The sequence below is a fragment of the Rutilus rutilus genome, assembly GCF_951802725.1.
Source record: "Rutilus rutilus genome assembly, chromosome: 18".
NCBI lineage: Eukaryota > Metazoa > Chordata > Actinopteri > Cypriniformes > Leuciscidae > Rutilus > Rutilus rutilus.
In genome coordinates, this window is record NC_140231.1 from 23,589,235 (window position 1) to 23,733,413 (window position 144,179).

Genomic DNA, 144,179 nt, shown 5'->3' on the forward strand with positions numbered 1-144,179 from the left:
TGAGCTCTCGCGCCACATTAAAGAGCGTCAAAACGTTATTTATTGTTGGAATTTTTTGATAAAATTTGAAAGCTGAGACTTTGTGTCATATCAAAATTAACAAAGCACAAAGCATATTGCGTTTTTTTGTTTGTTTGTTTTTTTGGACTAACATTCATGATGCAACCTGAAAAGTGACGCACTGTCTCTGTTCAACTTTCTCTGCATAAATAAATAATTAAATGCGTAATTTAGCCTATATTGTCCTGTAAGTTTGTGAATAAAAATGAAAATTTGAACAAAAACAATTAAAACACATTAAATGGCTTATTATCATTAAAAATTTTTAAATGACAGTAATAATAGATTATGACGGAATTTTACGACCCTTCAAAATGACGGACCATGCATTGTAGCCTATGTAGGCCCAGGCTATATGATTTGGGCTATATATACATAATTCTCATTTCTGGGTGAACTATCCCTTTAAGTGTCTGTCTTTTTTTGTGATAGAGAAAGAGTGGTAAATCTTTAATCGCTGCATGTGTCATCAGTGTCAGGTGACTGATCAGACCACATTCTAGCTACTGTATGTTTGTGAGTTGATCGTGTGTCTCCACCCATAGCCTACATGTATTCATGCCCAAATCAACAGCCAAACCGGTGATGTCACACACACACAAACATCCTCTCTCCTGCTGTTTACTCCTTTTGTTTGAGGCCCTCCACCCCAATTCTTGACATCATTCTGTTTTCTCTTTTCCTGTTACTCACCGTAAACCCACCCACCTGTTCTTCTGTCTAACTAACCAACACTATACAGCAGCATGTTATTCTATGGTATTCTTCTAAAGTACTTTGGAGTGCCATATGAATTCTATAACCAACACTATACAGCAGCATGTTATTCTATGGTATTCTTCTAAAGTACTTTGGAGTGCCATATGAATTCTATGGTTCAAGAAAATGGACTATTCTCCATCATTGTATTTATCAAAGCTTTGAGTTACCATCTAAATACCATTATAAAGGAATATGATCATCAATTAGTACAATCATGGCATACATCAACATACCATGTTTTTTGTCCTTTTACCATGGCAACTTTGTCGTTTTTCTGAACTTGCACTACCATTCAAAATTTTGCAGTAAGATTTGTCTTTCTATTTAGTCTATTTGGTCAAAATACAGTAAGAAAAATAATTGTAATATTGTGAAATATTATTAATTGTATCCTCCCTTTATTTTTTAATAGGCTATATTTTAAAATGGTAAAGTATTCCTGTGATGGCAAAGCTGAATTTTTAGCATCTTTACTTCAGTCTTCAGTGTCACATTATCCTTCAGAAATCATTTTATTATTATTATGCTGATTTGGTGCTCAAGAAACATTTCTTATTATTATCAATGTTTTGCTGCATAATATTTTTGTGGAAACTGTGCTACATCCATGATTATTTGATGAATAGAAAGTAAAAAACAACAACAGCATTTTAATTTAAAATCCTTTTTAACGTATACTGTTAACTGTTGATCAATTGTGTCCTTGCAAAATAAATATATTAACTTAATAATAAAAATTAAAAAACTGCCCCCAAACTTTTGAACATTAATGTTGTTAATTAATATTATGGATGCTTCTGAAGTAACTCTGATACCATTATGCAAAGGCCTATGATACCATACCATATCTGATATATACCTGTACCACACTGCTTCAGTTTTTTGTAAGTGTATCTCTCATTCACCTCTCATCTTCCACGCTTCTCCTTTCCTTTCCTATCACTTTCACCCACCCACATAAGCAACCCAAGTGTGTGTGTGTGTGTGTGTGTGTGTGTGACTGGGCATAGTGACCCATGTCTCATTAAAGACCTGGTCTCAGTCTTGAGCCCTCGGGGAGGGCAGACATTCAATAGCACACAAACACAAAGGGGAGTGAGAACAGAGGGAGGGAGAGTGCACAGGGGTCAAGGCCAATGAGGAGGGCTTCAGCAGTGTTTATCAGTCTGTTCACTGATTCAGACACACCACTATTGCTTAAACACAATGTAAACACACCACCTGCTTCAGTCTTGCACAGTGCATAATGGGCCAATACTCTTTATGGCAATTCATTTAGAAAGGACAACTTCAAAATAGTTTACTGACTTTTAGAAATCATTGTGTGTGTGTGTGTGTGTGTGTGTGTGTGTGCTCCGCAATGTGATTACTGAAAGATTATTGGAGCTGAAATACTATTTCAGTTTTTCTACTTCAAAATTTCATGTTTAATTCAATGTGTTACTTGCAATTGTTTGTTCTGACTGAAATTATTTCTACATCATTTTATGTATAAATCACATCTTATAATATGAATAGGGAGCATACTTTCTGAGGTAACATCAGTCCATTATGTAGCTTTTCTGAGGCTTTAGAAAACATTTAATCATGTCTACTAAATTAAAACTCTGACAAGCCATCCTTTAGGCCGGGGTCTTGCTGAAAGCTAAATCACAGGCTGATTTTCGACATCTGGAACTGCTAAAGATTCCTCGCATATCTGAAGAAATATTACTCAGTCTTTTGCTGAAAGAATAGCTATTCTCAACACTAGCGACTGTATTAAATTGGATGCTTAAGCCACACCCGGTAATGTATGGATATCACTGCATTAACAAAATAATAAGCTTTTCAGCACAAGCACTTTTCTTCAAATGCAGGCATTTTTGGCCCTGTAACCTTTAATAACAAAACCCATTTTCAAACTTTATTAATTAAATTGCCCATTAACAAGGATCCAGCACAAAAGAGTTTTCTCGTAATTTTCATCACATCTTAAATCACCATTGATTCTCAGGTTGAAATGACAAAAAATGTCTCCTTGGTCTATCTTCAACTAATCTAATAACTAGCATCTTACAGTATGTATCCCAAATACACACTATTAAAACATTGCATGATTTCATACACAAAATACCCTGTTCACATATTTAACTCGGTTTTCTTTAGACGTCACTTGTACATATTTATTGAAAAGGTTGTATAGATTTTTGAGTATTATTTGTTTGTAGATCTTTGTTAGCTAGTAATGGCAATCAAATGAATGCAGTTTTAAGTCTGGCTTAATCCTTTCCGGGTCCATGGTATTTAGATAATGACTGCAAGAATTAAATACTTTGAAAAAGAAAACCTTAAACGGTTTGAACTATAGGAAAAACTAAATTGAGGACGACATCCAGAATACTTGAAGGCAAGCAGAATGTTCAAACTAAAGTTAACACTTTATTTCGATGGTCCGCTTTAGACATTCTAGCTATACTGTATAAGTAAGTTTGCAACTCCTTGTTAGAGTATTAGTAGATTGTCTGCTTAACATCTGCTAACTCTTTATTTTTATGGTCCCCCAACAGACATTCTGTCTACTAATACTCTAATGAGAGTTAAATGTAGTATAGTTGCATGAAATGTAGTTGCAAAGTGACTAGAGTGTCTAAAGTGGACCATCGAACCAAACTGAATAATGGATTCTTTTCATATTCCTTGGCTCTGTATACAGACAAAGTAGGAATTGTAGACAGCGAGCGATTGATATACTCTGCTCTTTTGCTGGAGACTGTAGAGAGAGAGAGAGTGGAAGTGCATTTGTATTTGTAAAGACAAAACACAAAGACACGGATCATAAAAGAAAGAGACAGGGAGAAAGTGATACGGGGAGCAGACTAGCGCTGGGGTCAGGAGAGCATTATCCTCCAGTGATCTGAATAGACAACGTGACACAGGAAAAATACACGCCCTTATCACCGGCAGCCATACTGAATTACCGGATTTGCTCTTAGATAATACTTACCTTGTGAATATACATGGACCTGGCTTCTCAGGTCTTCTTTGCTTAGAATTGTGGTACTAGACCAAAAAGGAGTGTCGAGGAATCGCATTCAGATGGTTTAACTATCCCTGGGAAAGCCCTTGAATTCTTTGTTTGTGTTTTGCGATTGTTTTCCAGTGCTGTGGAAGTTAGCATGACCTATTTTGAACCGTTTCAGGGGTTGCAAATTCCACTTCTGCAACCACAGAGCTCCGGAAAAATGAAAGGAACATTCTGTCTGCCGAGATCATTTTCACGGAGAAAGTTTCAAGTGAACTATTCTGCGAATAACAGAATCAAATTCAGACTTTTGACTTGTTTCTGGAAAGTTGGAAAGTTCATTTACTTTTAAGAGCACATAAACGGACACTGAGAGCTTGTATAATGCAGATGACTCAATGCAATCCTTAGGGAGCCGTTGAGGTTTATTTTTAGGCCTGTGGCTGTGTCCGGCTTGTTTCTCAGTGAATTGTCGGTGTTGATGATTGTAAGAAGGGGGCAAATGAGGGGATGTGTGGACGTGAAGACTTGCTGGAACATTCTGTAGCAAAATGGAGAGGTGTTTCAGAGATACTCGACATGATGAATACATTGAGCACATGACCGCGTTTCTATACGGTTCTGAACTGAACCGTGGAGTGTCACGCTTGTAGACAAACATGGTCACATGGTTCAATTTTGCAACAGGAACTCATTTTATCCGACAGCGAGTTCACAGACGCGACACTATAAACATATCAGCAGCTTTCACAGCAGCAAGTTCAAGTCTGTGTCTCTTTCTGTTTTAAACACTTGAGAAACAATGAGAAGGCGTCACTAGAGCAGCCTGTGACGCTCAGGAAGTTTTCCTTCCCTTTATTTTCACTCCTTTTTCCTCTTCGGCTTCAACTTCGGGTTCAGAGCCCCCGTTTCCCCCTCCTCGTGTCATTTCCCATCTGTTCTGAGAGAAAACGCAGCCGTGTAGTTTATCAACAGGTCATATGACCTCATCTGGTTAAAATGAAACAGGATCATACAAATTATAGACCTAATAATAGTAGGCGATATGTGTTGTGGTTGGTTGCTGGCAAAATGTAGGAAATGATAAGTGAGTTTTGTGCTTTCATGCTGTTTCATTTCCACTCACGGTGGTGTATTATGGATCTGTTGTTCCTCATACAATACGCTTTTGGTTGTGGATGTCTGGACACACACATGATTATGCAATAAACTTTGACTATGTGGTTTGACTGTGTGGGTGTATCTGGTCTAGTAAAAGTAAAGGTGTGCCCAGGTGTTCGTGGGTTGTTCGTTAGTCAGGTTTGTTATTGTCAGGCAAGTTTAATATGAAGTCATTTCCGGCTTTTAAAAAATATCCCATGAACCCACACACATATATGTGAAAGCAAACACAGGAAGGAATGTGAATAGACAAACACTCATAATTTTCTTTGAGCGATGAAGAGGCAAACAATGACCGCGGCCTTCATACTGTCAGGTTTTACATTAACATGATGACTATTTATTTGTCAATTTAAAATTATATTTGACTACATGTGAAAACATGAATTAAATAAAAAGGTTTACATTTCTATTTATTTGTACATTTTTGTCAAACTAAATTGTTACCAATTTTTTTTTTATTTAAAGTTTTTTTATTTTATTTCAAACAGTTATATTAATATATCTATTCATTTGTCAATTTTTTTTTTTTGAATTATTACACTGATAATTTATTTCTTCAATTTTTTTTTCAATTTTTTTTTTAGTAAATACTCATGAACGTATATTTGTCCAAATTAAATGTTATCATTTAAATATTACATTAAAATTGCTATAATAATGTAGTTGCAATTTTATTATTCTGCTGTATTTATTTATTTTTATTTTTAATATTTTAGTTTTGTTGTTGTTATGGAACAGTGACACATAGACAGAAACATGGAGATAGCGATTCCCATGGAATCAGATTCAATATCTCTCAAGTGTTGCAAACATTTGGGACCACCAATAGAGCTATTTTCTTTTTTGTTCTGCAGACACACTTTTGAGGAAATGTGTGTGTATTCTCATTCTAAAACATAGTGAACAGTTTTTTTTAATAAGTAGTTTCTGTTACTATTCTTATCCCAAGTCTGTCTCTAGGAATCTTTATTACGTCCTACCGATGTTGCAAGACTTTCAGGTTGTTTTGCCAAAATCCCTGTTTAAACATGTTGAGGATCCACTCTGTGAAGTGGCATGAAACTGATTATGCCAAATAGATTAAATGAACACTCCCAGGCAAAAAAAAAAAAGAAAGAAAAAGAGCCCAAAATGGCTAAACATTAAGCTTTTAATTGTCTTAACCACAAATTATTGGTCAAGAAATTAGCCACATTTAAGCAAATGCAATACTTAAGAAGCCATTGCTGACTCAGAAAAACATCAAAGACATAAGGTTTTTGGCAGAATATGGGAAGTTAGTGTGTGGAGTGATGAATAACAATGAAACACGAGTTGCATGGTGAACTGCAGAGTGGTGTCTTCAAAAATCTGGTGAGAATAATAAATGCATCTCTACCACAGCGTGTCATTGTGTCATTGTGAGAGGAGCCTTTTTAGCTGCTGGTATTGGTGAGCTACTGCACTGTGAAAAGTCATTTAATGCTTTGGAGTAAAGGAGAATATTGGGATAAAGGGATAGTTCACCCAAAAATGAAAATTCTGTCATCATTTATTCTTATTGTTTCAAACCTGTATGAGTTTATTTATTCTGTTGAACATAAAAGAAGATATTTGAAAGAATGCTGGTAACCAGACAGTTGACGGGCCCCATTGACTTCCATAGTATTTTTTTTATTCCTACTATGGAAGGCAATGGCTACCGTCAACTGTCTGGTTACCAGCATTCTTTCAAATATTTTCTTTTGTGTTCAACAGAAGAAAGAATCTCATAGGTTTGGAATAACATGAGGGTGAGTAAATGATGACAATTTTCATTTTTTGGGGTGAACGATCCCTTTAAATTCCAACAAACTGGGAGACATTTTTCAACTACTCATGAACTGTTAGAGGCCATTAACATTGAGTGGAACGACACTCACTCTTCTTCCTGTAAAAAGCTGTCTGCAAGTTGAGGAAGGCTATTCTACGCTATACTTTATCTACAGTATTTGTGCAATTCTTGCTCATTTCCTGACCAGTGATTTGTCATTAAAATGGTGAAGACCATTAAAAGACTATTAAATATTTGGCCATTTTTGGCTTGGCCCATTTTTTGCCAAGGTAGGTAGTAGGTGTATGCAAATATAACAATGAATCCACATCAAATAAATATTCAATTATTTCATTATCATCATATTGCTGTTAATGTTATTTTTTCAGAAGTGGTCACTATAAACATATTGTATGGAAAAAATCTAAAGAATGTGAAAATATATTTTTTTAATTACCTTTTTGTGTGTTCCACAAAAAAATAAACAGCATGTGTCCATATGTGTTGTGACATAAATAGATAAAAATCTTCTCAAAGAGTCACGCTTACAATCCTGATAGTCGCTGCACTAAATCAAAACTGTTTCCATGCATTTGTCAGTGCCATGTGCTGAACATGCTGTTCACTTGTTCTCAAAAATGTATACACCGATATGATTTATAGAACACAAAAACATGATTCTGCTTCACATTTACCCAAGCATGAGGCCACACAGATCATTGCTCTGAATTATGGGATACATCCTGCATCCCAGACGAGAGTATCCTGGTGTCAACCGCCACCATCCTGTATTTTGTCAAACATAATCTGCTCGTTCCTCTGACTGCATACTTCTGCTCCCTCTTTACCAAAAAACTAAAACCCTTTAGCATGTTTGTGCAACATCTTCCAGCATTCCAAACAGTGTCCTTGGACTCACCCAAAACCCTTCCCCTTAAAAATAATTAAATAGAGAGGAGGAGGCATGGAAAGAATCTCTTCTTAATTTAGTGATGGCAAAAATATGTGATAATTAGGCCTGTCCAGCGGTAAATCCACCATCAGGCATGAGTTCACTGTCTGACCCTTCCATAAACACTTTGAGCTCCAAAAACAGTAGGAAAAAGGACTTTTTGCTTTGTTTGTTTATGCATGTGGGAGTGAAAGAGAGATTTCGAGAGGAATAGCACAGACTTGGTTAATTAAGCTAGTGTGAAAAGTAACAGTCAGATGCCTGTAAGCAACACTGCCATGCAAAGTTGACCTTAATTCATTGGAGTGTGTGAGAGTGGCATTCTCTGCGGCCGGCCACAGGCATTACTCATAGCGCTGTGCTGAGGGAGCCCTTCCCACAATGTGAACAATAATGCATCTGCGGTGTTTTCCAATAGATTTCAACTCAAAACAGCAGAAGGCATTCCCAACTTGTCATCACAGGCTCGCCACAGCGCTCGTATATGCCTTTTTTTTTCCCAGCGCAAGAATTTATTTTGTCGGATATAAAGAATTTGCTATGGTGCCTGCCACTATAAATTGATTTATTATTATATTTAATATGGATTTTAAATTCATAAAAAACAATGGTTTCCGGGTCATTCCTACAAGTTTGGTGGATTGTGTGGATTGAGCAGGTTTGTTGAAAACAGTTTTGAAGTTCAATTATTTTTTTGTCTTGTCAGAGGGAGAAAATGTCTGTCTATCATAAAAACACTCTGGTCAAGCTCAGGCTAGTGTAACCTAATAATCCTGACCAAATATTTCAAATTTCAAATTCACATTCTATGGCAGTTATCCACCCTGTTACATTTACAATGCATTAAGTAACAGGGTGGACCATGACAGGGTGGATGTTTTAATCTAATAAAGCCCATTACTCGCTAGATGTAAATTTGAGTTTAGTTTTTCATGGACTCTTAGGGGCCGTTTACACGACACCATTTTCAACTAAAAACGGCCTTTCATTTACATGAAAATGGTAATTTGGGGGCCTGAAAACAAGCTTTTGAAACCGGGTTTCAAAGTGCAAGTTTTTTAAAACGATACCGTTATCGCCTCCATGTAAACTGTGATGTCATACACATGCGTATTACATGTTCAGCCTATGGGCGTGTAGTGTTTCTTTACAAAGGGACATCGCCAACTACTGGCCTGGCATGAATAATACAGCATTTTTAGCCGTTCAGCGGATCCGTGTGAACGGGGATCGTTTTGACAACGTTGTTGTCTGTACATGAAAAACGCAAAGGAAAACCTTTTCCATTTTATTGCGTCGTTGTCATGTAAACGTACCCTAAGTTGGTTATCCAACGAGGTGATTCCTGTTTTTTCCTTTCTGTTTCCTTGGTTTTCACGGTTTGCAAAGTACTTATATATTAATTTTATTTTATTCTTAGGTACTAGTCATTATTGGAGAAGATCTATGCATGAAAAACCATGTGGCATGAAAGTTGATTCATATTTGATGTAAAATATGCATTGTTTCAGGGAAACATAAAATCTACCAAACTGAATGACCCTTCCACCAAAGCAGCTGCACAGATGTGTGGATTATTGTATGACACTGAGAAGATTATTGCAGCTTTTAGATATCTATTCACATATTTTAAAAGCTCTCAGCATTGCATGCATACCAGGTTGTCAATGTGTCTTCTGCCACCTTTTCTACTGATGTTTAGAAAGACTACTGAGTTAAGGCAGCATGCATGAATATATCCATATGTCTTAAAAAGATGGCGTGTTTCCTTGTGATTTTGCTTTTGTATTTAAATAAATAAACAAGTAATGTGTATGAATCCGTTTTTAAAAGTCATGAACTATGAACATATAAAAATCGAACCTATATACGGCATTAAAAAGTGCCCTTTAAAGCTGATCATATAAACAGCGTGAAACATAATTATGTATAATGTGCTATGAATGGCTATGACAACCTTGAGCATGCACTATAAATTATGTGTGAATCCAAATCAGAAGAACACAATCAGTTTCCCTGTTCTGCCAAGTAGTACTCAAATCCCAAACCTGATTTGCCTTGCAAATCTACAGTATGCGATTATGCATATGGTGAGTTTGGGTTGGTTTCTAACAACAGGATTAAAATGAACTGGGGGAAAAATGTCAAATGGTTACCTTTCAACCATCTGTTTAGCCCTCGGGAGAAAGATTGCAACATCAAATTTATTGAAGTTTACGCCATCGCTGTAATCATAAAAGCACTGCTGTCAACATCTTAAAACACACCAGACAGGTTATTTGCATAGCAATCTTGAAAAGTTGGAAAGTTATTGTTTATGAGTGTAAAGGGATCAGTTTAGCCTATGAGATAGCAACTAATAATTTATTAATACTTTTCTGAGCCTAAAAGCATTGTACAGTATGTCTTTGGTAGTGAGCTCACAAACCGCACACATTGAGTCTGACATAAATAAGAAAGAGACCACATCACTTTTTTTCTACTATGACAACATTGAGCATTCCGATAATAATCCATTTAAGACCATGTGTTTTGTGACCATTGTAATGAAGGCTATTTATCATTTTTTGTATGCACACCTTCAGAGGCACCAATGAAGCGGAGCAGATCATTTGTTCACGAGGGGCCTGATTTCACAATACTTATATGCATTGCATCAGAGGCTTGGCATGAAGGATTACCTTGTGCCTTCTGTGCTGAAAGCAGAATTCCCCTTGTATCACCCTCTTAAATTCTTTTTGAAGGGAAATTGTTCATTTATGACTGTTTAGGTGTTCAGGTACAGGGGGCGGCAATCCACCCTTAATGACATATTGTTTGCCTGTACAGCATCAAACTTGGGTCTTTTTACCTTATGTTTGTGAGAGGAGGGAAAGCTAAATAAGATTACGTTGATTAGATTGACCTAATTTGTATAATTGTCAGAGTAAGGTTTTATAAAGTCGTTAGAAATTTGTCTAAAAAAAGGACAACTTTTTACACTGCCTTAAAAAGTTGTAATCCTAGTTGTTATCCACTAAAAGTATCATCAATCGAAATGTAACATTAAATTAAGATTGTAGGCTATTAGCGACTCAAAAGAACGTCCCAGTAGCCTAGTAAGTACAGTAAATCACGGCTCTTTCATTAGTCGAGACTCCATCTCTCTGATTGGTCGATGAGACGGATGTAACATGACGTCACGCTGATCTCTCTCTAACTTTTTCATAGATCAGAGAGAAAGCGTCACATTACACCAACCTCGTTTCCATGAGAAAGCAAGCAGCCGAGAGCCGAAAATGATTCGGTTTTGACAGGCCGTCACACTTTGGATGTACTTTGATTTGCGTTGTCACTTGTTTTTTAATAGTTGGTCTGAAAGTATTGTATTCGGAGCGTGAAAGGGATCAACAAGTAACGTTAGTTGGAAAACTCGGAGAAACACGCCATCCTCATCGGATGGACAAATCCACGATGATAGCCATGGTAAGAAATCTGACGGGTTTTGTTGGTTGTAGATTTGTTAAGCAATGTGTAATTCGCAGTGTATTGGATTATTTTATTGTTGGCTCACTATTATTCTATTCCTGTGGTAAACATGGATGTGAATGTAAATTCCTGGTGTGTTATCGGGTTATAACGTGGTGTCGGTGGTTATGCGTTATCAGACTTTTCGGTACATCAAGTGCATTTATTCTAAACTGGCTCTTAGTTTTCTTTAACATTTCAGTCGGGTCTTTTTTTTTATTATTTTTTACTGTTTTAATTTAATGTGAAATGCTTGTTTGATCACAAATATGAAAGTTGGGTAGTGATAATGAACATTGTCATACTGAACTGGCCATGTTGGGCACTGATATTTTATTGTGGTTTTAAGTTCAGAAAACTTGTGTCTCAGAGTTGTAAATATTACCGGAGTGGTATGTTTTATATTGGATTTTAATTTTGGAAAATCTGAACACATTTGATACACACTTGTTGAGTAGGCTACAAGTCATGTGCAGTTTTGAAAATCATTGTCTCAACCTAGTGAGCTGCCTACCTAGTAGGCAACCTAGCCTAACTAAGATGTCAAAAAGTGCTGTCTAGGAATGTTTTGAGGCACGGCCATAATGTGTGTGTTTTAGTTATTTATTTTTTTCATTTCTGCTTTTTGACACAATTACTAAATTATAATTAGGCTAAAACAATACACATATACATTTTATGATTGTTATAATTAGTAATAATAATATAATTAAAATAATTACTAGTAATAATACTTCTACAGTAGTAGCATTTTTTTTTAAACTATTTTATATAGATATATTTGTAATAGGCTATGGCTAATTTATGTTCAACTACATTTTTGGGTTACGTTTAGCTTATTAAGATGCACTTTCATCACTTTAGAATCAATGGCTATTGTTATTAAATAATTAACTTTTTTTGTGAATACTGTTTCTGAATACTGTTGGTGAAGACCCACCAAATAGAGGCATTTATTGGTTAAGAAGTGTAAAAAAAAAAAAAAAAAAATATTCAGCTATAGACTGTTTGTCGGTCTATAGCTTTAAAAGCAGTCCAGTCTTCTCTTCTCTTATGAACCTTGCCTTGTGAGAGTTTTCTAAGAGTAGTGCCAGTGTTAAGTTTATTCCACATTGAAAGAGCCATTCACTGCCCTTCTGTTGGTTTTTCCAGCTCTGCTCTGCCAAAAGTGGCACTATAAAAACGCTTCACTTACTGAATGCCTTGACTCACCTTTAAAACCTTCTCTCGAGTCCAGAGCCACATACTGCGTATCTTTAACTTAAAACTGCACCGCTCCTTAGAGCGGCGACCCTCAACATAATTGACAGCATATTGAAATAACACATGATGGTTGTTGCATTGAACTTGCGTGTATTGTTGCGTAGATTCATGTATTATGTAATAAGTGGGCATTCGGCTAGTAGTTAATTAGATAATGAATTCATCAAAGCCAAGGGAGTGATGATCATCTCAACTAGTAATCTTACAGTGATTGCTGCCTTAACAGCCTCCCTTTCCCATGAGCCCCAGGTGAACTCGCCCTACTTTGAAGCCCGCATTTGTTTATTGAAATGACAGGGCAGAGGTTGTTTGCAACAGGGTTGTTTATGCATGCTGTAAACTATGCTAAGTTATGAGTCTGCTCTGGTTGGCTGGTTACTAGATGAAGATAGCTCATCCTTGCCAGTCTGCATAGCTCACACATTCCTGGGCCAGTGAGAGCGGATGGGGAGGGGGGTGGACGGGGGGTGGACGGGGGGTGGACGGAGGCGGACGGAGGCGTACAGCTCCTACTGTAAACTTCCTGTCAACACAGATGCCAGTGACAGGATTCAGATCTTTGTATACTCTTTCCACCCACAATCACAAACATTTAGCATACAATCGGGAGCAGGGGTCCCTTCTCCATTAGTCTTTTCATACTCTTCCTTTTTTATTCTGGAGATTTCTTGGGATCACAGATTCTTTTTCACATTGTGCACGGATTTCTCTCTCCCTCTTCGCTCTTTGTTTACCCTCTCAAACTCCTTCGATGTTATCGGAGTGTGCTCTCTAGGGTGTGGGCATGGACAGGAAGTGTGCACGGTATCTCTCCGAGCGGCTCTGAAATCCAAACAGGACATGTGCTACATACCCCGGGATCCACAAGAAAGACTCCAGAGCACAGTCCACATCCCGCTGCTCATTAGCAGCCTTTTTAAAGCCACTCGGGGCCGTCAGATGTTTACGGAATCCACATTAACGTGGAGACAGGAAGAGAGAAGATTGCGTGATGCAATTAAATGCAACGCTCATTATCAGAGTAATCAGAATGATGTGGATGTGTGGGAGATTGTGTGTTAGAAATCGTGCCATATCTGTTTCTTAGTCTATACTGTAGACTTCCCACAATAAACAAGGTCCTGAAGTGTTTATACTGAGATGAGAAGCACATTTATCCTGTTCTCAAGCTTTTCAGCTAAGTTTTTAAGGATGTCGGTATGTTGATTGAGATGAATAGTTGACATGAAATGTATTTAAATGAAATTTACTTATTTGGCTTTATGTATTGAGAGACTATGTAGCATTTGCACTTAAAAACACTTATTTAAAACTATTTTACTATTTAAAAGTAAAGATTTTAACCAAATAAAGTGAAATATTTGTCACAGTGTATGACCTTTAAAAAAAAAAGGTGGTTACATGGCCTAAGATATGTTTATTAATTTACATGTTCATGCACATTCATGTTAAAGGGATAGTTCACCCAATGAGAATTTTTCATTTTTGGGTGAAGTATGTCTTTAATAAAATCCATTCAATTAGGGAATTCATATGTTTTTCGTGAATCATAAGTTCATGAGAGCAACATTTTCAGCTTAGTCTTCTGTGTGACATTATATTGATATGTCGTGTGGCTTTAAAAAGTTCAAGAAGTGGGAGACAAGTTGAAAGATCATCTGCTGTCGAAATGAAAGCATCTTAATAGCATGTGGGTTTGTGGTCGGGCTTTTTTTTCTTTTCTTTTGCCATTTAGCTCTTCCCAGGAAAGGCGAAGCATCTGTCAGAGATTCATTTATGTCTAAGGTAGCCACACCTTACAGGTCACTGCACCCAGATTCAGTGACTGAACGAGAGATGTGTTACATATATTACAATGCGCCTGCTATTCAGCTACCCTTCTATTCAACCCCCATTGACTCCAGTTAAAACGCTAATAGTGTGCATTTCTCTGTGTGTTTGTTCCTGTGTGTGTGTGTGTGTGTGAGTTCGCACGTACCCCCTATCCAGTGTCTTCAAACAATAATTACCCATTGGTTTGACTTAAAATTGAACAGTCATTGGCGATTCTCCTCCTTGAAAACAACACCCTCTCGCTCTCGCTTTTATTCTTATGTCTTCTCCTCGCATGAATCCACAGGTGTATCGCAGATTGGGTAACCTGCCACTGTGTCAAACACGCTTAAATTAGGGTGTGTGCTTGAATGTAGGAAATTAGATGAGGGTGTTATGTCTCATTTAAGCCAATGGATAATAGTGTCAGTTTGTAGCTTGGTCACGCCTTGCAGATGTTTTCCATCTGTATTTTGCTTACTTGCAGTATTCCTGTAAAACCTTATCTTGGTGTTGATGTCATGGGGCAAAGAGCGTTTTTTTCTTCTTTTTTTTTTTTTTTTCTATAAATAGAAAAAGCATAATGACTATTTACATAATGATTACATTGAAATTTCTCAAATATTCTGGTTAGAGGCTTGTTAAAACTCTAGCCCTATATAATAAACTTCTGCAGTGATTCTTGCACAGACTTCACTAACTCTTTTTTGACAGTTTTAGGCTGAGCTTTTTTTTTTTTTGTATTTAACTTTAACTTTTTTATTTAATTTTTTAATTTTAAATATATTTTATATTATATTTTGTCTTTAATAAATCAAAAACTTTATTATAATCATGTGTAATTGAACACCTTTACAGCTCTAGAATTAGGCTAGGCTACTTTAGTTTGACATTTGCAGATGCCTGAATTAATGTTCACCTCGAATAGGTCAAAGAATGCATTCAGCATAAAAAACAGCGACCCTCCTGCTTGTGTGAGTGATGGGAAAGGCATTCGGCACAAAGCCTCCGTCTGATGTGAGCTCACTGAACTGAGGCTGGCTAATGAGTGGGGCAACTCAGCGTGGCACTGGCCTAATGTCATGGGAATATGTTTTTCAGGCTTAAAATGCCATCTTACACAATTCATGTACCACTTGGCTCTGATAATCTTGTCTCCCATGATCTCAAACAGGTTGTTTTTGCAGGGTTGTTTGTGTTAATGCCGACAATAATGACGCATATTTTCTTTTGATAACAATGCAGTAGTTTAAAGATTAACCAGTTGAGAAGAGCAAAGGTGATTGTAACCATAATAAGGCTTTTTAAAAACTTGTTCGACCTGTTTTTGATAATCAATGGGGCTGTCGTACAAAGAGAAGAGACACTGAGTCATCCAGGCTTTAAAGCTTTTCATTGGACGGGACTTTGATCTGTGACGCATAGTCAAGCTATTTACCTCCTGATGTTTCCATGGAAAAGGCTGCAAACAAATGGAAATATTTAATGGTAATTAAATTTGGCAAGGGGGGGCTAAAGGTTATTTTACTCTGGCTGTTGTTAAGTTTCAACGTTTCTGACTCAGTCTGTTGCATTTTATCTTGTTTGTCCCACCTAATTAAGTTCTGCTACTTGTCAAAAAAGAAAACGCGTCCCAGTTTAGGTAAATTGAATACACCTTTATTAAATAAGTTCAGATGTTCTGCATGTGGGCCAAAACCAGTAATGCAAGACATGAAGCATGCTATCTAGGGTGTTCAAAGACATGAAAGTTTGTTTGGGAAGAAAATAAGTCATTTAAACTGTTAATCAGCCATTTTAAGTTGAATGAACTTATTTTTAGTTTTTTTCTTGTAGACTTTAAATTCCCCAAAACATATCTCTTTATCACATACACCTCGTGTAGGCCTACATAGTGCAGAACCGCAGATGTGGTTTTACACAGGAAATGCACTGTAAATCACACCCTTTTTTTTTTCATATTGACATCGGTCTGTCTCTCTCACCCTCTCTTCTTCTTTCTAAAGGAAAGAAATTAGGACAGTCTTGTCTGGTCACTATTCACTGCGCTCTTTTTTTTTTTTTTAAACAGAAGACAGAAAAGCCACAGGAAATCTGAAATGTGGAAGGCTGTGCTGTCGTGGCTTTCTCGGGCTATTAATATCCTCCCACGCACACTGAGGGACAGCAGGCCGCCCGCCTGAAATCTCGGGCTGAGGGCTCGGTTGATCCCCCCCATCATCTCCACGGGACTGAGAATAGCACTCGCTGGGCTGGATGTGTCGATATGTGGTTTGGGATTGTGATATAACTGACGAAATTTGACGTTAACAGGTTTTAGGTGAAAATACTGCGTTATTTAAAGGATCAGATGGTTGGTAAATCATTGTGCAGCTTGTTGTCACCAAAACTTCGTAGAGTGTGCGTGTTTTTCTGTCGCTCAGCATGGAGCTGAACTCCAAATGAAGCCTCCACATTGTCTGACTGTTTCCTGTGTTCCCCGAGAGGAGCCATTTACAGATTTTCACACGCTCATACCCAAGATACTTGTGTGTGTGTGTGTGTGTGTGTGTGTGTGCGTGTGTATATGCCTGCACATGATCTGTGGTTTAGGTTGAGTTCACGAGTTTTAGTATTTGTGTAACTGTCGTATTGCATCAAAAGGGCAGCAGTGATCTCACTGGAGTGTGCATTGTTTTGAAATCACTTTTGCATATGTTGCAGAGCTAGCTGTGTTTGTGATCTCATTCCCGTAAATCTATTACAAAGGTGAAAACCTGAGGCAGTGAATCATCTGAGTTACTTTCATTTTTCCACCTTTAAAGGAGCAGTGTTCTGGTTGTTAGTTGTACATGTATATTAAATGAAAATGTCAGTATTTGAAATCAGCACAAGTCAGTACATAACTTTTTATTACTCACTAGCCTATAGCAAAATGAATATGTGTAAATAGTATTGTAGTATATGGAAAAAAATAAAGAAACATTTAGCTTTTATTTAGCAAGGATGCATTCAATTAATTTAAAGTGATCGTATAAAGACCTTTTTAATGTTACAAAAGATTTGACATAAATTGTGTTTTTTGAGCTTTCTATTTATCAAAAAATCATGGTTTGAACAAAAATATTATACAGCAGATCTGTTTTCAACATTTATAGTAATAAGAAATCTTTCTTGATTTCCGAAGGATCGTGACATTGAAGACTGGAGTAATGGCTGCTGAAAATTCAGCTTTGCCATCACAGAACACACACACACACACACACGTGTCTGGTTTACTATATTTGTGGGGACTCTCCATAGACTTAATGGTTTTTATACTGTACAAACTGTATATTCTATCTCCTTACACTAACCCTACCACTAAACCTACCCATCACAGAAAACTTTCTGCATTTTTACATTTAAAAAAAAAACTCATTCTGTATGATTTATAAGCTTGTTTACCCATGGGGACCTCAATTTAGGTCCCCACTGTTACACGAGTCCCCATGAGTCTGTGTGCATTCAGGTTGAAGTCCCCACTGGGATAGAAAAACATGAAAACACACACACACACACACACACACACACACACACACGTCTGGTTCACTATCTTTGTGGGGACTCTCCATAGACTTAATGGTTTTTATACAGTACAAACTGTATGTTCTGTCCCCATCTAATTTGATTTTATCAATAAATTCCACTAGAAACAAACCTTGTTGTATTATTTTAATTTAATACTGTGAAGCTGCTTTGATACAATCTGTATTGTGAAAAGCGCTATACAAATATACTTGACTTGACTTGACTTGACCCTTACACTAACCCTACCCCTAAACCTACCCATCACAGAAAACTTTCCGCATTTTTACATTTTCAAAAAAATACAATTTAGTATGTTTATTTACCCATTCCCCTCGTGGGGACCGCTGGCTGGTCCCCACAATGGAGGTGATCTCAGGTTTTACTATCCTTGTGGGGACATTTGGTTCCCACAATGTAATATAAATCAAACGCACACACACACACACACACACACACACACACACACACACACACACACACACACACGTTCAGAAGGCTGGTATCATTTTTTGGTTGTTGTTTATTATTATTTTTGAGCCATGGTGCTTATGCAGGTTGTGAGTTTAAATCAAGTTTGCAACATTTCCCAATTTCATTTCCTCTCAATCTGTGCTATGAATTAAAAAAATAAATAATAATATTGTTTTCCCTATCAATCATTTTTCTTCTCTTTCGTTAAGTCTGTATCCTTGTGCAGCATGTTTATCATGTGCATCCTGTCAGTATAATGCGTAAAACACTGGAATCAGTGCGGGTAATGTAAGGCACATGATTCTCCATAAGGTTCCTGTTCCAGTCCGCTGGAAATAATGAAGAACGGTGTGTCTTCCCTTAAACGATAGCTCTGATAGAAATCATCTGTATACGGGGAAAAACTCGTGTCAATCCGCCAGTCCCAATCATCATACATAATGAAACGCACTGTACAGCATGTTGTGCGGATGTAGCTGTAATTGAACACGTACACACACGCGGCAAACGTGAATGACTGACTGCCTTATCGTACTGTAATTCTAAACAATAAAACCTGTGAGACCCCATTGTCAACTAGCCAAGATTGTGCCAGAAGTGTGTGTGTGTGTGTGTGTAAGAGATAGACGTACAGCTGCCCGTCCACATATGGAAACGGGCACTTTTAAACAATGTAGATTTCATGTTCTCGCCTAATAGTTTAGAGCTGGCAGCGGGTATTGTAAACTCGATTGTTTAAGTGTAGCAAAGGAAGCCAGCACACTTAGCACTTTCATTCAGGCCAAAGGTTTCTTTGAACTGTTGTGTGCTGTGGTTGTTTGTTGTATGCTCCACTGGCATTAACCAGTTCATTCATGAGCTCTTGTGTGACCACCAGTCTCGGTTACGTTTACTTTGGTGGTCAGCCAGTTAAACAAAACTCATTCATTCTTTCTCTGCCGTTCATTCAATAATCATAAATAGCTTTTAGAATAGCTTTTGGGTAGCCACCATGTTTTAGGGTCAACCCTCTCTTGTTTTTCTTTTAATTATGGGTCGGACTTCTGGTTTGTCTCTTATTCCAGCTCAATCACTTGAAAAAAGTAGTGTAAGCATGCATAGTGTAACAATATATCGAAACACAGAAGTTCAACAATTTATTGTGGATAGAGAAATGTTTTTAGTTCACCCAAACTATTTTACATTTTAGCTTCCATGATTAATAATTATTATTAATAAATTAAAAATAAAATAATAAGATCTTATTTAATAAGGTACAAATTAGTCAGGACAGAGTGCAAGCATATTTCTGTATTTAGCAGAATCATGAATATTTCATATTCAGTGGCTAGTTGCGTAAACTGCTTAGACTAGTCTTACGAGTTAGTCATCACATTTTTTTCTTCAAGACTGGTCAGAACTTTTTAGTGGTCAGTTACATAAAAAGGTAAATGGGTCTTAACTTGGTGGCTATGTTATGCTACTGGCTGGTGTCACCAAGTTCAAGCCCATTCAAGTTCATTACTGATGTAATACCAAATTTAGCATTTTAGTGAACATTTACAGTACTTTTTGCTCAATCATTTAAAAAAAACTCACAATTTTAAAGAGATTGTTTCCCCAAAAATGAAAATTGTCATCATTTACTCACCCTTAAGTTGTTCCAAACCTGTATGAATTTTTTTCTTCTGCTGAACAACACAGAAGAAGATATTTTGAAGAATATGGGTAACCAAACAGTTGATTGGCCCCATTGACTTCCATACTATGAAAAGAACATACAATGGAAGTCAATGGGGCCCATCAAATGTTTGGTTACCGACATTCTTCAAAATATCTTTTTTTGTGTGTGTGTTCAGCAGAAGTAAGAAATTCTTACAGGTTAAGAACAATTTCAGGGTGAGTAAATGATGACAATTTTCATATTTGGGTGAACTATCCCTTTAACTCTATTTTGGCTTTGTTTAATGTAATGTGAAAGTATCGTATCGTGTATCAAACTTAATCGTCTATTGTTACGCCCCTACTTGAAAATGCTGGCATCTTCCTTGGGATATTGCTTTTTTGTCAAACTGCAAGTTGTTTTTTCATCATCTTCACAAGTCATTCCATCCATTTTCAACAATTATTCACTCAGACAGAAGGAAAAGGGCGTCCCCTCTGGTCCAAACGCACCACGCTGGTGAGCTGCCAGTGCAAAGTGATTGTGGGTTTGGAGGACTCTCATCCAGGAGGTTAAGGTTACCACGCTGGTCTACGTCCTGACCACCTATTACAGGCCAAACCCTACCACAGGCTGTCTGGATGCTGTGAATGTGTGTGCGTGTGAGTGTTTCCTTGTCATTTTTGTTGAGGATGTTCTGTGAGATAACTGCAATGCACAAGTCTGATTTTAGCCGAGCGCAGACCTTGAAGTCTGAACCAGATTTCACTGCTGTTTCCTCCAGTATAAATGAATTGCCTGGGAAAGCAGGAAGCCGGTTTGCGTCGAGTTTGTTCTGGTCTTATCTTAGTTCTAACCGGTCATGCCTACCGGCTGACCCGCATCCCTCCACTACTGAGACGCTTTTGTCACAGTTCACCACCAGCGGTTTATCGGGATAGTCTTGAAGCACTGATAATGGAGACAATAGTTCACTTTTAGCAGCGCTAGATAATAAAAGCCAGACCACCGTTCCACAAAAGCATTTTTCAGATGAGATTCGTTTTCTAAACAATGTTAGAGTTATTATTATAATTAGCACTAGATCTGTCTTTTCATGTAATTATTCTACTAAATTGTTATTGTCTTTTGTCTTGATGTGGCCGCTAATCTGCTCTGGATGTTTGCATCACAAAAGCCAGTGAAATAAACATGACTATATGTATATGTCTATATCTTTATTTTTTTATCATGTACATGCATTAGTAATGTTTTGCCATCCATACCATCATTTTCCAATTTCTGTCTTGGAGTTTCCTGAAAACCCGAAGTTAAAATTTTTAAGAATAAGATTGTTTTGAGGTATAAGTAACCAGGAAGTCACTGTGTTGTTTGCTAAAAGCTTTAAAAGGTGTGGCTGTATTTGCAGACGTATCCAAAAAGAAAAAAAGAATTCATCTTGCAAGTCATATCATGACGTCTAAAAACTGATATTCTTTGTTTGTTAATAGTTTCTCTATGAGCTGTCAGCAATATAGCTGACAAGTTAGTTCTAGTGCCACTCTGGAATCCAGTGATTCACCAGATTTGGAATGTGCAGACACAGGAAGTGATGTCACTTCCCCCTCAATCTGCCTCTCCGTGCCTCTCCAAAGAAGAAAAAAAAAGACCACCTGTCCCAGGATCAGACTTGTCGCCATGGAGACATTCGAGTTTCCATAGCATTCGCACACACAAACGCAGTCAGGAAAAAGTTTGACTGCTTTTTAACGAGCGCTGGCATAGATGTCTGTCAGACAGTCTCCGCTGTCATTGGTGGGTTCATGTCACTGGCAAATCAGTGAACTTTGACCCAGATGGGTCTGCATGTGCCCAGGGGGCCAGAACAGGTGTTGGACATTAATGCAGCTACTAATTTTTCAGACTGCAGCAACTGATACGTGTGCTTCACTCCTAGCTTTCATCCCGTCTGGGAAAATTCAGTCTTTGCGGTGTGTGTGTGTGTGTTTGGGTGTGAGAGAGCGAGTACTGTAACTCATTAGTGTGACTTTTAATGTTCCACTCGTCTGAATGGTTTCAGTGTATCCATTCGGAGTCAGGAATCTCTCTCCTTTCACTCGCCGTTCCTCTCCGCCGTGCCTTCCCAAACTCCCATGCGCCTGCCCTACGTTTTTGCGCCATTTCTGGACCTCTCACACTCCGTCTATTGTATCTGTCCTCCTTCTCCCTTTCTTTTCAAATTCCTCCAGCACTCCATAGCCATCGCTCTCTGACCCCACCTCCCGACGGCTGCGTCTAAATGGTGCGATTGTGCGTGTGTGTGCATGTGAACGTCTGTGGAAAGTCTGACGTGAGCGCGGAGAGAGTGTGGCTCAACAGCGCTGCTCAATCCAGGAAACTCCCTTAGAACAACAAGGCATGGCTGACATCCAGAGAGCTCCACTAGAGCCAAAGTTTGTCTCAGACTTCCCCCCTTTACACACACACTCTCGCTCAAGAAACTCTCACAGATGCCTTCGGTTCGCCCGCACTCATTTCATTGTCTCGAGAGGTTTTACTATCTGTGTGGACACTCGATGGCATTTCGGTTCCCCTCAAGGCTGATAGACTCAGTCCGTCTTCCAACAAGAGGACCATTGTACGCTCCTCTGAGTTCCAAACATTGCATCTGCGAATATGCAAGTTTTTGAGTTGATTTACTGTGGTGTGATATTTCGGCTATTAAAAATGGGTTAGCGTTCAAATCTGCGGTTTGACTGTGCAATAGTTGTCGAGAACCTAATTTTTGTGGTTGCGTCGGGCACTATAGCCCGTTTTGCCATATTGTCTAATACCCCCGGTCCTCTGCGGCGTCTTAACGCAGCTGTTCGACTCTATTTGATACTAGTTTACAAGTAGCATTAGTGAGTGTGCTGTAAACCTCTGTGGTATGTCTTCTCTGATTGCTCTTCTGTTTTGGCAACTCTGTTGCTATTCTACAACTATTAGTACATAATATTACACTGTCAACATCTGAAGTTTTGCTGTTGCAGATTGTTGCCAGCAGTGCAGCTTAACTTGTTGACTAAAATTAAAGAGCACATGGAATCAAAGGCTACAGAATAGCATATTACTTTGACTATTTTTGTAATTGCAGTTTTTTGCAGGCATGGAGCACTCTAACAAAAATATGGAGTATGTGATCAAAGCACACTGCATGGGATTCTGTGCCCCACAATGCAATGCCACTCTACTTGATGCACTACCAGAGTGTTTGGAAATAAATTAATACTATTCAGCAAGATATATTCAAAACAAGTGACAAGAAAGACATAACGTTATACAATATTTATATTTCAAATAAGCTCTTGAACTGTCCATTCAACAAATAATAAAAAAAAATATATATATATATATATATATATATATATATATATATATTGGTTTCCACAAACTAGTCTAAACTGATAATAATAAGAAATGTTTCTTGAGCACCAAATCAGCATATTAGAATGATTTCTGAAGGATCATGTTACACTGAAGACTTCTTGGAAATTTTTTCAGGAATAAATGACATCTTATTGGCCTGGTTTCACAGAAAGGGCTTAGATTAAGCCAGGATTACACCTTAGTTAAATTAGAACATTTAAGTAGCTTTTATAAATGTGCCTTAGAAAAAAACTTGCACCTGGAGTGCATCTTGAGACAAAACAATGGCACGGACCTATTTTAAGATATGTCAGTGCAAGTTGATTTCAGTTAAGACAGCTCAAACATGAATTTTAGTCTGGGAATAGGCTTAAACCTTGTCTGCGAAACCAGACAGTAATATATTAGAAAACAGTTACTAACTTGCAATAATATTTCAATCGCAATATAATGATTTTTACTGTATTTTTGATCAAATAATTGCATCCTTGGTGAGCGTTAGAGACTTCTCTCCAATTTTTGCACAGTAATGAATTCCATTTTCATTATGATGTCATAATGCTGCATTTTTAAAACCTATTTTTTCTCATTCAGTTTGACTTAAAGTAATGTTTTTTTATTTATTTTTATTTCTCAATGTAACTTAAATGTGCAGCATCAACATTTGAGACAACGATTCAGCATGCTACTATTATAGTTGCATAATCTACTATTGTGTTTCATATTTCATTTAGAATTTTTCACATATAGTAGGCTATACAGTATTCAGTCTGTTTATTATTCTTTTGCGCACAGAACGTAAGCCCCCCCCCCCCCCCCCCCCCCCCCCCTACAAAAAAAAGTTCAGTCAGAAATGTAATTCAGTCAGTCATGATTATGGAGGGACAACAGTGTTCATTATATTGGTAGACAACAGTTAGTCAATCATAACAGAGATCATTTATATATTCAAATATAAAAAAAAAAATTTGATTTCATGGGCATTTGTTTACTTTTCGTGTTAATGTCCAATCAGCATCCTGTAGCAAAACCACTTTCTTACTAGATTACACCCCTCTTGATTTTGTTCATCAAGCTTTTATTTCACTGATAATAAATTTTACTGATTTTTATTTTATTGATTTACTCTGATATAAATGAGCACTTTTACATGACATGTAATGTTATATATTGCACTACTGAGAAAAGCACCACAACCCTACGCTCTAGATGGAGCTGTGAGGTTTAAGTGTTCGAGATAAGAGATGTGTGTGTGTGTGTGTGTGTGTGTGTGTGTGTGTGTGTGTGTGTGTGTGTGTGTAAGAGCACATCCATATGGTGAATGAGTGTCTAACAGACATGTTCAAAGAAAACCAATGTGTGTGGGAGTTCGAGAAGAGTAAAGGCAAGGTTTGTACTCTGTGTGTGTGTGTGTGTTTAAGTGGAAAAAGGAGTTTGATAGGGTGGTTGCTTTGCATTCTCTCTCTCTCTCAGTTAAATGAGAGAAAAGAAGAGATATTTGGGGTCGTTGTGAGCAGACAGATATATGTGTGTGTGTGTGAGAGGGAGTCAACAGCAGCTCTGTATGGACTGTGCATGTGGAGCAGGGGTCTTCTACTTCAGACGAGCACTTTACTCGGTCCCTGAGGCACCCCTTCTTTCTTCTCCCTCTTTTCAGCATGTCACAATGAGAGAGCCTCATTTACGGCTAAACAACACACTTTAGAGCCACCACTTCAAATGACCCACATTCCCCCAGACACACAACACCACTGCCATACACCTCACCGGCAACTCGACACCATCGGCTCCATCTAACGGCCTACATTTCCCATTATCCTCTGAGACAAAAAGACAGAGATACCGAACTGACTGGCCAAATACTAGCACTGGGAACATGTTTATAGTGCCGCATCAATGTTAAAAAGAAACACATTTAAGCATTTCCCCCTCTTAAGTCCATTTATCACGTTAGTCAATGTTCCAATTCAACAGGCTGTTTTTGCTACTGTACTTTTTAAGAGTTTAATATTACCATTCAGTTTTGCTACAGGGGAGCATATTCTAAAAAGTGTTTATTAAAATGTCGGTTGAAAATGTGTATCTTTAACTTTACATTGTCATATTATGAACAGTAAGCTTGTGGGATAGGGTTAGGTCAAAAAAAAAAAGATTTTTTTTTTTAGTAGCATGTTGAACCAAAAGTGATTCAAATTGATTCAATAACAACTACTGATGAATTCAAAGAGTGATTCAATTGAGATCAGATTGAATCAAAGCAGTAGGTTTTTTTTTTTTTTTTTTTAAGGTTTATTAAATGAATGAATCAGAGTCATTTCCAAATAATAGATGAATTACTGTTACATTTACTTGAGTGTCTTTGATGTCGACCTTTAATCCAAATTTTATTGGATAAGTTAACATTCCTGTTTATTTTGCTCTCCTAAATATTAGTTGCATTTTATGATATGCATTTAGCATTGTTTTTCATTACTGTCCGTGATCTTATCAGAACTTGCTAGCGACTCGCCGGTTGAGAGTTTTTTTAGACGTTTTCTGGCATTTATTTGGATCCCACAGCACATTTAGTGTTCTGTGTATGTGTGTTTTGTCAGGGTCGGTTGTTTTGTTCTGGTCCAGGAAAAGACTCTCTCCTGCTCTGTTAATTTGCTTTGCTCTGCAGATGTTCACATCAGATGGTTTGAATTAAATGCTAGATTGCTCACACAAGGTCAGCTATGAGAACTCAGTCAGAATACCTCTCTGTTTGCCTCTGGAGCTGAGAAAGAGTTCTAAATGTGTGAGAGATAGCATGACACTCCAGTCGTGTGAAAATACAAAACTGGTATTTCTCCAGAAGAAACCTCTTATCTGCAGCCCTTCCCAGGCTTTTTTTGTCTCTTGTGCCCCAACAGCCTCATCAGGAAGGCTTAGATGCCAATTCATCAACACCAACGGCAACAACAATAGATTTATAAATTAAATTCAGATGAGATATTTCACAAGTTATTTATTTGTTCTATAATGTTAATGAGAGGATGAGTAAAGACATCTGTTGCTGTCTGAAATTTATTTACTTGTAATTAATTTATTAGTTTATTTATTTTTAATTCTGAATTTTTGTATTTTTTAGGAATTGAAAGCATCAGTGTGTTTCCAAAAATCATTCAATATGAAAAAAACATGAATCGCAATTAATTTAATCCATTCACTACACTAATACTTGCAGTTATTAATATTTTCATATATTTCATAATTTCACAATTTCTGTTTTTATAGATTTAAGGAAGTAAAACCAAAATCTTTCCAAGTACCCACCGGGGTACATGAATTGCAAGTCATCATGAATGCATATTGAAAAATCTCATGTCTTTTTTTTTTCTTTTTTTTTCACCTCCTCTAGGTCCCTATTATCTTTGCTTTGACTTTTTTGGGTCACGGGGCAGCAGAGCTCGGGTTTGCAGGAGACCTCCAGAACCGCACAGCCAGACAGATGAGCTGCATGGAGAACCAGGAGTACCCGCACAACAGCTTCTGCTGCAAGAACTGTGAAGCTGGTAAGTAGCAGACAAGATCCTGTCGAACCGTGAGAACTTCCCTTGTAAAGGCAAGTATTGTAAACGCATACGAGTCAATTCGCTCAAAGCAACGTTTTTAAAGTACTTTACAGCATTGGCTTTTTTTCAAGATGTTTAAAATGGCTTTCCAGGCTTTGTCAATGAGGTGCTGACAAACATCCGTCAGTGATGCTATTAAGAGTGTTATTCTCTGATGAAGATTTGAACAGAAACAGCATTGTTATTTTAGAGCTTAAAACTCAGATTTCACATTTGTGAGACTGGTTTCTCATAGAGCTGTCTCACGAGAGATATTGTAAGGTTAGTGCTAAAATGAGGTGTTTGTAGGCCTGGAGTTAGTGTTGAAGCACACTTAAACAAGAGAAGCTTAACCACCAAACCTGCTGATAAGGGAATTAAACACAAAGTATAGTATTGGGAATAACAGTTAGAACATGTGGTTAATTTTTGTAATGATTTATTAATGTTCACACAGAATGGGTTCTCATTTACCATGGTTAAAATCATGTAAAACAATACATACAAAAATTATTTAATGCATCAAATAAAACAAACTGTGTTCATGAACAAATACAATTATCATTAAAAAAATATATACTCAAAAATTTCAAAAGTAATAAGTTACTTATTGTCAGGTACATTTTTCATATGAAAAATGTGGATCTATATTGTAATACTAGATGATTGGTTTCAGCATATGTACTAAGAAAAACATTTTTGAACGAATGAGACGTCATTTTAAGTTTTGCATTATATTAAATTACATTTTAATGTGACAAAAAGGTGGCATGTATTTTACACAGGGCTCAAAATTGCACAAAACGTCTTTTGCTTAAATGTTGCATTCTCTGGCTTTAATAATAAAACTATTTTAAATGGATTTGGTTCTGAATACGCACTGAATACGCGATTGAAAAAATATATGTTGATATTTAATGTCTGTCATTAAATGTTTTCTGTAACACAGGCACTTATGTGAAAGAGAAGTGTAGCAGGGACCAGGAGAAGGGCATTTGCTCCCCGTGTGAGAAGGGCACGTATGCCGAGCACCCCACAGGCATGGAGCAGTGTCTGCAGTGTAGCCAGTGCCACAGAGGTAACGTTCTCCAATCTACACTTTCCTCTCCAAACCAGCCATTTTGTAAAAGACCAGGTCAGATCTTCCTCTTAGGGTTGTTTAAAGAAAGTGTTTGAGTCCGCTCTGTGACTGGCACTTTGAGATACAGAAATCTCAGCCTTCTGCTATTGTAATTGATTGTTCAGTTTTCCAGTAGACAGCCATATGTAGTCTGCACTGACTCTCCAGAGAAGCAGAGCTCTCAGGAATGTAACATTTATACATCTCGAGTGAATAATGGAACACACATGGTCCTCGGCATGCTGGGAAGGCAATAACACTACCCATCGCCGGTGACTACTGGACAAACAATTAACTTCTGGAACTGCCGTCGGAATACAGATATTACAAAACAACGAAACGAAATGAGATAACGAAACTGGCGTCAGAATTCTTTGCTTTTGGAAATTTCGCCTCGCCTTGGTACAAGATGGAAAAATGTGCGCCATACTGTGAGCTGCAAGCGAGACGGAACATCTAAAGCACGTTGAATCCATCGCAGAACGCTCCGCTGTGACAGCCCACTCTTCTGCAAAGCTATTTAGTCTGTCTCTGGTTCCTCTGAAGTCAAAGCCATCCATTAAACTGCTGTTTATTTTGATTGGACAGCCACGTTCACCGTTTATTAAACCATTTGATTTACCTAAACACTCTTTCCCACAAGACCCTACTGCTTGTTCAGATTCAAACTCTGTTGTAAACACTACATATTCATATAAACAAAATCTCGCTCGCCTGTTTAGACAATACGCCTCCCATAGGATTTGCATGAGGAAGGGGACATAAGCAGGCCCCATGAATAGAGTTGAGTCTAGTGTTTCCTGTGCTGGACACCTCACTCCTGGGAATCTGATCTCCTAATGTTACACGTCCTGGGTGTGGCCCCACTCCTGTGTTCTTTCAATAGCCATTTGTGTATGTATGAATGACTGAACTATCCTCTAGTGCATGCACCCGTTTGTGTCTGTTGTCCGAGATTGTGTGTATGCGTGTGTTTTAGGATGATGCAGGGTGTGCCTGTATCATGTGCCGTCTTGTTCGGAATCTATTTTGCTCAATTAATCACTCCCAGGTCAGTCCTTCTGCCTGCTGAGTCACAAGGGTGTGTTGATTAAGACTTTGCATGCATATATTAATTGTAAAAAATGTAAAGTGAATTGAATCTGAAACTGGATCTGTATTGATCCAACTTTGGTCCAATCAATGATTAATTTCACCCTACAGAGACATTTTTTGTTGTTCTCTGAGGCTCAGATTAGTTCTAACAATTTTACATTGAATGCATTTTTTTTTCAAATCTAAATCTGGATTGAATCTGGATCGAACTCTGTATTTATGCAAAATTTTAATGATCTTTTAGAGGTGCATTTCAACTGTCTTCTGAAGCAGAGATTAGTTTTAGTCTTCTGAAGCAGAGATTAGTTTTAGCATATACATTTGATCTAAATTTGGATCAGGATCTGGATTTATTTTACATGTAATTAAATAATTGATTTTACTCTTCGAAGGTGCATTTCAGCTGTTTTCTGAGACAGGTGCTAGTTCAGTACAATTATACGTAAGAATCTTCATACGAGGATTGAATCTGGATTGATCCAATCATTCAGTTCCCCCTTCAGACGCGTGTTAAGACTTTTCTATTTCAGATACAAGTTGTAACAGATAGACACTGAATCTGGATTGATCCAACATTAATTCAGGTCACCATTCAGAGGCATATTTGTTCCATGCATTTGAACTGTTTGCCATGATATAACTGTCAATGATATAACATTGATCCAATTCTGGTCACCCTTCAGAAAAGTCTATTGCTTCTCTCCCACTCGTTTCTGATTTCTTCATCCTTCCCTCCCTTACCTATTTGTTTCTCTCCAACCCTTTACAGATCAGATCATGGTTGCAGATTGCACCAGCACAAGCAACACCAAGTGTGAATGCAAATCTGGTTTCTTCTGCCTGCCAGACGAGCCGTGTGAAGTGTGCAAGAAATGCACCAGGTGAGTTCCTCTCTTCCTTTGGAATGTGCTCTTCCCATTTGTCCTCTGTTCTGGTGCACAACACTCTGATGAAAGCAGACAGATCAGACACTCCCAGCCTCTATTCTCTTAACGTTTCAGCCCCTGCATTAGATCACCACATCCAATGAGTCAGATCCCTTTCCCACTGATTCACTCTCTCCACCTTTAACCCCTGAGGCTTTCATTGTGCTATTCATAATGACAGTCATTTTTACGACTCCTATTTTAAGCCCAAAGCTTCACACCTTTTCTAAAAGGCATAATTTTTGACCGTGGTTTTGCAGGTGCAAAGCTGATGAGGAAGAAGTGAGCAGTTGCACTGCGACATCCAATGCAAAATGCAGGAAGCGCACCGCTTATCCGACTGAAGGTCCAACAGACAAGCCATCGGCATCAAATAACACTAATACTACAGGTAAGGTCAGCACATGCGTACAGACATGGTCCAAAATTAACTTGAGAAAATAAGTGATTCAACCTTGATATTAGTTACACTGCATCATGTATTCATGAACAGAAGTAAAAATGTAATTTAATCTTTTATTTTTTAGCGGTTGTCATACCAATTGTGGTTCTTCTGATGATCATATCATCGATCCTGGTTGGAATATTTTTATGGAAGAAACGTCGACGTCATCAAAGTGGTACGTTTGGTAACTTTTTTTAGTCCTTGTATTGAATAACCAGTGTTGGGTGTAATGCATTACTAAGTTATTCATAATAGTGTTATTACTGTAATTTAATTACTTTTCCATTGAAAAAAGTAAAGAAAGGGATTACCCTTAATTTTTCTGTAATAACAGTTACTTTTGATGTAATTGCATTATAATGCAATTCTATATAAAACAATAGTTGATTTAAGGTCAAGAATAATTTATGCAATTATTTAATTAAAGCTATGAATTAAAAGAGCAGTTTCATGTTTATAATTGTATCTTTTAACTGGTCGAGGTTGATATGGGATTTAGAAGCTAATTAGCATTAAGTTATGCAATACTTTTTAGAAAGAGAAATTAGTACAGTAATCTAATTACACTACACTATTGAAGATGTAATTACTTGCTAGTTTTTTTATTTACTTTTTTTTTTTAGAGTAACCTACCCAACACTGAGAATAACATAGCAGTGAGAGGTTTTATATCTGTATGAGAAGTTTCAATATTGTTGTCAATATCGGCCCCAGAACAAAGGGCCAGACGACATTACAGTGACATTACTTATGACGTAAGTGCCTATATGAAGTACAAAGGTGGAAGATAAATCATATAAAGAGGGGGATAGAAATCAGCACAAAAATCATTGTATAACAGATGTGTTAAATCTTTGTCTTGCTATCATGTAAATGTTGGACCCCAAATATTAATGAGACTTTGCTTCATTAAACCGTATTTTTTCAAGGTTTAAGACCTTATATTATTAGACCTTATATCCCTTAATATAATTATCTTGGCCACAACCATGCCCAGTATTAATGCCAGCTGCAAATAGGGCAAAGAGGAAACTGTGTCCAAATAGCCAAAGATGGCCAATTCCATTTTAGGAGGGAGAATCTGATCATATGCCACCGAATACCAAGAAAAAATATCTTCTGAATAAGAAGTTTCAAGCTATTTAAATAGTCCATTTTACAACATTCATAGTATTACGAGTAGATCTGCAAAGTGGAAAATCAAATATTTGCTGTCAACTTTATTTCAGACACTGCTGGTGATTTGAAAGAAGTGAAGATTCCCATTGTAAGTATCTGTTTTATTTTATTTTAAAAAAAGTATGCATTATTTCAAATAGTTAGATGAAATACTTTTAGTTAATATTATTCTGATGCTTTAAAAAAACTTTAAACGTAAAAAAAAAGAAAGTAAATTATATTTATTTTATAAATAAATATATTTTACAGAAACATTAAATACATTTTTATCTAAATAATTTAAAAAAAATATATATTTTTATTGGTTACTTTAATCCATAGTTTTAATCAGTTGTTGTTGCCTTCACTCAGGACGAGTGCCCAAGATCAGAAGAGGAACGAGAGAACAGCCGCAATGCTGGGTTAGAGAGGGAGGAGGAGCAACGCCCAGAGTCCCGCCCCTTGTTAACGCAAGAAACACAGGAAACGGGTAGCAAGAGCATACCTGTGGAGGATGAAGACCGGGGATTGGGCGACAGCTTGCCGAACACAACCAGCTCCTCCCAAACCAGTCTGTCTGCTCTACCTCCTGCAGTCTACATGGAGGATTCGCCTCGATCGAGTCCCCCGGCCCCGAGGCAGACGGAGGGAGATCCAGAGTCATGGGCGAAGGTTAGCAACAATGGGATCTTTTCAGATCAATCACACAGATTTTACACAGCTAAATACCATGAAACAACAAGATAGTGCCTTCAAATGTGTGAAGAGATCCTTGTTAGCAAGGACTGCTGAATGGTCCTGTTAACTAAATTCACAACATTGCCAAACCTTATGTTTTCTTTTGTAGGATGATGGTGCTCCCAGAAAACTTGTTCCTGTACTCGGTAAGATATTACTCCCTCAGTTACAGTATTTGGAGAATACTGCTGATTAAAAAATTAAATAAATGAAATGACCTTGACCATCAGTACAATATAACAGTTCTTGGTTTATATCGAGTATATGTGACTTTATTGTTTTTTGTTTGTGAGTTAAGACCGCACAATAGAAATATATTTTGCCGATTTATAATAAAAAAAAAAAAAAAAATCTGTTATTCTGAAGAATGCAAATGTTCAAGAACCATTAATGGAACTGAAAGAAAAATAAGATGCACAATAAGTAAGATACACTTCCAAATAAGATAAGATTCACTTCCATTCAAAAGTTTTGGGTTAGTACGATTTTTTTAAATGTTTTTTTTTAAAAGAAGCATTTCCCCCAAAAAATATAGTAAAAAACAGTACTATTGTGAAATATTATTTTTTAATTTAAAATACCTATTTTCTATTTGAATACATTTTAAAATGTAATGTATTCCTGTGATGACAAAGCTGACTTTTCAGAAGCCATTACTCCATTGTTTTCTTATTATTGTCATTTCTTCTTATTGTCAATGTTGAAAACCGTATTTATTTGAAATATAAATATTTTGTAACGTTACAAATGTATTTACTGTGACTTTTTTGCCCCAAAACGTATACATCTAAACCTATTCCTGTTCAAATATTGAATTATTCCTAACCACAGTTATAAGTACACAACATACACTATTTATCATTTATAATTGGTTCATTTCAAGTTCATATTCCAGAAATGGGCCATTAGACAAGTTCTGAAGTCTCGATGCTTTGATTTAATAGGTGAGGAGGAGTCTCTGAGCAAGAGTTTCGACCTGTTTGACACCCTGGACGTGCGGTACCACAACAAGTTCTTCCGGAGCATCGGCGTGAGCGACAACGCCATCAAGGTGGCCGAAACACAGCACACCATGGACAAAGTCTACGACCTACTGCGGGTGTGGATGCAGAAAGAGGGCCTGCGGGCAAACATTAACACGTTACTACAAGCTCTTCTGGACCTGGACCAGCGGTATTCAGCAGAGTACATCGCCTCCAAGGCTGTTGAACGAGGCTACTACAAATATGAATGATGCCTTTTCAAGACTGCAAGACAGTTGTCGAGTAAAAGAACAAAATAATTGAGAGGTGTAGATTCCTTTTGAATTCTCTCCAATGGGCCTGTTGGTCTCATTACATGAACTTGATGTCCCGTTACGGAGACATTGGTGACTCGCCTCTCTGTAGCGCCCACGGTGGGTTTAGAAGCCAACACTGGACCCTTTTTTAAGGATTTACACTGGCTAGCAGTAGAGGGCGCAGTGTTCCCTCTCAACCGTGCATTGTAGTGTCACTTGATGCACTGGCCTCAGGCTTTCAAACTACAGGTTGGTCTAAAGCCTGCGTATAGATGTCATTAAACCTTTGGTTACGCCAAACGTTCAAACTAAAACAAGTGTATGTAGAAGATTATTCACAAGCTTCACACTACATGTAGTCGTATTTCTGAAGCACTTCTGTTCTTGGCTACAAAAACTTTGTCGCTGAACTCAACTCGGTTACAAATGAACAAATATGCCTTAAGAATTTCAGATGTACCGTTATGTCAGCAGTTTAGGGTTACATTTGAAGTTTAGAACATTCATTTTACTTTGGTTGTTACAGACTATCTCGCATGCTAGGCTGCCCTCGAATTATGCCAGTGTGTGAAAGGTGATTTCTGTTTTGTCCCCCCCCCCCCCCCCCCCCCCCCCCTCCTCCAATGACCTTTCTCCTTCTGTTTGGTGCAAGGCTGAGATGTCATTCACCTTCTCGACCTTTGTTATATTTAAATAAGTGATGTATTTATTTGTATTGTGTAATTACGTATTATTTATACCTGTTACCAATATTCACCTACAGTAAGTGTTCCTGAAGCATTTTTGTGCCATGACTGAGATGTTCACAAGACAAATCCTTTCCGGTCCTTTCACAAGCGGATTTAGTGCCATATCCCCGTAGTTGTTTCTATAGCTAAGACATTTCTACGTTTACCCTGAGCATGTCGCTTACTATAGACTCATCATCTTTATTTGGATCAGAAAAGGCTTGAAAGAGTACCACGGTCAGTATCTCTTGGGCGCTTGTAACTGCTTCCGCAGGTTGCATTAATGTCAAGGATAAGGAGGCATTTCAAACTTCTGCTCGCTGTTCTTGTTTCTTTTTGTTTGTTTGTTTTTTTATATATGCAGTAGTGCACAGGTACGTGTTTTAAAAATAGCTATAAGATGAAGGAAATTTATGCTCATCCAGAAACTACTTTAGCGTTTTATGTAGTATGTACATATTTGTCAAGAATTCTATTAAACAAAACTAATAGATATATATTTATGGAAGCCCTAAGAGCGCAGCATAATGAAGTACTGCCTAAAAAAACAAACTGAAGGAACAAATTGAAATTAAAAACGAACAAACGGAATAGATGTTATCTAAATAAACAGGGCTTCTAAATTCATTTACGCAGCAGTAAATGAACTGTGACGTCTGACTCGGCTGTATAGCTATGTAGATGTATCGGTGTGTGAAATAGGATGGGTATATTTTCAGAACACAGATCTCAGATCAGCATCACCTTTGAACATATTTGTTTGTTAGTATGGAAAGCTGAAATCCGACCGGGACAGGACAAAATGGCTCCCCGTCCCATTGAGCTTCCCCGTTTAATTCTGAAATTGTAGAGCTGTCGTACAGTGCAGGCACTGCCATCTATTGACGTAAGAGTTGAATAGCAAGAGAAAAAACCTGCATCAATTTCAAGGGACCTTTTTTCACATCTTAACAGTGTTTTTTTTTTTTCTCTCACATCTTTTCTTTTTTTGCACTGAATTTAACATTGAGTGTCTCTTCAGATGTAGGTGCATCTTTTTCTCTGCGTTTTCTGAGGTTTTATACATGTTTTTAGTTTTATATTAAAGCCACATTGTTTCTGCCTTGACGCCTCTAACACAGATGCATGCCTCAGTGCTCGCTCATTCTACGCTTTATTTTCCACAATATCTCTCTACGAGTAGAAGTTTTGTATCTCCTTTTTTCCCCTTAGACAATTGTTTGCTCGTTTATGAATGTCAAATGTTTGCTGTTGCAAAGTTGTTTGTAGAATGTTTTGTTTTAAAATAATAATAAAAAAAAAAAATACCAAAAAGTTTCCATGGCAAGTTCATCCATCAGAAGTCCAAGAAAGAAAAGTTAAATTAATTTTTACTGATTCATTTAAGATGTGGTGTTTTACATTTTTAAGTCTAAGTTTTGTTTTTAATTTTATGGCGTTATGATGCCTTAAATATTAATTATAGTTGAAAATTTGTATTATTATTGATGATAATATTCATTATTATTATTATTGTTTGTTTATATTTATATATAGTGCTGGTTAGAATTATTTGCCCCCTTGGTAAATATGGCTGTAAAAAATAAATCTGCATTATTTATCCTTAAAATAAAATGCAAAAATCGAATATTTTATTACTGAAGTAAAATAATTGAAAGTGGGGGGAAAATCACATTATGGAAAATGTTTTCTCCAAAACACATTGGGAACAATTATTTGCCCCCTTTTATTAAATACATTTTGCAACCTCCTTTTTCCAAGATTGCCAAGACACTTAATACCAAACCCATATTAAGTGTTTGCTGGCAAAAAAATGTTTTTTTTCATATAAATCATTATTAATTATAAAAATGCAGAATATTTTCTGTTTATACAGTTTATACAGTATAAAAATTATGTTTATAAAAGTCCCCATAAAACGTGTGTGTGCGTGTCTGCCTTTTATAAATAGTGGTGCCTTACAATATTTTTATTACACTATTTTACTCTATTTTTATAGTGGTGCTTTTAAATCTTCTTGGTCATGTCAAACATATTCCAATCAATGAAACTGTCCTCCAGCAACACAATTTTATGACTTATGACCACCTGTCATACCAGACCTGTCAGACGGTCCTCAAACAGTACGGCTTGGGTAAGGCAGCTTAGGTTTTACTCAAGAATAGGTAAGGGCTCTACTTTATCCCTAGCAAATATTCACAGCAGCAAAGACACCATTTCTTACTATTGAAATTGCCACGAAGTAGGACACAGGTCCCACAGACACTCTCTTATCTAAGAATGCTGACCACAGGCAGGATTCAGGGAGGCACCTGACAGAGCAGGAAAGAGCTAAGCACAGCAAGCAGAGTTTACAAAAAGAGTAGTATTCCATTTTTTAAACATAATTTAACATTGTTTTGTAGGATGTCTTCAGACAAAATACACAACCTATGTTAAAAAATAACATACTAAATAAAAATGTATCACCTTACACAATAACAGCAACATCAGATTTCAGTGAGTGCATAAAAAATCCCTAATTTCTAGATGATTTAGTAATAGCTGCCATTTTATTTGTATTTAAAATAATTGTATTTTTATTATTATTTACTCTAAAATTATCTTATATTATGGAGTTTAGTGCCACGTAATGTTTAATGAAATGAAAAAGAGAATGCCAGAGACCTTATGAAACAAATAAAAATAAAAATCAATGATTACTTACAACGTCAATGAATGTAATATAATCAAAATTACAAATACTTTTAAAATGTGATCTTTTGATAAAATAATGAATAAAATAATTTAAATTATGTTGATGCTATGATGAGCTGAGGTATCAGGGTGCCAAACGTGTGTGTTCTGGCAAGCAAGTGGTATCTATCTCCAAGTTGTCCCCTAGCAGCTAACTCTTAACTGCATGTTATAAATCCACATGGTTTGTTATTATGGACAGTGTGTTATCCACACTCAGCTGCGCACCTCCAACTAGCTCTTCAGGCTCCTGCTGTCTCTAATACATTTACATTTAATACATTTAACAACCTCCAGGAGACTTTGGGCCATCCATGGAGACAGAAACCACATTCCCTGAGGCAAGAGGCTGCACACACTCCTAGATACCAGACAGGACATTATTCTACAAATAATCCAGTCAAGCAAGAATATAATGACCAAAGTCTAGGAAAGGTGCACAGATAAATGATCTTCTCAGAGTGAACCAAAACTAATGACATACTGTAGCTTGGTCTTCAGAAGCTCAAAAACTGGAAGTACTTCAAAAACATCTCAATTTGTTTCATTGGTGACTCGCTCCCATCTTTATCGTGCAGATATTAATTGAGCTCCAAATGCAAAAACATCCTTCAAAGGTCTGAAAACTGGGACCTGCAGGTTGTTGAATCCACATCATTAGCTGTGGGAGAAATTTCGAGAGCAAAAATACTACAGTTGTGAATTTGAGATGGTTTAAAACTCTTGAAGTCATCAAGTCAGCGAGTTCACTTTCCCAGTTTCACTCTGAGAGGCTGGTCAAAACTAGACGTGCTGTCTGTGTGTGGAGGGTCAATAACGCTAAGTATCATGGTACTGGAGGTCTTTTTGGATCTGATGGCACTAAGAAGATTCATGGGGGGAAACATGTTAGACGTAGGCCTCTCTGGTTCAGCTTCCCATGCTGGTTTACTCCATGACCTGATCTCTCTTTGTCTAGATGTCGTCTCCAGGCCCCGTCTGGGTTCGACTGACTCCACTGTTGATATGCCCACTCGTTTGTGACTCCTCCAGGACCAACAGGAACACTTGCTACAGCAGCAACCTCTTCTGCTGGAGCTCCATCCTCGGGTGAGGAGAGCCAGCAGGTCCCTCTTGAAGGTGGTGTTGAGGGCGGCATAAACCAACGGGTTACACACCGAGTTGCTGAATCCCAGGATCTGAACCACACTGACCAGGAGAAACTCAGAGTCAAGATCAAGCTCCAGCTGACCTGTGTTTCGAGAAACAGACATGCAAGGTAAGTTATAAAACTGTAAGCCAATTTCCCCACAAATCAAGAAAACTTCATTTGTGTGATATAACAGTTCAAAAATAGAACTTCTTTTTGGCACAATATTGGCAGTTAAGGCCCAATGACACCAAAAGCAATCACAGCAATGCACGCTAAAGTTCTGTTTATTATAAGCGCACAAGATAACAATCTTTGTATAGAGTCACTAGTAGCTACTAAACCAATCTCACAATATTCGCATAGTGCTAAGTGTGAGACAATGGATAAAAAAAAAATATATATATAGAAAAATTGCATGCCGATGGTTCACAGGAATGATCTGTTGACCCTCTGATGTTTTGAGGAGGAGGAGAACCTGAAGTGGGTAAAAGACAGCAGCTGGCTGACAGGCAAAAGTGTCAAATTATTATTATTATTGTTTTGCATTACCCGTGAGAGGCAGAAAAAAAAACAGGGAGATTGACAACAGTAAGCAGGAGAGAAGGGCACAAGAAATGTTGTGTTACCATAGTCAAGCAGGAGGGAGACCAGATGGAAAGGTGCCCAGCAGGCAGCAAAGAGCAGCACCACGGTGGCCATCATTCTTATTGCACGCTTCTTCCTCCTGAGAATGAAAGGCATTTCCATTTTTACAGACATGTCATTAAAAGCACAATACAGGGGTGTCAATCAAACAGCATTTCATTTGTACCAGTCTACCAAGATCATCTGATCCAAGAGCAACAATCTAGACGCTATACAATACTTGAATATGAAAGCATCTGCTCAATGGACCTCTCAAAAGCAGCGTATAATTAAATGGAATATTAATATATATATATATGATGTTTTATAAACAAAGTTCGGGAGGAGCACGTTCAAATAATCAATCAATCAACCAATCTATCAATCATCTCATCAAACAATTACCATGTCTACCCTATCAGCATGAGAGGAAGCATATATATTCACTCTGTCAACTCACCTAACTTCCTTGACAGTTTCAGCATCCCTCCACCACCCCGACTCCTCACCCTTGGCTTGTTCTTTCACAGCCAGGAATACGGGGGGAGTACTCTGGGTTCGGGCCGAATACCGAGCCCGGAGCCCTCTCCTCGGACAGCACGCCAAATACGCATTTATTCTATCTGACTTATTTGTAAGTGTGAACTAGTGAAATATGTTTATTGTTGTTTACTGGCAGCCCAGGGTTCTTCAACCTTTTTCAGGATCCTTGGTGAATAGAAATGGAGCAAGGACCATCTCGGTTACGTATGTAACCCTCATTCCCTGAGGGGAACGGAGGCGTTACGTCGTGACAACAAATGGGGTTTCGCTTAGAAAGCCTCTCACCTTCGAGTATTATAAAACGAGCCAATGGCAAAGAAATGCCATGGGTCTTACAGAATACACATATGACCCGCGAGCGGGCTGCATATGGAGAAACACTGGGGTGTCCAGCCCACAGGGTGGAATGTTTCAAACCCAGGGGGGGCAAGGTGGCTTGCCAAGGAAAAGACACATGCTCAGAGAGGCTTACAGTGGAAATACACATGTGGGGGTCGCCCAAGGGGGGAACCATGCACGTGGAGGCACCTAGCCAACGCGAAAGCTGCCGGTGGCATAACTCTGGCGTAGACTTCAACGGCGCTGGAGGAACTCAGGGCTTCTCGGGGAAGCTCACCTGAGGAGAATATCGCATATATCCAGTCCGAGGAGTGGAATGGCAAGCAAGCGAAGACACTTGAGCAGATCCTAGTACCGGCTAGTTGAAGCGAGTATGAGAGGACACTGGCTCCACTGGCGAATGTGTTGGGTGTCGCCAAGCCTGCAGCTCTGCAGATGTCTGTTAGCGAGGCACGAGAGCCCAAGAGGAAGCCACACTCCGGGGTGGAGTGTGCCTTCACACCAAGGGGGCATGGTCGACCTTGCTGCTGGTATGCCAAAGCAATGGCGTCCACTATCCAGTGAGACAACCTTTGCTTGGAGAGAGCCTTTCCCTTCAGCTTCCCACCATAACAGACGAAGAGCTGGTCTGAGGTCCTGAAACACTGCATTCTGTCTACGTAAGCACAGAGGACGCATACTGGACAGAGCAGTGCCAAGTTTTGTCCATTTCTGGGTGTTCTTGTTTATCAATAAACATTCGCTTTTTTGATTACTGTTACCTTTGTTTTTACTATTGTAATTCTGTGAGTGATTTTAATTTCCAACCCATTTTGGGTTAATTTGAACCCAGCGGTATCATCATTTTTAAACAATAGTTGAGTTAAATTTAAAAAAGCCCAGCATGTTGGGTCAAACATTTAACCCCAAAACAACTCAGAGCTGATTCTGTCCCTTTTTGATCAAGCGCTGTGTTGCCAAAATGAGCCAAATTGGGTTGTTTTTAACCAAGCATTTTTGGAGTGCTCTCTTGAAGACTAACCTGGTAATCTTGTTGATTTCAGATCCCGGAAGTGTTTGAAACATGACATCATGTACTTTGTGTTTGCCCCAGAGCTCTCGCATGATCTTCCAGTACAGGATGGCCATGGTCGCCAAGGGGACCAGGAACACCAGCACGGACAGGCAGGTAGTGTAGGCTCTCCTCTGTCGCTGGCTTGGCCAGACTTCCAAACAACAGGTGTAGTGGACATCGAACAGGAAGTCATATTTCACCTGGATAGAGGAAATTCATTATGTGACCCCTTCATTCTTCTATCATGTTTCTAAAATAAAAGTCTGACGGATAGGAGGAAAGGATAGAGGCAGCTAATATATGAATATAAGGGTCTGATTTACTGACTGACAGGCATTTCTAATGGGTAAAGAGAGCTTTTTATCCTTCTCGTGAAGTTTATCTGCTGCCTTAAACAGCGTGACATCAATGACCATTTGATTGGGGTGATTCATGCAAGACGTCTTTGAAGAAAAAAGAGCTAACAGAGAACGTGAAAGCTGCACACATAAAGCAAAAACACAATAAGGGGAAGGCATTATTATCTCAATGAAAACATATGAACATTGCATTTGAAGCCCTCAATGGTCTATTCTAGCACAGCAAGCATCTAATTTGAACCTAATAGTGTTGATGCATCTGTTATTTCTAGCGGCCACTGCCGTGCATGAGAATTACTGAGTCAAATGGCTAGATTTGTTCTGATCATATTTAAACTATCAGCAGCTTTTTTACAATTTCTTTCATGTCATCTTTTGGTTTAATAATTACAAACCATTTCATAAATTAAATGATAACTAGTACATTTGTTTCTTCCCTCAGATAGATTCAGCTGATACCAAGATGAATACTGATGTTTCTGTCCCAGTTCACTGTGTTCCTTGTCTCTGATTGTTAATGACTCGAGTTTTGTCTGTGACATAATGTCCAGCAGCGAACTGTGAGCAAACTCTAAATGGCCCATTTACTCTACAAAGAGTGGTCTATGTAGTGGTGATGATAGGGATTGTTCTGGAAATGACATGTGAATGTAGTATTTTTTTTTTTTTTTAAGGTCGCATGTTTACCTCCACTTTCTGGACAAACCACATGGGAGCCGCGATTGCCAGGGCAACCAACCACACGGCCACTGTAATATGAAGGAAAAGACATAATATTTGTTGTTTCCGATAACTTCAAAAGAAATTGAAAGAAGATATTTTTGGGGTCTAAGTCAGTGGGGTCTAAAGTTTGCACTTTCATCATAGTTGAAATATTCTTCAAAATATCTTTGTTTGTGAAAGATTGCCAGGGCAACCAACCACACAGACAGTGTAAAATAAGGCAAAAAGCCAAAATATTTGTTATTTTCTAGAATTTTAAATGTCAGTATTGTCTAGTTCAGGGGTTTCAAACTGAGGTCCGGAAACCACAAGCGGTCCGCAAACTAAATTTGAAAATATTACTTTTCATTCTGCTTTGTAAAAAACGGGTCCGAAATTTTTTCTCTCTATTGACAGCACTAGTTTTTAACGGAAAGAAAATCTTGGGGGAAAACATGCAAATATTTTGTAGGACAAATAAATAAAATACATTAAATATTTGTAGTATATTATACACTGTAAAAAATTTGTAACACTCACAAATCAAAAATTTCAATTGACCGATAACATCTAAATTTTTCAATTGGCCCAAGTGAAATTCTGTAAATTCTAAAATTAAATGTACAGATTTTCACTTGTGCCAATTGAAAAATTTAGATGTTATCGGTCAATTGAAATTTTTGATTTGGGAGTGTTACAAATTTTTTACAGTGTAGTAAATTATTAGGAATTATTTTACTTTGTTGTCTTTATACATATAAAATTGGTATATTATTTTTATTACATTATATTACGTGAAACAAAAAAATATATTTTTTAACTTAAAAATAGTTATACATTATATTTGTATACATGTTTATATGTAAACATTTATACATTAAATATGGGTAATATGGGTGTTTATACATTAAAATGTATATTTTATATCTTTAACCCTTAAAAGCATACCTCGGCTCTTTAGTGACCCGGGACATAATTTTTTTTAAATTAGACATCAACCTTCTTAGTATTCCTAAATTAATTAATTCTAAACAATATAACAATATAACAATAAAATAAAATAAAATAAACTGTTTTCCCATTATTTTTTTGTAACAATTGTATACGGCCATAAAGACCCAAATGTAATAATGATTGGCTAAACATTCATGCATTTAAGGGTTAAGAGGACCCCATCCATTATACAAAGTTCACTCATGAAACTCTAGATGGTGCAGGCTGATAGGTCCTTAACTCAACCTGCTTGCAATCATATTGTTATCTATAGGGCACATTTGATTGGTTCCTGCTGTTTCAGTAGCCAATGAGCTTGCGTGCTCAACCTGCTCCACCTGTATAGATCTGCTACGGGTAATTATTCATGTACACTATATTGTACACTATATAGCAGCAGCATGTCTTGATCACAGCAGCGTGTAGTGTCTATATGGCAGTAGCAAGTAAATAAAACCCTAAATTCAATCTGTTCATCATATAAAGCAATCGAGTCTTTTTGGAAAATTTGGACTAAACCGCTCAATTCATATGGATTAGTTTTATGGTCTCTTTATGAACTTTAGTTGTGTGGCTGTCTATGGAGGGACAGAAAGCTCTCAGATTTTATCAAAAAGATCTTCATTTGTGTTCCGAAGATGAATAAAAGCCTTACAGGTTTGAAATGATATGAAGGTGAGTTAGTAATGACAGAATTTTTGGGTGAACTAACCCTTTAAATGTATTAACAAATTTAAAGTCTAGCTGCTGTTGTAAGTGTTAATAACCACTCAGCAAAATTCTTTAATCTCTCTCTCTCCATAACTCACCCAGCATCTTGATGGCATGACAGAGAAAGTAGCTGTTGCGGACATGAAGAGGATAAAGGATTCCCTGGAAACGCTCTACAGCAATACACGTCATGGTGAGCATGCTTGTCGCAATAGCAGTCACTTGTAGGAATGGTATTAGCTTGCAGAGAAAATCTCCTGTGGATGAAAAAATTAATTAGGGACAGCAAATTAATCAGTGGACTGATGAATGACTGAATAATTCCAGATGTACAGTACACAGCGGATAGGGTTAACTGTTGATAATTAACAATATATGGAATAGGATACTGAGACTTTCAGAGCCAGGCTAATTTACAGAAGGAAATGTGTGGGCAGTAAATGTATGGTCTTTATGGACAATGATGAGGACAGAAGGGTAGAGAACAGGACCACATACACATTTTTTTCTGACACAATGCTCCTCATAATTACTATATCGCAGATAGGGTTTGTGTTGCCATGGATTTGAGGAGCAGTCTTCTTTCAGAAGTCACGAGGAGCTTTCTAGAACCCTTATTTTCCAGCTCACTGATCCTCAAAAATTCCAAATGAAATCTAGAATAATATATCTGCTGCATGCTGGACATGACTGTCCTTCATTATGCCATGCCATTACATGAAAGGTCAATGACTCTTGCGAAAGACAGAATCTAAAACACAACATGACGCATGCTAATGGCATATGCAATGCAAACTGCAAACTATGCCTGATTTGTAGAGTAAAGCAAATGGCAGGCATAGCTTGTTGTCTTACTGATAATTGAGGTTATATTTACTTAATATTTGTTTTGGTTTATGTCAAGTGTTCAAATTTTGGCTGATTATCCAACCTGATCTCACGGGAAAACGTACAAATTCTACGAGGTGGCTAATTCGTACGAATTCATACGACCTCACTCGTATTATTTTTATATATAAATAATATATTATAATTATAATTGTCGTATAATTATTTTTGCAAAATCGTACATATTTTACGAATTGCCCAATTCGTATGAAATCATACGAATGACCTACCCCTGACCCCGCCCCTAAACCTACCCATCACGTGGGTTTAGACAAATCATACAAATTCGTACGAATTAGCCAACTTTTTATCATTCGTACAAATTCGTACGAATTGGTCGTGAGATAGTGTTGGGTTATCATGGTCCAGTTAGGCCCTGCTTGTAGGCCCTGCAAAAAGCCTCTTTTTTTCCATTGACGGCCAATCAAAAGTAGTCATTTATTATGATGAAATAAAATGTCCAGAACTGGACAAACTAAAAAACTTGTTTGTTTTAATGCATCAAATATTAGATTTTATAAATACAAATTAATTAAAAAATAAAGATGTATATACAGTGCTGGTCAGAATTATTTGCCCCCTTAATAAATATGATCAAAGATGGCTGTAAAAAAAATACATCTGAATTGTTTATCCTTTTGGGGTTTTTTTTTTTTTTTTTAAAGCAAATATTTAACCTTTTATTGAAGTAAAAGTATTGAAAGTGGGCCTAATTTTCTGCCAGAGGTCCTGGACATCTTGTTCAGATACATGGCATCATGGATTCCATCAAATACCAATAGATAAAAAATCAAAACCTGACAGCCTGTACTAGAAATCTTATAACGGGCCATGTTTGGATCTTCCAACAGGACATTGATCCAAGAACAAACATCAAAATCAAAACAAAAATGGGTCACTGAGCACAAAACCAAGCATCTGCAATGGCCATACCAGCCCCAGACCTGAACCCGATAGAAAATGAGTGGCCTGAACTGAAGAGAAGAAGCGCCAATATGGATCTGGGAATCTGAAGGATCTGGAGAGATTCTGTATAGAGCTGGTAAGTCCCGCCCCCTTCGCTAACCCCGCTGGACCTCGAGGTTGAAAAATCGTCAATGCAAGTGAATGGGAGAAAATCATTATTTTCTGGTCCCGTTTGAATTGTGCCATGAATGTGAACATATGTTGTCTGTGAATTTTTTATATAATCTTTCGTGTGAAGAATGCTACAATTTAGCGGGTAGAAGTTTGATACGGTTAGACTTTGTGTGAGAGCACTTTGTGGACTACAACTCTTCGCTGCTTTCGACGCGTTTGAAACGTCACCACCATTCGCACACGGACACTAGCTCACGGATCCCGCTAAACATGACTGTGTCTTTGGTGCACTTCACCGCCTTCTTTCAGGGAGAGGACAAAATCGTTGAGGTTGGCGAAAACCACGGGTAAGTCAACTTTATGGGGTGACGTCACATAGGCGACATGTAGTCTTTCTCGTTATGTCTTTTCCACAACTGCTAGCCGAAGAATCATACCATATACTGTCAAACTCGTAACATGAAAGATTATATAAAAAATTCACAGACAACATATGTTCACATTCATGGTACAATTCAAACGGGACCAGAAAATAATTATTTTCTCCCATTCACTTGCATTGACGATTTTTCAACCTAGAGGTCCAGCGGGGTTTTACGGAAGGGGCGGGACTTACCAGCTCTATATGGAGGAATGGTCTCTGATCTCTTGTCAGGTGTTCTCCAAACTCATCAGGCATTATAGGTGAAGACTCTTGGAATGACTGTTATCTTGGAAAAAGGAGGTTGCAAAAAGTATTTAATAAAAGGGGGCAAATACTTGTTCCCAATGTGTTTTGGAGAAAAACATTTATTTCATAATGTGATTTTCCCCCCACATTAAATTTTTTTACTTCAATGAAAGGTTAGATTTTTGCATTTTTTAAATAAAATATCAAAAGGATTAACAATGCAGATACATTTTTTACAGCCATCTTTGATCATATTTACCAAGGGGGCAAATAATTTTGACCAGCACTGTATATGCATTATATCCCATTGGGATCAGTAAGTTTTTATTTTATTTTTAAAGAAAGATTATACTTTTATTCAGAAAGGGCACATTAAATTGATCAAAACTGACAGTAAAGACTTTTACATTGCTAAAAAGAACAAATGCTGTTCTTTTGAGCTTTCTATTAATCAAATAATCCTGCTGAATCAGTGTTTTCAACTGATAATATTAAGAAATGTTTCTTGAGCATCAAATCAGCATATTAGAATGATTTCAGAAGGATCACGTGACACTGAAGACTAAAGTAATGATGCTGAAAATACAGCTTATCCATTACAAAAATAAATTACATTTTTAAAATATATTAAAATAGCTGTTGTTTTAAATTGTAATAATATTTCAGTATTCATTTATCTTTATATTTTAAATTTTAAATAAATGCAGCCTTGGTGAGCATAAGATACTTTTTTCAAAAACACACAAAAATAATTGAACATTGTTTCTACAGCAACACAAGCACATTAACATTTGTTATTTACACAAACATTGTAATTATGGAAATATGGGCAGCTGCAAGGATTCCAAGAACTTCGGCTAAAAGGGATAATTTATAATTCAACTGCATGTTGATGATAATCAGTGGTGACCTTCCATCTCATCAATGGCTATTTGGAGCTCTATAATGTGAGTGGACTTGTTGCACGTAAGGAATTGAAAAACCATACCACACAAATACAGATGAATGCAGTTACGAGCACACAACATGCAGATGTTTAAGCACAACAATGCCTTTCCGGTCTTAGTGAGGCTGTTTCTGGTCACGATGACTCATTTATGGATGATAACTCCATATATAGTGTAGACTATAGTCTACTTTTAGGATAGCCGTGAATGTTAATCAGCCATCAGCAAAATTTTAAGCTGAAGAAGGCTAAAATCTTATGTACAGGTCCATTGAATTGTCTGACAGCATAATAATGTCTGTCAGAGTAATGTGTGTTCCAGAAATTATACATTACATTATGTAAATTAACTATTTTTCGATGTTTTTTTTCTTTTTTTTCTCGATGTTTGTGTATTCACCCTCATGTCATTTCAAACCTGTATTTCAACTGTTTTTGTCCAGGCAATTAAAGTCAATAGGGTCCAAAACAACACTGGACCGTTTTGACATGCATTGTATGGCCGAAAAAACACAGAGGCATTTTTCACAGAAGACATACAGGTTTGGCAGAACATGAGAGTCAGTAAATGATGACAGGATTTTTATTTTGCAGTGAATTATTAACATCAGAAACCCTTTTCGGAGATGGAAAAGGAATGAATTATGACGATACCTTAAGATACCTAGACATTTTTAAACAGTTTATGTCTCGTTTAAAAACCTCAATGCTCATTTTTGTGCTTCAAGGGTATGTGCAGTTTGGCACCTGATTTATTCACTGGAATGAATTCATGGTTCAAGCGCATCTTTTATTCAGTGCCCATGTACTGAAGTGTAGCACAAACCTTTTTGAATTGTGTAGGTTTATGAATGAACAAGTAAAGAATGTGTAGAAAGCATTGAAAACCTTTACACTTTACTCACCGTACTTTGAGTTTATGTATTAATTGCCATAAATTACTCTATTAGTTTCATCAGCGTCTTTGCTCATGTACTGTGAACTAAGAGTATACACGTATGTACTCTCTATTTCAGCGATTTATATTTACATTTTCAAAGCTTTCGCTTTTTAAAACTGAGACTGCAAAAAACATAATGAAGGACAAATGAGGGGGCCAAATGGATATACACAGTTATGAAACATCATAAACACAACAGAAACTACGATTTCTGCCAAGCGTGAACAAAAAATAATTCTACCTGCCAACCAGTTGGTGAAGAAGTGCTGAAACAGTGTGGTAGGAACACACACTATGGATATCAGAAGGTCGCTGAGTGCCAGAGAGCAAATGAAAAAGGTGCTGGGAGATTGCAGAGCCTTCCTGCGACATAAGAGAACCAGCACCGCCCCGTTACCCACCACCGCAAACCCAAAGATGAGCATGTAGAGCAGGCCAAAAACCGGAAGCAGGGCACTAGGGAGTCTGGGCACAGCAACCAATGGAGGAATGGAGTATTCCTGGATGAACTGCCAGCGAGAGAGGTTGGAAGCCTTCAGCATGAGGTCCAGAAGATGGGCGGTTAGGTTCATATTGATGGTTTTCAAGGGTGTAATTTGTTTGAAGAATTCCGGTATTGATACTTCCTTTATAGCACCCACTGTGGTCTAGCAACAGTTCTTCTGATCTCTGGAGTCTAATTTTGCGATTTCTCCATAGAGCCTGTGTTATATTGATTTGTTTCTTTTGATAATGATGGCTTACAGGCATTTGTCATGGTTGTTCCTTGATGATGATGAAGGCTTTCATGCCTTTATCTGATTTTGGGACAATCTGTTGTGTTCATTGACAGGCTGCTGCTCTGCTTGACAAAAACCTGTTCAGTCAAAAGTTGTGTGATACCAGCATTATAATGACGCCCCACTGTTGACTCTCAGTGTGTCAGAATATCCTTTAGTTGTTCTAGCTCCTTCTTGTCAATGCCTGATATCACATTGTATTATGGCTCATTTTTTGAATGATCCTTTGTCATCTTCACAGTCCAGGTAATTGTAATGCTTTCTCCATAATGGATTGTATTCAATCAGTCTTCGCCTTACAATCTTGCAATATGCTGACAAATGAAGAAACATGGCTCTGTTTATATGATTTGAATACTTAACATTAATAATCATAATATTAAGGGAGACTGGAGCTAGTTGTCTCACTTTTTACTCCAGTAAATTTTTTGCAGGTTAGTTTTAAGTAGTCCTAAATGTCTGTATTAATACACATGTTACAGGCTTTAAAACATTCCAAACATATGTGACAACTTGCCCCAACCTGCCATTTATGAAAAAATATCCTTGTCCTGACTGAGAACACAGTTGGGTAGAATCTACATCCACAGTAGTTTACCCAAAATACCCAAGCGCTATTAAAATATGATGAAAGGGAAATTGTAGTTTAGATGGCAGTACTTTTATTTATTTATTTAAGTGAAAAATAGAGAAACGCATATTTGTGTAGGCCTATTTGAAATGAATGAATGACTTTATAAACTTTATATTTACTGAGATGCAGCCCTTGAGACAACGTCGCCTTGTGGCAACTTGCACCATCGTTCTCTAACCGCATTAATATAGCCTCACTGTCTCTTAAAATGATACTGTTGGTAAGGTAAACAGTAAAATATATTTACATTACAGGAAAAAAAAATTGTATGCGTATTTCTTTGGGTCAGTTTCTTGCTAAATAAACAAGCAAATAAATATCAAATTATAGGTTAGCCTAATCTTTAAAGCCTATCATAAAATACAGGACGAGGGATATAGCTTGTAGATATTTACATTTGCTAATTAAAAAGACAATTAAATGTAAATCGGTTAATTTAATTTTGCATTAGAAAGGTGGATATGCTTTTAAATGTTTTAAAAAATCGATTTCATCTTCACATCTAAACAGGCGACTCGAGATAATGTTATGAAGTACACTAGCCTAATAAAGCGACACATTTCCTTCCACCAGATCATAAAAGTAATGGGAAATGTTTAAATCCACTGTTTAAAGAGAGATATTGTATAGAAATAACAAAGCACGGCGCGCACTTACTGTGATCTGATTCGGTGGCTCGTTATTCCCTCAAAGTTTCTCCGACGCGATTTTGAACTTCTTCTCCCTTCATTGCGTCACTGAGATGCTTTGAAAACCATCATCTTCTCCTCAACACGCACAAAGCGGGTTTTATAATGTATTTATTGTCTTAACTGGAAACAGTCAGTCATGCGTTCCTCTTCCAAGAGTAACAAACACGGACAGTCCAACATTCAACATCTGTGTGTTAGCCAACCAGCGACAGAGCAGTACAGCAGAAACACTCCCCTGATGCATGCGATGCTTTAAATCTATCTATCTATCTATCTATCTGTCTGTCTGTGTGTCATTTTGATCTGACAAAAAAAAGAAACTATGCTGTTTGTATTGACATTTACAGCATAACAACAAATTAATTTATGTTGACTTAAATTATAGGAAACATACCTTCCATACTTTAGAATTATGTTTTAATAATAAGATTATGTTTAATATGATGTGACACCCACGATAGGCAACTCTATGATTTTCCTAGGGTATTGTAAGTGTGTTGTTTTCGTTCTCAAGCCTCAAAGCATGATTTCCAACTCTTTTTAACTTGCCGTTGAAGTAGTAGAAGTGATCATTTTCAGCTTCAATTTGATTAACTTTATCCATATTACTTTGGGTAACTTGTTTTGAACTCTGGTATTTTCTCAGGGGTGATGGTTGTAGTGCATTCTGCGACATGAAAGTTAGCTCTGTTGAAGGCTCTTGTTTATATTTCACAGTTGAAGGCTCTTGTGGTCTTGGTGTTGTATTATAAAACATCTTTTTTATCATCTTCTCCTGGCATCTTTTCAACCCAGAACTGGTGCGGTGAATTAGTCCAAAGCAACCATCTTCATCTGTTTCTTTATATGTGGTTGGTCTCTCTATTGATGTTTTATCTTCTTGTATCAGTATCTCTATTTCTGTTGTACATTCTGTTTCAGGACGTTCTGTTGTCATTTCTACCTCGTGTTCAGTCACATGTTCATTTTTTCTGGAAGGGGTTGGTGTAACTGGTTCATTTTTTGCAAGATCTGATCTTAAATCATCATATTTTGACTGTTTTTCTTCATATGTGGTGTCTGTTCTCTCCACAGGTGTTTTATCTTCTGGTGTTTGTAACTCAATTTCTGTTGTACATTCTGTTTCGAGAGACTCAGTTGTCATTGTTGTCTTTGGTCTGGTCTCTGTGAAATCTTCTGCATATTTTGTGGAAGTAGCTGGTGTCACTGGTTCATTTGAACCTTTTGTCTCAGTTCTTTCTGAAATGAAATAATCAGGTTCTGATTGTCTTTCTTCATATGTGGTGTCTGTTGTCTCCACAGCTGTTTTTCCTTCTGATTTTAATAATTCGATTTCTGTGGTACATTCTGTTTCAAGAGCCTCTGTTGTCATTATTTTGTCCTGTTCAGTCTCCATTAAATCTTCTGCATATTTTGTAAATGTGGTTGGTGTAACTAATTCATTTGTACCATCAGCTGCAATAATTTTTGAACTTAAATCATCAATCATTATCAACTTCTCCTGACATCTTTTCAACCCAGAACTGGTGCGGTGAATTAGTCCAAAGCAACCATCTTCATCTGTTTCTTTATATGTGGTTGGTCTCTCTATTGATGTTTTATCTTCTTGTATCAGTATCTCTATTTCTGTTGTACATTCTGTTTCAGGACGTTCTGTTGTCATTTCTACCTCGTGTTCAGTCACATGTTCATTTTTTCTGGAAGGGGTTGGTGTAACTGGTTCATTTTTTGCAAGATCTGATCTTAAATCATCATATTTTGACTGTTTTTCTTCATATGTGGTGTCTGTTCTCTCCACAGGTGTTTTATCTTCTGGTGTTTGTAACTCAATTTCTGTTGTACATTCTGTTTCGAGAGACTCAGTTGTCATTATTTTGTCCTGTTCAGTCTCCATTAAATCTTCTGCATATTTTGTAAATGTGGTTGGTGTAACTAATTCATTTGTACCATCAGCTGCAATAATTTTTGAACTTAAATCATCAATCATTATCAACTTCTCCTGACATCTTTTCATCCCAGAGTTGGTGCGATGAATTAGTCCAAAGCAACCATCTTCATCAGTTTGCTGTGTCTCTTCAGTTTCTTTTCTTGGTGATGATTGAATTTCCTCTTCTGGCACTGCCATTGTTGGTGTCTTTTCCATTGATGGCTTCTCTGGAATTTCTTCAGGTTTTTCTATTGAGCTCTCTGAGTCTGTCATACATCCTGCATCAGGAAGCTCTAATGTAATTTCATGTTCAGTCACTATGACAGTTTGTTCATGTTCTCTGGAAGATGTTGATGTCAATGGTTCATTTGTTCTTGACTCAATATTTTCTGAAATAAAATCAACAGTTTCTGAATGTGTTTCTTCATATGTGGTGTCTGTTCTCTCCACAGCTGTTTTGTCTTCTGGTGTTGATAAGTGGATTTCTGTTGTCACTCCTGTTTCATGTTCAAACATCATTTCAGTATGTTCATGTTCTCTTGAAGTTGTTGGAGTCACTGGTTCATTTGTGACTGTTGACTCAGTATTATCTGAAATAAAATCAATCGTTTCTGAATGTGTTTCTTCATATGTGGTGTCTGTTCTCTCCACAGCTGTTTTGTCTTCTGGTGTTTGTAGCTCAGTTTCTGTTGTACATTCTGTTTCGAGAGACTCAGTTGTCATTATTGTCATTGGTCTGGTCACTGTAAAATCTTCTGCATATTTTGTGGAAGTTGTTGGAGTCACTGGTTCATTTGCGACTGTTGACACAGTATTATCTGAAATAAAATCAACAGAATCTGAGTGTGTTTCTTCATATGTGGTGTCTGTTCTCTCCACAGCTGTTTTGTCTTCTGGTGTTGATAAGTTGATTTCTGTTGTACATTCTGTTTCGAGAGACTCAGTTGTCATTATTGTCATTGGTCTGGTCACTGTAAAATCTTCTGCATATTTTGTGGAAGTGGTTGGAGTCACTGGTTCATTTGGGACTGTTGACTCAAGATTGTGTGAAATGAAATCAACAGTTTCTGAATGTGTTCCTTCATATGTGGTGTCTGTTCTCTCCACAGGTGTTTTGTCTTCTGGTGTTGATAAGTGGATTTCTGTTGTCACTCCTGTTTCATGTTCAAACACCATTTCAGTATGTTCATGTTCTCTTGAAGTTGTTGGAGTCACTGGTTCATTTGCGACTGTTGACACAGTATTATCTGAAATAAAATCAACAGTTTCTGACTGTCTTTCTTTATATGTAGTGTCTGTTCTCTCCACAGCTGTTTTGTCTTCTGGTGTTGATAAGTGGATTTCTGTTGTCACTCCTGTTTCTTGGTCAATTATTTCAGTGTGTTCATGTTCTCTGGAAGTTGTTGGAGTCACTGGTTCATTTGCAACTGTTGACACAGTATTATCTGAAATAAAATCAACAGTTTCTGAATGTGTTTCTTCATATGTGGTGTCTGTTCTCTCCACAGGTGTTTTATCTTCTGGTGTTTGTAACTCAGTTTCTGTTGTACATTCTGTTTCGAGAGACTCAGTTGTCATTATTGTCATTGGTCTGGTCACTGTAAAATCTTCTGCATATTTTGTGGAAGTTGTTGGAGTCACTGGTTCATTTGCGACTGTTGACACAGTATTATCTGAAATAAAATCAACAGAATCTGAGTGTGTTTCTTCATATGTGGTGTCTGTTCTCTCCACAGCTGTTTTGTCTTCTGGTGTTGATAAGTTGATTTCTGTTGTACATTCTGTTTCGAGAGACTCAGTTGTCATTATTGTCATTGGTCTGGTCACTGTAAAATCTTCTGCATATTTTGTGGAAGTGGTTGGAGTCACTGGTTCATTTGGGACTGTTGACTCAAGATTGTGTGAAATGAAATCAACAGTTTCTGAATGTGTTCCTTCATATGTGGTGTCTGTTCTCTCCACAGGTGTTTTGTCTTCTGGTGTTGATAAGTGGATTTCTGTTGTCACTCCTGTTTCATGTTCAAACACCATTTCAGTATGTTCATGTTCTCTTGAAGTTGTTGGAGTCACTGGTTCATTTGCGACTGTTGACACAGTATTATCTGAAATAAAATCAACAGTTTCTGACTGTCTTTCTTTATATGTAGTGTCTGTTCTCTCCACAGCTGTTTTGTCTTCTGGTGTTGATAAGTGGATTTCTGTTGTCACTCCTGTTTCTTGGTCAATTATTTCAGTGTGTTCATGTTCTCTGGAAGTTGTTGGAGTCACTGGTTCATTTGCAACTGTTGACACAGTATTATCTGAAATAAAATCAACAGTTTCTGAATGTGTTTCTTCATATGTGGTGTCTGTTCTCTCCACAGGTGTTTTATCTTCTGGTGTTTGTAACTCAATTTCTGTTGTACATTCTGTTTCGAGAGACTCAGTTGTCATTATTGTCATTGGTCTGGTCACTGTAAAATCTTCTGCATATTTTGTGGAAGTGGTTGGAGTCACTGGTTCATTTGGGACTGTTGACTCAAGATTGTGTGAAATGAAATCAACAGTTTCTGAGTGTGTTCCTTCATATGTGGTGTCTGTTCTCTCCACAGCTGTTTTGTCTTCTGGTGTTGATAAGTGGATTTCTGTTGTCACTCCTGTTTCTTGGTCAATTACTATTTCAGTATGTTCATGTTCTCTGGAAGTTGTTGGAGTCACTGGTTCATTTGTCACTGTTGACTCAGTATTATCTGACATAAAATCAACAGTTTCTGAATGTGTTTCTTCATATGTGGTGTCTGTTCTCTCCACAGGTGTTTTGTCTTCTGGTGTTGATAAGTGGATTTCTGTTGTCACTCCTGTTTCATGTTCAAACACCATTTCAGTATGTTGATGTTCTCTTGAAGTTGTTGGAGTCACTGGTTCATTTGCGACTGTTGACACAGTATTATCTGAAATAAAATCAACAGTTTCTGACTGTCTTTCTTTATATGTAGTGTCTGTTCTCTCCACAGGTGTTTTGTCTTCTGGTGTTGATAAGTGGATTTCTGTTGTCACTCCTGTTTCTTGGTCAATTATTTCAGTGTGTTCATGTTCTCTTGAAGTTGTTGGAGTCACTGGTTCATTTGCAACTGTTGACACATGTACTGAAATGAAATCAACAGTGTCTGAATGTGTTTCTTCATATGTGGTGTCTGTTCTCTCCACAGGTGTTTTATCTTCTGGTGTTTGTAGCTCAATTTCTGTTGTACATTCTGTTTCGAGAGACTCAGTTGTCATTATTGTCATTGGTCTGGTCACTGTAAAATCTTCTGCATATTTTGTGGAAGTTGTTGGTGTCACTGGTTCATTTGCGACTGTTGACTCAGTATTATCTGAAATAAAATCAACAGAATCTGAGTGTGTTTCTTCATATGTGGTGTCTGTTCTCTCCACAGGTGTTTTGTCTTCTGGTGTTGATAAGTGGATTTCTGTTCTCATTCCTGTTTCATGGTCAATTACTATTTCAGTATGTTCATGTTCTCTGGAAGTTGTTGATGTCACTGGTTCACTTTTTACTGTTGACACAGTATTATCTGAAATAAAATCAACAGTTTCTGAATGTGTTTCTTCATATGTGGTGTCTGTTCTCTCCACAGGTGTTTTGTCTTCTGGTGTTGATAAGTGGATTTCTGTTGTCACTCCTGTTTCATATTCAATTACTATTTCAGTGTGTTCATGTTCTCTGGAAGTTGTTGTAGTCACTGGTTCATTTGCGACTGTTGACTCAATATTGTGTGAAATGAAATCAACAGTTTCTGAATGTGTTTCTTCATATGTGGTGTCTGTTCTCTCCACAGGTGTTTTGTCTTCTGGTGTTGATAAGTGGATTTCTGTTGTCACTCCTGTTTCTTGGTCAATTATTTCAGTGTGTTCATGTTCTCTGGAAGTTGTTGGAGTCACTGGTTCATTTGCAACTGTTGACACAGTATGTACTGAAATGAAATCAACAGGTTCTGAATGTGTTTCTTCATATGTGGTGTCTGTTCTCTCCACAGCTGTTTTATCTTCTGGTGTTTGTAACTCAATTTCTGTTGTACATTCTGTTTCGAGAGACTCAGTTGTCATTATTGTCATTGGTCTGGTCTCTGCGAAATCTTCTGCATATTTTGTGGAAGTTGTTGGAGTCACTGGTTCATTTGCGACTGTTGACACAGTATTATCTGAAATAAAATCAACAGAATCTGAGTGTGTTTCTTCATATGTGGTGTCTGTTCTCTCCACAGCTGTTTTGTCTTCTGGTGTTGATAAGTTGATTTCTGTTGTACATTCTGTTTCGAGAGACTCAGTTGTCATTATTGTCATTGGTCTGGTCACTGTAAAATCTTCTGCATATTTTGTGGAAGTGGTTGGAGTCAGTGGTTCATTTGGGACTGTTGACTCAAGATTGTGTGAAATGAAATCAACAGTTTCTGAATGTGTTCCTTCATATGTGGTGTCTGTTCTCTCCACAGGTGTTTTGTCTTCTGGTGTTGATAAGTGGATTTCTGTTGTCACTCCTGTTTCATGTTCAAACACCATTTCAGTATGTTGATGTTCTCTTGAAGTTGTTGGAGTCACTGGTTCATTTGCGACTGTTGACACAGTATTATCTGAAATAAAATCAACAGTTTCTGACTGTCTTTCTTTATATGTAGTGTCTGTTCTCTCCACAGCTGTTTTGTCTTCTGGTGTTGATAAGTGGATTTCTGTTGTCACTCCTGTTTCTTGGTCAATTATTTCAGTGTGTTCATGTTCTCTGGAAGTTGTTGGAGTCACTGGTTCATTTGCAACTGTTGACACAGTATTATCTGAAATAAAATCAACAGTTTCTGAATGTGTTTCTTCATATGTGGTGTCTGTTCTCTCCACAGCTGTTTTGTCTTCTGGTGTTTGTAACTCAATTTCTGTTGTACATTCTGTTTCGAGAGACTCAGTTGTCATTATTGTCATTGGTCTGGTCACTGTAAAATCTTCCGCATATTTTGTGGAAGTGGTTGGAGTCACTGGTTCATTTGGGACTGTTGACTCAAGATTGTGTGAAATGAAATCAACAGTTTCTGAATGTGTTTCTTCATATGTGGTGTCTGTTCTCTCCACAGGTGTTTTGTCTTCTGGTGTTGATAAGTGGATTTCTGTTGTCACTCCTGTTTCATGGTCAATTACTATTTCAGTATGTTCATGTTCTCTGGAAGTTGTTGGAGTCACTGGTTCATTTGTCACTGTTGACTCAAGATTGTGTGAAATGAAATCAACAGTTTCTGAATGTGTTCCTTCATATGTGGTGTCTGTTCTCTCCACAGGTGTTTTATCTTCTGGTGTTTGTAGCTCAATTTCTGTTGTACATTCTGTTTCGAGAGACTCAGTTGTCATTATTGTCATTGGTCTGGTCTCTGTGAAATCTTCTGCATATTTTGTGGAAGTGGTTGGAGTCACTGGTTCATTTGGGACTGTTGACTCAAGATTGTGTGAAATGAAATCAACAGTTTCTGAGTGTGTTCCTTCATATGTGGTGTCTGTTCTCTCCACAGCTGTTTTGTCTTCTGGTGTTGATAAGTGGATTTCTGTTGTCACTCCTGTTTCTTGGTCAATTACTATTTCAGTATGTTCATGTTCTCTGGAAGTTGTTGGAGTCACTGGTTCATTTGTCACTGTTGACTCAGTATTATCTGACATAAAATCAACAGTTTCTGAATGTGTTTCTTCATATGTGGTGTCTGTTCTCTCCACAGCTGTTTTGTCTTCTGGTGTTTGTAACTCAGTTTCTGTTGTACATTCTGTTTCGAGAGACTCAGTTGTCATTATTGTCTCTGGTCTGGTCTCTGTGAAATCTTCTGCATATTTTGTGGAAGTTGTTGGAATCATTGGTTCATTTGCGACTGTTGACACAGTATTATCTGAAATAAAATCAACAGTTTCTGACTGTCTTTCTTCATATGTGGTGTCTGTTCTCTCCACAGGTGTTTTGTCTTCTGGTGTTGATAAGTGGATTTCTGTTGTCACTCCTGTTTCATGTTCAAACACCATTTCAGTATGTTGATGTTCTCTTGAAGTTGTTGGAGTCACTGGTTCATTTGCGACTGTTGACACAGTATTATCTGAAATAAAATCAACAGTTTCTGACTGTCTTTCTTTATATGTAGTGTCTGTTCTCTCCACAGGTGTTTTGTCTTCTGGTGTTGATAAGTGGATTTCTGTTGTCACTCCTGTTTCTTGGTCAATTATTTCAGTGTGTTCATGTTCTCTTGAAGTTGTTGGAGTCACTGGTTCATTTGCAACTGTTGACACAGTATATACTGAAATGAAATCAACAGATTCTGAATGTGTTTTTTCATATGTGGTGTCTGTTCTCTCCACAGGTGTTTTATCTTCTGGTGTTTGTAACTCAATTTCTGTTGTACATTCTGTTTCGAGAGACTCAGTTGTCATTATTGTCTCTTGTCTGGTCTCTGCGAAATCTTCTGCATATTTTGTGGAAGTTGTTGGTGTCACTGGTTCATTTGCGACTGTTGACACAGTATTATCTGAAATAAAATCAACAGAATCTGAATGTGTTTCTTCATATGTGGTGTCTGTTCTCTCCACAGATGTTTTGTCTTCTGGTGTTGATAAGTGGATTTCTGTTGTCACTCCTGTTTCATGGTCAATTATTTCAGTGTGTTCATGTTCTCTGGAAGTTGTTGGAGTCACTGGTTCATTTGCAACTGTTGACACAGTATGTACTGAAATGAAATCAACAGTTTCTGAATGTGTTTCTTCATATGTAGTGTCTGTTCTCTCCACAGCTGTTTTGTCTTCTGGTGTTGATAAGTGGATTTCTGTTGTCACTCCTGTTTCATGGTCAATTATTTCAGTGTGTTCATGTTCTCTGGAAGTTGTTGGAGTCACTGGTTCATTTGCAACTGTTGACACAGTATGAACTGAAATGAAATCAACAGTTTCTGAATGTGTTCCTTCATATGTGGTGTCTGTTCTCTCCACAGCTGTTTTATCTTCTGGTGTTTGTAACTCAATTTCTGTTGTACATTCTGTTTCGAGAGACTCAGTTGTCATTATTGTCTCTTGTCTGGTCTCTGCGAAATCTTCTGCATATTTTGTGGAAGTTGTTGGAGTCACTGGTTCATTTGCGACTGTTGACACAGTATTATCTGAAATAAAATCAACAGTTTCTGACTGTCTTTCTTCATATGTGGTGTCTGTTCTCTCCACAGCTGTTTTGTCTTCTGGTGTTGATAAGTTGATTTCTGTTGTACATTCTGTTTCGAGAGACTCAGTTGTCATTATTGTCATTGGTCTGGTCACTGTAAAATCTTCTGCATATTTTGTGGAAGTGGTTGGAGTCACTGGTTCATTTGGGACTGTTGACTCAAGATTGTGTGAAATGAAATCAACAGTTTCTGAATGTGTTCCTTCATATGTGGTGTCTGTTCTCTCCACAGGTGTTTTGTCTTCTGGTGTTGATAAGTGGATTTCTGTTGTCACTCCTGTTTCTTGGTCAATTATTTCAGTGTGTTCATGTTCTCTTGAAGTTGTTGGAGTCACTGGTTCATTTGCAACTGTTGACACAGTATATACTGAAATGAAATCAACAGTTTCTGAATGTGTTTTTTCATATGTGGTGTCTGTTCTCTCCACAGCTGTTTTATCTTCTGGTGTTTGTAACTCAATTTCTGTTGTACATTCTGTTTCGAGAGACTCAGTTGTCATTATTGTCTCTTGTCTGGTCTCTGTGAAATCTTCTGCATAATTTCTGGATTTGGTTGGTGTCACTGGTTCATTTGCGACTGTTGACACAGTATTATCTGAAATAAAATCAACAGAATCTGAGTGTGTTCCTTCATATGTGGTGTCTGTTCTCTCCACAGGTGTTTTGTCTTCTGGTGTTGATAAGTGGATTTCTGTTGTCACTCCTGTTTCATGGTCAATTACTATTTCAGTATGTTCATGTTCTCTGGAAGTTGTTGGAGTCACTGGTTCATTTGTCACTGTTGACTCAAGATTGTGTGAAATGAAATCAACAGTTTCTGAATGTGTTTCTTCATATGTGGTGTCTGTTCTCTCCACAGGTGTTTTGTCTTCTGGTGTTTGTAGCTCAATTTCTGTTGTACATTCTGTTTCGAGAGACTCAGTTGTCATTATTGTCTCTGGTCTGGTCTCTGTGAAATCTTCTGCATAATTTCTGGATTTGGTTGGTGTCACTGGTTCATTTGCGACTGTTGACACAGTATTATCTGAAATAAAATCAACAGAATCTGAGTGTGTTCCTTCATATGTGGTGTCTGTTCTCTCCACAGGTGTTTTGTCTTCTGGTGTTGATAAGTGGATTTCTGTTGTCACTCCTGTTTCATGGTCAATTACTATTTCAGTATGTTCATGTTCTCTGGAAGTTGTTGGAGTCACTGGTTCATTTGTCACTGTTGACTCAAGATTGTGTGAAATGAAATCAACAGTTTCTGAATGTGTTTCTTCATATGTGGTGTCTGTTCTCTCCACAGGTGTTTTGTCTTCTGGTGTTTGTAGCTCAATTTCTGTTGTACATTCTGTTTCGAGAGACTCAGTTGTCATTATTGTCTCTGGTCTGGTCTCTGTGAAATCTTCTGCATAATTTCTGGATTTGGTTGGTGTCACTGGTTCATTTGCGACTGTTGACACAGTATTATCTGAAATAAAATCAACAGTTTCTGACTGTCTTTCTTCATATGTGGTGTCTGTTCTCTCCACAGGTGTTTTGTCTTCTGGTGTTGATAAGTGGATTTCTGTTGTCACTCCTGTTTCATGTTCAAACACCATTTCAGTATGTTGATGTTCTCTTGAAGTTGTTGGTGTCACTGGTTCATTTGCGACTGTTGACACAGTATTATCTGAAATAAAATCAACAGAATCTGAGTGTGTTCCTTCATATGTGGTGTCTGTTCTCTCCACAGGTGTTTTGTCTTCTGGTGTTGATAAGTGGATTTCTGTTGTCACTCCTGTTTCATGGTCAATTACTATTTCAGTATGTTCATGTTCTCTGGAAGTTGTTGGAGTCACTGGTTCATTTGTCACTGTTGACTCAAGATTGTGTGAAATGAAATCAACAGTTTCTGAATGTGTTTCTTCATATGTGGTGTCTGTTCTCTCCACAGGTGTTTTGTCTTCTGGTGTTTGTAGCTCAATTTCTGTTGTACATTCTGTTTCGAGAGACTCAGTTGTCATTATTGTCTCTGGTCTGGTCTCTGTGAAATCTTCTGCATAATTTCTGGATTTGGTTGGTGTCACTGGTTCATTTGCGACTGTTGACACAGTATTATCTGAAATAAAATCAACAGTTTCTGACTGTCTTTCTTCATATGTGGTGTCTGTTCTCTCCACAGGTGTTTTGTCTTCTGGTGTTGATAAGTGGATTTCTGTTGTCACTCCTGTTTCATGTTCAAACACCATTTCAGTATGTTGATGTTCTCTTGAAGTTGTTGGTGTCACTGGTTCATTTGCGACTGTTGACACAGTATTATCTGAAATAAAATCAACAGAATCTGAGTGTGTTTCTTCATATGTGGTGTCTGTTCTCTCCACAGCTGTTTTGTCTTCTGGTGTTGATAAGTGGATTTCTGTTGTCACTCCTGTTTCTTGGTCAATTATTTCAGTGTGTTCATGTTCTCTGGAAGTTGTTGGAGTCACTGGTTCATTTGCAACTGTTGACACAGTATGTACTGAAATGAAATCAACAGTTTCTGAATGTGTTTCTTCATATGTGGTGTCTGTTCTCTCCACAGCTGTTTTATCTTCTGGTGTTTGTAACTCAATTTCTGTTGTACATTCTGTTTCGAGAGACTCAGTTGTCATTATTGTCTCTTGTCTGGTCTCTGCGAAATCTTCTGCATATTTTGTGGAAGTTGTTGGTGTCACTGGTTCATTTGCGACTGTTGACACAGTATTATCTGAAATAAAATCAACAGAATCTGAATGTGTTTCTTCATATGTGGTGTCTGTTCTCTCCACAGCTGTTTTGTCTTCTGGTGTTAAGTTGATTTCTGTTGTACATTCTGTTTCGAGAGACTCACTTGTCATTATTGTCATTGGTCTGGTCACTGTAAAATCTTCTGCATATTTTGTGGAAGTGGTTGGAGTCACTGGTTCATTTGGGACTGTTGACTCAAGATTGTGTGAAATGAAATCAACAGTTTCTGAATGTGTTCCTTCATATGTGGTGTCTGTTCTCTCCACAGGTGTTTTGTCTTCTGGTGTTGATAAGTGGATTTCTGTTGTCACTCCTGTTTCTTGGTCAATTATTTCAGTGTGTTCATGTTCTCTTGAAGTTGTTGGAGTCACTGGTTCATTTGCAACTGTTGACACAGTATATACTGAAATGAAATCAACAGTTTCTGAATGTGTTTTTTCATATGTGGTGTCTGTTCTCTCCACAGGTGTTTTATCTTCTGGTGTTTGTAACTCAATTTCTGTTGTACATTCTGTTTCGAGAGACTCAGTTGTCATTATTGTCTCTTGTCTGGTCTCTGTGAAATCTTCTGCATAATTTCTGGATTTGGTTGGTGTCACTGGTTCATTTGCGACTGTTGACACAGTATTATCTGAAATAAAATCAACAGTTTCTGACTGTCTTTCTTCATATGTGGTGTCTGTTCTCTCCACAGGTGTTTTGTCTTCTGGTGTTGATAAGTGGATTTCTGTTGTCACTCCTGTTTCATGTTCAAACACCATTTCAGTATGTTGATGTTCTCTTGAAGTTGTTGGTGTCACTGGTTCATTTGCGACTGTTGACACAGTATTATCTGAAATAAAATCAACAGAATCTGAGTGTGTTCCTTCATATGTGGTGTCTGTTCTCTCCACAGGTGTTTTGTCTTCTGGTGTTGATAAGTGGATTTCTGTTGTCACTCCTGTTTCATGGTCAATTACTATTTCAGTATGTTCATGTTCTCTGGAAGTTGTTGGAGTCACTGGTTCATTTGTCACTGTTGACTCAAGATTGTGTGAAATGAAATCAACAGTTTCTGAATGTGTTTCTTCATATGTGGTGTCTGTTCTCTCCACAGGTGTTTTGTCTTCTGGTGTTTGTAGCTCAATTTCTGTTGTACATTCTGTTTCGAGAGACTCAGTTGTCATTATTGTCTCTGGTCTGGTCTCTGTGAAATCTTCTGCATAATTTCTGGATTTGGTTGGTGTCACTGGTTCATTTGCGACTGTTGACACAGTATTATCTGAAATAAAATCAACAGTTTCTGACTGTCTTTCTTCATATGTGGTGTCTGTTCTCTCCACAGGTGTTTTGTCTTCTGGTGTTGATAAGTGGATTTCTGTTGTCACTCCTGTTTCATGTTCAAACACCATTTCAGTATGTTGATGTTCTCTTGAAGTTGTTGGTGTCACTGGTTCATTTGCGACTGTTGACACAGTATTATCTGAAATAAAATCAACAGAATCTGAGTGTGTTCCTTCATATGTGGTGTCTGTTCTCTCCACAGGTGTTTTGTCTTCTGGTGTTGATAAGTGGATTTCTGTTGTCACTCCTGTTTCATGGTCAATTACTATTTCAGTATGTTCATGTTCTCTGGAAGTTGTTGGAGTCACTGGTTCATTTGTCACTGTTGACTCAAGATTGTGTGAAATGAAATCAACAGTTTCTGAATGTGTTTCTTCATATGTGGTGTCTGTTCTCTCCACAGGTGTTTTGTCTTCTGGTGTTTGTAGCTCAATTTCTGTTGTACATTCTGTTTCGAGAGACTCAGTTGTCATTATTGTCTCTGGTCTGGTCTCTGTGAAATCTTCTGCATAATTTCTGGATTTGGTTGGTGTCACTGGTTCATTTGCGACTGTTGACACAGTATTATCTGAAATAAAATCAACAGTTTCTGACTGTCTTTCTTCATATGTGGTGTCTGTTCTCTCCACAGGTGTTTTGTCTTCTGGTGTTGATAAGTGGATTTCTGTTGTCACTCCTGTTTCATGTTCAAACACCATTTCAGTATGTTGATGTTCTCTTGAAGTTGTTGGTGTCACTGGTTCATTTGCGACTGTTGACACAGTATTATCTGAAATAAAATCAACAGAATCTGAGTGTGTTTCTTCATATGTGGTGTCTGTTCTCTCCACAGCTGTTTTGTCTTCTGGTGTTGATAAGTGGATTTCTGTTGTCACTCCTGTTTCTTGGTCAATTATTTCAGTGTGTTCATGTTCTCTGGAAGTTGTTGGAGTCACTGGTTCATTTGCAACTGTTGACACAGTATGTACTGAAATGAAATCAACAGTTTCTGAATGTGTTTCTTCATATGTGGTGTCTGTTCTCTCCACAGCTGTTTTATCTTCTGGTGTTTGTAACTCAATTTCTGTTGTACATTCTGTTTCGAGAGACTCAGTTGTCATTATTGTCTCTTGTCTGGTCTCTGCGAAATCTTCTGCATATTTTGTGGAAGTTGTTGGTGTCACTGGTTCATTTGCGACTGTTGACACAGTATTATCTGAAATAAAATCAACAGAATCTGAATGTGTTTCTTCATATGTGGTGTCTGTTCTCTCCACAGCTGTTTTGTCTTCTGGTGTTAAGTTGATTTCTGTTGTACATTCTGTTTCGAGAGACTCACTTGTCATTATTGTCATTGGTCTGGTCACTGTAAAATCTTCTGCATATTTTGTGGAAGTGGTTGGAGTCACTGGTTCATTTGGGACTGTTGACTCAAGATTGTGTGAAATGAAATCAACAGTTTCTGAATGTGTTCCTTCATATGTGGTGTCTGTTCTCTCCACAGGTGTTTTGTCTTCTGGTGTTGATAAGTGGATTTCTGTTGTCACTCCTGTTTCATGGTCAATTACTATTTCAGTATGTTCATGTTCTCTGGAAGTTGTTGTAGTCACTGGTTCATTTGTCACTGTTGACTCAAGATTGTGTGAAATGAAATCAACAGTGTCTGAATGTGTTTCTTCATATGTGGTGTCTGTTCTCTCCACAGGTGTTTTGTCTTCTGGTGTTTGTAGCTCAATTTCTGTTGTACATTCTGTTTCGAGAGACTCAGTTGTCATTATTGTCTCTGGTCTGGTCTCTGTGAAATCTTCTGCATAATTTCTGGATTTGGTTGGTGTCACTGGTTCATTTGCAACTGTTGACACAGTATTATCTGAAATAAAATCAACAGTTTCTGAATGTGTTTCTTCATATGTGGTGTCTGTTCTCTCCACAGGTGTTTTATCTTCTGGTGTTTGTAACTCAATTTCTGTTGTACATTCTGTTTCGAGAGACTCAGTTGTCATTATTGTCTCTTGTCTGGTCTCTGCGAAATCTTCTGCATATTTTGTGGAAGTTGTTGGTGTCACTGGTTCATTTGCGACTGTTGACACAGTATTATCTGAAATAAAATCAACAGAATCTGAGTGTGTTTCTTCATATGTGGTGTCTGTTCTCTCCACAGGTGTTTTGTCTTCTGGTGTTGATAAGTGGATTTCTGTTGTCACTCCTGTTTCATATTCAATTACTATTTCAGTGTGCTCATGTTCTCTGGAAGTTGTTGTAGTCACTGGTTCATTTGCGACTGTTGACTCAATATTGTGTGAAATGAAATCAACAGTTTCTGAATGTATTTCTTCATATGCGGTGTCTGTTCTCTCCACAGGTGTTTTATCTTCTGGTGTTTGTAACTCAATTTCTGTTGTACATTCTGTTTCGAGAGACTCAGTTGTCATTATTGTCTCTGGTCTGGTCTCTGTGAAATCTTCTGCATATTTTGTGGAAGTTGTTGGAATCATTGGTTCATTTGCGACTGTTGACACAGTATTATCTGAAATAAAATCAACAGTTTCTGACTGTCTTTCTTCATATGTGGTGTCTGTTCTCTCCACAGGTGTTTTGTCTTCTGGTGTTGATAAGTGGATTTCTGTTGTCACTCCTGTTTCATGTTCAAACACCATTTCAGTATGTTGATGTTCTCTTGAAGTTGTTGGAGTCACTGGTTCATTTGCGACTGTTGACACAGTATTATCTAAAATAAAATCAACAGAATCTGAGTGTGTTTCTTCATATGTGGTGTCTGTTCTCTCCACAGCTGTTTTGTCTTCTGGTGTTGATAAGTGGATTTCTGTTGTCACTCCTGTTTCTTGGTCAATTATTTCAGTGTGTTCATGTTCTCTTGAAGTTGTTGGAGTCACTGATTCATTTGCAACTGTTGACACAGTATGTACTGAAATGAAATCAACAGTTTCTGAATGTGTTTTTTCATATGTGGTGTCTGTTCTCTCCACAGCTGTTTTATCTTCTGGTGTTTGTAACTCAATTTCTGTTGTACATTCTGTTTCGAGAGACTCAGTTGTCATTATTGTCTCTTGTCTGGTCTCTGCGAAATCTTCTGCATATTTTGTGGAAGTTGTTGGAGTCACTGGTTCATTTGCGACTGTTGACACAGTATTATCTGAAATAAAATCAACAGTTTCTGAATGTGTTTCTTCATATGTGGTGTCTGTTCTCTCCACAGCTGTTTTGTCTTCTGGTGTTAAGTTGATTTCTGTTGTACATTCTGTTTCGAGAGACTCACTTGTCATTATTGTCATTGGTCTGGTCACTGTAAAATCTTCTGCATATTTTGTGGAAGTGGTTGGAGTCACTGGTTCATTTGGGACTGTTGACTCAAGATTGTGTGAAATGAAATCAACAGTTTCTGAATGTGTTCCTTCATATGTGGTGTCTGTTCTCTCCACAGGTGTTTTGTCTTCTGGTGTTGATAAGTGGATTTCTGTTGTCACTCCTGTTTCATGGTCAATTACTATTTCAGTATGTTCATGTTCTCTGGAAGTTGTTGGAGTCACTGGTTCATTTGTCACTGTTGACTCAAGATTGTGTGAAATGAAATCAACAGTTTCTGAATGTGTTTCTTCATATGTGGTGTCTGTTCTCTCCACAGGTGTTTTGTCTTCTGGTGTTTGTAGCTCAATTTCTGTTGTACATTCTGTTTCGAGAGACTCAGTTGTCATTATTGTCTCTGGTCTGGTCTCTGTGAAATCTTCTGCATAATTTCTGGATTTGGTTGGTGTCACTGGTTCATTTGCGACTGTTGACACAGTATTATCTGAAATAAAATCAACAGTTTCTGACTGTCTTTCTTCATATGTGGTGTCTGTTCTCTCCACAGCTGTTTTGTCTTCTGGTGTTGATAAGTGGATTTCTGTTGTCACTCCTGTTTCATGTTCAAACACCATTTCAGTATGTTGATGTTCTCTTGAAGTTGTTGGAGTCACTGGTTCATTTGCGACTGTTGACTCAGTATTATCTGAAATGAAATCAACAGTTTCTGAATGTGTTTCTTCATATGTGGTGTCTGTTCTCTCCACAGCTGTTTTGTCTTCTGGTGTTTGTAGCTCAGTTTCTGTTGTACATTCTGTTTCGAGAGACTCAGTTGTCATTATTGTCATTGGTCTGGTCTCTGTGAAATCTTCTGCATATTTTGTGGAAGTTGTTGGAGTCACTGGTTCATTTGCGACTGTTGACACAGTATTATCTGAAATGAAATCAACAGTTTCTGAATGTGTTTCTTCATATGTGGTGTCTGTTCTCTCCACAGCTGTTTTGTCTTCTGGTGTTGATAAGTGGATTTCTGTTGTCACTCCTGTTTCTTGGTCAATTATTTCAGTGTGTTCATGTTCTCTGGAAGTTGTTGGAGTCACTGGTTCATTTGCGACTGTTGACTCAGTATATACTGAAATGAAATCAACAGTTTCTGAATGTGTTTCTTCATATGTGGTGTCTGTTCTCTCCACAGCTGTTTTGTCTTCTGGTGTTGATAAGTTGATTTCTGTTGTACATTCTGTTTCGAGAGACTCAGTTGTCATTATTGTCATTGGTCTGGTCACTGTAAAATCTTCTGCATATTTTGTGGAAGTTGTTGGAGTCACTGGTTCATTTGGGACTGTTGACTCAAGATTGTGTGAAATGAAATCAACAGTTTCTGAATGTGTTTCTTCATATGTGGTGTCTGTTCTCTCCACAGGTGTTTTATCTTCTGGTGTTGATAAGTGGATTTCTGTTGTCACTGTTTCATGTTCAATTACTATTTCAGTATGTTCATGTTCTCTGGAAGTTGTTGTAGTTACTGGTTCATTTGATCTTGACTCAATATTTTCTGAAATGAAAACAGCCAGTTTTGACTGTCTTTCTTCATATGTGGTGTCTGTTCTCTCCACAGCTGTTTTGTCTTCTGGTGTTGATAAGTGGATTTCTGTTGTCACTCCTGTTTCGTGTTCAATTACTATTTCAGTGTGTTCATGTTCTCTGGAAGTTGTTGTAGTTACTGGTTCATTTGATCTTGACTCAATATTTTCTGAAATGAAATCAACAGTTTCTGAATGTGTTTTTTCATATGTGGTGTCTGTTCTCTCCACAGGTGTTTTATCTTCTGGTGTTTGTAACTCAATTTCTGTTGTACATTCTGTTTCGAGAGACTCAGTTGTCATTATTGTCTCTGGTCTGGTCTCTGTGAAATCTTCTGCATAATTTCTGGATTTGGTTGGAGTCACTGGTTCATTTGCGACTGTTGACACAGTATTATCTGAAATAAAATCAACAGAATCTGAATGTGTTTCTTCATATGTGGTGTCTGTTCTCTCCACAGCTGTTTTGTCTTCTGGTGTTGATAAGTCAATTTCTGTTGTACATTCTGTTTCATGTTGCTCGGTTGTCATTCCTGTTTTATGGTCAGTATCTACTTTAGGATGTTCATGTTCTCTGGATGTTGTTGGCATCACTGGTTCATTTGTGAGTGTTGTGACAATTTTGTCTGAAATGAAATCAACAGGTTCTGACTGTCTTTCTTCATATGTGGTGTACGTTTTCTCCAAAGGTAATTTAACTTCTGGTGTTGATGAGTTGATTTCTGTTGTAGATTCTGTTTCAAGATACTCTGTTGTCATTCTTCTGTCTTGTTCAGTCTCCATTAAATGTTCTGCATATTTTATGGATGTGGTTGGTGTAACTGTTCCTTCATTTGCAAGATCTTCTGACCTAAAATCATCATATTCTGACTGTATTTTTTTATCGTTATTTGTATTTGTGGTATCTGTTCTCTCCAACAATGTTTTATCCTCTGGTGTTTGTAACTCGATTTCTGTTGTGCATTCAGTTTTAGGAAACTCTGTTGTCATTCCAGTCTTTTTTTCTTTCCCTCTAGAGGTGGTTGGTGTTACTGGTTTATGTTTTCGGGGTTCACTTGTTTTCTTTTTAAGATGTTCTGTACTCTCTGTTACACTTGATTCTGTTGTTTTATCCTCTACATTATGTGGTTTTGTAACAGTTTGACTGAGTGACTTATCACCTGCTTTATATTCATCATCTGTTAAGACAATCGTTGCACTTGGTTTCCATTTGCTTCTTCTTCGCCTAAATGTTTTCAGTGGAGCTTGTTTTCTATGTTTTGATTCATTTGCTGATGCCATGATACTGTTTTGTACTGAGGCGTTTGTTAGCATTCCATCTGTCGCTAACATCTTAGCATCTGACTTATCGTCTAATGTAGCTGTGCTGTCCTTTGCTTTCGCTTGGAAAATGTATTCTTTTCTGAGAAGTCCCATTCTTAAAAACTGCAGTATTTTTTCCATATGGACGACAGCATCATTACTGGAATTGGATGCAATTTTCATAGCACTTTCCACTAACTCGTTCATTTTGATTTCTGCTCCCTTGTGCTGTTGTGAATATCTTGTAGACTGGTGTATGGGACAGATGGTTGAAGCCTTTTGATTAAAAAATACTCTCAACCGTGTGGCAGATGGGAAAGTATTCCTTAGCATCTTAGCTAGATCTGACACCTGTTTCCATAAACTTTTTTCAGGGGCGTCTTCAAAAGTGTTCCATGGAAATTCATCTGTGGTTTGAACTGAATGATGGTCACTAGTCCAGTAAATAGGTTTTTCTTTCAACTGCTTGTTCAGTTTTGTGACGGTTTTTCTTTTAACATGGAATACACCAATTATAAGACAATTTTTTGAAGTGATGATGCCTTGCTTAGATGAATGTATCTTCCCTCTTAGCAAGCTCCTAATAATCTGTCAGGAAAATTAGAAAATATAGTGTGAGTTGGAATCTTTTTTTCTTTTTCTTTTTCTTTTTGCTCAATGGAAGCATTGAGAAAACCTTATGTAACTGCATAACAAAAATGAATTCCAATCTCATGTTAATAGATGGCTTGTATCTGGTTGTATCAGTATGTTTAGAATAATATAATATGGCATACATCATATCAAAACCAATTTTAAAATGAATAAATGTTTTCAATCAGCATTTCAGCTAACTTTTGAATTTGCAGACCTCAACAGAAAACTATGGTGAGTGCTAAATGTTGAATGTTTCCCAATTACTGTTTTCTCAAAGACAGGTAAAAAAAAAAAAAAGAATTGAGAATATTGAATCTCCTAATTGCACTAAACAGAAACTATTCAAATAACTATAATGCTTAATTGCTTAATTGCTAAATGATGAAATATTGTAAAACATCATTACCTTTGGTGGTAAAACTGCAGTCTTTATATTCTCTTTATGGTGTCCTCTGTAAACCCAAGTGCATGGCATATGATTGATCCTGCGCACTTCTGCAATGTAGACACACTTCACTATAAAGCATCTGCACATGTAACCATGTTTTTTAAGAGCAGACTGAAGTCGAGCCCAATCCTGGCACAGTATTTCTTGACATGGAGTCCTAACAGAAGTCTTAAATGTTTTCTGCAGTTGTAAAGACATAGAAACTACACTAAGCAGAGACAAAGGCAACCACCATAACTTCATCACTCCATAGGCTCCAGCAACATTTCATTTACTGCTTCAAACTGTTAGACAGGACGGTCACATCATTTCCTTATCACTGTTTAATTTGAGTCTCTGACTTTTACTACGTACATATGATAAGACACAAGATGTTCGCTGCGGCTGCAAATGGTGACTATAATGTTACCCGTACCATCACCTTCCTCACCCTTTAAAGGAATTACAGTCCCAGCTTATTTTAATGTGCACATTTATTATAGGCCATGCAAACTAAAGAACTAAAACCAAGCACAATTACTGAGACACACACACATGACAAATTTAATCCTAACAAATTCACTTTGTAAATTGTAATGTTATAAAGAGCATCATTCTCAGCATAACTAATGCTGTGAAAATGACCTTCAATCCTTATTAAATTTTAAAATTCAACATGAAATGTTAATTACAACTTGGCTTGCTTCGGTAGTCAGTGTTACTGGTGTTACATGATGTTCAGCCGTACACACTGCATGAAAAGGGTCAAATCTGGTAATATCTGGCCATGATAAACTGCCGTGTAATTTCAGGTTTGCCGGATGTATGCGGAAAATACCTGAGCCAAGTTACACAAAACAGTGAATTTCCAGAAATACCAAGATACTTGGCGTACACAGACATATACAGGAATCTATGTAATTTCATAGACATACACAGCTGAAACACTGCTGGCTGTCAGGTGTGAAGACCTTTCATATATTAATGTGTCATGAAACCTCCCTGTTTTAGCCTGGTTGTTCACACCTCAGCTTTGAAAAAGACTCAAAAAATGCAAGCTGGCATGTCCCTGACCTCAACTCCATTGATTACCTTTGGGAAGAACTGGAACAGAGATGGCCAAAAAATCCCTCTCCAAAATCTCGTGGAAAGCCTTTCCAAAAGAGTGGAAGCTGTTATAGCTGCAAAAGGGGGAGACCAACTCCATATTAATGTCTATGTATTTAAATGTCATACAGTCCATGTTGGTGTAATGGTCAGGTGTCCCAATACTTTTGTCCATATAGCGTACATAAATCAATCTATAAATCAAAACAAGAAAAAGGGAAAATTGAGCAAGATTTTGTTTTACCAGAATATCTATTGTTTCTTTTTTTTTTTCACCATTGGCAGATGCATCTTTTAAAAGCATAAACCTTACTAAAGCACAAATAACTCACCACATTTTATTACATTGATCCTTCAAATAAGAAAAGCAAATTTTTATTGGGAAAAGAATGATTTCAAGGTAGGAAAATCTTACACAATGTTGCTTAAATTTAAGTAAATTTATTGTTTTTTAAGGATGCTTAAATGTATACAGTGTATTTATTTATTTATTTACAAGACAATAAACACTGATTTAGAAACAAGGCAAAACAATATTAAGAACATGATTTTTGATAAATTATGACTTTTCAAAGGAATAATTTGCTGTTAATAAATACATATATGACCAGCACAAGAGAGTCATTGGAATTCACAAAGTTTAATTTTGGTATAACTGTCCTTCACATTTTTGGCCTCTGATATATGATGTATTTTTATCCATTGTCTCTGGAAAAAAAAATCTCTGTGCTTCTTCATACATGTTATTTATTTTATACTGCAGGTCCAAAGTGGTTCATTGTACGTTTCATTTTGCCATTGAAATAGTAAAAATGATCATTCTCCTCACTGAGTTCAACAATGTTTTGTGGCTTTTGTGTGATATATTTTCTGTGATTAATGATTTCATGTAGTTGAAGAGCGCTCTGGGTCTTGTGGTCTGACCTGGCATTACGTAGTTTGCTATTGACAGAGAAGAGCGGTGAAGAGGTGGTGTAGTTTACTTTGTCTAACATCATCCTTTCAAGGCATCTCTTTAAACCGCTGCTAGTACGGTGAATGAGCGAAGAGCACAGGCCTGTAATCATATCTGATGCAAGGAGGGGATTGCTGTTTTTTGTATTTTGTGTAAAGCCGCGGTCTGCTTCTTTGACTTGCATTGTTGTTGCCGTCACACATGGCATTACGGTGTCTTGGTAGTCCTCTATCTGTTCAGCTTCAGAAAAGCTGTATGGAATTTCATCTAAGCTGTTCAGGTTTAAAGGTCCCATGTTATGATGACTGAAGAGAGTTTGCATGGGTTTGGCCAAAAAGACTCCAGAAAGGATGTTGACCAGTTGCTTCACCATCATCCATTTCCACTTACACTTCTCCTGACTGTTTTGGACAACCGCTCCTTCAAAACTAACCCCTTTTGTGTTTGTGTGGTGGTACGCAATCCAGCGAATATAGACTTTGTTCTGCCAGTTCCTCACTTGCATGTGTTTTGCATTGGGATCAAACACACCACTTAAAATATGTGTGGTTGATGGGAAGGTTCTTGAGGTGACTTGGGGTGGGAGTGAGTGCAACTTTCCTCTGAGCAGATCATCAACAGCCTGTCAGAAGCAAAAGGAACAATGGCGGAAATAAGAAATATGAATGAAAAAACAATAGAGACATTCTGCTGTCACTATAAGTCTTATTTTAAGCTCTTTTTTATGTTTAACAAAGATTGTACTTAAATAATTCTAGACTGTATTAATTATTAAATTATTAATTCATTCATAATGAAATATTCAGTGAGCAAGGATCAAAGGTTTCTTTTTGTTCACTTTCATCGCTTTGAATTCTTTTAATATAATTCTTTGACAACTTTAAATATGAGATTCTTTTTAATACTGACTATGTGCTTTTTTCTGCCAAATGGCAGATATTTTCATAAATTGTTAATAGAAAACACTTTGTTGTAAAGAAAAGAAAATCAAAAAATGATAAAAGAAACATTCAGCCAAATCTTGCTTGTATGGAATACAAAAGGAGTTATAAAGCCATGAAAGTGAATTTAGGATTTTAAACTTATTAAATGTGTTAATTGACATGCATAACTGCAGAACATTTATGAAGAAGCTTTTCTATTATTCAAGACATTATCAGAGGATAAAAATACGACCTTACCGATGGTGATATATACCAAGTCTTGATATTCTTCAAGAGATCCTGTTCTGAAAAATCAGAGAACCCTATATAGCCTAATTTATATGCCCAAACAAATGGCACATGTCTTAAGGTTGGAAAAATAGCAATGGAAATACATTTTTCTTCATGGCATCTACAACAGAAGTCCACAGAAGCTTTTTTAAGAAGCAGTCGAAGATGGGCCCATCCCTTGTAAAAGTGTCCTTCACAGTGGTTCCACTTTTCATTGTGTTGATCCGGCTGAAAAATTGCACCCCAAACATACAAGCACATTGAAGTGAAGCCGAGGAGCCTTTGTAGCCTCATTGTGTCTCTTTCTCAACAGCTGTGTGGAAGCAGTTGAGCTTTGGCGACAAGCTCTTATCTTTGTTTGATACTCGTGCCACACGTGACTCACTGTGTTCTGCCATAGGATACTAGTCTTCTTAAAACTCATTAACACTGGAAGCCTGACTATGCAAAGTGTTTTTGTTGTTGTGGTTAAAGCCAAACATTCAGCAGCCATTACTCCAGTCTTCATTGTCATTGTCCTTCAGAAATCATATAGAAAATGATCATTTGTACACACATAAGAAATCATATATATATATATATGATTTCTGAATATATATATATTTATACAGCGGGGGAAATAAGTATTGAACACGTCATCATTTTTCTCAGTAAATATATTTCCAAAGGTGCTATTGACATGAAATTTTCACCAGATGTTGGTAACAACCCAAGTAAGCCATGCATACAAAGAAACAAACAAAAATAAGTTCAGAAATTAAGTTATGTGTAATAATGTGAAATGACACAGGGAAAAAGTATTGAACACATGAAGAAAGGGAGGCGCAAAAAGGCATGGAAAGCCAAGACAACTGCTGAAAACTTACAGTAATTAAAAAGCAATCCAGCCCCCTGTCAGTGGAAATTAATAACAGCTGGTTCAGTCCCAAATGATGGCCTACAAAAAGGTCTCATTGTCAAGGTGTCACACAAGACACATCTCATGATGGGTAAAAGCAAAGAGCTGTCTCAAGACCTTCGCAACCTAATTGTTGCAAAACATAATGATGGCATTGGTTATAGGCGCCATTCTAAGCTTCTGAATGGTCCAGTGAGCACTTTTGGGGCCATAATACGGAAGTGGAAAGACAATCATTTCACCATAAATTTGCCTCGACCAGTGCTCCTCGCAAGATTTCTGATATAATAATAATCAGAAGAGTTGTCCAAGAGCCAAGGATCACTTGTGGAGAGCTTCAAAAAGACCTGCAGATAGCAGGTACTGTACTATACCTCAACTCAATTAACGAGATAAGAGGTGTATAAAGAGGTGTACAGTTTTCCAGCATTTGGCACTGCCCTAAGTCCCCAACAAGAAAAATCTTTTGTCCTTGAGGAATCTTTGTCGCAATCCTTCGGCCCAAGAAGCGATTCCTCTGCATTATCTCGTGGGCGTCAGCCCAAACAAACAGGTCCCCACACGCCGAGACACCGAGGCCTACCCTCGCCACCACGGGCGAAACATCTGCGGTCTCCTTCTGTGTCTTTCTTTAATCTGGCCCATTCAATCATTCCTGTCATAGACAAATGGACAATAAGGTCCGTCGAGCACTAAGGTCGCGTCTCAGGCAATACCGTCCTCTTCCCGCGAAGGAATAGAGCTAGGTTGCCTCCTAACCCGTCGGAGCTCTGTTTCCATCTAACTTGCTTTCACTGCTATAGCATTGTTATATCTTATGGTCCCGCAGGAGCTCCATTTCTCCGTCCAGCTGGCTTTTCCCTGCCGCAGTAGTGTTATACTCCGCTCCCGCAGGAGCTCTATTGCTCCGTGTAACCTTGCTTTCGCTGCCGCAGCAGTGCTATCTCCTCCTTTCTCGCAGGAGCTCGCACATGTGCAACAGTCCCCAGCCAACTACCGGCGAGGCTTGCCCATCTGGTGTCATGAGTATTGAACTCCCATCAGATTCTGTGAGAGGTCTCCCGGGTCGAGGAACTATGTCTTTCTCCATCCGACTGCCGACGAGGCTTACCTGTCCGATGCCGCGAGTATTGAACTCCCATCCTACGCCGCAAGCTGCTCCTGTCAGGACGCGGCATAAGCCCTCCAGATCAGGCATTCCAAATTACACTGCTCATCGTTCATCAACCAATAGGGCCCGTCCGCCCGTGAGTTACTCCTGTCAAGGAGCTCCTGGGAGGGAGCACGTTTGAATAATTAACCTAATTAACATGGGAGGAGCACATTCAGTTAATCAACTCAATTAACGAGATAAGAGGTGTATGTACAGCAGACTCACTTCTGTTCCATGACAGTTTTCCAGCATCCCTCCACCACCCCATCTCCTCACTTCTAACTATTCCTATCCCAACCTGGGATGGGGGGAGTACTCTGGGTTCGGGCCAAATTCCGAGCTCAGAGCCCTCCCCTCAGACAGCATGTTAAATACGCATAAACTTTACTCTATTTAATTATACAATGTATACCTTTAATGAATTTTATGTCAGTTAGGATAAAGGTCTAAAATGTGCTGTAATACACTTTCAATGGAAGCCTAATGGAGTCAGATGGGACTGTTGTCTTTTTTTTCTTTCAAAATGAAAGGTCTTTCTGAGCATGTGACAGAATGAAGTGTGCATTGACATTTGCATGTCATTATGAAAGCGTGCAGATGATCTGTGTTCAAAGTCTCCCAGGGCTCTGACACACTTCAGGCTCTAACCTGAACCCAGGAAAGAAAGCGCTCCTGAAACTTTGCACCCACGGAGGTAGGAATGATGTTATTCTGATTTGGAGCACACATTTATAGACCAAATACATGTCTATTCTTTTAGTTTTCTTCACACTTGTGCTAATTTAAAATTGTAAAAATCTAAAAAATTTAATTGTTAGTGACCCTGAACAAAACAAAAATTCTGTTTGATTAAAATTTGATTCAGGACCACAGCTTTTTGTAATGACCCTTTGAACACCGTATTCGATCTGAGAAATATTGTTGTCTTTCGGTTTGTGACGACAGCACAAAAGAAAGAACGCACTTTCATTTGAGGTACCCTTTCCTTCGCGATCAAAGTCAAAGATCACTTATAACAGAGAGGAAAGGTGGTAGTGTGAGGACAAATAACAATGAGAAACCGATGGGAATAATCAAAGCATACACTTCAGTTATGGCTAGAAAAATGTCAAAGAATAGAAGCCAATCCATCTCACAGATGGAGGTCAGACCATCATTAGCAGTGGTCACATATGGGGTCCTTCCTATGACATACTAGTTTTCGATCCTTACCGTGATGGTTACATAAAGTAAAGTCCAAAGCCACAGCTAAGTCAGCAGGGACTTTTAGGTCTTATATAATTGCTATTATATCATGGTTTTAGAAGCTCAACTTCCAAATGATCATCTAAAACACTTATTCTTTTATTCTTATTTTCATGATTATGGAGACATTATTTCACTAATGAGGGGTCACAAAAACTAAAATGAAAAAGTTTTATTGTTTCGGATTTTAATAACTCAGTCAAATATTGTTTACAGCAAATTCTGCGATGCTAGATTTGTGCAAAATTAATAATTTAAGAATGAGTTGGAATTTTAATAAGTTCCATCCATCCATCCTGTATATTTATCTTTCTGACTGCCTAAACCTTCAAAAAAAAATCATAAAAGACTTTGTTAAATTGACATTCAAAGTTGTCTTGACAAACTTTGCTTTTGTAGTTAAAAATTTCTTTGAATTTCAGTTATTTCTAATTCCTTACATTCAAATTTGAATCACAATCCTGCATACTGTTTGCCACCTCATATTTAGGAATTGAATTGGAATTTAAAAGGCATTCTCAGTTCAGTTCTGAAACCCTGGTTGACTTTGTACTGCTGATGCTGTTATATTTTATGTTTGCATTACATATTTGTATTCTACTATCATCAGGCATAATTGAAGACATTGAAGACATTGCCACTGAAGACGATGGGCAACGAAATCGCTAAAACAAACGTGTTAAACAGAAGCAGCAGGAATGTGCGAGTCTTTATAAGCAAAGAGCAGCTGGATGTTGAAGCCTTCATTACAAAATACTCCGGCCAAGTTTTGATGGACACCGTGCTGCCGCATACCCCGATGAAGAAGTTCTGCTTTCGGCCCGACATCCCAAACTACCGTATCCTAGTTTCTGAAAACGGTGAGCTTCCTTGGGAAGAGAACCAGTATATTTCACTGTTTATTGAGGATGAGGACAATAAGGAAGTCTGTATTAAGCATGTCTGTCTCTGTGTGCCTTTACCTTCCGGAACGTCCATTTTAATATATGATATATGATCAGTTAGACATACTATGTCTGTTAATCAATGCCTCCAGTAAATGACATATAAATCCTCCTTTGTTGTATTCTGCCATTTAATTTGATATATCTTTGATAAATGCATCCGAAATGGTTCCTTTTCAGAATGAGTAAATAAATATATCTGAACAATGTAGATCTTTGTACATCTTGTGTTTTGAAAGCATATTTCATGACCATGAAAGCACACCATGTGACTTTTGACAGACTCAGTTTTTTGGTCTGAGAAGATGGCAATTTATTTAATTTGATAAGTGAGTAAACGGCCTGTGGTATTTGAATGAAGCAAGCACACTGTCATTCCCTTACATGGGTTGGTTTCCTGATAATGTGAGTACAATAAGTGACTGGCATGAAGGCCACCTAAGACATTGTACTTTTATTATAATGCACTCATCTCCTTCTGAATTCGTTAGGTCAGTTCCTGGACAATGCCAGTCATTTAGTTCATGTCCCTTGTCCAACATAGATAATACGTGCCATTTAGATAAAGGGTTGAGTGAGATAATCAACTCCTAAAAGACATATCATATTATATTTGCATTTTATCTGCTCTCACGATGGCTTGTGTGAAAGAACATCTAGCGAGACAAAAATTCTGAAGACACGCTTCATCACAGTGACACAAACGCCTTTGTGGTGCTTTCACGGTTAAATGACACAGCAAAAAAGGAAATTTGCAGTGTGCTCTGTGTAGAACTTCAGTGGTATAGTGGCATTTGCCATTTACTAGCATAGTTGTGGGTATTTGGTGACAGATGCTTGTATGGTTTAGTGCCTGAAGCAATGGCCTAAAGAACAGCAAGGTGATTTATTCAGTACTCAAGCCACAGAAATCCATTTGTAAAAGAACATTTTAAAGGGATACTCCACTTTTTTCGGAAATATGCTCATTTTACATCTCCCCCAGAGTTAAACAGTTGAGTTTTACCGTTTTAGAATCCATTCAGCCGAACTCCGGGTCTGACGGTACCACTTTTAGCATAGCTTAGCACAGATCATTGATTCTGATGAGTCCAGTAGCATTTCTTTCAAAATGACCAAAGAGTTTCAATATTTTTCCTATTTAAACATTGACTCTTCTGTAGTTAAACCGTGTACTAAGATCGACGGAAAATGAAAAGTTGCGATTTTCTAAGCCTATATGACTAGGAACTACTCTCATTCCAGCGTAATAATCAAGGAACTGTGCGGCTGTACCATGAGTGCAGCAGGCGTAATGATATGACGCAGCGCCTGAAAATAGGTCTAATAGGTTAGACAAACTTAGTCCCGGTCACGTTGGAAGAAGTTACCGAGCTGGGGACTATTTTCAGGCGCTGCGTCATATCATTACGCCTGCTGCACCCATGGTACAGCCACACAGTTCCTTGATTATTACGCTGGAATGAGAGTAGTTCCTAGCCATATAGGCTTAGAAAATCGCAACTTTTCATTTTCTGTCGATCTTAGTACTCGGTTTAACTACAGAAGAGTCAAGTTTTAAATAGGAAAAATATTGAAACTCTTTGGTCATTTTGAAAGAAATGCTACTGGACTCATCAGAATCAATGATCTGTGCTAAGCTATGCTAAAAGTGGTACCGTCAGACCCGGAGTTCGGCTGAATGGATTCTAAAACGGTAAAACTCATCTGTTTAACTCTGGGGGAGTTGTAAAATGAGCTTATTTCCGAAAAAAGTGGAGTATCCCTTTAAGTTTTTGGACAAAATATATTTCACCTTTGTAAGAGTCTAATTCATCTCTCTCTCTATATATATAAATTCCCTCAAATAATACATCACAAAGGCTTGGCACCCATTGAGTCTCCACTATAGTTATATAGACATGAGACAAGCAGAGCTGTTCAGACTTTTTTTTTAGCTTTCAAGGAGAATGAGTTAACAGCACGACCATGACTTGCAAAACATCTCTCAAAATTCTGGGGTTGGACACATAAAAGAAAGTCGCAGAGAAAATATGTCCATTGAATGTCTGGAACATAAAAGCAAGGTAAGACTATAGGATATTTCATTTATGTGACTATAAGCTAACATTTCAAGACATTCTATGCTAGATCTTTTGTAGTTACAGAATTAAAGTATAAGCTTATAAACTTTTATGTCACTTAACAGCTTTATCAGACATTTCAGTTACACTTTATTTCTGTGTTACAGTGTAATTATTTATTATATAAATACTGAGTAACAATAATTAACTACATGTACTTACTACAGTATATGGTTATCAGTAACAAAGTACATTTACTTGAGTACTGTACATAAGTACACTTTTTGAGTATCTGTACTTTACTTAAGTATTATTTTTTCTGGAAACTTTTTACTTTAACTTCACTATGAAAGACAAATATTGTAGTTTTTAGTCCACTTCATTTCTGTCAAGGATGAAATCATAACCCGAAGTCAGTTTGACATGGATTTTGGCTGGAAATGAAAGTCGGGTTGACATCAGAAACCAACATCAGTCGGGTTCTGACGTCAACCTGATTTTAATTTTCAACCACAATACAACGTCTGTCCAACGTTGGAGATTAACGTCAATCTAATGTTGGATTCTGACATCAACCTGATTTTCATTTTCAACGTTGGGTTTGGTCTTCTAAATGCGAATTTTGTCATTGTTTTGGAGCACACTAGCTTATAGATAACAGTAAGGCTAACATATTCATACTTAAAGCCAAACAACTTTAAATAGGGCACTATTTGAGGGAACAGCCATTTGGGTGTCCGAAACCATTGTGGACGTTATTGAGTACACTTATTCAATCCCAGTATGGAACTGTGTTCTAGAAATAAATTTGATATTGATATGAGGGTAGGTAGGCAGGCATAGATTCAGAGGCATAAGGTACTGTAAATATTACATACAACAATGCAACAATAATAAAACAATGCATTGACACTTACTTTTTACTTTTGATACTGAAGTACTTTTAAAAACAAGTACTTTTACTAAAGTAAAAATCGGTCTTTACAACTTTTAGTTGTAACGGAGTAATATTTGACCAGTAGTATCTATACTTTCACTCAAGTAAGGAAGTTGTGTACTTTGTCCACCTCTGATGGTCAGGGTTATAATTAGGTTTAGGGTTAGGTTTAAGGTTAGTTCCATAAGCACAATTTATAGTAATTTATATAGTAACATGTAACAAAAACACTGTAAAATAGTGTTACAGACATTTCTGTTTTTTGCTGAGCAATAATAAAGATGATATTGAAGATGTCTCTATTGAAGATGATAACCTTAAATAAAAAATTAAATGTTTGTTTTGCTTTGAAATTACTGTTTTATCCAATCAGTCCAATGTTTCTTTACACACAGATGCGTTTGCCTGTGCCTTTCTATCTGCTGAGCGTGTGTCTCGGGTTTGTGTGTGTGATAATCGTGTTTCTGTGGAGTGGAACCTGGAGAGGAGGGTTTGCTTGGGATGGTTCATTTCTGCAGTTTAACTGGCACCCGGTCCTCATGGTGACGAGTCTTGTGGTGTTATATGGAAATGGTAAGAACTCCCTTTCTGTCTCACATGTTAACACTTTTTCTATTGCTCTCTTGTTTTAACTGGCAGACCTCTTCTCTTCTCTTTTCTTTTCTGGTTAATGGTCTTGCGCCACAGACAGTCTCATAAGAAAACATCACTTATGATTTCTGTTTAATAACGCAATTGTTTCTCCGAGATGGCAGTGAGATTAAATGGAGAGCAAATCGAGATTTGGCTTAAAGAGATAGTTCACAGAAAAGGGATCATTCTGTCATATTTAAATTGATAACTTAAGCTATGTCATTCCAAACCTGTATGACTTTCTTTATGTGGAACACGAAATGTGGTCTGTCACACGCGTATGACAAAATCAGTGCTGAACAAGTGCCCTAAGTGTGTGAGTAATATTTTCCACCACATTTAACGACAAAATGTTAGGTAAATGTGTAATGATATAACAAGGATTTAATTAAACACAAACAGCTGTGCTCGTCTCTAATGGACAGTCTTTCAAGCTGTATGATGTAGTTAATTTGCTATACGAATAGTGAGTGAGCAAAGCTGTTTGTTTGTGAACATAGATGTGAAGATGAGGGAGGATATTCAATAACCATTTTATTCTTAGTTTTAGCTGTGACATTTTGTTTTGAAACTCACATGGGAGAAAGGTCAACTATTATAAAAGTAAAAACTGTGGAGGTACTAGTTTTAGATGGTAATACTGTTACTTTAATATGCCATGAGACTGATTACCACTTTCATAATTCTTAGTATAATTTAGACTACCGTTCAAAAGTTTGTCAAAAGTTTAAACGTTGATTAATAATATATTCAACACAGTAGGGTATTGGGGCAAAAGGCACATCTTACGAAAAATTTTCACTACACCTATGGTGTATGATTGCAGAAAATATATAGACTGTGTTAATATTGAACATTGATGGAGCAACAGATTTTGTTGTGTAAATAAATCATAAAAGTGGTTTATTTTGTTTAAAAATCTTCTAAATGTAGGATATGCATGTAAAGTATTACAGTTTAAAATAACTTTTATATATATATATATATATTTTTTTTTTATGTAGGCTAAATAATTTAAAAAGACTGATGGCAAAGCTGAACTTTCAGTATCATAACTCCAGTCTTCAGTGTCACATGATCCTCCAAAAAACATTTGGTGCGCAAAAAATATTTGAAAATATAAGAAACATTTCTTATTGATTATTCAATATTATGCTGCTCAATATTTTTGTGGAATATTTTTTTCAAGATTCTTTGATGAATTCAAACTTGAACAGCGGTAATATGAAATAGATTTTTTTTGTAACATTATAAAAATGTTATACTGTCGCATTTGATCAATTTTATGTATCCTTTATGGAAAAAATTTTAATATTTTTGAGCAGTAATGTACATGGTATCTTCCAAAGAAATGACTTCGAAGGATATTACAATGGGACCATAAAAGCACATGGTACCACCATGTTCATACCATGTCCAAAACACTTACTGTGAATGATATTCAGATACAGTTTTCTCTTTTCTCCGTGTCTGTCTGTCTCTCTCTTATAGCCATAGTCCTGTACCGTGTTCCTCTCACCTGGAGCAGGTGGTGGTGTAAGTTGGCCCATGCAGGGCTGTTGTTCATGGCAGTGGTGTTGGCTGTGGTAGGCTTGTGTGCTGCCTTTGATTTTCACAGTGCCAACAACATCCCTCATCTGTATTCATTACACAGCTGGACAGGGATCTCCACAGTGGCTCTATTCACTTTGCAGGTATACCACATGGGATAGCCTGATGAATGACTTACAGCATTATTTTCACTACTTCATGCATGGTAAAGTTTCTGCTCCATCAAATTTCAATGGAATGATGCTTGACATCTCCTCCTCTGCCTTTGTCCTCTGATTGAATAGTGGTTTGTGGGTCTTTGCGCTTTCTTGTTGCCCTGGACCCCTTTGGCTATTAGAGCCAGCCTGAAACCTCTCCACATCTGGATGGGCATGGCCATCTTCATCCTGAGTCTCATCACCAGCCTGTCTGGGATCAATGAGAAACTACTACTGACGCTGTGAGTGACAATCCTACAATCACACCCATGTAGCTACAAGAAATGGCTGCAATTTATCTTATTCAGATAAATAATAACCTTTCCCTTTGAACTAGTGTAAGAAGCTTATTATGGTGAACCCACCCATCTAATGATTTTCACTTTCATTCATTTGTGTGTTTTGTTGACGGCTGAGTTGTTTGGATCTGTTTCAATATTCCCAACCAATTATGTCTCTGCAGAAACGGGAGAAATGGGAGCAATACAGAACCATATACGGCGCTGCCTGCTGAAGCTCTGTTTGCAAACTCATTAGGTGTTTTAGTTGTTATTTTTGGATTGGTAGTGCTGAAAATACTGTCCAATCCGAAATGGAAGAATCCAGAGTTTGAGAATGAAACTGACAGGGTGAGTATGATGACATTCACTTTAAGATGCCAAAAATTAATTATAAGAATAGACACTACCGTTTAAAAAATTTTGGTAGGATTTTTTTTTTTTTAAACAAATTTGCACTTTTATTCAGCAAGAATCCACTGAACTGTTCAAAAGTGACAGCAAAGACATTTATAATGTTACAAAAGATTTATATTTCAAATAAATGCTTTTCATTTTTCTTTTATCAAAGAATCATGAAAAAGGTATCATGGTTTCCACAAAATAATAATCAACACAACTGTTTTCAGCATTGATAATAAAATAAATGTTTCTTGAGCACCAAATCAGCATATTGGAATGATTTCTGAAGGATCATGTGACACTGAAGACTGGAGTAATGATGCTGAAAATTCAGCTTTGCCATCACAGCAGATTATGTTTTAAAATAGTTTCAAATAGAAAACATTATCAAAATTATCTATAGCCTATAGACCGAAGTTTTTTTTTTTTTTTTTTTACATTTGTGACATTAAAATCTTAAGTGCTGAACAGAGAGGCGGTGGCTGATTTTCTTTTTTCTTTTTAATTTCATTTGTAGCCTTTGCTGACAGATGCCAGATGACGATTGGAGTAAACAAGATAAAAGAAGAAACACACTTTGGGTCACAAATATACAAATCATGTTTTGATTACTCTGTGGCAGCTGATTGTTTTTATGTCTTGTTCATCTACTCATCCAAAACATCTGAATGCCAAATGACTGACATGGAACCTTAGAGACAGACCTCTTGTGGTTATCAAAAATATTGCAAGAAAAAACTCAATAAATTTACCAGCTTACATGTAGACTACTATATATTAAGTCTTTTACGTTACACTCTTCATTTTATTTGTTTAATACATTTTTTATTGTAAAGTTGTTGAACTGTACTGTAGTCCTAAGGAAAAGTGGAGATGCCGGGGATTGAACCCGGGGCCTCATACATGCAAAGCATGCGCTCTACCACTGAGCTACATCCCCTTGTAAAACTAAATGGTGTGGGTTGCTACCATAGCTTTGTAGAAGACCATTTGTGAAATTAAATATTATTTTTAGCATATATAAAATGTGATATTGCCACTTTAGGAAAACATTTTGTATCAGCTAAATTGCTAAAAACCTGCGTAGCTATATTCTAATAATTCGTTGAAATAAAATTTATGAATTGTGAATTTCATAATAAGTACAGGAGTGCAATAAATTAGATAAGATAATTAACGTTTCTGACTGCATTAAATATTTCTAGATATTTAATATTTCCTCTTATACCAGTGTACGTGCAGCCTTCGTTGTTGTGTCACCGACATCCCTTACTCATCGATTACGGTGCTGATTGGTTTAAAATTTCACCCAAGCTGATGGTGGCCAATGAAAATAATTTACGTTGAGTTCTAATAATGACATCTCATCATTTCGTTCATCGGTGTCATCTGCCTGGAAACTCGCAGGTGAATGTGTGTACACGCAGATGACGAACCACACACAAGCGCTCTGAAATGGGATGTTTCATAGGCTAAAGACTACGACAAACGCCGGGCGGACTGCTGGATTTGAAGCGGATTTTTATTCTATATCAAAGGCATGTCCACTTTTGTGGTGAGTGAAAGTTTAAACGTAAAACGCTGTGTTTTTTTGTGTTAGCTTGCTAAAGTTGTTAGCTTGATTAAGTGTGCAAAATCTGCGTGCAGCTTTTAACTTTCTGGACAATTGTGATTCAGTACAGTAGTCAAGATTTGCATTATCAACCTGGTATCGTTTTATAACTACCCATTATTTTATTAAACTAGTTGCAGGCCTTATGAAAAATATATAAATGTAACGTTAAACGGTTAGTGGTGCATTAGGCCCATTTAAGCATATGTATTACATCTACAACATTGACATGAATAATAGCATTTTGCAAACAAGATTTTTTTTGGAGTACCTAGATCGTGGTTGTAATAATTTCTCATATTGTTGACAAACTTGCAGCCGGGCCAAGTTTCATTGGTTTTCGGCGGCAACGCTTACGATTACCACAAGGGGGTCTTAAAGAAATGCATAGGAAAACAACACGTGACATATCTGCACTTCACTTAAATGAAGACGAGTAGATAAATTGTGCATGTTGATTCAGTTTAAACGAAATAATCTGTTTGTGGAAGTTTTTATGTGTGCAGAACAGGAGGTAACAGATTTTAGGAAGCTCTAAGGATGTCTTGTCAGATTTGGTGCTCCTACTGTAAATCTGTAACTGTTCACATCAGAGCAAAATGCCTTCTAGGTTGGATATAAAATAATTTTAGACAGTGCCAAAGTGAAATTGAGAAGCATTACATACAGTCTGTATGATAATATAGTAATGATGATAATAATATAATGTAAAGTAAGAATTTAAACACTATAGCGCCCTGATGGGCTGGACCATTTTGTGCATGTCATTTTATTAATCTGATGCATCATTTTAATAATCTGAAGCATAGTTTTATTAATTTGATCAGGCTTGTATTAACATAAACATTCATCAACTCACATGTTATGATAAACAGAAGCTCAAGCATGTTCGGAACTAATGAGGTTTGTTCTCTCGCTTCAAGCAGGTTCGGTTGAGCTTCTGTATATGTTTGCTTATCAATGTTTATATGTGAATAAAAGCCTAAATTAAATCTGTTCAGCATATAAAGCGACCGTGTCTTTATAAACTTTTTGAAGTGTCAAAATGGTAGTTGCGTGGACTGTCAATAGAGGGACAGAAATCTTTCAGATTTCATTAAAAATATCTTAATTTGTGTCTTAGGAGTTTGGATCCACATGAGGGTGAGTAAATGATGACAGAATTTTATTTTGGGGTGAAATAAATAACCCTTTATTGTACAGCGACCTCCATTTACAGATTTCTCCCAGTTAGAACTAAATAAAAATGACTTCTTTATGTATTCAGATCAGAACAATAAAGTATGTTTTTTTAAGTATGCCAGCCCTAAACAGCTGTCAGCACAGTAATAGGGCTACTTATTCAATACATTGTCTCTTTTAGAGTTGCATTCACAAGGCTGTCTGCAATTGTTTTTCTAGGCCCATCCCTCGGTTCGTGTCAGAGGAACAGAACACGCATACACACCTGTGCTGTGTCAGGATGAGAAGTGTTTAGGGCAGGAGAAAGGAGTGCACATGCACTGCCCCCTCTGTTCTGTGGCCGAGGCTTACCAAGATCCCATCATCCTGCGAGCTCACTTCCGCATCAAACATGTGGACAAAGGCATTGACTTTGCAGGTGAGGAACATAAAATGTAGCTTTCATGACTGATGCTCTTTGAAATCAGTCTCTCTCTTACACTTATTTTTTATGGACAGGCTTGAAGGTGCTGCGCTGCTGTATCCATTGCGAGATTGTGGGAACTATTAAAGGAGAAAAGAGGTTTAAAGGTGCTCATTGGCACTGTTACCGCTGTAGAAATGGTTTCAACAGGCGGGACGAGGCCATCAAACACTACAAAACACACTTCAGAAATCCCCACACCACATTCCAGATCCAAGTCACTCAGGTAAAGGTGGATAACATCGGGCTAAAGGTCCATTCACACCAAGAACGATAACTACAAAGATAACTGTATTAGCGACCACACCAATGTATGGTAATGTTCTGTTTATAATAAGTGCACTGCACACTATAGTTATATTGTCTGCCACTTTGAATGCTCAAGCTCTTTAAAGTCATGTGGATTCTGATTGACTTGATGCTTTTATCATTCATCAGCTGAAAAAAAAAACGTTCCAACGATATCATTCCTCTCTGTCATTAACGTAATAGTTGTGGTGTTGACTTGCCTATTTTTTCATCAAATTAGAATATATATTTTTAAATGTTATAGTTATCATCCTTAGTGTGAACAGCCTTTTTGAACCCAATAATGTTTGCATGATTCCTCTCCCAGAATGTGAACTGCCGACAGTATTATGGGGAGAGCTCAGAGGCTCATGGTAAAGCATATGAAGGCCTGGCAGTGAGTCTTGGACCAGGTGGAGATGGCACAAGCATTGGATCCATATTAACTCAGCCCATCCTGACCACTGGAACTGAAACCCTATTGACTGTGGAGCCAAAGGTAGACTGTCCAAGTTTTATTTTGGGCATTTCATTAAAGGGAAGCTATTATGCTCTTTTTCAAAGTCTTCATTTTGGTTTTGGGGTCTACTAGAACAGGTTTTCATGCTTGAAAGTAAAAAAAAACACTTTTCTTCACATATTTTACATCATTGCAGCACCTCTCTTCCCAGTCCATCAGTAACGATATGTTTAAGTCTTGTCTCAATGAAGCCCCTCCTTCCGAAAAGCACAATATGCTCTGATTGGTGTGCTGTGATTGGTCAACCTCTTCAAGCGTGTTTGGGAAGTGTCACGACCTTTAGCATAACCGTGAATTTCAGCAGACTACTAACACAACTCAACCAGGCCTCGCCCCTTTTAATTCGCCGCCTTGGGCGGGAATTATTTAAATACATTAAAATTTTGACGTGTACATTCTCGGAAGAAAACTCAAGACTACACTTAACGCATTTCCAGGAGTTGAGAAACACTAGTGATTATTGATATAGAGAAAAACTCCATTTGGAGTGCGTTTGTGCTTTTTTCTTCTTTTCCTTTTTCCTTTGCAGACCTTTTTCAAGCTCAAACAGCAACATTATACAAAATGAAGTTTAAAAGCATAGTAGGACCCTCTTAATAAGTGTGATCTACTACTAAACCGCTTAGTGTTTGATTTGAAATATTGTTGTCGACCTTTCCTTTGTGTTTGAAGGAAGACGGTGAGAGGAATGGGATCCCACTGGGTGCTGAGGAGGAGGTGGGGTCTTCCCAGAATTCATCTGATGGGACACAGACTCTTGTTCTTATGGACCCTGATGGACAGGGAAACAGTGTGATCTATGACATGGCTACTGGTATCATTACTGAACAGGTCATTGATAACATGAATCACAGAACATATTACTGTTTTATGGTATTTAATGATGAATGCTCTGTGGAAAAAAAAATTCTAATTAGATTTGTCCATTTATCTATCATTATTGATGCAGCTAGATGTTTTTGGAGCTTTTTTTAAAATTTGGGGAGTGATCTAAAAGCTTTGTCACTGTAATTTCAGGACGCAGACGGTTTGGAACAGACCCTGGTACAGAAACGACTCCTGGAGCTCCACCAGCAGATGTACACACTCCGTCAGGAGAAAGAGAATATGGAGAAGACACTACAAGCTGAGATTAAACAGCTCAAAGAACAGGTATACCTGCAATTAGTTTATATTTAGCCTTTTTTTGTGTGTAAAATGTCATTTTTAACTTTCATTAAAGTTATATTCTATGTTTATTTTTTTCTCTTTTGCATTTCTTCTATTTTCCTTTTAGGTTGCAAGTCTGGTTCAATCTAATGTTAGGATGTTTGAGGAACTGCAAGCATATCAATGTCCAGATCACAGCCAGCAGAAGGTGGCCAAGCTTGTAAGTGTTCAGAATGTATTGGCTTGGGCTACTTCAAATTGATATTTCTCCTGGGGAAAACTGTCTTACTTTTTTATTGTTAGATGGAAAACCTTGAAGCGCAGCACAAGGAGCTCCTGCAGGCCCAGTTGGCCTCACTCAGGAGAGAGATCCTGTCAGGAGCAGATAACATGCCAATCAATGGACACAAGGGTGCACTGCAGCTCAATGTGGATCTAGAAGAGCCACAAACTGAAGTTATCAGTGGCACTTTAACAGGACTGGAGGATATGGATGTACAATTACAAACTGAGCAGCATGAGGCACTAAGACCCACAGAGCTCGAACTAGTGCCAACCGATACAATCCCCTGTTTGGAGAGCCCCGGCTTGGACTTAGATTTGCCAAACACTGGCTTGACTACATCTAAGGTTTTAGAGGATAAACAGGAAGTGTCATTGTCCCTTGTGTCGTCTAAGAAGCGCAGCTCAGCGGATGACTCAGACACAGTTGAAAGCAAAGTACAAAGAGTCAGCTGAGAATGACTTGACATTAGAAACACTCGTCTCCATTCCTTTTTCTTAATGCTTTTAAAATTTGCTGTTACCTTAGCCACACATTTCCAGGTCAAAAACGATGTCTGTATTCAGTCAATTGACGTAATATACATATACATTTCCATGATGCAATATTTTTTTTTACCTTAAATCTCCTTTCCATGCTTATTTATATTAAATGCTGCTTTAGCATTGGCACTGCTTTTTTTTTTTTTTTGATGGACTCATATGCTCTTGTCTTGTCACTCAAAAAATGTCTGCATTGAATTTCAGTTAGCTTATGTTGTTCTTTGAGCATAAATAGAAACATGTTACTGATCTTGAATTCATAAACATTTTGTGATTAGCTGTGGAAAAACGTTTTATGTTTGGTTGCTAAATCTTGATGGTCTTGTCGGCATTACAGTACATTATTATCCTACTCTGGCTTTTCATATACATTTTCAATCCGATGCCACTAAAATAAGTGTCTTTTATCGAGTTAAATTGTTCAACCTTTTACCGTTTAACCCATTACTTTTACCATGCGTTGGGAACTGTTACTTTTCACAACGCTGATCCAGATGGACCAGACCAGCCCTTTGTGATTAAACGTAAAACACATTTTATAATTTGTACGTAGATGGATGTGGTATATGTCAGGTTTCATTATGTTATAATATTTAGTATATGAATTTATCCACTGAGATAAACATAGTGGGATTTGAATGCTGCTCATGGAGGATTCAGGGATTTACTCAACTTTTACTTTTTAACATTCAGCGAATGACCAACATCAGTGTAACACATGGGCAGCAGATGCATTTATACATCTCTAAATAATTATTTTAAAAAATGTCTCTCTTCCTCTTTTTACGGTGGATTTTCAATTTAATGGCTTTGAAATATTCTCAATTATCACCAAATGCCACCTCCGTGCTGTTGACCTATCACAGTCCTTTATTATCACTTAATTTTGTACTTTTTTGTAATCCTATCTTTTATGTTATGGTTTTCTAAATTAAATTAAATTATTTAAACAATTATTCGTCCTACTACACAGGTTAAAATTTCGAATGAATGCTCAATGGGGGAAATTAGCTTTCTGACCCACCAAGCGCCCCCTGGAGGAAGACAACCGCCAACACCGTCTCCAGACCTGACGGTGGCAGCACATGCTGGTTGGGGTTATCAAGCAAGAAAAAATACCGGAAGAAGGACGCGGGCATTTCACTAGTACACTGTGAGTATTATATTATACTTTAACGTCTGATTTAAAACCTTAACAACATTTCTGTGTATAATATAAACAGGAAGGGAACAGGAATATGTAATGATCGAATTCAGTATGTAATTAATGTGGCAACTAGGCTGTTATACGTGCACAATCACTTTATGTATAAAGCTTGTTTGTTTTTGTGCAACATTTATAATAATGTATTATTATTCAAAGGTAATTTACCAAGGCAAGACACCCCACGTCACGTTTGGCGTTAAATACATTTCACGAGAGGAGAATAGTGTTTTCAGCAGAATTTACAGAGGAATGCGCGTTTGTTTTGTGGTTTCATGTGTTTTTATAGTGTTTAGGTGGTGCATATGTCACAGTCAGCACAGCCCGGGACGATGCCCACAGCCCCGGATTCCCCCTCTCTGAGCGTCACCGTCAGCGGGAATGTCCAGAAATACAGCATCAAGAAGAAAAAGGTCTTAAATGCGGAGGAGACTGAGCTGTTCGAGCTCACTCAGGCTGCTGGGATAGTCATTGATCAAGAGGTGTTTAAGTGAGTCACACAAAATCAAACGGATAGTGCCAATAGGGTTCTTTAAGGGATAGTTCACCCAAAAATGAAAATTCTGTCATCATTTACTCACCCTCAAGTTGTTCCAAACCTGTATACATTTTTGTCTTCTTCTGCCAAACACAAAGGAAGATATTTTGAAGAATGTTTGTAACCAAACAGTCGTGGGGCACCATTGACTTCCACAGTATTGGGGGGAAAATACTATGGAAGTCAATGGTGCCCCACGACTGTTTGGTTACCAACATTCTTCAAAATATCTTCAAATTTTCATTTTTGGGTGAACTATCACAGACAGCAACATAGTGTCGGCCCACATCCGGGCCGTGTGGTGGAATCCACGTGTACCAGATGTGGGCCAACACTATGTTGCTGTCTGGGATCCCTTCAAAGCAAGACACTACAGGTGAATAAGATAAAAATAGATGATAGTTGATGAATGACAGTAAATGAAGACTATTGTTTTTGAAAATGTTGTTTAAATATGCTCTAATTTGCATACACTTCCAGCGGCCAGTTGCATAAACTTAGCCATGTTAAGACTGTGTCTTAAGAAATAGTTTGACCAACTAGCAGTTAAATAAGAGATAATCAGCCTTACATTTCCCATTGAAATTAGACAGATCTACCTTTTAACTTGTCTTGAAGAAAAAAAATGAGATGACTAACTTTTAAGACTAGTCTAAGCAGTTTACCTGACCAGAAATCTAAACATTGGATAAAGCCAGGTTCAAAATTATTATTTTGTTTTGGTGACATATTAAAGTTAAATGTTTTTACTGAGGGGATTTTGAATATCTCTTTTTATCACACCATAAATCAGAAAATACTGTCAACAGCCAGAAAAAAAGTAAGATAAATCGGGCAAATGATACATGAACAAACTTCTGTAAAAACCTTCAGAAAATAGCTAAGAATAAAACTGTAAAATTGGCGTAAGTGCAACTGAAGTGGAGATTTCTGGCTCCGCGTAGGAGAGAAAACGACCGTAAAAGATATATATTCTAGTTAAAATCTACTGATGCAAATAGTTAAAATTTAATAAAACAAACACTTAATTGTGTATTTTGGATGTTTTCTTTACACTAAACCGAAAGAGGAAAAGTTATGCCAGCAAAATAGTCCAAAATCTCAAAATCGACTGAATTTTTTTTTTTTTTTTTTGTGTCTGACTCAAATTGAGCCGGGTTAACAGCTCACCGACTCAAACAAAAACTTTCTCTTTCATGTACGTTCTTTGAAAGAACCGGTTCATGAAAATAATTCCGTATTTTTAAGCTTGGATTTGGTGAGCCATGTGCAAAGCAGGGTTATTATAGTTAACTAAAACTGAAACCATTAAAAACATTTTCATTACTTAAAATAAAATTTTTTGCTAGTTTACTTTCCAAGGCAACATTTCTCATTTATTTAATTTAACTTGATGTACTAAAATAACTAAAACTGAAATAAAAATGAATAAAAACTATATAGACATATTACAAAAACCCGAAACGCACAACAAAATTAATAAACCTTTAACTAAAATGAAAACTATAAAAAGAATTACAAATTCAAGATATTAATAAAACTACAATACTGTTTAAATTATACTAAAATAACACTAGTGTGAATTGTAATTGGCAATTATGAACTACCTAATGAACTTTAAGACCATGTCGAATTGTTAGTTAATTGAAATATTAATTTATTGAACACTGTCACCTTTAATTCCATATTTCCATTGCTGATGCCACTTCCATAAAAACAATATGAACATTATCCCCCGGTTTCACAGACAAGGCTTAAATAGTCCCAGACTAAAATACATGTTTAAGCTGTTTTAACTGAAAGAAACTTGCAGTGACATATCTTAAAGGGTTAGTTCACCCAAAAATGAAAATTATGTCATTAATGATAATGACTCACCCTCATGTCGTTCCAACCCCGTAAGACCTCCGTTCATCTTCGGAACACAGTTTAAGATATTTTAGATTTAGTCCGAGAGCTTTCTGTTCCTCCATTGAAAGTCAATGGACGGCATACTGTTCACGTCCAGAAAGGCAATACAGACATCATCAAAGTAGTCCATGTGACATCAGTGGCTCACACATGACCAGCGTCGGCCAATAGTGAGCCTACGTGTGACGTTCAACACAGACGCGCTACGCAGTTACACTACGTGAAATAGCTCGAGACCTAGAGAGAAGGAAATGAATAGTGGAATAAAGTCGTTATTTTTGTTTACTTTTTGCGCACAAAAAGTATTCTCGTCGCTTGATAAACTTAAGATCGAGCCACTGATGTCACATGGACTACTTTGATGATGTCTGTATTGCCTTTCTGGACGTGAACAGTATGCCGTCCATTGACTTTCAATGGAGGAACAGAAAGCTCTCGGACTAAATCTAAAATATCTTAAACTGTGTTCCGAAGATGAACGAAGGTCTTACGGGGTTGGAACAACATGAGGGTGAGTCATTAATGACATAATTTTCATTTTTGGGTGAACTAACCCTTTAAAATATCTCAGTGCCATTCTTCTCAAGATGCACACCAGTAATGCTTTTTTCTAAGGCACGTTTATAAATTCTACTTAAATGCCCTAATTAAACTAAGGCCTAATCAAAGCAATGTCTGTGAAACCGGGTCTTTGCATCTGTAATAAAATCTCTGAGACACGTAACCTCTTTTACTGAGTTTGCACTTTTTGTCAGTTAATGTGTCTCGAGATTCTAAACGAACTCTTCTCGCTCTACTACAGGATCATAGTGGACCTGCTGAAGATGAACGTTGCTCCTCTGGCAGTCTTTCAGACCCTAAAGACCATGTGCGCGGGGCAGAAGGTCTCTGAAGCGTCCACCGGTGACACATCCACAGCGTCCCACACCACCGCTGCACCTTCAGAGTCTAGAGGTGAGTGGTACCAAAGCATAATGTGCCACAGTATTACATGAGCTGGTAAATAGGTGATGTCCAACACAAAACAACATCTCTGCTGTTCTGGTAGTAGCTTTAAACTCCGACTTTGTCCTTTGATCACTTTCTCCGTGTTTTGTGCTAGCATTGTTTAATTGAATCTGTGTGACTTCCTTTAGAAGAAGAAAGTGTGGTCTCAGGAAAAAGCTCTAAAACTGCAGCCCCTCCCTCTGCACCGGTGTCCCGCCCACCTAGGGGAGGGGCTAAGATAGTGGTCTACAGCAGTGGTGACACGAGCGCTCCTATCTCTCAAGGTTTTTCTTCTCTCTGTCTTTTAGCTTGGAACCTTCATCCTTTTTTTTTTAATTCCGATGTTTGCGAGTTCAAGGTCTTCTCTTCACTCCCATGAACTATTGCAGCACATTTCTCATGCTGACATAACTAATTCCTGCCTCAGCTTCATAGTGCCGTATATCTGTTCTCATTCTCATGCCTCGCCGATTGTGCCTGTGATTTGCGGGCTCGATGCTCCGAATATGGGGGTGAAATGCCCCAGATCGGCTTCTTTCATGTGTCTCATGGACTCTGTGACTCTCATCTGGCTATAAAGTCCTCTGGTTCTCATGGTAAATGAATGTCTGTTAATGGCGTGTGTCGAATGTGACACTGTAATGCACTAGTAAACCAGCATCCTGCAAAATTGTCTGCCACCAACTTTGAAAAGCATGCATGTGACTGTCAACTTCATAAACGGGTGGTGTTTGTACATTTTTCAAATTCATCACTAATATCTAACCTCATTGCAACTGTAAACCATCTTGGATAGGTGTCGCCTGATTTTCCAAATCATTTTAATGTCCTTTATACCCTAACATGTGACCTGCTCTATCATTTTGAGTCATTTTGACCCAGAAATACACACATTTATGCACTAAATAATAAACAAAAAGTCTCAACACTCTCTAATTATGTAATTATATTTTTTTCTTGTTTAAATTGTGCTTTTTAAATATGTTAAATAATTAAGACATCAATATCAGGTTAAAATATACTGATTTTATAAAATATTTTAGAGATATGCTATTCTCTAATTGTTTCCATACCTAATGATCTGTGCACATGAAGTTTGCCGTTTGGGACAAGGCAAAGTCTCTTTACGCTCTCAAACTACTTAAAAATGTGTTTTTGTTTTGCAATAATTGTAAAATAAGTTGTTTCTATATACATAATCAACCTCTTTAAATAAATAGTTTTATATAGATCCATCTTTTTTTTTTATTTGATTGTTCACAATGCTTCATTGGATTATAGTTCTCTACCTTATTAAAGCTTTTAAGTACACAAACCTGTAACTTTTTGTCTGATTTTCAAATACGGTTTTGCGTCCAATCAAAGTTTGCAATGTGATTCATCTGGTTGGTTTGGATCATGGCTTATGTCTCTTTAATTAATACTTTTTTTGTTGAAATCCCTATGGAAAAAATACTTCCAGAACCCAAAAAATGGGTTGGCACTGTTGCACTCTAAAACTAATAGTTAATGTAGAAATGATGATGGGTTCACATGCGCTCCATGCGATAAAGAAGTCTTTCAAATTAACAAGAGTCTAAATTCATGTTTTATGATAGTGTTCCTCCACAAAGGTTTTGGTGCGACTTCTGACTCAAAATGATAGAGCGTGTCACATGAATGTGTTTTAATCATATTAACATGCTTTTCTTCTGTGTGTATTTGTGCAGTGCGCAGTAAAACAAGTTCAGGGCAAGGGGAGAAATCAGCGAGAGACGGTTCTAGCCAGCGAGTGCCACGGCAGGTCAGTGCCACCAGGGGGCAGAAGAGCGCCAAGAGCTCTGGCAGCAGCAGCTCGTCTTCTCAGCTCACCTCCAACTGAAGTTCTTCACCGATTAAACAACACATACTAAACTTGCTTGAATTACACTCCTATGTTCTGTTGAAGAAGGTTCCTGTACGATTGGCAGAAACTTTTCAACTGTAAACCATCTCCTCATTGGGATGTCTTTTGTGTTGTCTGAAAAACACTTGCTTTGCATCAAATTTGCATCTCGCCCAGGGATACTGTAGCTGAAGCACTTGTATGGAATTTTGTATGCCAGTTTAGCTTACACTTTCACACCAAGACAATTTGAGAAAAACAAAGAAAATCTTTTTCCATCTTTAAACCTTCCTCTTCTGAAATTCAGTAGCTTTGAGGCTGCTGTGAACCAGATCTGTTTTAAGTTGTTCTTGTGTAAGACACTTTAAATGTCTTGATAGACTGTGATGCGATGGAAGTTAGTCATTATTTTCTATTATTTTCATTTGTGAAATGTGCTGTTTTTTACATTATTTATTTTTCTTTTATCCAATATTTTCCAAGTACATCTCTGCATTTTTGAGTAAAAATATAAAACAATTATTTTATTTTTCACTTTAATTCTGTACGTGATGTAGCAGTGTTAGTATACTATGCATCAATCTATTATAAAGCAAAATAAGAGAGTCTGATCAATTTTGAGAAAGACTCACTGTTTCATTTCTTGTTGAAAAATGACACATAAGCACTTTAATTATGCAGTTATGTTGACTGTAGGAACTATGACTGCTGTCTTCATTCATTCTGACCTGAACTTCATATTCTATGTTGAATGAGTTTATTTGATTCCCTGGCTTTCTCTATATAAGCTGGAAAGGCCGGGGTCAATGCAAGCACTTGTGTGTTTGTACACTGAACTTCTTTAAAGTGTAATCACACTTGATGGCATGTGTAAGCCAAGGAAAGACCTCTTAAGTAATGAGCTGCAGGCATATGAACATTTTTAGTTTCTAAGTGAACAAGTAGTTCCAGGCATGTTTGACCGCATTGCATGTCCATATCACTTCGCCAAATGATTTCAGCCATTTCCAGCTTCAAAGGTCCTTGCAGCCTACAACAGCAAAAAAAAAAAACCAGACACTGATCAAGCAAAAAAATATAACTTAGTAAACAAGATTAAAAAAACGTTTTTTTTTTTGCCATAAAATTATATTTTAGTATACAAAGCATACTCTTTTTCTCCCGCTCTCTCTCCCACTCAAACGCGCGCACTCATACAGTATGGATACACACTGTGGTGTTGTCAGCGCTGCTCTGACGATTTTATCAGTAAAATAATTTAGCAGCTTAAAAGCTACATGACATTTCTCACTAGCGAGGTAACAACGGTGCTGTCATTGAAGCAGATAAAAGTAGTTTCGCTTTTAGCAGAAACGCTGTTACCGAACACTGTTGAGATACACAGAGACTCAGGTAATTCACACACGCTTAATCTCTCTCTCGCTCTCTCTCTCTCCGTTTTAAGGACAACCTGACAGTGTCTTGAAAAACAACATCTGTGTAGTAACCGTAGTAGCACTATATCTGCAGTAATCTTAAGAATATCTTAGTGTGTATAGATTTGAAATTTTAAAGAAGAAAATCTGTTAAGATTCTCCTATGTGCGTGATGCAACCAGATTTCACATTCGGTTAAGATTTAAAAACTCCTGTAGTCTGAGCCAGGCAAACTGGGCCTCGGATGTCAAGTTTTTTTGTTTGTTTTTTTCATCATTTGATATCAGTTCTAAGGACTTTTTAACTGGCAAAACCACGTTACAATCAACCATTCAAAAGTTTTTGGGCCCGATTTAAGAAAGAAAGAAAAAGAAATTAGCAGCAAGGACTTAAAATGGACTTTGTTACAAAACCAAATCTATTTCAAATAAATGCTGTTCTTTTTAACTTTTTATTCATCAAAGAATACGGATAAAATCTTCATGGTTTCCACAAAAAGATTAAGCAGCACAACTGGTTTCTACATTGATAATAATAAGAAATGTTTCTTGAGTAACAAATAAGCATATTAGAATGATTTCTGAAGTATCATGTGACACTAAAGACGGGAGTATTCTGCTTTAACATCACATTAATAGATACATTTTAATTTCAGAATATTACTGGGTTTATTTCTGTATTTTTCTTCAAATAAATTCGGAGAAAATGTAAAAGAAATCCGCAACCCCAAACTTTTAAAGGATAGTAAAAAAAAAAAAAAAAAACCTACAGGAATTTCAGTTCATCCAGTGCAATTATTATATGATATAATTCCAATAGCACTGTTTAAGGATTTTAAATATAAAAGTAAATAATACATTTTCAAACCAGTTTGACCCGACCTCAACGCAAAGCAATTTAGGCTAACAGTTCAAAGTAACAAAACTTTTCCAGACGTTTCCATTGGAGAGACAAACTGCTATCTATACATGCACGTATATGACCCAACAAAGCTCTGACAGATGAACACAGTCACTTGTATATGCTCTACTTTTCATTTATGAATGCCAGACAGACAGTCTTTTCTCTTTCAAGGTCAGTGTATGAAAGTGAATTCTTTCAGATGGCACAAATATGGCCATAAGGACACATCTCACTGCACAAGGATGTGTAGGTAAGTCTTTCAACAGTTTTCTTATTCTTTATTTGTCACTTGTGAAAGTGTCTGTATCCGAAAGATTAGTTGGGTTTTCACTTGCCATTTTAATGGCAGAAAGTTGGGTTCGTTGACTATCATTTTTGTGATTTTTGTGCTATTAGTAATATCTCCCCCCCACCCCCCTCTTGTATTGATCCGAGTATGTATTGATCTCTGTGTGTATGTGTATGCAGTGAGCAGACCGTGACGAGTTGGTTGGAGCGGATGTTATTGCCAGACAAGAGGGTTTTATGGTACGCCAATCCAATGATGGTATCGCTGGACTTTTGAAGGGTATGGGCCATAAGTAAAAAACAGAACACTGCTCACGAGGGGAATAGAAAAGAAAAGCTTTTGTTTGCCAGACTGAGAGGGATGAGGACAAAGACATACACTTGTGGAGAAAACAAAAAAAGAAAAGCGCTTGAGGGGCTTGAGCTAAAGAAAATAGGTGTGTGTGTGAGCTGGGAAGGAAGAGAGAGAGGGTGAAAGAGGTGAGCTAGAGGTTTTAATGTGGCCGTTTGTCGTGTTTATGTGGCTGTGCCGCTGCTCTCCTGCTCTCTGTATTGATGGCAGTGCAGCCAGGCTGTAATTGATGGCGGCATATTGCTGTACTCCGGCAAGTGTAATGGGCCGAGACACAGAAGCAGAGAGCACAGCAGGAACCCTCTTTAACCCTTTACGTGCTCACACACACTCACTCTCCCCAAATATGTGTGTGTTTGTGTCTCTGTATGGAAGGAGACGTGTGCCACATTTCTACTACAGGTAGATTAACTTTCTTATTTTGTAACCCCACATTGTGCTCCTTGCATTGTGCAAGCTTTCAAGTTGCACACAAAAGAACCACTGCCGTAGAACCACTATTTTTGCTTCCCCAAAGAACCTTTCAGTAAGCATTTCTTAAAATATTTTTTTTCTCACACTATGAAAATAAAGGTTCTTTATTGGCATCTATGGTCAATGAAGAACCTTTTACACCCAGCCTTTCCATTCCACAAAAGGTTCTTTATAATGGAAAAAAGGTTCTTCAGATTAATGTTCTATACATTAAGAATAAAAATGGTTCTTTTAAGAACTGTTCACTGAAAGGTTCTTTGGCAAACCAAATAAATGTCTTCTATGGCATTGCTGAGAAAACCCCTGTTTGGGACCTTTATTTTTTGTAGAGTGTAGTGTAAAGAAAACCTTTTTTCCACTATAAAGAACATTTTGTGTAATGGAAAGTTTCCATTGATGGAAAAGGTTCTTCATGGAACCATAGATGCTAAAATGAACCTTTATTTTGAAGAGTGCCGTTCTTCCCTTCCGTAGAGTTCCGCTTCCATTCCTGAAAACAAAATACAGTGTTGTGTTTGTCGTTATATTGTTTAGTCTGCTTTGTTTAGATGTACTTTTTAAAGTGCTCTGAGTACTGGAATGCTATTTAAATCAAACCTAACTTGGTCAAGCAGCAGGAAACAGTTGGTCATGTGATCGTAACATAGCGGCATTAAGAGGCAACCAACTTTTATTAGGCTACTGATATGACAGAATTGAATTTGAAGTATCATTTTGACGATATAGTTATTGAGGGGTAAAACTTTTTTCAGTGCGGAAAGAATGACCGAGTGCATATTCTGGGTTAAACGTGAACTGAGATCTCCACATCTGCTAAAATCAAAAAAGAAAGTAGAACATAATTTACCTCAGTTTGTAACAGTGGACGTCTATGGGGTAAATAAATGTATACCATATTTAACCCAGAATGAGATTTATTGCCAAATATGCTTGCGCACACTTGAAGAGAAAAACAAAACAACACGTTAAAGGGCCGCTATTATGCTTTTTCAGATATTACCTTTCATGCCGTGTGTAATATAGCTTATTGTGAATGTAAAAGGTCTGCAAAGTTTTAAAGATCAAATTGCACGACAAATAAAGTCTCCCAAAAGAAAACTGCCTAAAAGAGTTCAACTCGAACTGCATCTTGTTTGGGTGGTTACTTGCATTTCCAGATCGCCAATAGGGGGCAGTGTGTCTCTACTGCCACTTCAGTGCTTCAGATGCTGAGATTGTTGGTACACCCCCCCACCGCCCACCCCCCACATATGCCCTGCCTGTGGCATCATGCTTCTATGTGCGAACATCTTTGGCAGCGTGGAGCGGGAAGGGCTTGTAAGCCAGCACGCTCCCACTGCTGTGAACATATTTGTTTTCGTGACTGTTTGTTTCTATTTCTGAGAATTTGACTTAACCTTAGTCATTAGCAGGGCAGATTTATGATAATTTTCATTCATTTATTTGCATGTTTATTCATGGCACTGTATGCTTCCATAGTGGTGATGATGATCATTTATTCTGAGAGCCGATATCACTTCAAATATATCATATATTATACATCCTTAAAACTTAACCTTGATAATAATTGAACTCCAACGACAAACAGTGCAGCTAATTATAAAACAAATATCCTTTAAATATATATATATATTAGTTTCCTGTCACATAACTGTACACATAAAATATTAGTGCTTTCTTCAACCTCTTAAAATTAGCAAGAGAGGAAACTAATCACATGACACTTGACAATATCCAGGTGTGAACCAGCAACAATGAAACGTATGTCTATAGCCACACACAGGATAAGGAAAATTAAACTAGCCGTCCATTTCAATATCCAGCTGACATCCTCGTCGAACAAACATATTTACTGTACAAGACTCCATTTACACAGTCGGAATACTACAAAACAATATTGTGCTCGCTGTATCTCAGAGCACACAAACTAATCAAAAATACTCCATGTGTTCTCCAGAAATGACTCTGGTGAATAGATCTGCTCATCTAACACAGTGTGTTATTTACACAGTACCCTAACATGTTCTTTCCAGCTCTATTTGCAACAGATCATAGTTGTGTTGGATAATGATTTGACATTTTAACAAATCAGAACTGTGCAAAAAATGATAGACTTGAACCCATTAATGCATTAATTGACGAAATCACTTTATTGTGCGGTTCATTCAACGTTGCATATAATTAGATTATATTTAATATTCCTGCCAACAGCAGATTGTGTGCAAGAGTTTTTTTTTTAAGTTTAATAAACAAGAAGTTAATAGACTAACTTTTTTATTTAAAAAACAATATTTCTAATTTCGTTGCCTGTTTTAAGTAGTGTTTTCTTTGTAGCAAATCAATTCGGTCGAGTGAATGATTCAATGATGGTGTGGCTGCATCCAAATATGCCTATAGAAGAAAAACAGTATGCTATGTGAAAAGAGTAGTATGTCATAATTTACAGAAGGCTATTCATAAAATTGTAGGCAAAAAGAAGCCCACCTGGATGTCATACTACTTCCAGCGGGATTCTGAAGTGCATATCCAGTGGACACTTTACTATCCCATGAGGCCACTGGAGAGGATTTGTGAATGGCAGTGAAGCGACGCAACTGATGCTGGCAGGTCACATGACAAATGTGGTACGTTCGATTTACGTTCATATTACACGTATTCAACGTATTTTTTGGTTGCAAATTAATTATTCAGAAGTACATAATCAGAGAGTATGCGATTTTGGAAAGAGCAAACACATGGCAGAAATAGTACGAGTAGTATGCTAGTATTCTATTTTGAATTCTGCAAGTCAATTGTTTAGTTCTTGAATGAATCATGTTTTTTAGTTCATGTTTTTTAACCATTCGATTCGATTGAGTGAATGATTCAGTTTAGATTCTAGTCACAAGTTCAATTCCTGAATGAATCAGTGTTTTTGAGCAAATCGTTTCAGTGAATGATTCAAATGACTTACCACCTATTGATGTAACCTGCAGAAAAAGTCCTGCACTGAAAAATCCCCATGATTGACAGTTTTTTCTAGTCGTAATCAAACTTGCTGAGTGCAAACAATTAGAAACCAGCCTCTTGAAATCTTAATGCTGCTCTGTTTTGTCTCTCAATGTGTTTTCCCGCTCCGTCCGTCTCACCCTCATCCACCTTCTGGCATTTCCCCAGGTGTTGAGGCCGAGAGAGGAAGTGCTATTTTTACTAGTCTGATCTCACACCTTTCTCTCGCTCCCTTCCTTCACCCTCCCCCTCTGTGTGAGGAGGCACGGATGGGTATGACGAGAGGCCTGAATTTAATACACACACACACACACACACGCATGCTTTCAATCTTCCGTCAGCTTTTGATTCAAACCTATGAAGGTATTCAGGTGTCTCGGAGCCACTGCGAGAAACATCTGTCATAAACTGTTCACTTTTTTTAGTATGACACACGATTTCCTTTAATTTAATCATGGTTTTCTCCCCGTTTTCTTTTTTGTTGTACTACCCTGAGCATACTAGCTCTTTCTCTCCTCCTGTTTCTCCTCTCCTTCCACTCCCCCTCTCCATTACTGTGCGCCTGTAGATGCAGTTTCTGCACACGCTCTCTGCCGTGCTTATCGGAATGCGAGTGCTGATTGTTGGCCTGTCTCTCAGTTTGACTGACAGCTCCGGCTTTGCAGCGAAACGCCTGATTTTGTCAATGTTTGTCTGCGAGGCCTTATCTCCAAAACCTTATATTAACTGCCTCGACAGTTAGTGTAGCCGGTCTCCCTCCATCTAGCTTTCCCTCTTCTTATTTGGTCCTCCCTTTTCCTCCTTTCTCCATCAACGTCCTCCCTTCTTCCTTTTTATGTAGCTTGACACTGTGTCAGCAGTTTTTTATTTAAAAGACTCCGGTCCCATTTCTTATGTTTATATATCAGTATTTATCCAGTCTCATGATGGCTGAATCACGTCTAAGAGCAGGTGAGAAGCGGGTAAATGAGAAGCATTTCCATTGTCTTCTTGTAAAGTAGATCCAGAGGTTAGCAGATCACTTCACACTTAGTGAAATCCAATATGCTTCCAATTCTAGAGTTAGAGTGGATGTCAGAGTCAATGAGTGGACAGACACAATCTTACAGTCATCGAGATTAAACAATTACATTCAATTAACACTCTCTTTCTCTCCTTTACACGCTCGCATATGTATGTGGGTAGTTCATGCAGGACCCCGTGATTTTGCCAAGTAAGACAACATTCCTGTCCTAACCCTATCCCTACCCCTAAACCAAACCCTACTCATAATTTAGCCCTAAAATCAGAGAGAAATGAATAACACTGATGCAGAAGCGCCTAACCCTTGTTGTAAGCCTAAACTAGACATAAACTGTAAACTTGTACCTCAAATCTGATTGGTTGATTGGAATGTTGTTCCAGGATCAACAAAGATGTTGATCCAGACACATGCACTTGGTGAAATCACTTTTCACCAGTTGATGCATATATATTTTTAGGATTTTTGGTAAAAATGAATGTAAGAGGAAATTAATATCTTAGGCTCTTTAACTGGTAATTGTTTCTCAGAAATACAGTAAAAGAAGTAATATTGTGTAATATTCCATTTAAAATAGCTGTTTTCTATTTAAAATGGTATATTATTCCTGTGATGGCATCTTTACTCCAGTCTTTAGTGTCACATGATCCTCCAGAAATCATTGTAATAAGCTGATTTGGTCCTCAAGTAATATTTCTGATTATTAGCAAATGTCCAAAACAGTATAATATTAATATTAAAGGAGTAGTTCACTTTAAAATAAAAATTACCCCATGATTTACTCACCCACAAGCCATCCTTATATGACTTTCTTCTTTCAGACGAATACAATCGGAGTTGTGCCCGTTTTCATCATTTTTAATCATCTTTACAAGTTTGTCCTGAAGCCTAAGTGACAAATGTATTTTTATGAATATGTATAGTCTCTAATAGACGTTCATAAGCTGCATGCATTATAGTTGTAAAAGAACTGTTCAGAATGACAATCAACATATAATTAAAGGTTTCACCAAGACCACAAAGCTGTGATTGAGTAAAATGCATTTACACTGTTTTAAATAAACAGTGATTTAAAGATTAAATTTCTTCACACTCACACACTGTCACTTCTTAAAGACTTCTTAATGGACAATTGTCTAATATAATGCTCACAGTCTAAATGTGCTTATGTTGGTCTACTTGTTGCAGCTGCTTTCAGAGTATCATTTTAAAATGTAAAATTGAATTTTTACTATCCAGCTGTCGGGAATACAGGATTCTGATCAATAGTCAATAGCAGCAACTGTCATTGCAACTCGGCCCAGGTAACTGATTTTTGTGCTAGTTGCAGATCTCTTTTTATTCTCTTTATGACTAAATAATATGTCCATTCATGTCCATTTCTTTCTTTGTTTGGCAAATAGCAGTTCAATAAGTGGGATAATGAGCATTCAGCTGGACATTATTGCAAATCAGGGTAATAAAAGACCCCTTTATTTTGTGCCGAGGTCCTGATCACCCTGTCAAGGTTCTTACGTATAAATGAACAGCAATGAAACAACTCTTTGACATTCTATTTTGTTCTCTGCAGCCCATAATGTTGATCAGTTCTTCTCCTGTGAAAGAGGTGGTTTGGTTTGACCTGTGTTTCTCAGCTAAATCAGAACAAAGAGAACTGACAGTCTGTATTCAAGTCCAGTTTGTTGCATTCAGATCCTTTCAAATACCATACGTCAAGGACATAAAAGACTAAGCAACTTTGTGTTACGATTCTCAGCGATTATCCATATTGAAACATTTTCCTTTCAAAAAAATGCATGAATTTGTTTGAGGTAGCAGAGATTTCATTGTCTTTATTCATTTCACACAATCTATGCTCACATTTCTTATATTTTATAAAATGTGTATGAGGATTTTCTAAGAATCAAACCTGTGACCTTGGCATTTCTAGACCTGTCTGTGTGTCTGTCTGTCTGTTTTATCTTTCAAATGAACTAATTCTGTAACTCATTCAATATACAATTAAAAGAACATAAAACAATAAAATAAATAGAACAATGGGTTCACAAGCTACTGATTATAAGGAGCTTATAAACAAGGTGGAAAAGTAGGAATTCAATCACTCTGTAATTAAAAAAGTGAAAAGGTGTTTGGAGACCCTGTATTAAAAGACTTTAATTCATTAACTAGGTGAGAGTGTAAGTCTATTCCTGTCCTAATTATATTTTCAGGGCATGTTTCTGATTTTAAATCTGTATTCACTTTAATTTATCCAATGTGTACTCATTACCTCTGAGCTTATTGAACAGTGATGATGCATGTAGTGCGGTCTATGCAAACTGAGGTGTAAATCGAAAACATTGCGTGGGATATATGAATAGCGAAATAGAGATATTTGAAAAATATCTTTTGAGATATTGTCATATTGGTTGAAGCAGGATACTTGCAGCAGTCTTTTATTACAGAAACTCAAAACTTCACAAATTCAGACTCAAGAACAAGACTCGGGAACGGAACAACCAACATAGTACAACATTAAGAACTGACAAAGACTAGACACGGGGCTTAAATACACAAACAAACCGAAGAGCTAACGAGATAAGACGAGACACACCTGAACAGAACTAAATAATCAATATGTAACCATAGAAACAAACAGGCAGGGGCGGAGGAAGACTAAACTGAACTAATAAACAGATAACCAGACACCGACAAGAACAGAAATCAAAACAGATTATACAGTATCTGTTGTGCCATTTGTGCCTGAAGAATTCAGGATTATGTTTCAACATTTTATTTGAATGTAATACTTTTGCACCTCAATTCCAAAGTACATTCAGATTCAGATTAGCAGTCAACACGTATCCGATCCTTAAATTAGCCACAATAGTTCATTGCTACTAAACCTAAAGTGCTACATTTCAACCAATCAGATTTGGAACACATATACTTGTTCACACTCACATATAATAAAAAATGTTTTGTCTGTTCCAGTTTTGACGTTCCTTATTAAATGACATATTAAAATGGAAAAAGACGTGTTATTGATTGACCCATGGCATTATAAAAAAAAAAAAAAAAAAAAAAAAACATGTTTAGATGCTTTTTTAGGGGTATTAATGGAGGTTGAAGGTCAATGCAAAAAAACAAAACAAAAAACAACAACAACAACAAAACCAGCAGATGTGATCTCTATAATATTTTTGCTCTTTGTGCCAAGATGGTATTTTTCCTCATAACAGATATGGAATATAGAGCTCAATGAGGCTGTTAAATGTAAACATATTGAAATAAGCACTTGAACCATGTGGTGTTTTGATCATTATGTCACTCCTGCAAAAACCATGTCAGAAAAAATCAACCCATTATGTCACAGCATAATGATGTTGAACAAAGAAAGTTCATGGACAAAAACAAACAGCATTTTCTCAAAAAAAAAAAAAAAAAAAACTACTTAGTGAAAACGTTCTAAATCAAAATAATTAGATTTGATATATATTCTATAGGCTATAACCCATTAAAATGCCATGATAATGAATTGGTACATGCAAATTAGCTGATATTCTGATGAAAGAAAAAAACATTACAATAAATAAAATTATGGTTTATTAATTAAATTAGTATATAAATTAGTATTCAATCCATTTTAGTTGTGGGAACACAAAAGTCACAGAATAACCCATTTCACATCATACTCATTATTTTTGTGTGTTCTGTATGTATGTTTGTGTAATCAGAAATAGAGAACCCTACAGTCAGTGTACGTTTGAGAATGTGTGTGTGAGTGTGATGGTGTGAGGCACTGTGCATCAGTAGAGATATGCTAACATGCCTGCTTCATTGTGCTGGTGATGCTGTTCTTTGAGTCTGAATGAATAGAGCTCGTGTCTTTGCAGCGAGAAACATGTCAGTCAGCCCTGTCTCCCTGACCTATACCATCCCTCACTAAACCTCTCGCAGACTCGCACTTCTCCGCATTCTCGCGCACAAAACCAGCAAATAATAATGAAGCACTGATCCTGTGAACTCTCCTTCTAACCAGTCGCCACGTTTCCCTCAAATCTTTCTTCCGAACCGGATATGCAATGGAGTCAGACTATGTTCCAGTCTGATATTAACCACCTCAGCAAAGCACAGGCTTTGTGTTGGTTTACCATTCAATGTTTTGCTTGAGGTGCCTCCATCCGTGACCCTGCACTGACCTAAACTAAATTTTGAAGGCCTCTCCTGAATCACAGCGCGCACTTGTGGTGGCCTTGAGACTCCTGTAGATCACAGGGCGGTCGCCTCCTCTTGGCGGTTTGTGAACGCATTTCTAAAGGTGCCCTCATTACAGTCACCCCAAGTTTATTGTATTGGTGACTCTGGCCACTTCTTTTCATAGTGGACATGTTTTCTAATTTGCTTATAGTTTACAGAAGGCTCTGTGCATCAAAGTTTCTCTCTCGCTCTTTTTATTTACCCTGCTCTTGCTTCTGTTTTTTTCTTTTCAGTGCAACAAATTTATATTTATTTATATATTCATGTATTCAGTTTATAACACTTACGCTAACGAATAGTTTACAGTAAACAATATTCTGTCATTATTTATTCGTCCTCATCTTTTCAATGAGTCAGATGATTTAGTTCACAAAACTGATCTGAATGATTTGTCCACAAATTGTATGGACTACTTTTATCATTCTCATTTGAGGTGCTGGGGGTAACACATTACAAGTAAAGTAATTACGTAATCAGATTACTTTTTTCAAGTAACGTATTACTATTTACAACAAAATATCTGAGTTACTTTTTCAAATAAGTAACTCAAGTAACTTTGTTTTCCCATTTATTGACTGACACCTCTCCTGTTCCCATGTTGAGATAAATCGGGAGTAATGCTGCCTGTAATGCCACTTCTTTAGTTGTGATTACAAGCTCATCGCTTTTAATATTCTTTTAATTTTAATATTCATGTCGTATTTTGTAACTAGGAAACTAGTATTTATGATAATTCCGATAGCACAGTACGCTGTGTGAACATGATGGGTATTATAGTTCCCGACTAAATGTAGTTTACTTGCACAAAAACTGATTCAGTATTCCTCAAAATAAATAAAAACAATGACCTGTCAAAAAATCTGAATATTACACAAACCTGCAATAATTAAATGTCAAATTACACAAATATACCGTACTTTATGCATTTAATCTCACTTTATTAACCAATGTCTTGCTGCTGACCTTCGATGATCCAATTCAATCGTACTTAGCAAAAATGACTTTAGATAAACCTCACATTTGTGCTTCTTTCTTTTATTATTGCTGAAGTAAGAGTGTTGAACTTTCTTCTCCTGCATCCTATTCTTCTTCAATCCAGAATGGCAGCACAGCTGAAAGCTTTGTTTGAGTTGCGCCCTCTACTGTACAGACGTGAATTTGCATTTCCTGATTTTACAAACAAGAAAGCCCAGCCTACATGAGAAACAAATACATCAACGCATTACTTTATATAAAAAGCAACTGACGCAAGTAGTTCATCTTTTAGGTAGTAACGCAATATTGTAATGCATTACTTTTAAAAGTAACTTTCCCCAATCCCCAACACTGCTCATATATGGTGCCTTTGCATTCAGTTTGAGCTTGAAAGCTATAGTCACCATTCATTTTAATTGCAATGGAAAGCGCAACCAGAATATTAAAGGTCCCGTTCTATGTGATCCCATGTTTCAAACTTTAGTTAGTGTGTAATGTTGTTGTTAGAGTATAAATAATATCTGTAAAATTATAAAGCTCAAAGTTCAATGCCAAGCGAGATATTTTATTTAACAGAAGTTGACTACAAAAAACGGCTGGATTGGACTACACCCCTCTACATCCTGCTTTAGTGATGTCACTAGAACCGTAACCTCCGCCCACAGGAACACAGGCGTATTGATGGCGAAATGTCAACAGACGTGGTTGATGTTTATCTATAATCGGATACCGCAAAAGTTTAATTCGAAGTTGTTAGTTTGCTCTGTCCATTTCACCACGGACTGTTTTTCTAACCTGGAATAATATCAAGCAGGCTTCTCTTAGCGTTTCATACTGACGAAGGGGGCAATTTCAACTATATTCCAGCAAGCGGTAAGTAGTGATTTAATATGGAAGTAGCGATCACTCTTCACATCGTTCGTTTCTCTTAGTAGGATGAAAATAATCTTACTTAAACTGTGATTAATATACAGAAAGCGATCAAAGAACAATCCCTTTCCAATCGCCCAAGCTATCAATCACACAGCGCGAGTTTATCTGGACACTTGCCAAAACTCGTTATGAAATCAATGACGCTGTTACACTGCACAACGAAGCTCTTACTGTATTTATATGCCTCATGTTTGCATTGGTGAAATCATTAGTGCAGAAACTGCGTTGCAATGATAAGATCTTTCACGCGATCAACAGACTGTCATCTGCTCAGTGCTCATCACTGCAACCTTTTATGTGATTGAAATAGATCTAAATACTTAAAAAACTTCTCACGATTCGTTAATCCAGATAGCTGTAATAGTAAAAACGTATAATAGCTGTAATAGTAAAAGTTTTCCAGATAGTTCCACATTTAATGCCAGATATTTCCAAAGACTGTAAAAAATAGGATATTTCATATGCAAGCATGTCAGCCAATCACAGCAGAGGGCGTTTACACTGAAGTCTCACAGCAGACACGCCCCTTCAAACAGAGTGTTCAAACCAGGGAATGAAATCAGGCTAGGAAATATGCCTTTTATTTCTAAATTATAACAATTTTTGATCTAAAAAACATACTAACATTATAAGGGCACCCCTGGAAACATTATTAAATAATAAAAATAATCCATGGAATGGGACCTTTAATTCAAAATTCCTCCATTTTCATTTTTGAGTGAACTTCCTGTTCTGTCTGTAGCCATTTCCATTTTTCTCTTCCGCTTCCTGTTTTTCTCCTGCACTCTGTATTCATCTCTCCTCTCACCTTTTACCCTCCGCTGCATCTTTTTCCCTCCCTTGTCTTCCCTCCCTCCCTCCCTCTTTTTCTCTCGTTTCATGGCTTGGTAGTGATTGACACTTACAAATTACCCCGCGGTGGAGGCATTGTGTGTGACCCTTCTCTCTCTCATCTCCAGCGAGCCTGCCGTTTTGTCATCTAATTACTGTGAATCCCCGGCCTGTTCCCTGCTGCTGAATTTTTAATGGGCCTGCCTGCCTGCCAGCCGGGTTGTCCACTCCCCAAACTCAAACACCCCTAACCCCCCTCCTCTTCTCCCTCTTCATCCTTCTCTCTCCTCACCTGACAGCCTGGTGCTCCTCTCTCTCTCTCTCTCTCTCTTAAGTTGTGTGTGTCCTCATTCAGTCTCCTCTATCAGTCTTTCTCCAAGGTGTGTCCTCTCAGCCCTGGTCAACCTCTCAGCGCTGACTGAGCCGTCCACTTGACAAATCTGCCAACTTCCTGTTTCCTCTCTTTCTTTTCAGCTGTGCTGACTTATTTCATCCATCCATCCACCCATCCAAATTGGACTCTAACCATCTAACTATTTCCATTTAACCATCAATCAATCAATCAATCAATCAATCAATCTATCTATCTATCTATCTATCTATCTATCTATCTATCTATCTATCTATCTATCTATCTATCTATCTATCTATCTATCTATCTATCTATCTATCTATCTATCCAAATTGGACTCTAACCATCTATTTCGATTTAACCATCTGTCTATCTATCCATCCATCCATTCGTCCGTCCGTCCATCCATCCATCCATCCATCCATCAATCGATCAATCTATCTAAATCCATCTATCTATCTAATCCATCCATCCATCTATCCATGCACCCATCCATCCAAATTGGACTCTAACCATCTAACTATTTCCATTTAACCATTTATCTATCTATCTATCTATCTATCTATCTATCTATCTATCTATCTATCTATCTATCTATCTATCTATCTATCTATCTATCTATCTATCTATCTATCTATCTATCTATCTATCTATCTATCTATCTATCTATATCCATCCATCCTTCTATCCATCCATCCATCCATCTACCCATCCATCCAAATTAGACTCTAACCATCCATCCATCCATCCATCCCACAGTTTGTCCTCTCACAAAAAGCATACTATTGCATCACATCAGGCAGGCTACAGTATCAGACAGGCCTAATAAACACAATCTGCAACAGTATGCTGTATCTTACTGGAGCAGCAGACAGCTCTTCTGTGATCTACAGCCCTAGTGTGGCTGTAGCTCTGTGGCAGACATGTGAGATCAAGAAGATGAAGCATGGTGCTCTGATTCGGCCCAGGACTTGCCGAGATCCCTTTTTTTCGCCCTAGAGACACCCACACTCAGCATACAGCACAGAAACCAGGACTCTGTGTGAGAAGCCAGCAGGAAGGCGAAAAAAATCAAGGAAAAATCAGAGCTCCCACAATCCCTAGCAGTGTGTCACTGGGCGCCTGGGCTGTAGCCGGCAGGAAGTCCCCTGTCGCTGGCATAGAGTAGCTAGAAATCATCAGACCTTATCGGCTTGATACTAGAGAGAGCACACGAGAGAGAAAGAGACGGGGAGACGGGGGGACGGGGGGGGTATGGAGGGAGAAGGAACAGGAGGGAAGGGAGATGAAAAGTGATCGAGAGACTGTACAGAAAGAAAGATTAATGTGTGGAGGTTGGAAGGAAGTAAAAGGGGAAGGGTTAGCATAAGGGAAAGGAGGGGAAAAGGCAGGAAACAAAATTGTGATGCATATTCATAGTCCCATGGTACTGTAAGTGAGGTGAACAACAGAGATACACTGTCCTCTTAAACACAACATAAAATATAGTAACTCAGAATATACATAAAAATGCATTGAGGAAATTTTCTAAATAGGAAACAATAATAACAGGTTCATTTTAACAGTGACTGTGTATGACAACACCATATGCAGACATGCATCGAAAATCACACACTGTCTGAGTAGGTATTGAACGAATGTCACAACTGTTAATGTTCTATATGATTAATGTTAGAGAGTCAGTTTCTTCACTCACAATTCCTCTCCTGTAGCCTCATGAGATAGTAAAGTGTCCATCAGATGCACAGTTCGCCTGCTGTTTTTCACCCACTAGCTAGTAAGTGGGCATATTCAGACAAGGGAATGTGACAGTGATGTCAGCAAGTTGGTGTATACCAAATGTTTGCTATTGTAATGTGTGGCACTGAGTCTGTTTAAGACAGTTTATGGGCCCTATCATACACCCGGCGCAATGCAGCTCCAGGCGTGACGCAAGTGTTTTATGCTAGTTTTAGCCGACGCAGTTATCATTTTCACGTCCTGCGTGGCGCAGGACGTGAAAATGATAACTGCGTCGGCTAAAACTAGTTGTTTAAATAGCAAATGCATTTATTTTGCGCCCATTTGTGCGCCCATGGGCGTGCTGGTCTGAAAACGAGGTGTTTTGTTGCATTGTTGGGGCTTTGCTATTTTGAGGCAACTGAAATAGACTGCGCCATTGACCAACTGAAACCTGGTCTAAAGTCAATGGCGCGGTATTTTTTTTGTTATTTAAAAAGCGCGTTAGTAATGTGCGCCTATAGGCGTGTGCACAACGCGCGTACACTCTGCTTATTACACACACAGGGAAGCGCAGCAGCACACAAACTAGCCAAATATGAAAAATAAAAGGATTACAATGTAAAAGATTATTATTGTGCACATAAAGATAAAGTGGAATCAGGCTTTTCCCGTAGATGGTCTGCTTAATGCGCGCTTTAACCTCGCACACGAGCAGATCCGTTTGCTCTCTGAAGAAGCGTTCAGTTTTTCCGCTTGCAAATTCCGCCATGTAAATAGCAATCCGCCATGGCGCAAGCACAATTGGCTTTTAAAAGGGATGGGAGATGAGACTCTGATTGGTTTATTTCACGTTATGCCCAAAACACACCCATTACTCATTAAGAGAACAGGGACAAACCTTTTAGACAATGTGCCGTGAGTTTTGCTCGTTAAACTAGCAAAAGTGGATTCGGACACAGCCTAAGTGCACTTGCGCCATGCGCTTTAGACCATGTGCTTAGATCGTTAATATAGGGCCCTAATTTCAATAAACTTTTTGCATCTGGAAAAAATATTGTTATGCAGGGTTACATATAAGAAAACAGAAAATGATGAAGGAAAAAAACAGTGAAACAAAAAAAAAGTATCCGAAGGAAATGTGTCTAGTCAAAATGTTCTGTTCATCCGCGATAGTGACCTGTAGTGGCATCAGCATCCATAACACCCGTCAAATCTTCATTAACAGACAACGCCATTTGCATTCCTTTTTATGGAATTTGATGTGCAGCATTTGGACCACAAACTAATAGGAATGGCAAAACAGCGACTGGATCTAAAACCTTCAAATGACAGCTCATATTTGCGTTTCTGTGAGTTTTAAAAACATATGAAAGCACGCAAGGAGACACAGGAGACACGCGACCGATCTTCCACTACACAACCTGTCTAGTTCCATTCACAAAACACAGGTTTTCAGCTATACAATTAGGTTGTCACTCTCGGGCTTGTCATAACCGAAACTGTGTGCGAACGCAACCGTATTTAACAGAACCGACAATCGTATTGTGCTGCTGCGTAAAGGTGGCTTATGATATTCTCGCTCCTAAATATGATTTAAATCAAATCTAACCATAAATTTGAGCAGTAAGAATAGTAATTGTCTAATGAAAAAGCAAAGAGAAGAGGAATAAACAAACAAACAGATAAAGAGAAGGATAAAGAATTGCAGTGTGGTCTGGGTGACCTGTTATGGTGGCCAATATTTCTGATTAAATTGTTATAAAGCACTTCCTACATAATGTTCAATGTGTGTTTGAGAGATAGGCGAGAGAATGCGACAGTGGCTTGGAGTCTGTTTACCCTGTTTATCAGGTCTGTGGTGGGCAATAACATCATAATGCTTCGTTTGACCGCTCTATGGCCTCCTGAAAAATAAATAACTCGCACTGCCAGGGGTGTTAGATTGAGTTCATGTTTAACGGGGCACCCTGCCCCATGGCCCCCTGGGAAAAGGGATGGGGCGTGGCCGCCAGGCGCAGAGCGAGCTCATTACTGTGTCACGGGTGAGGAGAAATATTGGCCTCGTAAATGACTGAATGAGAGTGAGAAAGTAGGATGGAGAGGTATTGGACGTGGAGTGATAGAGAGAGAAAAGGAAAGGAGGGAGGAGGGAAGGAGAGGGGAAACAAATGACTTAGCCTGGAGAGATAGCAGTCAATCAATCATCTTTAAACAAAAGCAATGCTGCCCCAGAGAGCATTTAAGAAGTGCTTATTTAATTAAAAGTCCTTCTCTCCATATTTATGGCCATCCACCTTCAAATATTAACCTTTTGGGCTGGGACAGGTCCTTACGAGTGAAAGGGGGGGTTGAAGAGGGGTCCTTTAACTGCCTATTCACAATAGATGTGGATGTTTTGTCAGCTCTGTTATAGACTAATGTGTAACTGGGTGCTGAGATGGCTGTCTGGGGACATTTTGACTCGATTATGCTTCAGTTTGTTTTTGTTTCTGTATTATTTGAGTTCTCATTGGGTGTTTGTAATATTTCTAAGATATATTTTGAAAGAAACCCAACAGAGTAGAAAAGGAAAGTAAAAACCAAAATGATTGACATTGGCCAATTATATGTTCGCCCATCTTTGTTTAAAAATATAAAATAAGTCTACAGACAGACAGTCTTAGCAAGGTTATTATCGTTACCTAATGCTAAAACTGAAGTTAAAAATAAAATAAAATTTAAGTGAAATAAAATAAAAAAACTTCATTTTGGTTTACTTTAAGTTGAAGTACTAAAATAACAAACTAATTAGTTTAACTACATCAAAAAAAACACAACACAATTACTAAAACTTTAACTAAAAATAAAATCTAATTCAAAATATTCACAAAAACTATATGGTATATCAATGATTTTAAAATAACACTGGTCAATAGATAATGCACATTTAGATATTTTTGTGTGAATATTTAGTAAATATTGTGTAAATTAGTTTGCAAATTTGTGTCTTTTAATATTAATATTAAATTGGATTATGTCATACTGTATATTGGAAGTATAGTAGCAGGAATTCAGTAGCCTGGGAAAACGCTCAATTCTAACAATGATTATACAAAGTGTTTACGTGGTTCTATGAAATACTTGATTGGTCAAACACATAGATGTTTCGTAATATTCTTGTCAGCCATGGCAACACTGTATTTCGAACAGTTCGTCTGGGTAATTGAAACTGGCGACTTTTTGTGTCTCTTGCATCACTCTGTGACTGGACTCTGTTTTGTTACGTCTCAGTTATCAAATATAGTGAAATTGACTTAATGTAATTTTGTTGCAGTATTCATGTTGTTGCTTTTTCTTAGAATTTTAAAATAATATGTAACGTGTCCATGTATTTATTTATTTGGTGCGTAGCTTTGTACACTGTAAAAAGTTGATTAATAAGTTATGCCAACATATGGTTTTACATTGCTTTAATTCATCAAAATAAGTTAAACAATTTTTAACTTTTTTTTATAATTTATACAAGATTCAAATTTTTTTTGGACTTAAAAATTTAAGACAGCAACTTTTTTTATTGTTATTATTATTATTTTTACAGTGTAGGCAGGATAATGTAGATCAGCAGTTCTCAACCAGGGGGCCGGGGCTCACTAGATGGCCTCAGTGTAACTTAATGATTTGAAATAAGAAAAAAATTTGTATTTAAAAATTTCTTCACCTTAGAAACTTTTTAAACATTTTCTTCAAAGAGCCAGGTTCCCCACTGTCTTGGGAAACCTATATATGGTCATTTTAAAAGCGTGATTAATAAAATCTTACAAATCCATGGACATTTTTATAATGAATAATTTAAGTCATGCCCAGCACTAAAATATTTTAGCGAGTAGAAATTATTAGTAAAAATATTTTTTTAAATGCTTAATCCTTAGCCAGTAAACCACAACGACTGGAAAAGTCAGGTAAATTCATGGGTTAAAAAAAGGGCTAAAAAAAACATTTAGCTCTTTAAAATTAAAAAAATCCTGAAATGTAATTTAAAGAAAATAAGAGTGTTTGAGCCTGCAAATGTTGTGGCCTTGGAGTCAAAAAGAACCTCTGATGTAGAATCAGTCAGTCAGAATCACAAAATAAACTCCCTTCAGGGTGAAAGAAGATGCCTTCGCTCTAGTTCAAGGTTTATTTTGCGGTAATGACTGGCTGAATGTACATAACCCCAAATATAATTGACCACAGAATGCCATGACTGAGTTATAAGATATTGCATTTTTAGCCTAGAATTAGTAAGCCGCTCTGGTTGGTTTCTGAGCGGATGCTGCTAGCAGAACTTTGATTCACTCTGATCCCAAGACAAGCCAAACTGCACACACATTACCAGCAAATCAGCCAGACTGAACTTGGTCCAATACAAAAGAGCAGCTTCACCTGGCTGGCATCAAAGTGGAGTGCCGGCCTGCCGGGTATCAAACCTCTTTTGAAGCTGGAGGTTTCGGTGACTTTGCTCTGTCACGCACCATATGTTTGCACCTTCTGTACCCTCTCAATACACCCTGCGTGCCATCTGCACATGTCCCCCTGTGTGTCAGCCTATGTGTGTGTGTTGTTTGCAACTTAATATATCTTAGCACAACTCTTTACAAACTGTTTTCATATACATGTACACAGGTGTGTGGACAGCTACACTAATAGGTGGTATTTAATGATCAGCATAGGAATCAGCAGCATCCTCATGGCTATCCTCAGAATAGCACAGGTCCAAACAAACATACTGGTGGTTAAGTTGAGCTAATTAGGTTGAATTAGCTATTCAATTTGTTGCGTTTTTACCTTGAACTATTATCGACACATAAAATTACTTTAAATATAGTGGTCCCCAAAAAGGACACCTGTCATTAACATGTGCTGCTAATGTATGACAACCAGTATACATATTGTTTTATCATGTAAAACCCTTTTTCGGATTGAACGGTGACCTGTTGCTATATTAATTCAAATAAATTACTTTATTCTATATTTTGCTGTCTAATATTTTTGCGTAGATACTACTATTTTAAAATACATTACCATGTCCAAAAAAGCATCATAGTCCCACAATACATTTTGATAGTATTTAATAACTGCACTAGGCTATACCATTCTGTAGGTTCACTATATTTTACAATGCAATTTATTTCTGTGATGGCAAAGCTGATCTTGCTTCAGTCTTCTGCATCACATGATCCTTCAGAAATCATTCTAATATGATGATTTGGTGCTCAAGAAACTTTCTTTAAAATTTGAAAAAGAAGCATTTATTTGAAATACAAGTTTATCAATGTAACAATGTAAAAGTGTCTACTGTCAATGCATCCTTCCTGAATAAAAATCTTATTGACCCCAAACTTTCAAACACAAGAATATTTTGATTTTATAGCTTAGCTCATTACAAATTAAAAATCGAATTTAAATTATATTAATATGATTGCTTGTTGATTAATTAGCCTTACCATTCCATAAACTCAGAGAGGTTACCGTTTTAAATTAGTTTTAACCGCAAAACAGCTCATTGTGTCTGAGAATCATTGCCTGATGAATCACACATTTCCTTTCAGCCCCTTTATTTGTTATTCCCCTGTTAACCGGGTAGCTCCTTTGCACCGACAGGTCTTTAAATTATCTCTACATCCCAAACAGGATCATTTATGGTTGTGCGCATCTGAATATTTTACTTGCCAAGAGAAAAGAAAATTATGCAACAAACAAGCGAGAAAAGGAACATGATATCCCAGGGTTTGAATTCGACAGCCAGGAAATTAAGTGGTACATCTAACACATTTCCAGAGGCCTAAAAAAATGAACAGCTGCCTCACTCTAAGAGTGCAATAATTGGGTGAGCCTCTTTGACGTGTTCCCACCTAGCGCTGTGCTGTTAAGCCACCACATTCTTTATGAATCATATTTACTATGACAATATTCGCAGCCTTCCTTGCTTGGTGCTAATGCATTCAGCTCACTCCTCTCTGGCACCGGATTCACACACACGCACAAAAAACACAGACCCACACACTTTCAGAAACCACAAAGGACACACTTTCATGAATATAAAAGTATACACAAACGTATATCGAGCGGCATACACAGACAAAACAGATTGTATCATCTGTCAACACTTTAGAGGTGAGTGGAGGCCACACGTTGCAAAGTGGGAATGTTCTCTTGAAACCTAGTGAACAATTCACAGTGAATTTTGTCACCCTTGCAGATGCTGAGTCTCCTCACATTGTGATATTGATGCCATGAGATCCGTAGACTGTTAAATTTAGCAGAGACGACGTGTCATTATGGATTTATTTAGTTTGTGTGTAGCCTTCTCATATTACACATAAGAAGAAGATGTGGGTTGTGTTTGCTGTTTTGTTATTATTTTGTAGTTCTATTGTAAGATATAGGTTTATTTACTTATTTTTAAACATCAGAAATGTGTTATTTTAAGCATTTCAAGGACAAGCTCGCACCAGTCAAGTAGCTAACGTGCTGCTAGAAAAGGAAGAGAGGTGGAGAGTAAAAGAGAAAGAGTGACAGCTTAAAAGATGAAACAACATGCACTTCTGAAATAAACTTTTAGCAAAAGATGGACTGATATTTTATGGGTGGAGGGAGGCACTCAAAGACAGCGAGAGAGAGAGAGAGTGAGATGATGGGAACTGTTTCTGTGAATACAAGTGCTAAAAGTGTGATCTCCCATATTACACACATCTCATGGCTTCTCCCTCTCCCACGAGCAATGTGTTTACAGTGTGCAGTATATTCAAATTCACTTTAACCAAGAAATGTGCAAAAAATGAAAAATAAACTAGATTTAGACTGATGTTTGCCCGTGGAAAACGCGCAAAAACAATGCTTTGGTGTTGTGGGTGGATGCTACGTGATTGCTAGGGCTTCTGGGGCTCTCTCTCTCTCTCTCTTTCTTTCTCTCTCTCTCTCACACACACACACACACACAATATCTGCGTGTGCCAAACTACCTAAAAGTATATCTTCTGGCCTTCGAACGGCACTGAAGTGTTTAATTATTATCAAAATATATTTTTTATATAAATAACTTCTAAATGCCATTTAAAAGAATTTAATAAATAGTAAATAAACACACTTACATTTAGCTAGCAAATGCATTTGTGTGCATTGTCACCTCAGTGATTACATTCACTTTCAGTAATTCACAACAACTTTACGGAATCAACACGCTTTAGCTATGTTTATTATTCTTTCTAATGTGTCAGGGGAATGTCGTCAAAAACACTAATAATCAAATAAATAACATACCTGTTCTCTTCTTTTTTAAAGAACATCAAAAGATGTGCTTGAACCATTCTCTTGGCCATTTTGAACAAGCGCGAATAGTGACGAAAGCTTGCTTGACTGTGCGCATGCATGTTACAATATTGAGTTCTGATTGGTCAATCGCTGTTATAGGTCGTTCATTATCTTATGAAGAATTTTAAGCCCTGAAGGTATTTTTAGAGTTGTTTTTCCTCAGGAGGGAAATAAGATAGGAGGACAATTCTTCTTTGGTGAAGTTCTCCTACATGTGAGCTGCATCTGAATCAAACTGTGGTGATAACAATCAAAAGTTACAGCATTTGGAACCAAGGTAGCCTTTTATAGCCCTTTGCACCCCATACTGTCCATTTTTAACGGGAGCATCCACTGTAAGTATGATGTGCCATTTTCTACGAGCTGTGCATGTTTCATGAAGTTACAAGCGAAAATGCAGCGTGAAAGCTACATTTGGTTTTATGTGTCTTAACTCTAATATCTTGTGGGATATCGTATCGAGGTGTTCCTCGAGATATGATGAATATCAAAGTGATCTCATTTTAATCGTGAGAATCCGCTGTAAATAATGATATGCCATTTTTCACAATCAGAGCATGTTTCATGAAGTTACGTGACATAAATGCTGCATCCGTATTATATTTACATATGGGTCTTGCGGGGCTTCACCTACAAAAACTCGCTCAAGTTTAGTCAAATCCCAAAACATTTATGCTTGTTGTATTCTACTCAGTGAGACCTTTTAAATGACATATGACACATGACTATCTGAGCTGTGTGATGTTTTTGACACATTGCAGTACATACAAAAAAGTATTTCATAAATTATGACAACATTTTTTTATTTATCAGCAAATAATTCAGCACTACTTAGGAGTTAATCACATTGGCTACATTCATTGTAAAGGTCAGACTCTAAGCTTTCAAATGATCAATATTTGTTCAATATTTTATTGATCAAGGCAGTAGTTTTGAAAAATATGATTGCCTAATTTCTTCGTAGCTAGTTGGCGCCATTAAGGTCACAGTTCCAATAGCTTAGGACACTAAAGAGACCTTTCCACTGACTCTGAAAAATAAGAATGTAAGAACTAAGAAGCCAGTGCTACAGGGAGACAGAAAGGACCATATGACCATATGTCATCTTTTGATATTGGCCTCCAATTTGTTCACGGACTCATTATTCTATGTTTGTCGCCAAATGTCTGTTCAATTTGTTCAGTTTATGTCTCAGTTGTTGAATCTTTTTATGCTCATACAAATATTTACACATAATAATAAATGTGCTAGAGAAAAGCAGTTGACAGTGGGAGGATGTTTCTTTTTTTTGCTGAGTATTGTTTACTATTCTTTACTATATTGATTTGCTTGGCCAGTGTAGTTGTGGGTTTTGGTTCTATTGGCTGTATAGGCTGAAAGGACCGTTGAAATAACTGAAATCATTTGGCAAAGCGATATGGATATGTATTGCGGTCAAGACCTGCCTAGAACTACTTTAGTCATTTGTTTCCCTGAAAAAAATTGCACATCTTAGAACGTTCGTCAACCAATCAGATTCAAGCATTCAACAGCCCCGTAGTATAAATATATTTCTGTCATGACAACTCTCGGAGTGATTGGCATGGTAATGGGTATGACAATGTTGTATGTTTGGTCTTGGCGGAATAGATCTGCTACACTGTTGCTCCTGCTGCTTTTATTGCTGCTGTAGGTTATTGCTGCGGGAGAGCAAGTACAGGACTTGCTACTGCCAATATATACATGACACGCTCCTGTGAGCATCTAAGGCCGGTGACACACTGGCTGCGTGGCGTGAGCGTGGCGTTTCAGCTGCGTGGCGTGTGCGTGGCGTTTTCCATGTCTTTGCACACCAGAAGCGTGTCTGACGCGGCGCTGCTGCTGCTAGGTGACATATGATAAGCCTCACTGGTGATATATTTGACATATTGGGAGAGAGTTGTGGAAGGCCTATAATTCATGTTAAACATAAATATATAGCAGCAAAGACAACGTCGGCAGTGTTGACGGCAATATAGGCTATATAGTATTTCGTTCTGTATTGACAGGTGCAGTATTTGAAAATAGATAATATTTTTTTTAATTGCATTTATATTTGCATTTATGTCAAACCCTAGACACTTTCAAACATCAAAATGACATGTATTAGTATTCGTGTCAAAATGACATATAAACATATTTTCCTATTAAATTTTGCATGGAAACGCTTCCAAGACGCTTGCGTGTCGCGTGAAAAATAGGCGTCGGTTCTATTTCTAGCATGCACGCGTTTTCCGCGCGGCTCGAGCCGCGCCTGAGACGCACGTGTCACACAGGCAGTGTGCAAGCTCTAACCTGTTAACATGGGAGCCGAAATAAAAACGGACACGCCACGCAGCTGAGACGCTTACGCCACGCATCCAGTGTGTCACCGGCCTAAGACATGCTGCTGCTGCTGCTGTGCAATATAGTGTACATGAATTACCCGTAGCAGATCTATACAGGTGGAGCTGGGGAAGATGGAAGGTTTCTGAAAACACGCTACGCTGCACTGTTAAGGCAAACGCTACCCAAGTATTTGAAGGTTGACCACCCGAGCTCATTGGCTAATGATACGTTAGGAACCAATCAGCTGCCCCCTATAGATAACGATGTGATTATGAACAGGTGAGTTAAAGGGATACTCCACTTTTTTTTGGAAATAGGCTCGATTTACAACTCCCCCAGAGTTTTACCGTTTTCGAATCCATTCAGCCGAACTCCGGGTCTGGCGGTACCACTTTTAGCATAGCTTAGCATAGATCATTGAATCGGACAGGACCATTAGCATCTCTCTCAAAAAAATGACCAAAGAGTTTCAATATTTTTCCTATTTAAAACTTGACTCTTCTGTAGTTACATCGTGTACTTAGACCGACAGAAAATGTAAAGTTGCGATAGTTCCTGAAAATAGTCCCCAGCTTCCAACGTGACCGGGACTAAGTTTGTCTAACCTATTAGACCTATTTTCAGGCGCTGCGTCATATCATTACGCCTGCTGCACTCATGGTACGGCAGCAAAGTTTCTTGATTATTACGCAGGAATGAGAGTATAGTTCCTAGCCATATCAGCCTAGAAAATCGCAACTTTTCATTTTCCGTCGGTCTTAGTACACGATGTAACTACAGAAGAGTCAAGTTTTAAATAGGAAAAATATCGAAACTCTTTGGTCATTTTTTTGAGAGAGATGCTAATGGTCCTGTCCGATTCAATGATCTATGCTAAGCTATGCTAAAAGTGGTACCGCCAGACCCAGAGATCGGCTGAATGGATTCGAAAACGGTAAAACTCAACGGATTGTTGAAATGAGCCTATTTCCCCAAAAAGTGGAGTATCCCTTTAAAGGACCCATTAGCCTGCGCCATCTAGTTTCATGCCAGAACTTTATATATAACAAATAATGTGACACATAACAAAATAACTAAAACTTAAACTAAAATTAGCTGAAATATATTAAAATTTTTATTAAATAATTTAATAGTATATAAATAAAACCTAAAATAGCACTGAAGATGAAGAAATTACACTCTTCGGCCTAAGGTATTTTACAAATTTGTCTTTCTGACATTCTCTCTCTCTCTCTCTCTGTATATATGTGAGTGATGTTGATATCAGTGAAATGACTATCTTCATCTGTCATTTGACACTTTAGATCTACAAATACAGTCTGTGTGGATTGTCGAGTGGCGTGTGATTATTTCAGAGATACATACTCAGCATATTTGTGTGTGTGTGTGTGTGTGTGTGTGTGTGTGTGTGTGTGTGTGTGTTTTCGTGTACATTTTTCTCTATGTTTGTGAAATCTCCCTTTTCTGTTTGGTCTTTACACTGTAGAATCTAGAGCAGACCAGTGCCAAATATTTACTTTGGCAGATGAACACAAATGGTTTTCCAGGATCTGTTTGTGCCACAAATGTTGACACCACTTGCAGTACAGTGAATGCTTATATGCATGTCTATGAAAAATGCATATTATTTCAATGAGATACATTTAAGCTATTTTACATTTAAGATATATTAATTTCGACAATAAAATCAATCAATTCATTCGTGTGTATATTTTTTGAAAAGGTTAAGAAACATATTTGAGCATTTGACTGTACATGTGTGGGTCCATGTAGAAGTGTGTGTGAGTATGCAAGACTCTGGGTATCACTGGAGAGCGTGAAGACAATAATGCAAACTGACACTTCAGAAATGAGAGGGTGGTTGCCTGGCGACCGTCGCTGGGGTGGTTGTTCCCGCGGGGACGGGGTGAGATGCAGTCTAAATGATGTTTGATTAGAACTTAGATCAGTTAGGCGGGCACAGACATGTCTGATGACAGGATGAGAGGGGTATCTATCCCAGAGGAGTGTGTGAGTGCGTAAAACGTACAGTAATAGACTGAACATGCAAATGCACATTTTCAAGGTTCACTTCTTGTATATTTTATGGTACATTGTAACATTAGAATGAAAGATGATCTTCCGTGAGAATCAAGGTTTCAGAAGGTTTTTGCTTATTGCACCTGTTTCAGTTCAATTTCTACCTTTCTTTGCCTGTAGATGGAGCTGGAGTGGAACACATAGCAGTTTTGACCTTTGACCTCTCCAGTGGTCCATAAACTCTTCATTAGCATGCATGGTCATCATTTATTTAGCTTATTTGTTTTAGATAAAAATGTGGGCCACTTTTTACTTTTGTATAATTAATTATATAGTATTATATAAAAGAGAGAGAGTGAGATCAGTATGTTACCCAAAACTCAGAGACCACTAGTGAAATATTTGTCATTTTTCTTTATTAACAGCAGTACTTAAACTGCGAGAACTCCACACGTTTTTGTAAAACCTGATGATGATATTTTCCAGGATGATTTGAGATAACTCAGAAAGCATCTTGAGATTCAATTGAAGAAAGAACATCTGACCATCTGTGCAAAGGTTTTTACATGATCATCAGTCTCACAAATTTATGGAAGCTTGTTTCCACCACAGAATAAAAAAGGTAATTGCGACATTTTATCTCACAATTCTGAATTGTGAAATAAAAAGTCGCAATTATCTTTCAAAATGTTTTATTCTGTGGCGGAAACAAGTTTTCATATAAATTTGCTTGCAAATTTGATTAGTGACCTAGAAAGACCTAGAGTCTTACATATTTCTTATGTAATATGAAATCCCATAATGTTTCTATTGCATTTTTAAAAATCCTTTGGTCTCAGACTTTTGAACCCCATTGTATGTTTCAATCATGTGAATCAATAGTAAACTTCTGAACAGGATGCATAAATATGAATTTATGGAATAACAAGGTTGATCGCTTTTAACAGTTGTATAGAAAATAATTGTGGCATATTTGCCAAAATTGTAGTGGAATAACAGCATAAGAGCGTAAAAAAGTAGACAATCTGAAAAATGCTTCCAATTTATGCTCAAAGGAAATGTGAAAACAGAGACAGGTATAAAATAGAAAAAAGAAAGCTGAAGATGGACTTAAGACCAGAAGCTTTGCATTTTTAAGTTTAATGCTTTCTAAAGGAAGAAGAAAATAGAGTGACAAAGAGAGAACAAGAAGTGAGAACAACAGGTCATGAGGTGCTTTTAGTGCTAGTAAATATGTGTGAGGAAGAATATTTGCTCCCACTACAATGACTTTTTTACTGTTTAAGATTCATCTGTGATAAGATAAATGAAAAGACTTTATCTTCACTGATCTGTTCAAAAAACATGAACATGACTTGCCTCCCTCTGTATTAATAATACACACACACAAACACACACAGGGATGCACTCACTCACTCACTTATAGCCACACCTAGACACATGCGTACACCCAAGCACACACACACACACACACACACACACACACACACACGTACACTGGCAGCAGCAGAATTGAATGCGATAGGGAAGTGAAAAATGATTAACCCGGGGTCAGCTCTCAGCCTCAATCTCACCAGCGCTCAAAGAGCAGCGCAGACTGATTTAAACTCGTCATGTTCCGCCGCACACATTTGCATATATTTATTAAATTCAGCTTGCACCCAGGAATAAAATAAAGCAGACCAGGGAGAGAGAGAGAGAGGGAGTCGGGGGGACAGGCAGAAGGGAGAATATTTAAACGAACAGTGTTACAGATAGATCTGCCTTTTCATTCATTGTGGAGCTCATCTGAAGGCAATAGAAAGGGGGGAGACATGAGTTTGGACTTCTGCAAGTGTTCTTATAGAGAGAGGGGGGCACAGTGCTGGCCAAATCTGATCCTGATTGAATGAGGGGTGAAGTGGATTTTTTGGCCTGTGGCTTTAAACAAATTATTTAAGATCAGTCTGAAATATTATCATGTTTGTATATCTTGTAGATTTGAAATGAAAAAAAAAAATGGGAAAAAAGTTCAAGAACGTAAAATCATGGCATAAACAAAAATTGTATGTACAGTCACATGCAAAAAAATAAATATATATATGTTAGCGGCAAAGTGTGAAATCCCGGTATTGTATAGAATGTCTAGGCAATGTATAGAATGCCTGATGGTTTTTGGCAAAAATACATTACCTAATTCTATACATTACCTAGGCATTCTATAGAATGCCGGATTACACACTTTGCCGGTAACATAACATATATATTATCACAATTGTAGAGAAAATGCAAAAATTATGTACGTTTATATGCAAAAAATGCACAGTTGTACACAGGAATTGTATGTACAATTACATACAAAAACATGCATACGCTGTAAAATATTACGATCAATAAGTTATGACAACATGTTTTTACATTGCTGTAACTCATCAAAATAATTTAAGCAATTTTCTATTTTTTTATAAGTTAAACAAGATTCAACTCATTTTTAAGTCATTTTAATGTAATTTAAGTTTAAATGACTTAAACTTAGACTTAGACAAGTTGATTGTACTTAACAAATTAAGGCAGCAACTTTTTGTACCGCAAATTGTAGTTACATGCAAAAAAAAAAAACAATTGATCACAAATATGTACAGTTGTAGGCAAAATTGTACATCCAAAATGTTATGTGCAGTTGAATGCATTTTCCAGTAGAATGCAAAAAAATACGTGAACGATCTGATGTTCCTTGGCATGGATGTTTGATATCAACTTTTGTGGGCCGTCAGTATTGCTGCAGTAAAGTTGAACAAAATTGCCATCTGCACTTTATGTAGGTTTTGTTTTTAAGAGTGAATAAACTAAAATTACGGCCAGTTTTACACAGTAACGTTTCAGTGGCTTGCAGGGTGTGATCTATATAAGTCTGTCGTATAGGGTTTGCTGGCAGTGTGGGTCGACAGAATGTTTACAGTGTTTTCATTTTGATTTTAAAGAGGGATTTTATATGGCATCTGTCCACTGGGATTAAAATGAGAGCTTTAGGTGAACACATTCAGTTCAAACAATTACATCTGTTGAGTTGGCATTTACCCCTTTAGCTCCAAACATTGGGTGTAGTAGTCACTCGTGGTGGTGAGAAATACCGCTCAGAGACTCTCTATACCTCGACTGTGCTTATATGATATAAACGCATATGTATGTTCATATGTTGTAACATATGTCATCGCCGTGCTGTTAGGGTGTAAATCTCATCGTGATAGTGTTTTTTTAAGTGCATGTGTGTGTGATTGTGGTTGTGAGAGCATTACGGCTCTCTCTCAAGGTGGTCGCGTTACCCCAGAGGCGCGTGACCCCCGTGTGCCTCCGGAATAATCCTTTTCTCCACCTCCACATCCACAGCCTTAAATATACAAGCGTCGGGAGACAGGAGACAAACAAAAAACAACAAACAAACAGCAAATCAGAGGGAGAGAGTGAGAGAAGGAGACCAAGAAAGGAGAGAGAGACAAGCCTAAGCTTATTCAAACGCTGCCAATGCCATACTCCAGTGCTCTCCTGGGCGGCGTGCCAAACGCTGTGGAAACCGTCGCCGTCAGCGATAGGTGGCAGGATGGATGCCAGTATGGCAGAGATGGTGTTAGGGCTGTTGGCAGCTACCAGACTGGGTGGATTGTGCGTGTGTGTGTGTGTGTGTTTTAGTTAGGCTCGAAGACTCGCTATGTCTGCCAGGGCGCGTGGATGGTGCCAGGGCTGGCTGTGGTGCAGCTGTGCCCAGTGTAGGCTTACCAGACCTGGGCATCCCCACTCAGCCTTCCCCTGCCGCTCCACTCACAAGCACTCCAGCCATACTGGGCTACAGCGCCCCCCGTGGCCACAACTGAGTCTAACAACTCTGTCTTTCTGCGTCAGCTGTGGAGTCATTCCAGCTGTTCCTTCTGTCTCGCTTTCTTTCCATCTTTAGGTTATTGCCCTTTTCTTTTTCTCTTTCCACTCTTATGGCCTTTTGAACCCTATGGAGGGAAGCATCAGCTGCAGCATTGTAAAACATCTCTCAAAGTTCAAATCATTTTACCTTTGACCCTATTTGCTGCTGACCTTTCGAAATGCAGACAAAGATTAGCAGACAATTTGCACAGGTAATTTTGTACCTTTGTGATTTTCACAGTTCACCTATGATTTTGCCTCATGTTTAGATCAGTGGTTCTCAACTGTTGTTTTTTTTTGTTTTGTTTTTGTTTTCAGTGCCCAGATTTGAACATTAAATGTGGTCAGCACAAACCTTATTTACACTACTGTTCAAAAGTTCAGTAAGATAAAAAAAAAATGAATACCTTTATTCAGCCAGGATGCATTAAATTGCAAATAAATGCTGTTTTTTGGAACTTTCTATTCAGACTGTTTCAGCACAACTGTTTTCAACATTGATAATGCTTCTGCATTTCACAAAATCAGCATATTAGAATGATTTCTGAAGGATCATGTAACACTAAATGCTGCGGAAAATTCAGCTTTGCCATCACATGGATAAAACTTTGCCATCACATTTTTAAATATATTAAACACAATATTAAAGTTTTGACTGATATTTTTTATCAAATAAATGCAGCCTTGGTGAGCATATAAGAAACTTCTTTCAAGAACATTAAAACATCATTCTGACCCGAACTTTTGAATGGTAGTGTATCTTTGTTGAAACTTGCAAGTGTCCCCATATCTAATGTAGTCTGGGAGAGACTATCCTTGTTTTTATCTGCCTAATTAGTGCCAGATGAAACCAGTTGAAACCACTGATTTAGAATACAAAGAAACAAGAACTGTAACTGCTTCCTTCATTTATATTAATCAAGACATTGAAGTCACATTCGACAGCTTGTTTTTGATTCTGCAACGGATTAAAAGCATCGGCAGGACTTTCTTCTGCTCTAATCTCAAATGCATGTTTTTCCTATTTGCTATGAGCCTGCTTTCTTGCTATCTAGCGACCTCGTAACATCACCTTGCTTTTACTCTATCTGCGCCTGCTTTTCATGTGAGGTCAAAGCGGAGCGTGGCGTTTGCTTTAAGAGGTGCGTTGAAGCTCTGACGTGAGTCATGTGAAAGTGCTCCTCTGGCTCCGTGCTTTCTTCTTCTCCATCTGTATCACGCTCTAGCACAAGAACGGCTCACTCCTCTACCCCACATCATCCTCTCATTTCTCCCCTCTGCCTCTCTTTCTCCACCTCCACCCTTTTCACCCAGTCTCTGGTACCCAGCCATATGTGTCAGCTGTGCCAGCACCCCTCCTCTCCCATTCTTCCTCCTCCTCTCGGCCCCCGGGCCCCGGACCCCCCGCGTGCGCCACCCCCTCCTTTCCTCCCCCTGCGAGGCACCGGCTTTGTAGGCTAATTAGCAGTGAAATTGGTGAATTGCAGGCTCGGGCACACATGCACAGACACTTCAGCTGCAGCAAGCGCCACTTTAGGCACTGAAAGGACCTTGGAATACAGAACACAAAGAGAGGGAGAGGGGGGGATGGAGGAGGGGGGGGGGGGGGGGTGAGGAGAAAGAGAGAGAAAGACGAGAGATGTGAGAAGAGTGAGAGAGTTTGTCCGAATGAGTGGACCGGTTTGGAGTCTTTCTCTCTTTCACATTTTCCAAAGCTGCTTTAAGTTTTATCTCTCACGGCACATGCATTTCATATGGTTCATTTGTCATATCCTGTCCGTCAACCTGTTGTTAGTTTTTAGGTCTTTGTGACGATTTGTCAGTACATTATAGCTCTGGGAATGATTGCGGACATTGCAACAGCAGAAATGTGTCGTCCGATTTCAGTGGGCAGAACTGCTTTTTATTTACACGTCAGAGGAAACATGATGCAGGACGTGTCCCAAACAAGTCAAGGATCAACTTGATATTAAGGGGTGTTTGTTAGACACAATGTGAAGTTGTTGTTTACAGTTGACAAAATTGCACATTAATGTAGCATCACAACTGACCCTTTTATTATTTATACAACTTTTGTTTTTATAATTAAAGTGTTACATAATGTGAAGCAGTCAGATCATATTTATCAGTTGTCATAAATAATCTTATCTTTTTGCATGCATGCATCAAATTCCAAATTAAAGGAGATAATGATCACATAAAAATAATAAAATGTTCATAGATAGCTATTGCATATCAAGTTTGATTATCAAAAAATAGGAATTAATTTAAATGATTATTAAAACTGTAAAATAAATACAACTTTTTGAACTTCAACACTGTAATATAAGATTTGATCATGCTGCCTGCTGGCTGTTAATGTGTTTTTTTTTTTTTTTTTTTTTTTACATTGTTTAATTTCAAATAATCTGGCCTTTTGAATCACAGCCAATATTTTATTTTATTTAATTTTTTATTTTATTTTATTTTATTATTTAAGTATTTTATTTAATTTTATTATTTAAGTATTTTATTTTATTTAATTTTATTTAATTTTAATCTTAGGACAGTTGCACAGGAGACAGGAAGTGACAGGGAGGGGTAGCAGGTTTGGGATGACCCAAGTCATATTTAAACTGCCACTTTATAGCACGTGCGTGTCTTTAACTCTCCTGACCACATCTTGTCTTCTTTCTATGCTTCTTTCAATAAAAGATGCAAAAGACCAAAAATGACATTTAAGTAGAGATAGAAATGTTTAATTCTGAAAAAAAGGCTCTGGGTGATCGTTCTCATCTACAGCAAGTGTGTGAGTGAGTGGAGTAATGATAGACTGATGGACTGACGTCGTCCCTCTCTAATGATGGCAGAGAGAAGACACCCATTCCATCATCCCCCTCTCATCTCCTCTTCCCCCAATCTCATCTGATCTGATATTAACAGGCAGTATTAAAACCATGCAACACCTTAACAGACTCATTTAAAATTAATAACTGGTAATTATAGAGGAAGCTGGTTCAGAGTAGCTTGGGAGGGGGAAGGGTCTAAAAGAATGAGACAAGGAATGGAGGATAGTGAATCTGGTCAAAGTTCTACTGTCAGTATTACAGATGTCTCTGGATTTTATTACACTTCTCAAATCTGGCTGAAGGAAAATCCTTCAAAATTTATTTGTTTACTTGGTTTAAAGATTTTTGGTGCTTGTATTTTGTGATGCTCTAAGTAGTCATAATCAGTTAGTTAAATTCTGGTTGCATATGTGTTGGCTAAAAATGGAGTCATTGCTTCAAATCCTAAACTTGTTTGGAAATATAGGCCTATTATATACTATATAATGCATGCCAGCTAAAATATTACAAGTATGCAATGATATTCTGCAATAGTGCATTTGAAATAGTAGTATGCAATATGTCAATTTGTCACATGACCTTACCATGTTGCATGTTTAATTTAGTGAATTAAGTGAGCCAGTGCAAAAATGAACAAAGAAAGTTGCTAAATCAAGATTGGTCCACATTGCATTGTGGGATATTCATAGTAGGTCAGCCATGCATAGAGAATGCACAGTATACATTTTTCAAGTACAAGTAACATGTCAGTATGTCATTCTGAACATAGCCAAAGGGCCTCTGTCTTCTTCAATCCCACAATTCCTCTGGGACAGTGTGTACATAAATGCTCTGTCATTATCACAGAGGTTAATAAACCCTGGCTGGAGAATAACCCTGCGTGATCAATACTCTCTCTCTCACACACACACACACACACACACACACACACACACACACACACACACACACACACACACACACACACACACACACACACACATACACATACTGCTACAGAGGTACAGTGGCTGCTTTCTATAATGGAAGATATTCTGAAAACATTCTACCCAGTTCCATTATCCAGGCATTATCATGAAAGTAAGAGGAAAATGGTGGTGTTGTCTTTAGTAAACAGATAGGATGTTTATTCTGAGGTGACAATGTGCAATTTTCTGGATATATACAAATTTTACCCAAGTTATCACTGTTTTCCCTTTTCTTTAGAAATTCTGTCCAAATTCCCATCTCTTTTTCATACTCAGGACTGGATTAAAAAACAGGATTATTTTTTCATTCTTCTCTCTCTTTTTCTTCTTATTACAGAAGAGAGGGGCTAAGGGAGAAGAAAGAGGGGCATGAAATGATGGGGTGTTGAGGTGTGGGCATGCCGGCCCCAACCTGCTTGTGTTAACGCCCTGATTAAGCGAAATTGAAGAACTGATATGATGTCATTTCGAACTAAATCAGGCCAAAACAAAGTTAGATTTGTGTTCATTTCGGGAGTTCGAAACAGCTTGCCAAAGCGAACTTTCCAGAAAAGTAGACACTAGTTAACACCTTCAAACTACCATTGGTCCATGGCGGTTTCGTAATAGGTAGGTGTTCTCCGCCTTCTTTGTCGTGAAAATCTTCTCTGGTTCGTTTCTTCTGTTCAGTCCGTCGAGGTCAGACATGAGTAAAAACACGAACCGCTTTATTGTAGAACATGAAGTTGTAAATGAATGAGACACTGACACTGTTGTTTTTCATGTTTAATACTGTAAAGCTGCTTGCTTTAAAACAATCTATTGTACAAAGTGGTATATAAATAAACATGACATGACTTTACTGGAGTGCCGAATTGCAGAGCTTGTGCAAACATCCACATCGCTATGATCAGAAGCTTTCTTTACTGTTTTCTCATCGCTGTCATTTTTGTTGGGTGTTTATTTTATTGAAAGGAAAGTGCTCAGCACATATTTTTCTAAACGCCACTCTCAGCTTGAGTGGCGTCAGGATGTTCGCTTACAGTATAGACCAGGGGTGGCCAACGTCAGTCCTGGAGAGCCACAGTCCTGCAGAGATTTTCTCCAACCATAATCAAACAAATCTGAACAAGCTAATGCAGGTCTACTATGGATACAGGCAGGTGAGTTTTTATCAGGGTTGGAGCAAAACTCTGCAGGACTGTGGCTCTCCTGGACTGACGTTGGCCATCCCTGGTATAGACCTCATTCACGGTAGCGCCATCTTTGATTTTTAATGAGAATGAAAGCGAGGGTGTGATGGATAGACATAAATCTCTTCAGTATGTTGTACTGTTATTTAATGTGTTTTTGAATTGTTCTGCTGACAAAACACTCAAAAATATCTTTTCAAGAAATTTCAGTCAACAAAAAACTGATGATAAGTGATCTAGGAGCTTCATACAGCTTTTTTGCAGCCATTGAAAAAACGGTAAGTCTGCCCCTCACAGCCTCACTTTCATACCTGTCATGGCACTGCTCTGAATATGGTTTATAGTGCTACTCACGTATTTCAAACTTATTTTTACCCCAGAATGAAGAACTCCACTGTGAGTATTTCGGGGCCTTTAGTCCTCCATTGCCAGGAGTGAGATTTGTAATTGTAATTGCAATCAAACAACCAGAACCTGGCATAGAGCAGCCTGAGCAAAGATTCTTCAAAACTTCAAACGATAAAATATTATCAACAGAAAATGTAAAGAAAAGGGCATATTTTAAATCAACATGAACAGCTGTTTGCAGCCTATTTTACTAACAGAATATGATGCACACTAAAAAGTGCAGTAAGATCTTTTTTTTTTAAAGAAGTCTCTTTTATGCTCACCTACGCTGCATTTATTTGATCAAAAAATACAGTAAAAACAGTAATTTTATGGTATGCAATTACAATAATTTTTTTTTTTTTTCAAATATATCCAGTTTACTCCAGTTTACATTGTCTCATGTCCTTGAGAAATCATTCTAATATGCTGATTTGGTGCACAAGACACATTTCTTATTATTATCAATGCTGAAACCAGTACTTCTGCTTAATATTTTTGTGTTAACCATAATAATAAAAGAACAGCATTTATATGAAATAGAAATCTTTTGTAACATTTTAAATGTTGCGTTTGATCAATTGAATGACAGCATTAAAGGCACACTATGCAGTTTCCGTTTTTCTCAAACAGCGACCCCTAGAGTCGCTGTGGAGTACTTGTATTTAAGGTTACTGTCGAAAGAGCCGTCTCTGCACTCTTCCGACCGCGCTTTCTTCGTTTTCTTCGTCGACTCTGCCGTGATTCACGTCTGAAATGCGTGCTAGTGTCTTCCATAGAGGCTGCTTCATATGTTGTTGATGTATGTGACGTCGTGCCATAAAGCAAGTCGTGATTCCCGCAAGATTTGTCGGGGCGCCACCTCTCAAACTTGCATTCGGGATGATTCGCCCTACTACGAGTTAGTTTAACATCAAAATGATTTCGAAGCTGTTATATTAAGGTACAAATCTTGCATAGTGCGCCTTTAAAGGACAAGTTCGGTATTTTACACTTAAAGCCCTGTTTTCAGATCGTTTCTGATGAAATAGAACGGTTAAGATTGAAATTTGGACACGAGAATTTTCGGTTTCTGTGGTAGCACCCCCCCACCTCCACAATGGCTGCATAGGTGCACTGGAACAATCCTTCCATAAACGCATTAAAGGGATACTCCACTTTTTTTGGAAATAGGTCTAATAGGTTAGACAAACTTAGTCCCGGTCACGTTGGAAGTTACCGAGCTGGGGACTATTTTCAGGCGCTGCGTCATATCATTACACCTGCTGGACTCATGGTACGGCAGCAAAGTTTCTTGATTATTACGCAGGAATGAGAGTATAGTTCCTAGCCATATCAGCCTAGAAAATCGCAACTTTTCATTTTCCGTCGGTCTTAGTACACGATGTAACTACAGAAGAGTCAAGTTTTAAATAGGAAAAATATCGAAACTCTTTGGTCATTTTTTTGAGAGAGATGCTAATGGTCTTGTCCGATTTAATGATCTATGCTAAGCTATGCTAAAAGTGGTACCGCCAGACCCGGAGTTCGGCTGAATGGATTCGAAAACGGTAAAACTCAACTGTTTAACTCTGGGGGAGTTGTAAAATGAGCCTATTTCCAAAAAAAAGTGGAGTATCCCTTTAAACTTTCGTTTACAAAGACGTGAAACTCACAGAGTGGTCAGGGGTGTTCACTGATATGCTCACACAAAAATCGCTGCAAAAGATGCTTTCCAACAGGTTTTATCGTAGTTTTTGTCCAACTCCATTGACTTGTATTGGATGTGCTGTGAGGTCCGGTATTAGCCTGGTTCTACCAGACTCTAGTACATTTCATTTGTACAGAGAGTCTGGCCTCGCTCCATTGAGAAACGTTTACTTCCTTGTAGGCGGGTTCTCTGTTAAAGTTCAAAACTATTGGATCTGCCCAGAGTCACTCAGGATCTGCCATAGCCAATCGCTAACGTGTGGTTGACTGTGACGTATGTCATGCGCCGAAACCGGCCGGCGGAAACAAGAAGTCCAAATGATCAGAGGATTATGTTTAGAATAAGATGTCTGTCAACGAGAGCTGCTGGTTTTGTTAATCGAATTTAAGAGTTCAAGGAACAATTGTAAATTCTAAATGTATATTTGACACTAAAGACAGTGATGTATTCAGTCAACTGTCGAAGCTGGGTCTAATCGTTAACAATACGCCGCTGCGGTCGTTTCGGATCTGCCGCAAATGCTGTACAGTCATCACCGGCTACTGCGCGATATGGAAACAACTTTTCTGCCTCCTTCACTTGGTCCTCCATTAGTGCAACAAGAGGGGAGAAGACAACAACTATCGGCTTTGCATCCCTATCGTTCGCCTTAGCTAACTCATTCACCACTAGAACTGCCAGTCATTTTTACCGTTTTGAATTTTATATCTGCAATAACTTTGTTGAAAAAATAAATACAATCCTTCTGGTACCTGACTTTTCCTAAAAGTGTCTGCATTTTCATTTAAAATGTTTTTCATATAAATTACACATAAGGCAAAAAAACAAACAAAAAACAAATGAACATATAGGGCCCTATTTTAACGATCTGAAACGCAAGTGTCAAAGCGCAAAGCGCAAGTAACTTTGTGGGCGGGTCTTGGCGCTGTTGCTATTTTCCCGGCGGGATAAATGACTCTTGCGCCTGGCGCAAATCTAAAAGGGGTTGGTCTGAAGTAGCTTCATTATTCATAGGTGTGGTTTGGGCGTAACGTGAAATAAACCAATCAGAGCGACATCTCACATTCCCTTTAAGAGCAGGCGCGCTTGTTCTAAAGCGAATTCCTATTATAACGGCGGATTTGCCAGACGCGCGTCAGGAGCGGTTCACAGCCGAGGAGACCGACGTTCCCGTCAGGGACGTTGGGGATGGAGAAACACACCCAAATTAACTTCGGTTAAACAGGCGTATGATAATTTGGGTAAATGTGTAAGCTAGATGTATGCTTTTATAATAAACTATCTATCTATCTATCTATCTATCTATCTATCTATCTATCTATCTATCTATCTATCTATCTATCTTTCGTAATAATGTATGATTTGCAAAAATGATAACTGCTGCGTCTGTGTGTAGATGAGAGAATCAAAGTGTATGCGCATTGTGCACACGCTACATTGATTAAGGCCAAGCATGCACCCTTAAAATAGCATATTAATAACATGCGCAACGCGCCACTGACTTTAAACTGTTTTTTTTCGGTTAGTGGCGCAATTGTTTTCTAAACCTGTAAAATAGCATGAGGGAACGTTTGCGCCGGAACACGCCTCCTCTTTGCGCTGAACCGCCCCGGGGAGCGCAAGTGTATTTCTTAGTTAACCGACGTGCTTCTGTGGAGGGAAAAGTCCGCTTTGCGCGGGTGCAAAATAGGAATGATACATGCGTCCGTGTACAAAGTCAATTGCGCTGGGTGCAAGATAGGGCCCATTGCCTATTATTTACCTATTTCGGTCATAAACGGTCATATTGACCGCACTGAATTTCGCGGTATTATACCAATATACGCAACAATAAAATGTGGTAAAAAATACACTAAACATATTCAACACAAATCATTTAAATGTAATGATATTCAGAACAGAACAAGAATGTAAAAATAACTAAAGCCTTTAGTTATTTTTTCATTCTTGTTCTGTTCTGAATATCATTACATTTAAAGCCAAAATGAAATGCTTTATAAGCGAAAGTGAAAGTAAGCGGCGTAGGCTCACGCAACTCTCTAATTAGAATCCAAATGTTTCAACATTTGCGATGTATTTAAACGCTAAACTATTCTTTATCATAGGATTTTGAACTTCACTCACGTTCCAATATCGACGGAAAAAATCATCACACGCATAAAATGGTACGAATTGTAGCCTACTAGTACTGAGAAGCAGTTGAATTTATATGTTAGGTTGACTATTTTATTATTATATTTTATTATGGCTATAATGAACAGGCTGCAATGCTGGAATATGGTGTGTGTGTGTCGGCGGGCGCGATCAAACAGTGGAAACATGAAAACATAGGCTATAGGCTATTTTGTTCAGGGCATCTACAAATATTATTTATTTATAAATTATAATTAAACTTGTTTAAATGTACAGTATGGTGTTGTTTTGTTTTTAAAAGACATCCTAGTACAATAAATGTATTAATCTCTCAATTGGGGATTTATCATTAAAGATAGCCCAGAGCTTTGAATAGCGATCAAAATGACTGCTTGCGGCAGTTTAGTAGTTATGGAATTCTGGCACGAATTCTAGTGCTAACGGAGTGAGCTGGAAATCAAACTTTTCCCGAACCCGGTGGGGAGGAGGGCCACAACATCATTGCCACCAATAAAACTTAGCAAACATTGTTCTTGCTCCGGCTTTAACTTCTGTATAATCGGCCGTTTTGCAACAAAGCACCGAATAGCTTTTCTCACGTCTTTCTCCGCTGCCATTATTCCAACTCAAACTGACGCACTACATCAACGTCATCATTCTCAGCCACTCCCTCTGTTCGCTGATTGGTCCTACAAAAAATTTGGTTCTGGAAACCTAAGAATATACAGCAGTCCCAGACGTAGTACTGAAGGAAAATGAAATTGAGCGGAAGTACGTAGGAGGGCGGAGCCAGGCTAGTCCGGTATTACTCCGCCGCCGGAAACGGAAATGGGGTTGTTTGTATTCTTTCTGTAGTCTTATGCAGTCGCGGTATCGTACCTATACGCTATCCAAACATTTTTAAGACAGCGATCTTCTGCTTCTTCTGTGTATTCAATGAAATGCCAGTAGTTTGCTTGCAATTGGCAAAGGTGCATTATTGCCACCAACTGGGCTGGAGTGTCTATTATTCAAGCTCTCAACGGAAGAATGTACAGGTGTGAGGCGTTTGGAAAAATAGGTCCACAGTTTTACAACGAATGGTAAAACACCGGTTGGAAAGCATCTTTTGCAGCGATTTTTGTGTGAGCATATCAGTGAACACCCCTGACCACTTCTTTGTAAACGAAAGTTTAATGCGTTTTAGGAAGGATTGTTCCAGTGCACCTATGCAGCCATTGTGGAGGTGGGGGGGGTGCTACCACAGAAACCGAAAATTCTCGGGCCAGCAGCATGTGTCCAAATTTCAATCTTAACCATTCTATTTCATCAGAAACTATCTGAAAACAGGGCTTTAAGTGTAAAATACCGAACTTGTCCTTTAAATGAGACAAAGTGTAGGGTGAGACTTGATTTTTATCCTTTGGTATTAACCAGTGGGAATGTTTAGGAAACCTTTTTTCTCTCATCAATCTAGGCTAGGCCTTATTGTCTTTACTGTTTATGTGTAATAAATTCTTTCTCTTTAATGAGGGTTGACTGAGTTTTCCACATGTGTTCGTGCGACTGCACCTTGTTAGCACATCTATTAGCAGGTGTTTCAGTTCTAGGCATTAAAGTCAATTGATCATGTTCTGAGTTAACAGGTGTAAGAAAACAGTGAACCTCAAGATAGAACGCAAATGACTCCTAAAAACATATCTTTGGATTTCTCCTTCCTTCACGCACACACACACACACACACACTCAAGTAAGACCGTGATATGAAGGCATACCTCCTGACACATATACCACACTGCGCCACAAATTACCAAACAGATACACACATTAAATAAACCATAAAAACAGGTCACAGAACAGATATTCAGGCAGCTCAAACACACAAGCAGTCAGGCATTAATGAGCACTAACAAGGCCAAAAGCAGAGCAGCAGTCTCTTTAACAGCCAAACAAACCCCTTGCTCTCTTTTATACACTTTCTTTCGCTCTATCATGATTTTACATGGTGCTGGTGAGGCCCAGTCTAGCACCTCTGTCTTATCAAAGGCCAGAGAAGGAATAGGAAAGTGTGTGTGTGTGATGACACCTTTCTTGACGATCCTCCCAGCCCCCTAGCTTTGCCTGTAGGCTTTCTTTAATTAGCTTGGCACTTTTTTCCTCTTTCTCTTAAATTTTCTCTCTCATTTTCTCCATCTCTGAGTTCTACTTCTTTCTACTTGTTATTTATGTGTGGTACACATAACTCTGCTTTTACCTCAGATATGTTCATTTTAAAGGGGTTGTGTGTAATGTTTTCAAACATGTTACCTATACCTATGCTCTCTTATGCATGTTTGATAGGAGTACCAACTGTTTAACAGAATAAGGATATGAGTTTACGTGCTTGACTAATAACTTGCATTTATTCAGTTAATTGTTTTAGTCCTTATTACATTTTTTTAGCAACTCACATTTGTGTTTAATTTACGCTACTGTTCAAAAGGTTGAAATTAATACTTTTATTCAGCAAGGACTCTTAACATAATTTTATAATGTTAATTTTCAAAAGAAATAAATAAATGTTGTTATTTTTAACGTTCTAATCAAGGAATACTGCAAAAAAATATTAAGCAGCACAACTGTTTTCAACAGTGATAACAAGAAATGTGTATCGAGCAGCAAATCAACATATTGAATAATTTTTGAAGGATCATGTGACACTGAAGACTGGAGTAATGATGCTGAAAATTCAGCTTTGCCGTCACATGAATAAATTACATTTTAAAATGTATTACAATAGAAAACATTAACAATGTAACAGCATTCATTTTACATTGAAATTGAAGTCGTGTTTATGACAGCAGAAGCATTCAAGTCAATTCAAGAGTTAGATGGTGGTGTATTTTCTCTTAATTAATGAATTAATACAGCAAGGGTCTTAAACTCTACTTCTAGAAAATTAAGAACAAAATTGTGCATCAGGTATGTTTTGCTTTTTTATGTTTTTAATTAATTTATGAAACCACTGTAAACTTTGTCATTACATATTATAATGCTATCATATTTTGTGCAGGCAATTAGCTTACTTTGCTGTAAATAGAAAAGCCCAACAATATCAGTGCTAAATGCCTTTAAGCAGGGCCTAAAATTAACACTCATTTAATTTAACAGTACATTTTCTTAAGTCACTGGCCATTGGCAGGTGTGGCAAATGTATGTGGTATTCCGCCATGTTTCCCACAGACACGGCCCCAACTCGTAAAGATCAGGGATTAAAGAAAATCCCGAGCTTCCCACTCGTATTTATGACATTGTGGTGCCGTTCATGTGCGCTCAACTACATACGATCTTTCCAACATGACTTGAACGCATCATGAGACAAGTCTTAAGTTTATCATCAATTTATTTTCTTTAAGATTTTTTAAAGTCTGCCACAGTAACTCATGATCAAGCATTTCCATTTTCATACTTGTTTAAAGTATGTTTCTGACCGTAGACAGACAAGAAAGAGTGTGAGAGTGAATCTTAGCTGCGAAAATATATGTGCCTGTGAATGCTTTCAAGACCCCATAATATACATACATCACAACATTCTATAATATATCACTCTCCTGTTCTGATGTATTAAATGACGGTATATGTTAGAGATAGAGACAGGATAATTTGGCCATTAAGGCACAACACAAGAGCCCAGGCTGTCATTCTGTCATGCACAAGTGGCAAGTGTGTACAGTATATGTGTTAGTAGCACATTTGTGCTTTGCGGCTAGCCCATTGTGGTCATTGTGCGAGTGTGTGTGTATGAATGGGTCTGTGGGGAGGCAGACAGATTGAGCATTAGCAGCCATCGCTGTCATCTCAAACAGCTGTCCTCTTCCCATCGAGCTATTCACACAGACATGTTTGCATTGTGCCGCACGACCTTTCCCAGAGGACCCACACTGAGTGAGAGAGAGAAATAGAAACGCCCCCTTGTGTCATTCATTTTTTTTCCAATCTCTCCCTCCATCCGTTCTCCCCCTCCTCCCTCCATTTTGCCGTGTTGTTACGTGCTGATGTGTCTTATCATACAGCTCAGAGATATGTCTCAGGCACACACACACACTCACACACGTGTGCAAACAAATACACACACTTATCATAACTCTCAGAGATATGTCCACTTTATCTCCCTTTTCCAGAGGCCAGTGGGAAAGCCTTCATGCATATTAAACAAACACTTTTTTCCCTTCTTTTTTTTAAAATGAATACAGGCAAATGAGGAATTTCTGTTAAACAATCACAGGATAAGCACATATGAAAAAATGCACACATGCTGAGGTCAAAATTTGAAACAGAACTGCATAATTTGTCTGGTATAGTGTTCTTTTTTAACTTTGAATTTTATGCAGGTAAAATAATGGGTGTTACATGTCATTTTAACACTTCAAATATGTGTTTCTATTTCCAACTGAACATTAACACCTAACGTTTTCCAGTGTCGTCAGTAAAGTTCAACCAGTCAAGTTCACATTCGGATTTTGTCACGTGACTCCACACCCATTGTCATCAAGAAAGCTTGATTATTTCAGTTTTTTTTTTATTTTTTTTTATTTTTTTATATCCTTTCAACATATCGACATCTTATTTACATTTGTTTCCTTCCATAAGGATGATCTGTGCCATGGGCTTGTTGTGTTGTAGATGATGTCATGTGGCATTCTGTTTTGCTCTGTCAACTTCTTTCTGGGTTTTGTTTTGTTTGTTACATATTTCTGATGTTAATGGCAACTCTTGTTTTTTTTTTATCTATCTTTCGATTTTTTATTTTGTAAACAGGTTATGTGCTTCAAAAAACCTGCTCGTGAAGTGGGAAAAAATAAATCAAAATAAAACATAGGATTGAATTAATGCAAGAAATATGCAGGGTTAAATATAACATATGCTCTATTTCTATATACTACCATATACCACAGAAAATAATCAACTTGTCCATATCAACAAGTATAGATGTACAGTTTTTAAAGGTCCTGCCCATAGGCGCTCAAATGGGCACACATGCATTTGCTATTTAAACAACATGGCGCAGGACGTGAAAATGGTAACTGCGTCGGGCTGAAATTAGCTAAACACACTTGCGTCGCGCCTGGTGCCACATTGCTCCAATTGAACGGACTGTATTTTATCCCCCACAGCCTTTAATTTCTGTCAAATATTTAATATGGCACTAACTGGACTAAGGTCTTTAAAGTTTTTTCATTTGGTTCACATTGTCCAGCATGACTGGCCCAATGAGAAGCAGGTGGGCTGGGTATAGACAGATTCCAACTCCCCCCCTTGTCATCGGTCCACTATGGGTCATCCAGACAACGAAGCTTGAGTTCAGAGATAAGGCCTCCTCAGAATATTGTTACGATGGCCAGCGATCTACATGGCAGGGGTGACGTTTGTGTGTGCGCGTGTGTGTGTGTGTGTGTGTGTGTGTGTGTTTTAGACTGTTGCACAGTGGCTCTGATAGGCATCTCCAGACCCCCCTCTCAGTCTGCGAGTATCAGCCCGGCACAGAGCACCTCAGCTAGGCAGATAGAAGCTCCTCTGGGTGGTGTGGGGAACCACAGGACCCAGGATTAGGTGGCTTACGCTGCTTCCCGATAACATTATGGGGGTCAGAAGGGTTAGGGGTGCGGAAGTGCATGGAAATGGGGGTTTAGAAAGGAGGGTGCTGGGTGAACAGGATGGGATTTGAGGGTATTTGCAATGCAACTTAGACTGGAGAATATTGTTCAGTAAAAACCTCTAGAGACTTTCAGCTTATTTAGACTGTTGATGATCTATAAATCCCTACGTGGAGCCCTTTGGGGTTTTAAATCATTTCCTAATGCGAGAGATGAGTTATTTAGGTTTGTTTACAATATCATGGATGACTTAAGTGTTTTGACAGAGTGTATTGCACTGCAAGATATAATTTTCTCAATCAGTATTTTTATCTTGTTTAGTACACACTTATAAATGTTGAAAGAAACAAAATTGCCAAAGATATGAAGACTTGTTTTCAGAAAATATACACTCTAAAAAAAATGCTGGGTTGTTTCAACTCATGTTTGGGTTAAATATAGACAAACAAAATCGTTGGGTTAAAAAATGTAAAAAAAAAATTTTAAACCAACGGTTGGGGGGGTGGTGGTTATCATCGTCAAAAAA

At 37.7% G+C, this 144,179-nt stretch overlaps 5 protein-coding genes across 7 annotated transcripts; 4 read left to right on the top strand and 1 right to left on the bottom strand.

The window, feature by feature from the left end:
• Window positions 1-10,931: 10,931 nt before the first annotated feature.
• On the top strand, window positions 10,932-34,011 carry tnfrsfa (tumor necrosis factor receptor superfamily, member a). Its single transcript, XM_084386295.1, has 10 exons — window positions 10,932-11,199; window positions 26,748-26,901; window positions 27,890-28,018; window positions 29,925-30,036; window positions 30,342-30,472; window positions 30,609-30,701; window positions 31,756-31,793; window positions 32,057-32,356; window positions 32,532-32,568; window positions 33,367-34,011. The coding sequence occupies exons 1-10, from the start codon at window positions 11,173-11,175 to the stop codon at window positions 33,654-33,656; spliced, it is 1,311 nt and encodes a 436-aa protein (XP_084242421.1). The 5' UTR covers window positions 10,932-11,172; the 3' UTR covers window positions 33,657-34,011.
• A 3,722-nt stretch (window positions 34,012-37,733) lies between these two features.
• On the bottom strand, window positions 37,734-48,718 carry LOC311277535 (pyroglutamylated RF-amide peptide receptor; the record flags this gene model as incomplete). The annotated part of the gene is made up of 6 exons (XM_084387854.1): window positions 37,734-38,396; window positions 38,924-39,021; window positions 40,825-41,057; window positions 41,904-41,965; window positions 43,721-43,879; window positions 48,388-48,718. The coding sequence occupies 6 exons, from the start codon at window positions 48,716-48,718 to the stop codon at window positions 37,912-37,914; spliced, it is 1,368 nt and encodes a 455-aa protein (XP_084243980.1). The 3' UTR covers window positions 37,734-37,911.
• A 31,478-nt stretch (window positions 48,719-80,196) lies between these two features.
• On the top strand, window positions 80,197-84,783 carry LOC311277661 (lysosomal membrane ascorbate-dependent ferrireductase CYB561A3; the record flags this gene model as incomplete). Its single annotated transcript, XM_084388030.1, has 6 exons — window positions 80,197-80,247; window positions 81,577-81,754; window positions 83,306-83,508; window positions 83,650-83,804; window positions 84,026-84,191; window positions 84,760-84,783. The coding sequence occupies exons 1-6, from the start codon at window positions 80,215-80,217 to the stop codon at window positions 84,781-84,783; spliced, it is 759 nt and encodes a 252-aa protein (XP_084244156.1). The 5' UTR covers window positions 80,197-80,214.
• Window positions 84,784-85,623: 840 nt separating this feature from the next.
• Window positions 85,624-90,407, top strand: LOC311277823 (uncharacterized protein). 2 transcript variants are annotated; one of them, XM_084388259.1, is made up of 9 exons: window positions 85,624-85,797; window positions 86,978-86,997; window positions 87,256-87,454; window positions 87,535-87,725; window positions 88,116-88,286; window positions 88,980-89,138; window positions 89,325-89,459; window positions 89,584-89,676; window positions 89,760-90,407. In XM_084388259.1, the coding sequence occupies exons 2-9, from the start codon at window positions 86,992-86,994 to the stop codon at window positions 90,192-90,194; spliced, it is 1,389 nt and encodes a 462-aa protein (XP_084244385.1). In that variant the 5' UTR covers window positions 85,624-85,797; window positions 86,978-86,991; the 3' UTR covers window positions 90,195-90,407. The 2 variants fall into 2 exon arrangements, with proteins under 2 accessions (XP_084244385.1, XP_084244384.1); XM_084388258.1 differs by lacking the exon at window positions 86,978-86,997 and having other exon boundaries at window positions 85,634-85,797.
• A 901-nt stretch (window positions 90,408-91,308) lies between these two features.
• Window positions 91,309-97,305, top strand: mzt2b (mitotic spindle organizing protein 2B). 2 transcript variants are annotated; one of them, XM_084388261.1, is made up of 5 exons: window positions 91,309-91,434; window positions 91,775-91,975; window positions 94,737-94,888; window positions 95,071-95,205; window positions 96,631-97,305. In XM_084388261.1, exons 2-5 carry the CDS (start codon window positions 91,791-91,793, stop codon window positions 96,780-96,782), a joined length of 624 nt encoding a protein of 207 aa, XP_084244387.1. In that variant the 5' UTR covers window positions 91,309-91,434; window positions 91,775-91,790; the 3' UTR covers window positions 96,783-97,305. The 2 variants fall into 2 exon arrangements, with proteins under 2 accessions (XP_084244387.1, XP_084244388.1); XM_084388262.1 differs by lacking the exon at window positions 95,071-95,205.
• Window positions 97,306-144,179: the final 46,874 nt, after the last annotated feature.

What these genes read in the sequence shown, in the direction of transcription:
- tnfrsfa (XM_084386295.1), top strand. Translation starts at nt 11,173, where the DNA reads ATGGACAAATCCACGATGATAGCCATG. An exon ending in GTGTAGCCAGTGCCACAGAG is followed by an intron (nt 28,019 to 29,924) that starts GTAACGTTCTCC and finishes AACCCTTTACAG; the next exon opens with ATCAGATCATGGTTGCAGAT. An exon ending in AAATAACACTAATACTACAG is followed by an intron (nt 30,473 to 30,608) that starts GTAAGGTCAGCA and finishes TTTATTTTTTAG; the next exon opens with CGGTTGTCATACCAATTGTG.
- mzt2b (XM_084388261.1), top strand. Translation starts at nt 91,791, where the DNA reads ATGTCACAGTCAGCACAGCCCGGGACGATGCCCACAGCCCCGGATTCC. An exon ending in ATTGATCAAGAGGTGTTTAA is followed by an intron (nt 91,976 to 94,736) that starts GTGAGTCACACA and finishes GCTCTACTACAG; the next exon opens with GATCATAGTGGACCTGCTGA. An exon ending in TGCACCTTCAGAGTCTAGAG is followed by an intron (nt 94,889 to 95,070) that starts GTGAGTGGTACC and finishes GACTTCCTTTAG; the next exon opens with AAGAAGAAAGTGTGGTCTCA.
- LOC311277823 (XM_084388258.1), top strand. An exon ending in CTGGTATCATTACTGAACAG is followed by an intron (nt 89,139 to 89,324) that starts GTCATTGATAAC and finishes CTGTAATTTCAG; the next exon opens with GACGCAGACGGTTTGGAACA. An exon ending in TTAAACAGCTCAAAGAACAG is followed by an intron (nt 89,460 to 89,583) that starts GTATACCTGCAA and finishes TTTTCCTTTTAG; the next exon opens with GTTGCAAGTCTGGTTCAATC.